This window comes from Epinephelus lanceolatus, chromosome 14 (assembly GCF_041903045.1).
Source record: "Epinephelus lanceolatus isolate andai-2023 chromosome 14, ASM4190304v1, whole genome shotgun sequence".
Classification (NCBI taxonomy): domain Eukaryota; kingdom Metazoa; phylum Chordata; class Actinopteri; order Perciformes; family Serranidae; genus Epinephelus; species Epinephelus lanceolatus.
Genome location: NC_135747.1, coordinates 31,152,172 through 31,269,743, shown reverse-complemented (window position 1 = coordinate 31,269,743; position 117,572 = coordinate 31,152,172). Strand labels below are relative to the sequence as shown.

Below are 117,572 nucleotides of genomic sequence, written 5' to 3'. Positions count from 1 at the left end.
CAGTGTGTTACATACAAAATGCAACTTTATTAACCTTCATGCCTCCATTCATATTAATATACATGTATATGTTTGAACTTATTTTAATTTCACAGCTCCATCCATATGAAAAATACAGAGAAAAAGGCAAAACACTGACTGGATACTTAAACAACTCTTGGAAGAAAAAGAAAAGCGTAACAGAAAAAAAAGAAAGAAAGAAAGAAAAAGGACACCTGTTCTTGAATTTTTGAAAAATACCAGGATTAAAAATTTTTCTTTTACAGATGTGGAATTCCATGAGCAGAATCTCCCTTTTGAAGCGATGCTGAGCAATATCACAATTTTTTTTTTCTCAAACGGTAAGAATGAAAAGATCTGAATATATTTACACTACACTCACTTTACATAAATACAGGAACAACGATTACTGTACGTAATATCAGCAAACTCGAAACAATTGGCTTTCACTACTTAAAAATTTTCAAAAACCAGGAAATCAAAAGCAGATGTTACACAGAAAGTAAAAATAGATATCCAACTGATAGAGAGAAGTGTAAGATCAGTATTCATTAACAAAAGGCGTCGCTCTACAGCCGGAATGCCAGCCACAAGATTCCTCATTATCTTCTGTGTTGAATTCATGTGATGAAGCTGAAACATCGAGAGGAAGTGACTTATTGCGAGCAAAGTAATAACGCGAGCTATAAACAGCCTGGGAAAGTGTTATGGGAGGATGCTGTGTTTGACACAATGGCATAAGGCTCAGTGCGAAAAGAAACATTAAAGGTCCAACTTGCATAATGTCGTCTGTGCTTTTTATTTTTTTTTTTCCTTTCAAAATTTATGGATGTTTATTAATTTGAGCACACGTGTTGAAATCCAAACTCTGCACAGAGCAGTTGATATTACAAGTTTGCAATATGAGGCACTATTCATTATTATTGCATAACTTTGACCCTGGTTACCGTTACAAAATTATGCTTTAAAATGAGGAGAGAGATGCTGACGGGAAATATAATACACCCTGTCCTGTGGAGACACCGTATTCAAGTCTAATTGAATTGAGCAAAAACTGGTGTATTAAGGCATGCAACATTACTGAATACGAGAGTACACTTGTCATTGATATGTGCTTGATCGATATAATTTCTTGTCCGGGTATAGCAAAATAGCAACACAGGGAATCGAGTACCTTAATACGGTCAATGTATATAAATAATTTGTTAATTATAGCAAACACTGGTTCAGCCTTGGGAATCAAAATGATTTGATCGTGAACTTATTTAAACCACAAACCAAAGAAACTGTCCTAGAACGTCACATATGATAATTTACATGATGGATACCATTAGCCCCATTTCACTGTATATCAAATTAGATAAATTACAGTCTCTGAAAAAAGACTTTACATGTATAAATGTATTTCCTGCATCTACTAATCAAAAGCCCTATTTTTCCAATGTATATACAGGCTGTAGAACTTTGTAATAAGTTTTATCTTCACTATCACATATATTACAACATTTCAAAAGATCCTTTGTACAGAAGAAAAAGAGTTATATGCAAAGATGAAGTGCCCCTCAATAATAAAATGTTCTTATACATTATATGGAGGATAAAATAGGATGATGATTATTTGTTTATAAATTGACATCTGAAATAAAATAATTTTGAAAATCATACTAATAAACAAACAAGGTGCTGATATGCTTTTTGCCAAAAATGATAATACAACTGGGCATAATGACATGTGCGCAAAGAATATACATAAATAATGATGACGTACATTACCATTCTCCGTTACAAAATCAAAGGGGTGTCACATACGTTGGGTGCATGTGTGGAAATGACTTCCTGGATTTGGCTACTTTGCTGAAAGGGAGGATGTGTGCGGGTATATGTGTGTGTGTGGTTTTCAAGGTGCTGCTATCAAAAAGGTTGCCATTTCTTTTTACTGGCTTCGGTCCAGTAAATGCATTTAGCAGCACTATCAAATAATATGGGATGGCCTGATGCTCTGAGTTTATGTCTGCACGTCTAACACGGCATGAAGAGCGTTGGAAACACTTGCAAAAATGTCCGTTATTATGACTATAAAAACGTACATTTTAATTACATTTCCTGATTAAGGTTAAGCGATGTTCAGACGATATCTCTGCCAGTAACTGCATCTAAAATGTTTTCTTTTTGTACATATATAATATGTGCTTTGTATGTATGCATACACATGGGCATAGGTTTTGTATCAATACTGGGGGACACATTTGGAATGGGGGGTATGTTGGTCCTCTGCCAGAAAATTTTAAGCATCACATGCTTAAAGGGATAGTTTGGATCTTTTGAATTGGAGCTGTAGAGGTGCTTAGCCATGGTCAGTGTGTTACAGACAGTACATGTCGGTCAGCATGCCCCCAGTTTGGAGAAGCAGACAGGATTAATGGCACAGAAGCTAAGCAGCGTACTGCTGAAAATGGTGGCAGCAGAAAAAACCTTATCCACCTAAAATAATAACAGTTTAATTGTATGTTATATTTAGTATATTTTTACCACTTTATTTTGCAGTCAGACTTGGCATTTCTGACGGCGAACTGAAGCTGTGTATCAATCTCTTCAAAGCCAGACTCCATTGAAAAAAACAGTAATTTTACATCGCTGAACACAGGAGCTGCTGATCTACTGCTGCCTCCATCAGTTAGTTAGTTTGTGTTATTGAGTGACTTCGGCATTTAAAAGGGTTACTTCAGATTTCCCACAGTCACACAATAACACAACAAATTGTCTGACTGAGGCAGCTGTAGACCAGCAGTTTCCATGTTCAGCGATTTTAAATTACTGTTTTTCTCAATGGAGTCTGGTGGCATTAATAATAGATGGGGAACTGAAGCCGTTAACAGCTTCCACGTCAGAAAGGGCCATCTGTGGTGAGGTAAAGTGGTGAAAATATTCTGAATATAGCGTATACTTAAGCTTTTATCTATTTTTTTAGGTGGCGGAAATACGTTTTGTTGCGGACCCCATCCACAGCAGTGCATTGTTAGCTTCTGTGGCAGTACTCCTGCCTGCCTCTCCAAACTGGGAGAGTGCCGACCGACATCTACTGAATGTAATACACTGACTATGGATAAGTATCTCATAGAACCCCACTTCAAAAAATCTGGACTATCCCTTTAATTTTCTTGCCTGGGTCCAGAGCTATGAATCTGCCCACTCCACCGAATTTGGAGCGCGACAAGTTGACAATTCAGGTAGTTTTCCACACAAATTTGTTCCTTTTCTGCATCAATTTATGGTGCAAATATCTTAAATTTTATCACAATAGAAGTCCAAATGTTTGAAATATTGAGGGGTCATGCCCTCTGCGTCCCCCCGGGCATATGTGATTCTTCCACTTTTCAGTATTTCCATAGCCAAATCTCAGGTAAATCAGACAACATATATCTGGTCTGAGCTGAGAACATTTCAAGTGACTTTCTGTACTTGAGACAAACAAAATAAAATGATTCAGAGTAACTCACTAACTGAGACACATCAGATTAGAGCCTTGTGCTGGAGCTACGAACCAATCAAACAAGAGGGAGTCGTGGTACAGTGCGAGGAGTCGGCCCCCAGGCTGGAAAACTTCTCCTCCGATATTGACATCAGCAAACAGAACAAAGAGAAGGCTAGCGTTCCTTCCCATCACTTTGTTCAGTACGTATTGCTCTTCTGTATTGTACATCAGGTAGCACACTATCCCTGTAACACTGCAGCTGATGTCAGTTTCAGCTTATGGTCAAGTGCGGCTGTGCAAAAAACCACAACGCAGGTTTCTTTCACCATCAAAACCCAGCTGAGAAAACAGAGCTGAATAACCAAAAAAAAAAAGAAAAGAAAAACAGATTGATAAGGACAGAATGAAAGCGTGAGTCTGTAAGGTGCCTCTATTTTTTTTTCTTCACATACTGGAAATCTCCTCTGATTGTTTCAAAGTTCACTGTACATGAGGGGTTGTATTTTTCTGAGTCAAACATAAGCAATAAGCAGGCATTTAAAAAAAAAAAAGCAAGATTCAATAAACAAAACATACTGAAAGTATATTTATCCTTTAAGATTGCACTTTACTGATTGCTAATCACAGCACAAATTCCACCAAAGATTTTTTTTTTTAAAGAAATGCTTTCAAGAGGCTCAACATAAAGAATAGCACTGATGAGATCTGGGGTTGTCCGGCCCTGTGAGCGGGTCATAAACGGTGTGTTTTTATTTGCTGGTGTGATGATATGTATGTCCAGTTTCCATTGAATATCTGTCAGTGTTGATGAGGTTGATCCATTCAACTTGTGGCTGTTTGTTATTTACCGTTTGCTGGCTGTGAGACAGGTGAAAGTCCAGTCCTCGTTCGACTTCTACGCGGTATGCCTCGGATTTAACAGCAGGCTCCAGCAGGCAGAGGAATCCATCCGTGGTGAAACGGCGTCCTCTGCTGGTCACAAATCGGACTCACAGGGAGCCACGGCGCAACAATACTGCCTGTAACTCCAACTAGGCCCAAGTGCATTCCTGTGATTGAGTTCAGCTCCTAACTTGTGTCTGCTCCCACAGGAAATCCATTCCACACAATGGGGTCTTTCACATTATGAGTGCTGGAAAAGCAGCCATTTGAACAATAATGAAAAGAAAGATACCAAAAAAAGAGACTGTTGCGATTGCATTATATATATTTTTTTTGTCCAAATAAAGAGTGCGAGTTCATCTTTAAAAATCAAAGTGAAACATTTACAAACAGTGCTGTGAAAGACAGTTCCCTATTAGACTCCAAACAATGACAATAACAGATCCTGCCGTCTTTTCCTTCCAGCCCAAAGAGGATCCAGAAGTGACCCTGTTTGTGCTCCTCTTCATCTTCTCTCCTTGTGATGGATGAGAGTGTGTGTGTGTGTGTGTGTGTGTGTGTGTGTGTGTGTGTGTGCACGTGTGTGTGTGAGTGCGTCTGTGTGTGTGTGTGTGTGTGTGTGTGTGTGTTTGCGTCCAGGCCAGCTGAAAAACATTCACAGGGAGATCCCGCTCCCCCGGCTGCCTGTGTTTGTGTGTGTCTTGTTTCATTGATCACTCTCTCTCTCGTTCTCTCTGTATCTCTATTCTCTCCGTCTGATTCACACCAGCATGTGTCTCCGTCGGTGCAGGGCCAAGTGGTCAGATCTGGAGAAGCTGCGGTCACAGTCTGCACACTTGAAGGGCTTCACCCCCGTGTGTTTTCTGTAATGCCTCGTCAGCTCGTCGGAGCGGGCGAACTTCCACGTGCAGCCGTCCCAGGTGCATTTGTATGGCTTTTCCCCTGGAGAGGAAGACAGGAAACAGAGGGCACGGTCAGTGGCTGTAGATCACATGTTCGGTACCAGAGGTGGGGTCAGGTCAATAGCTGTGAAAAGTTGTGGATGGTACCAATGGAACCGTTCTGTACTGTCCCCATTTTTGGTCCCCCCTCTGTTGGGGTACCTAGCACACAGATCTGGTACTAAAAGGTGGAGCTGTGACCACTGCAGCCTGATTGGTCAATAGAGGACGGTCACTCTGCTCAGGGCTGAGTTGTGGCTGGTTTGAGGCTCATGTAACCACTGTTCATACTGTGGAGAGTTTTACTAGTAAACTGTAACTAAGAAATGAAAGGATGTTTTGCTGCCTCTTGCAGCAGCTGGGGAGAAAAATAACTTAATTCACTGGCCCGACTGCTGGTGACTTTTAAGAAGGAACGTTTACTTGTAATGTCACTCAATGCATGAGGTGACGACACGAATCAATCAACACACCTTAAGTTTCTGTGGCAACTTTGACCATTACCTCCGTCTTTATATGACATACACTTTAAGTAATGAGTGGATCTTCAAGCGTTCATATATATTAATTTTGACAAGGTTATGTGAACTGCATATATTCTAATCATCACTTAGAGAAATAAAAACACATCGTGGACCATAGCTCCTGTGGGCTCCGGCAACACTAAACCACTGAGCTTACTGGTGAAGAACTTACGGAAGCGTATTGCATTCACTTGACAAATAAAAAAAAATCTGTTTTACTGAGTAATTTTTTCTGTTTTTCGGAGTAATTTTTTTATTTTTCTGTTTTTTGGTGTAATATTTTTTCTGTTTTTCGGTGTAATTTTTTTTCTGTTTTCCGTGGTAATTTTGTTTCTGTTTTTCGTGTTTTTTTTTTTTTGTTTGTTTTTTTCGGTGTAATTTTTTTCTGATTTTCTGAATATTTTTTTCTGAGTTAAGAGAGCAATAGAACAACAGACGCCTTCATTCCTTTCTTGAGAGCTTGATATAATGGAAGCAAACATGACCCGCTTGTTTAGTTTAATCCAGTGTTACTTTGTTTTGGGTTATGTGTCCAACTGATTCTGGAGAAACACTGCAATGTCCAGCAGATCTGAATGGGCTTTTCGTCTGAACAACTGCAAAGTCTTAAGGTGCCTGCGTAAAGTCGACAAACTAATGATAACACCATCTATATGACTTAAAGACAAGAGTATCTCCCAGTGTCTCAAACCCAAAACAAAGTAACACTGGATTAAACTAAACAAGCAGGTCATGTTTGCTTCCATTATATCGATCTCTCAACAAAGGAATGAAAGCATCTGTTGTTCTATTGCTCTCTTAACTCAGAAAAAAATACTCAGAAAAACAGAAACAAAATTACACCGAAAAACAGAAAAAAAAAAAAAAAAATTACTCAATAAAACAGATTTTTTTTTTATTTGTCAAGTGAATGCAATATGCTTCCATAAGAACTAAACGCACAAACCCACTATTTTTAAATATCCCATGGAGAGAGACTCTCACTGCAGCCTGTTGTATTTTGTTCAGAAAATGTTGGCATGCAGCCTCGTCTGTGGATGATAAACGAGGTGCAGACTTCCATCTGTGTCCCCAGTAATGAGGAAATACAGTGAGTGCTGGATGGAGCAATGAGTGACAACAACCCCGCCCACATTTAAGGGTACTGTTTGCAGTGGAAACACTAGGGTCTAGGTACCATGTCTGAAGGGTTACTGTTGGTTCCAAAGGTACCATAACGAAAGTGTTTGTTGGAAACGGGTCTATTGTTTTGTGAGTCATAAGTAAGTCTCAAGTAGGGATGCACAATAATATCGGCACATCATCGGTACCAGCCGATATTGGCTTTAAAATGAACAATTGGAATCAGCCAACATGCTAGTCATTTTTGAGTCTGTTAAGTCTAAAGTCATCAAATTTGTGACTCAAGTCCAAGCAGACGTTGCGCTAGACTTTTTCGTCGCCGGTCATTTTGACCGACAGGGTCATAAAAATCCCGTCATAATCTATTTTTACTGGTCATTTTAATTTTCGTTTTTAAATGACAATAAAGATATTCAAAGACATTTAGTTTTCATTCGTTCGTTTTTAATAAATCCAACAAGCAAGTTATAAAGTGTGCATTAATAAGGACATGAACGAAAAGATGAACAGACATCCACACACCCGTGCCATTAGGCTTCGCCCTGGACACACCGGACGGCACTAACGCGTCACTAACGCGTCCGGTGTGTCCAGGACATTATGTCAACAACGCTACATGAAGCAGATGAATGACTTTTTGTCTGCAGTGTGAAAATGGCAGCCACTGGCTGTGCACTCCGCCACCAAGTGGGCAAGGGTGGTAATTGCAACCGGTCAAAATGACCGACGGCCTTCACATTTTCCGGTCATTGTTGTAAAAAACCGGTCAATGACCGAGAATATCTGGTTAACGCGACCCCTGAGTCCAAGTCACATACTGGCTACTTTAGTCTTGATTCGTTATAAATGTCAATTTGTGTCCTCAAAGTTGATAACCTTCTGCCTATAATGTATTGAAAGAACAGCTGAAAGCCTTTTATAATATTTTTAAACAATCATAAGATAGTGTATGATCATAATATTTTATAAAATCAAAAATCATTGTTGTTTGTAGAAAAAATCACTATCTGTTGCTCATGAAGGCTCGAGTTTTGGTGCTTTCTGCAAGTTTTAGCTCCTAACTTACATCCATACTTTGCAAGTTAGAAGCTAAAACTCTTTACTTTAAAGTTATAGTGAAGTAAAGAATACACAAATATGGCAGGAAAATCAATTTGCAGACTCTTGAAACTTGCTTGAGGTGTGTGATCCATCACAGTGAACAATTAAAGCTAATGGTACATTATCATTGCATAGTAACACAGTTATGGTGCAGATCGATTTGCTACTTCTGCACTTATCACATCATTACAACAAAGGCTGAGTTTAAGTTCGCTCTGATGGGTGAGACAACTCAAGCAAGTTTTAGGATGCTCTCAATAGATCTTCAACTTGTTCCAGTCTTGATCCAGTCAAGCTGCAGTTACAGTTTATATCCTTGTGTGTACAGACTTATATGTAACAACAAATTCTAAAACTTGGATGTGTCACACACTTCACCCCGGCCGCACAGAAGATCTATACAGTCAGCAAGATTCAAGAGTTTCAAGATTAGTGTCAGCAATTTAGTATCTGACCAAATGTCTCTCCGTCTGTTCATGAGTTATGGCACTGTGTAAGGGTCATAAAAGTGTTTTTGCTGAATATTATGATGTCACAGTGAAGTTGATCTTTGACCTACTGGATATAAAATGTCATCACTTTATCATTTAGACATTTGTGTGAAATTTTGTCATGATTACTGTCTGAATTCTAGAGTTAAGGGCAAAAACATGTTGGTGTGACCTTTGACTTTTGACCACTAAATTCTAATCAGTTCATCGTTGAGTCCAAGTGGACGTTTGTCTTTCTGTTTCTTTTTTTAACTGTTGTTTTTTAAGTCATCTATTATAAAGTTAGACTCTGTGTAATTATATAATTTGGCACGACAGCAGCACTAACTGCAACTGTTGATGATGCTAGACGACAGGTGTGTGCTGTCTGAAGAAATCCCAACATTCTTTCCTCCTTTTTGTTTCGTGCAAACAAAAGAAAAACACATCAAATCTGAAGGTTCCTGACTTCAGACAAATGCTGTTTTACATCCTGTCAGCTACACCAGTGACACAGTTACAAAGACCATCAACATGTGACACATCAACACGTCTTCACGAATGTGTGTTCCTCTTGTCTATATAAAGTGTGATACATGATGGAGGTTGACAGGAAGTTGTGTAATTGACCCACATCTATGCTTGTTTTGTTTTCCGATGTTATTTATAACATGACCGAGAATGTGTCAACTTCCCCTTTAAATGTGTCTGCTACTGTATGTATCACTGTACACCTTATTTAAAGCAGACAGTGAGCCATCAGGAAGGCCTTATGGCAGTCATAACCACAGCATCCTTCCATTATGGTGACAAAAAGCCTGAATGATGTTGAGTAAGTGGCTAGGAGACCATATATAATGTATTAAGATGGTTGATATATGAGTTCATAGAGTGTTACATGTGTTTTAATGCATTATGAAGTGTAGGTTTATATAATCAGGTGCGTAAATAAAGACAGTACAGGCAGTGGTCTTGCATTGGGGCCCGTAGAGAGAGCGGGCCCTTGCAAGTGATTCAGACTGCTACCTTGGATATATACCTGCATTCAAAGATAAATTATGAAATAAAAGAATATTACTAATTTACAATTTGCTATTTATGGCCTCAAAATGGCAAACCCATCTGCTTTAAAGGGATAGTGCACCCAAAAATGAAAATTCAGCCATTATCTACTCACCCATATGCCGAGGGAGGCTCAGGTGAAGTTTTAGAGTCCTCATAACACTTGTGGAGAACCCAGGGGAGAGTGGGTAGCAGCATAACTCCACCTAATGGAGGCTGACGGTGCCCCAGATTCAAACGTCCAAAAACACGTAATTGAAACCACAAAATATCTCCACACTGCTCGTCCATAATAGTCTGAGTGGGCGGAATTTCGCTGCATAGATCAGCCTCTCATCGGGCGGAACGAGCCACCCACCCTACCACCTCCGGTTGCAGTTTTCAACATATCCTTTACTGACTTTTGCGGTGTTTGATCTTGCGGGGATGTAGCCATTTTTCTGCAATGGTTTGCGTCCTGTAGGCAATATTTTTGTGGGCGTGTTACACCAAAACCTGTTTCCCCCCGGCAATATTTTTGCAAGCGCACCGTTGCTGTGGCACCGCCCAGAACGATTGTGATTGGTTGAAAGAAATACAAGCAGCCGGGGCTTTTTTTCTTCCAATCTTAAAGTGAGACTCGACCCAGCCAGACCTTTCTTTTCTTGAGGAAGGTCTGGTGAGCGAGACTAGTCCGTAGTGATCCAAGTGTCCTGAAGCCCCGACATAAAAAGTTGTTTGGAAAAACGTAATTTAAACTCTGTTTTTAGCCTCATTGTAGCCTGTAGCTCTAACTGCCTCTCTGTGCACCCCACTCACATGTGTGTTGGGGCTTCAGGACACTTGGATCACTACGGACGAGCAGTATGGAGATATTTTGTGGTTTCAATTCTGTGTTTTTGGACGTTTGAATCTGGGGCACCGTCAGCCTCCATTAGGTGGAGTTGTGTTGCTACCCCCTCTCCCCTTGGATCTCCGCAAGTGATGTGAGGACTCTAAAACTTCACCTGAGCCTCCCTCAGCATATGGGTGAGTAGATAATGACTGAATTGTCATTTTTGGGTGCACTATCCCTTTAAGGTTTTAAATAGTCAGGAGCTATCTAAAACAAAATTATGTGCTTTTTCTATATAAGCTATAAAATTAGTGAATATACTATAAAAACTATTCACTTAAATGATTGATTTTCTCCTGTCTCTGATATCTTTGTCAGATATGCAATGCTAATTTCTGGGTAATATGTACGTATGTTGATATTGTCCGATGTCAAGCCCCTGTTTGTGTCAAGACAATACATGCACAATAACGTGCAACAGGGCCTGTCGTAACTTCCTTATGCCACAGTGTATGATGCATTATAGATACAGACTTAAAAGAAAATGCACCAAAAGGTTGTTCCCTTTTTTGACTGACCATTAGTCATGATGATCCAAGAAGTGGTGGGTGTCATTTTACTTTGTACTCCTTACAAATAAACTCATGTGACAGACAATTTTGGCTTCCTAACATGGCATCAAAATGTTCCTTTGTGCAAGTCTGAGTTGAAGCAAATGACAAACAGGAAAAGGGATAAAGGTGTTTAGTAAGTCCTGGAACTTTAACATGTTTTTCCACTATCATTTCGTTTCAGTTTTGAGTCCAGCTTTAAACAAACTTTGTGAATATCTTGGACTTGAACGTGTGTCTATTTGGATTCAAGTCTGGCTTATTTCCCATGACTGAGCTTATTCTTCCACTCAAGCTACATAAAAATATACTAATTTATTAAGGTTTGATCCAATTGAAACCAGTACAGCAGGTTTACATCTACCATTATGCTACTTTTAATTTCTAATTATTTATTTAGAATAAATTCTTTTTCAAATTGCTCTGGTCACGTCTTGATTTGGCTTTGACCTTTGACCTGTTCCAGATTAAAATTTGACTTTATCCCTTCTTCAAAGTGACAGTCAGACTCTGTTTTCAGTGCAACCTCAGCACAATATTACCTGAGTTACATATTTACGAGCCCATGGCACTGGCTATTACAAACAAGGAGTGTGACTTTCCGGAAACATAAATGTGGTTACTGTCGGATGGCTTGAGTCGACAACATAATAAAATCAAATCACAGGATCTGAGTGTTCACAGTGAGACCTGCTGACCTGTATGCGTCCTCCGGTGTGCTTTTAAATGGGAGCTTTTGGTGTACACCTTATTGCAGCCCTCAAAGTCACATCTGTGGATTCTTCTCTTTTTGGAATCTGGTGACTCTGACCTCCGGGGGCGCCGTATGCTGTCGATGCTGAACGGGGACATGGAACTGCAACGGGAGAAAAAGAACCAACATGAAAGCATTATTAGACTGTGACCGTGACTTTGATATCATCAGTCTAATTCTGAGCAGGTTTTGGGTATGTGGTGTATTCAGTCTGAAAACATGACAACATAAAACATCCTCAAAACAGTCTGCATATACAAAAAAAACATTGATTTTTGAATGTGCTGTTGAAGCACACGATTCTCACACACTACAATGCACAGGTGTTGCACACAGCTGCAATACAGTGTAATTGTGGATGTGATGAAACAGCTCGGAAAACAAGAAATACAATTTTGTGTCTTTGTGAAGTTTAGTTAGCAGTTTCATTTTAAAATGGCTATTTACAGTAGTTTAGGAATATGAATGCTACTGAAACATATCACAAGGTAGCACAACCCATGCAGTGAAGAGGTGCCATCTTGGTTTATTGAATAAAAACACTGATAATACAGACAACAGTGAAACATATTGTAATGCTACCAGTTTTTGTAGGTCATTGTGTTATGGGTGACAGAGTTTTGTCGTTGGGAGACAATGGTTGTTCTGGTGAGAGTCAATCCTGAGAATGTATGTGAAATTAATGTATTACACTGTACTAAACTGTGCTGTATTACACTGGTTTCCATCCTGGGGGTCCTAACGCCCACTAGGGGTCGCCAAAGCTCATAGGAGTGGATTTGTGGGGGATGAGGGGACAGTGGAAGTGGCTCAGAACTTTTATTTCGACAAAATTAAAGACGTTTACAACATAAACGGATGCATAACAGACACAAATTGGTGCATAACAAGTCACCAGAGTGCAAGAAATTAAGTTTTAGATGCTCAAAATTTTCTGGTGGAGGACCCCAAACTCCCCATTTCATATGAGCCCCCAAGAAATGATGAAAAGAAACCTACACCTGTGCCAAAGATTCACAGGGGGATTGCACAGCTTTCTTCTTTTAAAGGGCGTAAAACAACTTAAGGTTTAGATTATTACTCAAGATAGAAACTCAAAAATATATGTCAACAGTCAAAGTACTGCACATTACTTACAAAAACTACCTTTGAATGAGAACAAATTCAATAATACACATTAATGAAACAACCTTTCACATGAAAAACGTCCTTTTTACTATATATGATACATCATCATTCCCTCTCTAAAATCTTCTTTATAGAGCTGTGAGAACATCAACAAGTTTCTCCTTCAAACACCAAAACGATATTTTACAAGATTACATTGAACACATCATGAGAGCGTTGAAATTTACTTTGCCCAGTGCTCATTTTTACTGAAAACGCTTCACAATGTAAATCAATGCAACCTCTGTGAGCTGTTTCTTGTGGCTACAGGCTGCTTAGAGGTGACGATAAACACTCGTCTCAGTAGTGTAGTAATAGCTGAGTGGGTACCAGGGAGCTTTTGTCGTTTTGACGTGATAACATACATCATGTTTTCTAGGGTTCACGTGACGTTGGATATCTCGCCCATCTCCCCTAGAGAGCAGGTTAAGTGTCGTGTTTAGTAGGCTTTGCTATACAGTTATGTTGTTGTGGCTTGATGTAATATGTCAGAATAATAGTAGTAATAGTAAGAAAGAAATAGCAGATATAGATGATGGCACCCTTAGCATTCACCTATACTGCCTATGCCGAGGGCCGACACTGGCCTCGTCCTGCATTTGAAAGGTACCCAGTTAAAACAACCAAAGGCTGTGGTGGAGCTATGGGTTTACCAGCAGGTGGCAGTGCAGCACCGCAGCACAGTCACAGTAAGGCAGTAGATGAGGTAAGAAAGCTGGTATTCTTCTTGCTCCTCCACTTTCATCAATCACAGGTGGAGGGATAAAGGACTTTTATTTCTCAATGTTGTTCAATGAGGTTAATGACTCCTGAGTTATTTCTGTCATCAATACATTTTGGCGTGACATTTCCTCTCCATTACCTCGTCAATATCACTGTTGATTATATAATTTGTCACTTCCAACTTTGAAGCCCTGTAGCAGAGTGTGTGTGTGTGTGTGTGTGTGTGTGTGTGTGTGTGTGCTTTTGCAAGCGAGACTTCTCAGTGTTTGAGTGTTTGTATCCTATCTGTGGTAAATCTTAAATGTGCTCACGCATCACTTCTCTGAATATGAGGCTGCACACATACAAAGAAATTCAGGAAGAAAGAGAGGGTAGGGTTGTGGTAGATGGTCAGTAGTTCATGTCCCACGCTTAGCAGCGAGCACCTTCAACACAGACATAAACACATGACTGCTGCACTTGCACGACAAAGGGGCGAGGAAGAGAGAGAGATACAAACAGAAAACAAGAACATCTCTGTTTACTAAGGGAGGGGTGATTTGTGGGATATGTCAGCAGTGATGGAGCGCAGTTGCTTTCCTTTCAGCTCCCGGTGTCTGCCGCTGATACTGAGAATCAGGTAAAGGTCCTAAAGGAGCAGCTTCGGCTGTGTCAGAGGGATTTGAAAGAGGAGCAGGGGCTGCCAGACGGGCCCTCCAGTGAACTGTCTCCACCGCACACAACCCACTTCCTGTCTCTCAGTGTTTCACCGAAGCACGATTTGTCAAATGCAGACTCAGACATGCAATCGACACACACACACACGGGCCGCACAAATACACGGAAATACAGAAAAACACACATACATGCTGATCACCTGTTGCTCTTGGCGTACTGCCAATCTGAAGCTGTACAGGAAATGAGCACACGGGTCAGATATGAAGTGGACTCCGACTCCCCTCACATTTCTCTCTCTGTCTCTACGGCGTGTGTCTAAGTTCAGAAAATATCGCACTGCAACGTAGTGTCGAATCTGAACATTAGGAAAAAAGTGTGTTCATAAAGCTAAAGGAAAACAATGAGTTTTAATCAGAAATGATTGATGACATCACCAAGCCATCTATTATTCTAACATTGAGAATCTGAGGTGGGGGAGGTCGAGGATAGTTGAAACATTTCTGACATTTCTGTCTGTATCTCGGAGCTCTTTTAAGGCTGTGCATTCACAATGTGATACAACCTAGTTACATGTGTCTGCTATTAAAGATCCAGTGTGTAAGATTCAGGAGTATTTTGTGTTATCCAGTGATGAGGATTGCAGATTGCAACCAGCTTAAACTTCTCAGGATTAGAATTCCTTCAGTGCTCATTGTTCAGGAGGTTTTTAATGGGAGCCGAATTATCCAGAGGTCTCCTCCTCTCCAGCACAAACAGACCAGGAGTCTCATTTATAAAACAATGCGTAGTATAGGTTTCCACCTCACCACCTGTGTCACCAATTTTTCTGTCTCCAAAATGTTCGTAAGCATGGGTCAAAGATTCTCCCATCGAGTCTGTTTTTATAGATCACAACTTTACCGTGGGAAGTGGCGTACGCCTCTTTCACGCCTTGTTTCGTGCATACGTCGTGTTTATAAATGAGACCCAAGGTGATTAAAACTGGTAAAAACACTGAATAAAGCAGTTTCACATTAAAAAAATCTGTTTCTCTGACGCATTCCTCGCGGAGGGGATTCAAACTACAGTGGCCAATGCTAAAATGCGACTAGCTCTATCAAGAGCCAGTGTTTGGTTTGTCCATTCTGGGCAATTGTAGAAACATGGCTATCTCCACAGATGAGAACCCGCTCCCTACATAGGTATAAACAGCTCATTATAGGCTAACCAAAACACTATGATTCTTATTTTCAGGTGATTATACACTAAAGAAAACACATTTATTATATTATATTCCATTTCCGCCAATGTATCCCCCTAAATCCTACACACTGGACTTTTGAATGATGTTGCTGTTATCTTCGTAACACAAACAGAAAATACGCAAGTCTCAAACACAAGGAACAAAATGTTACAATTCACCACATACTCATGATTAGCTGTACCCTAAGGATTTTGTCAAAAACTTAGGACATTTATAGCTTTTTATTAAACATTTAAATGCCTTTTTAATGTAAACGGTATGTGTGTGTGTGTGTGTGTGTGTGTGTGTGTGTGTGTGTGTGTAATATTTTGCTTGACATAGGTTGTTACATTTTTTACATGTTGTTAAAATTAACCCAAACTCTTGTAGCCACCAACTAGCTAACCTTACAGCTAACAGCTAAAACATTAGCATTAGCAGCTTGCATAAAAGATATCTACATAAACACATAATAAACTTGATTTAAGTTTGATGAAGTCATCTACAAAGCAGGCAACGCTGTAGACCCTTTTACTGTTAGTAAACAGTATGATGTTTCTGGTGGGCGGGGCTTAGCTGGAGGCAAAACAATTCTCCACAGACATTAGCTAACGCTAGCTAGCAAGTTCTGTTGGCTTGTTTTAGACAATGGAGGAAGATGATGCAAGTGGCGCGTTCAGAAATTCCGAGTACTGGAGTGCACTCTACCACAAACTGGGCCGTTTGTAAATTTAGAGCTCTGTCTGAATGCGTGATTAACTTAACCGTTTGTTAATTCATGTAGAAATATAACGCTCCCTTTCTTCAACCAACAGGGCTCTCATTTCAGTTTAGAGCATCGGACTGAATTTACGAACACACCATGTCAGGTCACTCACTCTCCAGGACCGCGAGTGTTACTTGAAAACAATGTAAACAACTTGTAAACAATGACCAACAGGATCAGACTGGCTGACCTGTATGCTCTCACTCAGTGGATGGATGATGTCACAGGAAGCTTTGCGTTTGATCACTATGCCAATCTTACAAAGGAGGACGACACTTGTACGGTTTCCCCCAGTTTGTTTTGCTATATCGAAGCTAACGTTAGCTAACGCGCTAAAAAGTTAGTGTTATGGAGAAATCCAATATTCCTTTTAATACCTCCCTAATTTTCTGATGAGGTGGACATGATAACAATTAATACACATAACGTTACTTTTGATGATCGCCTACGTCCAGTCCTTTCGTCTTATCGCATTTAACCATAGCTTTCTTTGTGTTTGTTGACGGGCAGTGGCGGCTGGTATGTGATAAAATTTTGAGCCATGACTCTTCTATTCTGGCTCCCAATAACACAACAAGACGACATTTATGTAGCCTACAGCCTTGTGGTGGAGAGTCGTGTTTTGCCTCCTGCTAATAAAATGACATCACTGTGACGTCGGCCCTAAAAGGGTCTATTAAAAAAATAAATGAAGTAAAAACAAAGCATATGCAGAGAATCAGGTAATTCGTAGCTCGTTTCTGCTTAGAGAAATTAAAAGTGTTACAACTATCCCAGGTCTCCCCTACTGTGGGCCTGTGTGTGCGCGTGTGTGTGTGAGAGAGGAAGGATTTACAGTGGAAACACTCTGAGCTCAGAAACCCAGCAGACGAGGCGGATGTTTACATTCTGACTTCATCCATGAAGTGACTCCATGATTATGATATAATTTAGGAAGTTCTGAGTACAACAGGTTCTAAAACAAAGAACGAACGACGACTCATTATTCATCAGAAATTAACTCACTGAACGTGCAACAACTGTTTCGCCTCTACTGGTGATAATTCTGTTGTCGCCGCTGCTCCATTTCTAGGGCCCGCTGACAGATTTCTGGTTAAATCCATTTCGGGTTCTCACAGAAACTTCCCACTGTGAGACATGCTACCAATTAGTGAGCTTCTGTCCTCACAGAAAGACAGACGTTAAAAGCGCTTGTCGACGAAACAAAAGTAAGCGGTACTTCAAACTTCAAAATCCACTTAGATGACATTTTAATGATCCATGTGAGGAAATTAGACCGAGACAGAAAAGTAACAGAACTCAGTGAAAGAAAACTGAATTTAAGCATTGAAGCTGAAATAAAACTGGATATGACACAGCAAACAGTAAAATCAACAACATTTGATTATGAACAATGAAGGCAACCACTGTAAACTAGAAATCTGTTTTCAGTCATTGATTGGACAAAACTTAACATCTGAAGACATGATGAATTTATCATGCACATAACTGTACATATTTCTTATGTTTACTTTTATTCTATCCTTGTTTATTCTATTCATTCTAGTCTATATATGGTATTTGAATTTCACACTTACAGCCTCAGCATGGTGATGATATATATTTTATTTTTAATATTTTCATATCTTAAGTGCTAGTGTTTTATTTTAATGTACATTTTCATTTCTATTTTATTTTATTTCATTTCTATTTTATTTTATTCTCATTTAATTTAATTTATTTTATTTCATTTTCATTTTATTTTATTTCATTTTATTGCTTTATATTTACATACCTCTATTTCATACTCTTATTCTTACTTCTTATAATTCTCTGTTATTACATCGGAGCGACTATAACAAATTACAATTTCCCCTTGCGGGTCAATAAAGTATTTCTGATTCTGATTCTGATTCTGATCACTTTTCACTTGGAAACGGTCGTAGACATTTTCATGATTTCACATACTTAGGCTAAATAATTGATCAAAAAGAGAATATTATTCAACAGTGAAAATAATGTTTAGTTGCAGCCCTAAGTGTAAGCATTTAATTTAATATTTCCCATGTTGTTTGGGTCATGCAAAGAAAACTCATTCGGCATGTTGTAACCATAGTTAAAGGATTTTCATGCTTCTCTGTGGGTTGAAGAAGTACCACCACCATTTGTCTATTCAGCCTAACCTCTTAAAGATGCTACTAACAGAGCAGTTGTGTTCAACTAGTGTATTAAAAACAGTAAGCAACTAGAGATCGACTGGTTCCCACTAAAAAGGGACATATCACCCTGTAGTGCTATTTATCAGTCTAGATTGTTTTGGTGTGAGTTGCCAAGTGTTTGAGATATCGGCTGTAGAGATGCCTGCCGTCTCTCTGATACAATGGAATTAGATGGCACTCGGCTTGTGGTGCTCAAAGTGCAAAAAACAAAAAAAAAAAAAATTTGAAAAGCTCAACAGCTATTTCTCTTTCCAGAAATAATGATATTCAAGGTAATTCACAGACCTTGTTGTGAGCAGTTTTATGTATTTTCCTTTACAGAACTACATCCACCAACTGTATCACTGCTTAGAAGGAAGTGTGCATCTACTGCTAGCTCACTTAGCACCACTGAGCTAGCTAATGTTTAAAGGCCCAGACACATCAAACTGACATCAAAGAATTTGTGGCGACAAAGGCCGACTTGCAACGCCTCGTGTTGCCTGTGTTTCGGCCAGAAAGTTGCGCTTGAACACCACGAAGATTACAGCCAATGGCAAGCTTGTGTGAGAGGAAACAACTTTTCACATTAGCAAGCGACTGTAGTCTGTATTTGTCTTTCAAAACAGGGAAACTGCAAGAGCCACAGGACGGATTCAAGACACTAGTTAGCCAGTTAGTACATTAACATCACAACCTGATGTTAAAAGAATAAAGGATATTTAATATGTGCTACCTAACCATAACAAAACAATTACAAACCTTTCCTGTTAGACTTCAATGGCTAAAAAAAAGCTTACCTAATATAACAGGGTTTTTTTTTAATCGCACATCCTCTTAACATATTTGTTTACTTTCCTCACTTCCATTGCTCTTCTCTTGCACTGAGCTGAAGAGCCAGTCAGAGTGATTTCATCAACCTACAGGCTCTGCCCTCTCTGATGCCAATTTAACATGCTGAATCCACTGAAAAAAAGAAGATGACAAGGGCCGACAGGTTCTAACGGTGCGGGACACACCGCAGAAACTAGGGCAACAGATGCTCACCAGCTGCCTAATACTGACCTACAGCCAGCCGTTGGCTTGGTATGTCAGGGTCCTCACAACTAAGATGAGGAGGAAGCAATTAATGTTTACATCAGCACAAGCCTCTTGTCCATGAGTAGATGCACACTTCCTTCTGTGCGGTGATGTGGTTGGTGGGTGTAGTTTGGTAGAAAGCAAATAGTTCCTAAATGAAACTGCGCACAACAAGGTCTGTGGATTATCTTGAGTAAACAGGTCATGATTTCTGGAAAGAGACATTGCTGTTGAGTTTTTCAAATGTATTTTTTTGGCACTTTGAGCACCACAAGCTGAGTGCCATCTAGTTCCATTATATCGGAGAGACGGCAGACATCTCTACAGCTGATATCTCCAACACTCAGCAACTCACACCAAAACAATCGACACTGATATATAGCACTACGGGTAAGAGGGAAAATATATATATTTGATTTTTGGGGGAACTGTCCCTTTAAAAAGTTAAATGTACTGTTACGTACGTATAATCATAATATGGAAAGGTTATGCCTTTTATCAAGCGCTCAGCTGAGTAACTTTCCCAGTTATTGAGACTAAATATCTGTCAAAAAAACTTGTGAGCAGGCTGCATTTTTTTCACATAAACAATAAATCTTTATGTCTTTTATAGCACAGCTCTGGCTATATGTGTCATAGCTGTTTTGTGAGAATCGATTCGTTGTATTTTCTCATGTGAGCCCAGGGGCAAACTCAAACTGCCTTGAACCCTGTGTCACCGCAGCATCATCATGGCTGTGTGAATGTGTCTGTTTGTGTCTCCCAAAGCAGCCGAGGAAAAAATAGGAAGTACAGCTGAGAACGATTTCAAACAGAGCTGACCTCTGTTATAGTTCCTTTGTTTCCCTCTCTTTTGCCCCCCGTCTGCTCTCCACGAGTAAACGGCAGCAAGACCGAGAGAAAGAGAGAGAGTGAGGGAGTGTGTGCGTGTGTGTGTCACCTGCAACAGGGGTTTCCCACAATGCAAACACAATACATATTTTTCTAACTTCTCATAGGAAACAAGGTCATAACAACAGAGCGTTTGAACACAGCAGCAGAGCTACACGGTTTTTAAACAGACCTGCAGTAATAGTGGATTTATCGAGAAAACAGGAAAGGGAGTGTGTGTGTGTGTGTGTGTGTGTGTGTGTGTGTGTGCATTGGCAGACTGCCCACTGGGCATTCCTGTACCTGTCCGAAGATACTACCCCTTGCCTCCCCTCCCTCCACCTGCTCTGCTTCATGGCCCCCAGGTCCTTGGGGACCAGCCAGACTTCAGCAGAGACAACCCATCCAACACAAGCCCTTAAACCCCAACACACACACACACACACACACACACACACACACACACACACCTATCTCCTCTCTCTCTCTCTGACTGTCTTCCTCTCTTTCACTCGCGCTCTCCCACAATAGCCTATCCACCCGTCCCCAGGGAAACGCATGAATATGGAGGAGGCTGCCCAAGAAGCACATGACACACACACACACACACACACACACACACACACACACACACACACACACACACACACACACTCTCTCTATCTCACTCTCTCCTTTCACTCATTTATTTATATATGGATACCTGGATTGGAAGCTGCAGGCACTCCCATCCTCCGCCCTTACACTCCTCTTCTCTGATGCTCTCTGGATGACTGCTTTTGTAAATGTGGATACTAAATTACATAAAGCAAATCTTTGCCCGCTCACGGTGCGCACGTCAAAATGAAAAGAGGAGAAACACAGTGACACAATGGGCCGATATGTTTCAAAAAAGAAGTGCCTGTCGGCTTCTGTTGCGCTGCAGATGTCCACAGAGCGCATGTGTTGTGTCAATACAGAATGCACATTCTTCCTCTATGTGGCCAAACCGGCGTGTAACTCAAGAAGACTACAGACTGCTTTGTTTTTCACAGACAAACATGCAAGTCTGTGTTCCTGTTGACAATGGCTGACCTCCTTCTGGAACCAGCTGTTCTGTCCACTGTGCAGAAAACACGTGCATGCATACAGTACAAAACACACACACACACACACACACACACACAAACACCGGAGGATTAATACTTACAGACGTGCACGCATACTTTTTCACACACACAGTCACGTACACACAGGAGCACAGTTTCCACACAGCACAGACTGCACTTTGCACACAGAGAAGTGAGTGTGTGGGCAGGCCCTGGCAGGGCATTGCTAAGCCTGGCTGGTGATTTCTCTCCATAGTGAAAGCTTGGGCAGTGAAAGGTTGGGTCCTGCCAACCTCTGTTCTCCTCTGACCACCCGGTGCCCACGTGTGGCACTCAGGGGCATGCCTGTCCCTTTCAATAACCTGCATTGAAACCTGAGTCCTCCAGTGAGTCTCTGTGTGTGTGTGTGTGTGTGTGTGTGTGTGTGTGTGTGTGTCTTCCCAGAAACATGGCAGCCTCTACTTGTACCACTGAACAAGCACAGCAAGAGAACGAGCCTTTACCACAATGCGCCGCACAGTGCCACCACAATAACTCATTTAGTTTCATTACTGTAGATGTTCACACAGCCAACAGTGCATAAACAAACAATACAATGTCTTGTACACAACCCCGTGAGCTGGACTGAAACCACCAAAACATAGCCAGTTGGGGTCGGGCGACCGTCAGCCTCAGCCTTGTTAATGTTCCTACATCATTAGCAGGATTCTCACAGAGTCCTGGAATACTTTCCTTACAGTTAGTCTAAATAAAAGTCCTACGGGCATTAACTTGAGTCTGGCCAGGCTGCTGGTTATGACTGTTCTGTGTTTATGGGCGGCAGGGGAGGAGGGCACTGCCGAGCCAAATGTTTCCCCGTGTCTGATTTCCTGTTTCTGATCAGAATACTGTAAGCCGTCATCCACTGGAGAGGGAAGTCTTTACATTCAACACAGATGGACTGGCACCACAGGAGTTGTGATGTCTGGGCATAAAGTATGTCTGAGCCATATGCATTCAGCCATATAGATGCACGCCCACGCATATACATCCAAATGTGGAAGAGCGGTTACAAAAAGCGCAGAGAGATGCACAATAATTGGTTCAGCACTGGGTTCATATGTAAATGATGCTCTCATCCAGGGTGACTAACAATGAGCAGTGTCAGGGAAAACATTTTAAACCTTTGTACTCTGAACTCTGTAATGCCATGTCAGAGCTCTTAATGTCCTCTGTACTTGTTCAATTTGTGTGCTTCATACAAACTTTATCAAACTTTCATGCTGTTAAACTAATAAATGTCACTCTTTTAAATTTGACATTTACATTTTCTTAATAGTTTGAGACCCAAAACCTCACTAAATTGATATAAGAATGGCTAATGGCAAGGGAAAGAGTGACTATTGGCAGCCTACAATGGAACACTGCAGAGGACTAGCTTTTCAAAATAAAAGCCCCTAATAGAGATCTGTGTTTATTAAAGGGGCTCTATGTGAATTTTAGCTGGACATGGTTCTCAACATTAAAGTGGCTGAGCCAGTACATAGCAGCTAACAGTGCTAACTCCATTAACAGTGCTAAACAACTGTAACAGTGCTGACAGAGCTAACAGCGGTAGCTTGGCGACAACGCCTTTCTGATATCAGCCATAAACACTGTATGAGTGCAGTAGAGTGTAGATACCTGACCTGAGCCTGATGGGACTCCACAGGTCGGGCCAGGTGCAGATGGATATTTACATCAGGTCGTGCTCAGCCTATAAGGAACTCTCTCTGTCTTGTTCATTGCTGGGGTTTGTTATTTATGTGACAACACATAAATGCAACACATAGGTTATTCAAGGTGGTATATATTCATGTAAGTTTCTGATGAAATACGTGAAACAATGTCATCAATGATATATATAAATATATGTATAAATTAGCTTAGCAGTTAGTGGATGTTTCATCTACTCGTATAAAACCAGGGACAACAGCAATATTTAACAAAGGTAACATCACACAATTTGGCTCCATACAACTCACAAGATTCACTGACAAACAACTGTCTTATACTAAACACTTTTCCCAAACAAATATAACGACAGCGGAGATTTCCTCTGCTCATATGAAGCCAGGATAAATCACACACAGGACTTAAAAAGCTATTTTGTGGAGGCTTTATTGTCTTCACAATTTATTGTGTCTTATCTGTGAAATTAAAGTAAATAAAAGCTTGTTTCCACTGAGGGAAATGGTTTCAGCTTACAAAAATCTGCGTCGCCATGACGTGTAGATACATTACTGGGGAGGTGCATGTCAGGCTACAGCATAGATTATGGTGTCGATTCGACACAGAAGTATAAATCCTGCTTTAAGCGTTGCAGGAAGACTGATCAAACAGAAGAGGACATCGCTGAAGCCATCAATGGTGGATACTATCCTCTTCCTCTAAGATAACTCCAAATACACCATGAGCATTAGATTACCTAAATCATTTATTTAACAGCAGTAACAGTTCAAGAAGAGTTTGTTCAGATGAGAATGTGACACGCGTCATTAGTAACACATTGTGTAATGTGCGTGTCTTTGTGTGACGTGTGTGTTATAACAATCAACCTGTGTGAACCTATATAGATCAGTGGTCATTTACAAGGTGCCACATGTGTAATGATGGCATACAGGCAAGCTGTAACCATGGTAACAACAGCAGAATGACAGGGACCAACTCAGTGCTTCGATAACGTTAGGTTAACTGTGTCAGAATTATGCCGCCCAAGCCGCAGTCTCGAGAGCACGATACAAAGTGGCAGTGATGAGTTACCCAGTAGGATACACACTTAAACAACATGTACATACATCTGGACAGGCTTACCAACAATAAACAGAGACGCTCTGATGGGAACACACACAGAGGTAGCATGACTTCATTCACTGTTCAGGACGCCATTACTCCATTATATCTTCACATAGCAAATAGTGGTGTGCTGCTGTATCAATGTTGCATAAAGATGTTATGCTACTTTAATGTGCTATAAAGCAGTTGTTTAAATAAACAGGTACATTATGATGTATCTCTTTGCTATTTGAATACGTAATAATGTGAAGGAAAGTTAGTTTGAGAAAAAAATGTCTTTCTCCAACACTAAGAATACTGTACTGTAGCAGTGGGCTAAACTGAATCTCCCATATCACCGAATATAACTGCAGCCAACAGTAAAGAGTGTTTGGATCAAGACTGTACTTCCCAAACATCTTCCTGTGACAGGACGGAACAGAAATAGAATCTAAAGACAGAGATACAAGGATTTTTTTTAGAGTTGTTGAGGTCAGTAGAGGAGAAAAAGTCAGTATAGAGACTCAACACTTCCACACACACACATGTGCACAGATCATGATACTCACTCTTGTACGGCGCGGGCTATAGACAGCGCAGTGGAGCCAGTCTCATTAACGCTATCCAAGGTCACGTTTGGCAGGTCGTCGTCATCGCTGTCACTCTTGATCTGCCTTGGCGACAGGCCGTTGGGGTCTGTGTGTGCTGCGAGGACGGGACACAGACACGGGAGTCAGTGGGTACATTTGTTATTGAGTGTGTGTGTGTGTTGAGTGTGTGTGAATACTTAACATGTCCAAGTTAAAAGTATGTGTGCATGCATGAGTGCCACTCTGCTGAGCACTCTGCTCCTCTACATGTGCAGCTGACAGAGAATCATATTCATGATAATGACAAACTTCCACATAAAAGGCCCGAGGACAACACAAAAGTCTAAATCCACCCGTTCACTGCTGCATTCTTTTCACAGAACATCCTGATAATTAGCAGACTAGCTTTGTCTCGTCTTTGATTCTTCTCTTTGCACAGTAACCAAGAAAAACCCGCGCAACATTTGACTGGCCAGCATGTGATTAACCATGATCCTCTGAGCCTCGGAGCCAGCGAGCGCAGGGGTCTCTGTCTCTTGAGCTGCATGACAAAGTAACGTCTATTCCACAAGTTGTGACAACTTCTCCCCTGGACAACTGATTGGATATATTGCCAGAGCCTGCAGCCATTCTGTCCTCTCTGTCTCCATGAAAACCGGCTGCGCACATCCTGGATAACTCAAGAGATGAACGTCAGAAAAAATAAAAACCTGTCGGAGACTACTTGTCAAAGGAAAGTAGCTGCAAATCCACCAGATTAAACCTGATTGAGTTGTACAGTGATTTAGAAAAGATGTAGAAGGATGCACAACTTGGAAACTGCATGGCTGAGATTTACAATATCTAATAGCTATTCTCATTTCTGAAGATGCAATCGTCGCAAACACAGTGATACATTTTCAACTGCAGCATCCCCAGTTACTGTACTCCTGGTGCTTTTATAAAAGCTATCAGGACGTCACCTCCTCTGCCCTCTCAGCCGAGACTGTGGCCATAATGGCCCATAATAAGGGTCTAGAGTTAGGAGCGGACATGGTGTTATTACTGGATGGTGGGGAGGGGGGGCACACACAGAAATAATGCTGTAACTCTGCTGGAGCTTTAGCTTTAAAGGTTTCTAACTGTTTTTGTAGACTAAGACATGCAGAGTGGTCACCAGCTCGCCTACCCTATGGAAAACCTGTAATTAGTTCGAAATGCATCGTGTGTTGGAAAGGGGTATTTTGAGCGAGGGACACAAAGGAGGAGTGGTGGAGAGGTGGGCAGAGCACCGGATTTCTTTCTTTCTCTCCTGTTGTTTCCAGTCAAGCCCTGTTTCCATGGCAACCTCCTGCCGGAGACAGGGAGACAGCAGTGAAAGGAAGGGTACCCGCCCTCTCTTAAAGAGGATGGCCAACCTGTGTGTGTGAATGTGTGTGTTTGTGTGAGTGCGTGTGGGTGAGTGGAAGTGTGTATGTGTGTGTGCCTGAGTGTTTTTGTATCTATGTTGAAAGCTTCAGAATGAGACTTGCATCACTGCATATGATTGGTTTGTACAGAGTCAAACAAGGTAAATCTGGGCTCTTGACCCTCACATTAAACTTCATACTGGGGCTGTGGGCTTCAGATAGAGACTCCTAAAGGCAACAAATCATTTCTCCAGCCACCAAACAACAGTGCCACGTGAGAGGGGAAATTGCAGATAAGATGGGACCAAAAAAATCTACTCAAAATATCGTATAACACTCCATTGAAAAAATGACTTTGACTGTGGGTCATTAAAAGGAGCAGTGTGTAGGATTTAGGGGGATTTAGTGCCATCTAGTGGTGATGACTACAGATTGCAACCAGCTGAAACTTCTCCCAGTTGGAATTCCTTCAGTGTTCATAGTTGGGGAGGTTTCTACCAGGAGCTGAGTTATCCGCAGAGGTCTCTTCCTCTCCGAAACAAATGGACCAGGTGATATAAACCAGTAAAACCAGCGAATAAGGCAGTTTTACATTGCAAATTGGTGTTCCTCCAATGCTCTTCAGCATGTCGGATACGGGCCACTAGCCCAGCACCTGTTAATGTGTGCTCTTCTTTTTTCTCTGATACCTTAAGATCCAGATGTTAATGAGCTTTTTATCATAAGCCAAATTATGCACAGAGGTCTCTTTCTCTCTGAAACAAATGGATCTGTTGTTTAACACCATTAAAGACACTGAAACTTTCACGCATGCGCAATAGGTGTATTTTCTAGCCGTTAAGCTACCAGCCAGCGAGACAGATGTAAGCTAGCAGAGATATAAATTAGACAAAGAGTGATTGTGACACAAAGCTATATGCGTTATTCGATGTGTATGTAGGTTTGAAATTGTGTTCAGTATATTTTCATACTTGGACATGCAAACTGGAGGAGCCAGGGATCGAACTACTGATCTTCCTCTTGCCGATCTTCCTCCTGCTGATCTTCCTCCTATCTCAAAGCCTCAGTTGCCGATAGGTTATCACAGGATCCTTCATGGCCCCATCTTGATCTATGGGCAACTGAGGCTTTGAGGTAGGAGGAAGATCGGCAGTTCGATCCCTGGCTCCTCCAGTCTGCATGTCCAAGTATGAAAATATACTGAACCCCAGATTGCTCCTGACGGTGGTTCCATGGTGTGAGTGCGAGTGAATGGTTACGGAGTAGCGGGTGGCACCTTGTATGGTGGCTTTGGCCACCAGTGTGTGAATGGGTGAATTTGACATGTAGTGCCAAAGCGCTTTGACTCATCAGAGGTCTAGAAAGGCACTTATCAAGTGCAATCCATTGCCATTCAATGAAGCAGTGTCATATTACAAATCATGTTTAAATGTTTGACCCTCTCATCATGGAGGAACTGCTACCTACGGTTGCATTGTGAAAACACTAATGGCCCTATCGAGAGCGTGTGTTTGGTTGGTCCGTTCTGGGGATACTGTAGAAACATGGCGGTGCAACATGGCGATCTCCTTGAACGACGACGACGAAGGACCTGCTCCGTCTGTAGATAGAAACAGCTCATTCTGCGATAACATTCTGAGGTTTTGTGTGTCAGCTCTGGTAGTTACCAGCTATGCTCCTCTAAGTGGTTGCTTTTTAATAGTTGTTGTTTTTTTGTGAATTTTTGTATTATATGTTGTATTTGTTGCATTTAAATGTGTTTTGAGTGGCTGCTACCTCAGCCAGGTCTCTCTGTAAAGAGATTTTCAATCTCAATGGGACTTCCTGGTTAAAAAAAACAAAAACACAACAATTCTTGATTATACACTAAACAAAACATACTTATATTATATTCCAGTTAATATATCCCCCTAAATGTTCCACACTGTTCCTGTAATAAATAGCTAAGTGTTCTGTTTGTCTCCTGGTTGCGATGTCATTAAAAGTGACTGCATCCACCACACCCAGCGTTCAACATTCATCCCATTTCCTTTGTGTTTTGTGCTTTCAGAGCCTGGCAGAGCTGATGTCGGACTGCGTACATTTGTGTGTGCGTGCGTGTGTTTGTGTAAGTGCCACCCGTCTTCAATATCCATCCACACCCTCTTATGCAAGTCTTGTTTTTCCTGTCCTTCCTTCTTTCCTCTCCTCTCCTTGGGAGCAGACATAAAACGCCCATCTCTAAGGGGACCACCCCACTGAGCCGACCAAGTGTCTTTCTGACTACTTGCTCTAATTACACATGTTTGCTTGAGTGTGTGCATGGGTGTGAGTTAAAGTCCGAGTGTCTCCGTCTGTCCTGCAAGGAGTCACAAGAAGCAACCTCTTTTACAACCAACAGCGGGCCTGTGTGCGGCTCAGAGTTGGACAGAAACACCTACTGTAGGCTCACTCCCAGTGGTTGGCAGTAAAACCACACCCAGAGAGAAAACCAATAACGCAGTCTCTGCCAGGCCAGCGAGGTCTAATACTCAAACTGCCCCGGATGTTTGCTTCTTGGTAGAAAGAGAGGCAACAACTGGTGTGGCCCTGGTTACCTGCACCAGAGGCTATTTGAGACAGCTGAGCAAAATCTCTGTCAGTTAAAGACGGGAGATCCTTTCAACCTGTAAAACTCATCTCCGCTCTGAAGGGGGAACATCATCGCCTGAGGGTCCGACTCTAAAAGTATGTACACACACAGTCAGCTCTCGCAGCGTTGTGTGTGCAAGTTCTTTGAGTGAAGACAGTAGGACATCTGGGAAGACAAATATACCAACATAAACAGCTTGTCAGTGGGATTTCTCAAACCACATCACACACCTATTGCAGCCACGTCTTCACTGCCTGATGCCAGCGTGGACATCTTTGTCATCCCTTGTTTCTGACCCAGTCACATCAGACATGTACCTTTTTTTAATTCACTTTGGGAGGCTCTTAATGACCCCTTTAGCAGGAATATAGTTGAAGCGTATTGTGATGGTTATAATTGATAAATGAAAATATTCAACTGTATTGATTAAAGCAATATTCATCTCCCTCCCCTCAGGCAGATGGCTGCAAAGCCTCAATGCACGAACAACGAGGCTAAAGTGCAGTTTCCACCCAGACGCTTGGCTTAAAGTCTGTCCTCCTCTTATACTGCTGCGAATCTATTACGCACTTTTTTAACTGTGTTGTATTTATTAAAGGCTTTTAGGTTACATAATTATTCATTATAGGTCTCTTTCACATGTTATTTATTCTGTACGCGGCTGGACCTGGGTAACAAATGTCATTCCCTTATGTTTTTAACATGTTTGACAGTAAACCCCCCAAAATGATCATTTATATATCAATTTGTAACCCTGTGTTATCTTGAATTTGTGAAGAAAACTTGTCACATGCCTCCATGGTGAACAAAGAATTCAAAAATAGAGAAAATTCTTGATGAATTGAAGTAAATGGGGGCATGAGTGATAGAACTCCTGGTTAATGAACCAGCTGCGAGGAGGGATTTCATCAGAATGCATGAGTTCAAATGCATGTGCTTGCTCAGGTGCTTTATTTGTCTGCACTTAAGACTGCTTAAGTATTTTCAATGATCGTTTTAAGATACATGTGTTTGGTGAGTATTGAGCATAGGGCTGGATAAATGAGACTTGATTATACAACACAAGTTGTGGGAAATTTTTCTCAGTTTTTGGATTCTTCGTTCACTGTGAAGGCATGTGAGAAAACCAGTGTTTTCTTCACAAATTCAACATGACAAAGGGTGAGTAACTGATAGTCTTAGGGCCGCTGTGAAACTGCACCTTCTTGGGGCAACAAAAAAGTTTGTCCTGGGTGTGTTGGTATGGACAACCAAGAAAGGACGGCAGAAGAGATATCTGCACCCCAATACAACTGGGCTGGACACCCACCAAAAAGGTTCACAGGCTGAGATACATGCAAAAAAAAACATTAGGGTGCAGCAAACATTTCAGTCCTTGACTATCATCAGTGTTACTGAGATGAGTGCTTCACAGAACAGATATAGACTCACACAGATTACGACCAGGTGTGATGAATGAGTCAGCTGGTGCCACTAATTACAGGAGATCAACTCTAAGGTGCAGAGACCTGACTACCAAATCACAATGACCAGTCCAATGAGTATTTATAGTATATTTTTATTTTATTTTTGTATTCATTTATTTTTTGTAATTTTATTTTTTAATTTAATTTAATTTTATTTTTTTATTATTTTATTTTTATTTCTTTTTAGCTTTTTATTTCTACCAAATCATAATGATGCCCTATGAGTACTGTACTATTCACAACATCCTCAAACACTGATGTATGATAGAAGGACATATACAAATGTACAAAACCCAACTATAAACAGCAAAAAACTGCAAAAAATAATAATATAAAATAATTAAATAATATAATAATAATGATAAAAATATCAGTAAATAAGTACACAAATAAACAAAAAAATAATATTTAAAATAAAAAAAATAATAATAATAAAATTAAAAATAAAATAAAGTAAAAATATATATAAAAACTCACTGGACTGGTCATTGTAATCTGGTAGCCAGGCCTCCGCTACTCAGAGCTGATCTCACCTAATTAGTAGCACCAGCTGACTGATTCATCACACCTGGTAGTAATCTGTGTGTGTCTGTATCTGTTCTGTGAAGCACTCATCAAGGACTGAAATGTTTGCTGCTGTTTTTAATCACTTTTTATTATATTTTGCACTTTGAGCACCTTTCTTTTGTGTATGGATTATATTGATCTCAGCCTGCGAACCTTTTCAGTGGCTGTCCAGCCCAGTTGTATTGGTGTGCGAGTTTCTCCTCTGCCGTCATTTCTTGAGTCACTGATATATAAATTATTTTTGGGGTTAAGTATTCCTTTAAGCTGAATATTTTCCATGAGATAGTTCATTTGGAAGGGTGAAGAAACTGTCCATGAAAGTCTATGTCAAGTCAAACAGCTTATGTCGCAGTGTAAAACTAGGAAGTCATGAGGCAGTGGCACAATGTCTGAGCCATAAAATATCATCATTTCCTTTTGAATAGCTGCTGGCAACTTTGAATTCACAGCATTTCTAAAAAAAGGAAAGTCAGTCATAAGAATATTGAGTAAATTCACAGAGCGTGGTCTCACCTTTGCCCTGGCTTTTGACCTCATCCAGCAGAGGTAGCATGATGGCGTTGTTGAGGCTGGAGGGTGATCGAACGGCAGTGGTGTACATGAGAGGCAGTGACTGTACCACAACTGGGATGCGGTGAACATGGCTGGCCAGCTTCCCCGCTCCCTGCAGGCTCAGAGGGCTGGATGGAGGCGGTGGCACAGAGTGCAGGATGTGCAAATACGGCTGACCTCTCACCCCGGTTCCGGGGGCAACCAGAGGGCCTGGCGTGAGCACCGATGAGGCTGAGGTGATAACCGATGGAGAGGAGGAGGAGGAGGATGACGACGATAAAGAAGACGGGGAGAAAGCGGATCTGAGAGGGGAGGATGATGAGGTGGTGGTGGGGGTGGTGGATGAAGAGGAGGGGCGGGGTTTGTTGATTGACAGGTCGACGGGCTCGGTCTGTGTGTGGAAGTGCAGGTCGTGAGCGAGCAGGTCTTCTGGAGGTTCAGGTTTAACTCTGCTGAGGAAGAAGGGGACACCGTCCATTGCAGAATAAGGGCGCACTTTAGGTGACTGTGGAAGAAAAAGAAGTATCAGTGTTAGATTTGTCCTGCACTAACACATTTTTGTCATTTTAACACCTTAAAAATGCCACAAACAACAAGAAAGATCCATGCAATATACGCAATTTAAGGAATACGTCACCATCCAAATTATCTCCTGGCTGTTCTCATGTACCTCTCACAGGTAATGCACCAGAATTCATATACAACCATGTAATTGGGAAGGCTGTGATCATGTAACCAATGCCTTGACAGGGGTAAGGAAGAAAGTAGTATAAAGAGCGAAACTTCACATAAGGAGGGGTTGGGGGAGCTGATGGGTCAAACAAGCAAAGGACTTTTCCCCAGGAGACCAGTGTTTGTGTTCCGTGTGAAGCCAGGTGAACTCTGAGCTGTAATAAATTCCTTTAAAGTGCGAAGCTACTTGGCAATAAATTATCTGATTCTGATCTGTTTCCTTTCCTAAACCTAACTTACCTACCTTTACCTAACCTTTCACACCCTATTTGGTTCGGTTCAATTGAACTCAAGTTCGTTTGCCCCTAAGTGCGGTTCGTTTGGGCAGGTGTGAACACAGCAATCACACTCAGGTGTGCACCAAAACAAGCAGACCAAGACCTTCTTGAAGAGGTGGTCTCGGTCTGATTACAAATGAACACTGGTGCGGATCGTTTGTGGTGAGAACGTGTTCCGACCTGGATCTGAACCAACTGCAGTCACATGACACATTGTTTGGGTTAAACATGAGCATGTTACAGTCCTGGAGGATTATTAATGTGCACCTCCTCCTGTACTGCCTTAATATGCACATTCAGCACATCCAATGCATCAAAACATTGTTTTCTAGTTGGAGCCGCGCCTCGTTTTCAAACTGTATGCTTTGACTAAAATGAACAATGACAACAATATAGTCCACGATGAGCAGCGCTAAAATCAACCTGCGTAGTTGTCCCTCCATTGTGACATTAGAAAGTGTCACATTTATCTTGCAAGTGAACTCTTCTTCAACATTCTTCAACGCTTTCTCGTGCAAGGCATTTGATCTGGTCCGCTTGTAAATGCTGCCGTGAGAACACAAACCAACTCTAGGCAATTATACAACTTTGGAACAAAATTAGTCCCTGATTCAGACCAAAGCAAGACAACTCTAGGTCTGAAAGCACCCTAACTTTACGTTAAGTACACAACTGTGATGACCCCAGACCATGTATGTTTTCCTAAACCTAACCTGTGTGACTTTGGGTTCCCTATCTGCTGTGAGGGTCCAAGGACAGAGGGATGTTGTATGCTGTAAAGCCCTCTAAGGCAAATTGTGATTTGTGATATTGGGCTTCAAAAATAAAACTGAATTGAATATAGAAATTGTCATTTTGTGGGTGAAGTGTTCCTTTGATGTATTTAAGGCATACAATTTTATGTTATTGCTCCTGTTATAATTCTTCTCTTCAACCAGTCAGGCCAGATAGTGATAAGATAATGGATTCAGGAGTAGGATGATTGTTTTTGTCCACGTATTCATCTTCAGGAGCAATAATACTTAATGATATAGATATGTCATAAAAGGTATATGCAGTGATTTATTGGGAAAGTAGCAATTAATTTCCTCATGTTCATTCAAGCATTCAACTCCTACTTGGTTAGCATGATGTCATCCACAGATGAAACGCAGGAGTAGATAGTGTCTCTCACACTCGCCTCCTTTCACCGTCTACTTTCTGTCTTTCTTTTCTCTCTTGGCGTGGGCTGCTCTCTCTAGCTCTCTCTCTCTTCCTCCTGTTTTCCATCACTCCCACAGAAAAGCAGCTCTCTTGGCTCCCCTTGTATCTCTCCTAAATCTCCTTTGTGACGGTGGAAAAACATCATATGGGCTCAATTTCCTGACCGTCTCTCTCTGTCTCTCAGCAATGGGCCTCCTAAGGCCAACGCTGGTGGCTCAGTGTATCCCTCAACACATCTTTCACTTAACACCAAGCAGACTGTAACACAACCGCTCCATCTGTCTGCACAAGTTTCAGGAACCTGTTTACTTGGAAAAGATAATGAAGAACATACACGGTAGAAAAGCGACACTCACCCTGCTACTAGTTATTTGTTTCGCCAAACTCCCATACTTTTGATCCTCTTTGATAGCGCAATTTTTGCCGTACTGTCAATTGAAGCATGTTACATGTGATGTAGCAGATATAGACTCGCCGTGCTCGCTGTGGGAGGGGTGCTAGAGTGTGCGGTGAGCGGTGTTGATCCTCACAGTGGAGCCTTTCAGAGGCTGAGTCACACTTAGGGCCATCGGGGAGCGAGTACATCCAGGATTTTTTAACTGATCATACAGGAAAAGCTCATTAAAGTAAAGGGAAAAACTTAAACTCAGGCTCCAATTGCAGCTGTGGCAGATATGAAAAACGTTCTTGCACCGTGGATTTTCATCCTCACTTTTGTTTTTGAGACTCACATTTTTTTCCCCTTATGTAATGCTGGCTGAGAGTGGATCTGTGGTGAATTACGAATTTTTCTGAGTGAGTGTGTGTGTGTTTGAGTGTGTGAGTGTGTTCTTTTATGTAGTAGCCTGCTATTTTTACTCCAGACTTGTATACTCGTTTTCGGCCTACAGGAAATGTTACGACCCCATGAATCAAAAAGGGCCTCTCCCTGTGTAACTCCTCCTCAGTTAAAAAACAAACCCTATCCCCATGAAATATGCCCTCTGATGACCTCCGGGCCTTGTCAGGGTTCAGCTCAGGGTCAGTGGTGTCAAGGTCAGGGTTCACAGCACATGGTATGCGTCATAATACCACCCACCAAGCATTTCCAGTAAGTTTCTACACAACTTTATGCATGAAAGTGTTTTTGAAAACAACAAAAACAACATATTTTTTTTACATATCATATCTATAAACAGCCTTAGGTATTACAACTGCAATGTTTATGGGGTTGATTGATAGCACAGCTCAGATAGATAGATAGGAAATGAAGGAGAAAGAAGGGGGGATGACATGCAGCAAAGGGCCGAAGGCTGGAATTGAACCCAGACCACTGCAGGGACTTTATGGGGTGCTATCACGTGAGCTAGAGGTCACCCTGGCTGGAAAAAATACTTAAAGGGATAGTTCAGATCTTCTGAAGTGGGGTTGTATGAGGCACTTATCCATAGTCAGTGTATTACATACAGTAGATGACAGGCTGCATGCTCCCGGTTTGGAGAAGCAGGCAGGAGTAGCGTCACGGAAGCTAAGCAATGTACTGCTGTGGATGGGGACAGCAACAAAATGTATTTAAGTCACCTAAAAAATCTATATCAGTTTAAGTGTATGCTATATTGAGAGTAGTTTCACTGCTTTCCCTTAATATCAGACAGCCTTTGCGACAGGGGAAGCCGTAAACGTCTTCAGTTCCCCATCTATGCCCTCGTCAAAGCCACCAGACTCCATAAAAAAAACACAACTGTTATTTTAGCTCACTGAACTCAGGAGCTGCTGGTCTACCGCTGCCTCGATTGGTTAGTTTGTTAGCGTATTGTGTTGTTTAGGTGAATCAGAAGTAACCTTTTGAAAACACCAAGTCACACAATGATGCAAACAGACTAACCGATCGAGGCAGCTTTAGGCCCCAAACACACAGGAAGCGTTTTGCAGGTTAAAAAACAGGAGGCACACTGCACCGTCTTTTTTGTTACTAAATCGAAAGCCACTGGTAAAAAAACACTTGCTGCACCTTTTTATTGTTGCCAGGCAACCACCTCATCACGTCCTTATCCTTCCTTTATGTATTTTCTCACAGTAATTAGTATCTAGTTCCTAAAATGTTGAGGCAGAGGGAACTTGCTGTAGCTCTGGTTGAGGGTGAGAGGCTGTCAGTAAATAGTTTGTTGGACACAGGGAAACAGAGATCTGTGTGGGTACATGAGTCCCTAAAAAAGAGGCTGGATCATGAGGAGTAGCACCAGTTGGTCCAGGAGCTTCACCTCCATGATGGCCGTTTCTAGGCATATTTTAGGATGACTCAGGGGCAGTTTGACAACCTGCTGTTTATCGTCGAGCCGTATAGCTCTGGGTATCCACCAACCGCTACCACTAATCTCCTCCATTGTTTACCAACTGTAAACTTGTTGTCGTGACCACCACAGAGGGCCCGCCTCTAAAATTATCTGATTGGACAATGGGAAAAAAGAGATGACGTGGGGTGCTTTTCCGGTCTGAGTTGAAGTTTTTTCAAGTCGAGGAGTTCAGAGCGCTCTGGCAAAAATGTCAGGTGCCTGGAGCGCAGAAATGCGAGGTGTGTTGAACGCAAAAAATGTGAGCGAAAAGCTTCAGTCTCATTGAAAACAATTACAAAAAGCCGCCTCCAGCCTTAGACCTTAGCCCAGCTGGGTCCTTAGACCAGCATCCCCTGTGTTCAGCAATGTTAAACTACTGTTTTTCTCAATGGAGTCAAAGACAGTGATATAATCAGAAGTCACTGTCTAATGGCTGAAATACTTTTGCTGCCGCCCTCATCCACAGCAGTACATTGCTAAGCTGTCGTGGCGGGGCTCCTGCCTGCTTCTCCAAACTGGGAGCAGGCCAATTGACTTTCACTGTATGTAGACTATGGGTAAGAACCACACACAACCCCATTTCAAAAGATAAGAACTGTTCCTTTGACACCAGTCTTAATGAAAAATTGGATGAGGTCATTATTTATGTTGTGCTGTGAGGAAGAAATCATCATTCCTCCTTCGTGGAAACTTGCACAGTTCAGTCAGAGAAACTTCCCACAAGAAATTGACCATTTATAGCCAATATTTATACAGTTATATTTGGCAGAAAATGCTCTGCTCTTTGAGGGAGCTCCCAAAAACCCAATGAGGATTCTACTGGAAGAGCTTCCCCTGATAAAGTTACATTATTAATTCGAGAGTAAAGTCAACAAAACCAAAAGCTTCAACACATCAAGAGGAGGCTGGGGTGGAGGTTGGGAGGAAGCCGAGGCGGAAAACGTCTCTACCTGTAAGAATATAATTGGATCTGAAGGGTCAGCTGGTAGCCGCTCAGCTAATGAATGAGCCACTGATGGGAAAGCATGAATAAAGCAGCTGATGCAAGCTCTTTATTTTATTACCTCACCATAGTTAACGCAATGCTCCAGTTTGGAGTTGCAAATGTCGGCTGTTGAGTTGTTCTGTCCACTCATAATATGTCCCTGGGGTGATTGTTAAGTTATGACTCCGATGGGTGGGGACTCGTAAAAACACATTCATGTCATGCTGAGTTGCTGAGAATTAGTTGTGCTCACTGTTATTCTCACAATATTCATATAATAGGAAACATGTAAAGCAACAGATTTTAGTCACAGTTGACCCTCCTTGCTATAAAAGTTGGTAACAAGCATTTAATCAAAGGTTTATAACCAACATGAAAGATATAGAATACCACGTTGCCAAGAGTCTAGTCTTAACGATCCCTCCCTTGGGCTCTTTAACTTGTCATTTGTTTTATCCCTCCCTGTAAATCCGCTATCTAACTATCTACCCATAGTTTATGCTCCTCGGCTTTACCTTGAAACATTTCAAGAGAAATACCGCTTAATTGATAACACGCATGTTTGTGGTGTTAAACGTGCTCCGTGCGTCTCTTGCATCAACTCCATGTAGCCCTTCTTGACAGACCCCGAGGCTATCATCCAGCTGCTTTTGCACAGGATCTCTGTGTGTTTGCATGTTCTGTATAGGATAGGATGTGAGTGTCACCAACCGCCTGGAGCCATACTGCCTCGAGGCTTTGAAGTCATTAGATCCATTGGGGCTGATCTCAGCGTAGAAGTCTTGTCTTTCTCAGTGTAAGTGCTCTTAGAGTGCGTCTAGTTGGCTACAAAACTTCTGCGGCATTGCCAGTTCTCCCTGCCACTTCATGGAGACAGAGGAAAAAGAGGGGAATGAGGGAAATATAATTGTGCCAACCACAAGTGGAATCTGAATGCTGTTCAGTAATATTTTGTGGTTAATGAAACAGATATGTTGTTTCAGTCCTGAACGCTGATTGGCTGAGCCTTGTTTGAAGTTGTGGCAAATACAAGCACCTGTTCATGTGATGGAACTCTGAATCAGGTCAATATTTACTGATTGATGATTAAATGAAAGAAAAGAAAGAACTTGCAGATCAGAAATGTATATGTGAGGTAACTGAGGAAGTGTCACCATTAAAGCTTGTCTTCCAGAGAGCACTGACGGATTTATTCCTCTTTAAAAGACCAACTGAAAAGCGTTGAGCGGTCTGAATTTAGGGGCAGGGATTCTGACATGTCACAGGGTTTGATGTGAACTTGTGACAGTTGCAACAGGTCTGTCATTGTCCTGATGATGTGATGTGATATTTGTCCACACATTGGGATTGGTTGATGCCTTTATTGACGAATGGTGCAAATGTTCAGAATGTTTGTCACTTTTTTTCATCTGTTCACATTCGGTGTGAAAGTTGCCTACTCATAACAAAAACAGAAAGTTTGAAATTGAATATTTTGACATACGAATCAAACAAAGGGCAACCTCCAGGACTGGAAAATTAGGCCAACGTGGAAAACTGTTATAAACTTTACAGCAGAAATAAACATATTTACAGTCTGGTACTAATTTTAGTCTCTATGGCTAATTTCTCTATTACAACTGTAAGGGGGGTGAGTTTTTATATAATTCACCCGTTTAAATTTATTAAGGCTTAAAGTCAGGCTGCTTTGAATGACAGGCTGTCTGCTAATTGTATCTGCAGCTTCTCAGTTAGATCCATCCTGGTTCCTCTACAGTGCTAGCCTCTCGCCCAAATATGGTCATGTCTGGCTCCAAAAAAAAAAAAAAAAAGACATTGCAACAGCCTTAATGCTGAAATCGAGTCCTCAAAACGGGAGTCCACAAACCAATTGGTGACGTCATGGTAGTTACACCCATTATTTTTACAGTCTATGGAATTAACCGTAAAAAAACACCCCCTGTGTGTAAAGGCCTTGACTCATGATTAAAACACTTAAGTGTTTATCTGTGATTTGATCAAAGGTAGGGCTGGGCAGTATGGCCTAAAATCAATATCACGGTATTATTTTGGGGGGATGACAGTATGATATCGTGGTATAGTCTTCTCTCTTTTTTTTTACACCTTAAATAAAACAATTTAAAAAGCCATACAAGTCTAGGATGGAAAATATTTATCATCAGAAGTAAAACGGTGGTTAATCCATTTATTATTGTGTATAAAACGTTATATAGTATGTATAAACGTTTGAGGGAAGAGGGAGGGCCGGCGGCTCCCTCGGGCCTGGGTTTGGTGCGGTCGGCCAGGCCACCTCCATCACGTAGTGAGGGAGGTGCTGCCGGGCCCGTTCTGCCGCCGTAGCCGCAGTACTGCGGTATGAAGGTAACCACAAAAGCAATACCGCGGCTCATGTTTACTGCGGTAAGTTATCGTCACTGCAAATACCGCCCAGCCCTAATTAAAGGTAGCACAAGAAGACTCCTGAGCTAGCTCAATGTTTGACAACAATATTGAGCCAGCTAACAACTTTAACCGCGTCATCCGTAATAGAGCCAACCATTCAAATGTGGAGGAAAAAAATTATCATATCTCTGACCCCATTGCATGCCCTGTTACCCTGTCAGTAAACTGGGTTATGGTTGGTCTCTTTGCTGACAAAAATGTTAGCGTAATGTGAGGAAGCAGAGCCACATGCGGCTCTTTAGCCCCTCTCCAGTGGCTCCTTGTGGCTTTGAAAGAAAATTATACAGAAATGAATAACTGTTATTTTTTGTAATGTTTTCAGTGTTGTAAGCCTGAGGTGATTCTTACATTTTTCAACTTTAAAAATGTGTAGCCTATATACAGATTTTTAAAAATCCTTTCAACATTTAGTCAAACACAATTTGCGTCAAATGTCTGAGGCCTGGCGCCTTTTCCTCTAAAAACGTCACGAGCGATGGCTACAGTAGTCTTGAGTCTCCGTAGCTGGACTAGCTGTAGAGTCCAAATCCAAAAAGGGAAAAGTCCCAGGGGAAAAATAGAGAATGTAATAGTGTGGACAAATTTGTTTGCTTTCATCGGCAACGCTGCAAAGTTAAAGTACCAAACATTCAAAAACAGCCCACTGCAGAGTCGCCACCTTGTGGTAAAACATATTAATGAATGCAAATTCAGATCTATTAGTAATGTTGACTGGCTAAATTTGACTTAATAGACTGTTACTAGGCTCAGATATGTGTTGCAGCTACAGACAATTTTTTTTTCTTTTTTGGCCAAAACTGTCTCTTTTAATAGTGACAATCAAGACCAGGAGTGAGGCTGTTTGTTACTGTAAAATGCAGCTGCCTTACAGTTATGTTAGCGTGTCAAGCGTGAAACATCGATTCTCCATGGCAGTTTATTTTAAGAGTCATGGGCTGTGTGTGAAATTTGAATTTGAACAAACAATTTTGAATTTTGTTTTTGAGAAAGTGACAGCCCTAATACCAGACAAATTATGCTGTGGCAAAGACAGCTGAAGTGAAGAATTCCACTTTTCCTTTGTGTATAAAAAAAGACTGTTCTATCTCTTTATTCAGAAGTGTTTTACTGTTTTACATTCAGTCACTGACAACCTGTTAAAATTGGCCAATCCTGTGGGCTCCTGTGTAAAAAACAAAACACTTGTGTGTAAAGGTCAAAACAACACAGTGTATAGAGTTACGCAAAAGTGAAAGCAGAAAGTTATTTGCATTTTGGAGCTCCCAGACACATCTCAAGCAGCACTAATGGAAAACTTGATCCACCCCCTGCTCTCACTTTGACAGATACAAACACATGTATGCGCTCAAACCTACACACACCCTGACACACATATAAAGATATGCTCAACCCGCCTGCCTGCCTCTGTCCTCGTGCCATTGTCTTTATTAGGGGATACTGGTTAGCGGGGCAGATTTTCCAGCCCCTTGCGGGCGAATTGTCTAACAAGGCAGACCATTTCCAGCAAGCCCTTGGCCCCCCGCCACCCAAATGAAGACCACATTTCTGCAGCAGCCTAAACTGTCTGTCTGCCGTCTGAAGGGAAGCACAGTCTGTTAGGGCAAGATAGGATCTCGGTGCACTTCAAAGCCGTGTGGGCTGCAGTGCTCACATCCTGTCTGTGACTGACATCACTACACGTATGGAGAATGACTTCAAACCCGAGGTATTAGGTAGCAGCTCGGGAGCACGGCTCCTGAGCCGCTGAGCCACAGCTGAGAGCAGGACACCCAGAAAGTGACCACCTGCTGCCTCTCCATCAAACTCTTAGATGTGGAGAGGCCACTTCGATTTGTATCAATACAAAAGCACCTATGCAGCCGAACAATTCTCTAACTGAGGTAAGCTGATGGGTTATCAGCAGCTGGTGGTTTTCCCATCCATCACGGACTAATGCTCTCGGTTTCGGCTCAACAGAAACTATTTTGCTCTTCTCCCATGAAAGTGCGCTCGATGATATATTAGGGGCAGGGATATTATTGATATGTTATGAATGGAAATCAATAATAACTGAACACTAATTCATCATGATTACAAATATTAAGTGGCCCGCACCCGCTGCACACACAGCTGTGGCAGCAACACAAAGCCCTCGTAACCTAGCAACAGCTTCTCCATAACAAGACCACTTTATTTCTAGGTATGTTGGACCGGAGAGCACTGATACTGCATGTGGGCCATGAAAACCTCGCATGAGGTAACTCCATTATTCCAAACATGGTCAATAAGTGCAGTGTATTTCAACATGAAACTTAAATATGAGATAAAAATGTTCATTTTAAGAAAAATAAACAAAATGTTCCTGGTGCAAAATTACGAACGCTCATAATTCATGTCGTGACAATTAACTTCTTCTTTGTGATACATTCATATTGAGCAACGAGGTGACAGAGAGCGCTGTGAGAGAACAGAGGCATGCATGAGATACAGTAGAGGAAGAGATGGAGCTGTGATAAGTGTTTGCGGAGGAAGAGTATAGTGTGGTGTGTTTGTCTGTGTGTATTTGTGCGCACAAGCGAGAGATTACTCATGTGTTTATGAGAAATAAGAGTATGGGAGGATGAAGGGAAATCGAGAGACGTAAAGGGGCAGAGATAAGATTTTCCCATGTGACCCTCCTCCCTGGAGCAGTGGCTACATCTGTGCAATCACCCCCAGCCAGTGCGGACTCTCTGCTGGCCCCAGTCACCTCCCCCGAAACCCCCCAATGCATTCCTGCTCCAGCTGTGGCTCTCCTCCTCCTCCTCCTCCTCCTCCTTGTTCTCCTTGGTTCTTCTCCTCTTCCTGCTTACTACCATGCTCTCCGACCACTCCTCTTAGCCCCCACACTCACTCACTCGCTCACTTGCTTAGGCCTGGGAGTAATTATGAGCCCATTGCCAGGAGGAGGAAAGACGGAAAGGAAAGCAGGGGGAGAAAAAAAAAAAAAGGGAATTGTCTGGAAAACAACTGCTCTCTTACCCCTTGTTCCGATTCCAGGGGCTCAGCTTTGACTCGGACTGCAGGCATTCCGTCAAGCATTAACATCCTGTTTCTTAGGCTGCCTGCAAAAGGAAACAGAGGAGGTGTAAGACGGGTGTTTTAGCATGACTAAGCAGGTCCCACACTCGGCTATTCACACATGGACATCTACGATGTTGTGCCTGCACCCACTGAGAGATAAACACATTTTAAATAGACACGAATTCATGTTTGGAAACCGTCAGAAGCTGACAGACAAAAGATGCACGCAAACTGGGTAAACTCAGTCGGTGCGCAGCATGACTCCCTCTTCTACATAATAAAGATTTTCAATTGCCTGGTGGGCTGCTGCAGGGCTAATAACACTTCATAACGCTGGATAAAATCCTCTTAAGACTTCAATGGAATACAAATACTTGCTTTGATATACAGCAACGGCAACAGCACTGCCACAATGTCTTCCCTAACCGTTGACATAATAAAATAATAATTGATACTTGGAGACAGATTTTTGACACTCCTAAAGATAGTACTTCATACTCATGATGATGTCTGTTATATTAATGCCACAATATGACACATGCAAACACACAAAAACACACTTCTTAGCACAACTATACATTCATGCTTCCCTCTGCTGCCTCTGCAAAGTGGGCAGCGGTGCCCGGCTCCTCAGCTCCGTGCTGTGGCTTTAAGAGGGATACTCAGATGGAGCCAATGACAACAATGCATGTTCCCCGTATCCCTCAGTTAGGGCCGACCTGAGGTAACCCTTCCCTCTTATTATTTTAGCAGCAGTACATGGAGGAATGCAAGCAAGGCAAATAGACTCTAAACATCTCTATTACTCTCCACTGCTGGCACCAGCAGCGGGACGTGTGGCCCAATCCTCGCAGTCAGCAGCGCCGCAGCCACCCTGACCGCTCTCATGCGGAGGAAAACAAGCCCAGCCAATCACAAATGACATACAGCCTTTCTCCGCAGTTGGTTGCCTCATCATCGAACTACATTAACCATCTCTACATCCATGAGGCCTGTCCAATAATTAAGATTTTGTTTTTTACTCACCAGAAAATCCACTCAAGATGGTTAACAAAAACATTTCTTTTTTTACAGATTTAAATAATGGAGAAAAAAATAATAATTTAAAGCCAAGTATTGTTCCCGCTACCTCTTAGATTCTCAAGCGAAAGGGCTAAATCCTGACTGTGTTTGTGTGTGAGGGAGGGAGGTAGAGAAAGAGGGAGGATTTACTCTCTCAATCTGCAACCCCCCCAGATCTCGCCTCTCAGGTCTAAGTCCCTCAGGTACCCTGGCTGTGCTGCTATTGTATTGTTGTCCAGGATGTCCTTCGGCTTCAGGTCTTGGTAGGCCCAGATAGCGTTGCCATAGTAACGGCTGGGGCGGGTGGAGCTGCAGCCTCGGTCCAGCCTCAAGCCATGTGTTGAGGAGAAGAAGCGAGAGAGGAGGCAGAAAGTGAGGTTTGTTTTGCTCGAGATGACCATCGCTCTGATGTTTTATCCTTCTCGGAGACTAAATTATATTTTTAAAAAGGATAAAATCTTGATTTTCTCGTGGGGTATATTTAACTTTCTCCAAATGGTTCATTTTTGAGCGTCAGAAAAGTTAAATTCGTCCAAACTTATTTGTTGTCCGCACTCCTTTTACTGAGTGTCGAAACACTTTTCAATTTTTAAGAGCATGTCAGAATTTCATATTTCTCGAAAGCAGCAAGCATCCAGTTCAGTTAATCCAGTGGTTTGTGATCACCTTCCTAATGAACTGGCCTGCAGCAGGCTATTCATAGGAAATCAATGGCTATTGCATACCTCTGCCTGTGACTGCAATGACCAAAGAGCTAACAGCAGTGAGAGACACCTAACACTGAGTAATGAGCTAACAGAGTGGCGCTGCGTATTGAAGAGGTCATGTCGAAACACTTTGACCGAAGTCAACTGTCATCTGGAACACGTCTGCCGCTTCGGGATAACAAACCGAAAAGATAACAAGATGAACAAAGATTGAGTTTGAAATGAGGAGAATTTGTTCAAGGTAATAAACCAAAGTGTATCCAGGATTCTCTATCACTAAATTTGGTCTGCTGGCAGCAGGCTTAGGCAACCAGCAGTGTGCTGTCCATCAGCGGTATGAGGCTCTGTGTGTGGGAGATGGAGAGAGGGAGGGGGGGTTAGAGGGAAACAGGGTAGATTAAGATCACCTTTCCATTTGCTGCACTCTGAAATGAAATGGCCATCCCAGGTGTGTGGGGGAGTTGGATGGAGAGAGGAGGGCGGTGGAGTGTTGAGGCATCTCATTTCTCTCTCCTACCTGCCCTCCCGTCCCCACCAAAATCCCTGGAATGAAAAAAAGAAAAAAGGTAAAGGGAGCAGGTGAAGATTGAAGCCTGTCCTTGCAGCAAGAAAATGCTTCAAATGTACATGTTTCAGTGTCTGCTGCTCTCTTTGCTTCTCTGTTTGTGCTTATTTATGTGTCTGCTAATGCATTTCCAAGTATGAACTGTAACTCCCACCACATAGCCGCATCTATGACCTCAGGTCCACTATCTCAGAGTTCGCTGATCGCCATCAGCGCTGTGCTGATGGAGGCGATAGCAACGAGCTGGAGTGGAAAGATAGAGCCCGGGCGAACCGACCCTGAACACACTACCTGGATCAATTAGAGGTGACAAACCTCCTTAGGAAAATGTCACTCTGAGACCAAATGATGACCTCATACACTAGTGACATCATCCGTACTGACGCATGTGGAGATGTTCACACACACACCATATAAACCCAGAGGATTTCATAAGGAATCATGTAAAAATGCTAATAAGTCTACAAAACCCGTCAGTGAGACAAGTTTAATTTTATATGACCTGAGCTGTGAGTTCATGTTATCTCAGCATACTGTATGTGTGTGTGAAAGGACATAGGTTTCATTCCAACATGGAGGGGCAAAAGGTGGGGATCGTCTGCTAGAAAATTTTGATCGTCAGACACTTAATTTCCTGCATTCTGGTGCATTTTATTGCATCAATTTTGCCTTTTCTGCACCAATTTATGGTGTTTATGTCTTTAATTTTGTCAAAGTAAAAGTCCTCTGCTAGTTAAGTGTTTTTATTTGGGGGAAAAACGTACATATTCTAAATATTAAAAGGGGATGTGTCCCCTGCATCACCCTCGAAAAATGAAGACAGATCCTGCTTAAAGGGCAAGTTCAGTTTATTTCATCCTGGACACTATTTCCTATGTTTTTGTGTATAAGTGACTAATGTGAACAACAGTTATTGAAATTGGTCCAGTATCGAGCATGACTGCGGCAGCCAGCAGTGACGAAACACGCTGCGATGTAACCACTTGGGGCAATTGTGCACCGTCAGTTTACGTCCACTAAAAGTGCTTGTTTTTGCCACTGACAGGCTCAGATTGTTCTTATAAATGTTTGACAACATTATAGAAAAGATCCAAACAGAGATAGACCTCTTTGTTAAAGAGCAAGATTGTTTTTTTGTAACCAGAAACAGCCCCAAAATTGCTATCGTCAAATATACCAGACTCCATTTAAAAAACGTGTAATTTTATCATCTTAAAACACGCTTCATTCAAAGACGACAGGAGCTAAATAAAACTCAAATACCATCTTGGTTTGTCACTTCCACTATTCCAGTAATCACCAACTCTGGTTTGGTTAAAATTAACCCTTAAATCACAGAGTTCATTGTGAAAATATGCTGCCTCAATACACGCTAAAATTACTGTTTATTTAAATGGAGTCTGGTTGGCTTGATGATAGCAATTTTGGGGCTGTTTCTGGTTAAACAAAAATGATCTTTAACAAAAAGGTCTATCTCTATAGGGACCCTTTTCAAAATGGTGTCAGACATCTATAATAGCAATCTGAGCCTGTCAGTGGCAAAAACAAACACTTTAAGTGGATGTAAATTGACGGTGCTCAATTGCCCTGAGTGGTTACATTACAGCCTGTTTTGCGGCTGCCAGCTGCAGTGGTTTTGGTAAACGCTAGACCCGTTTCAAAAATTGTTGTTCCTATTAGTCACTTAGACACAAAAATGTTGGAAAATGGGATCCAGGTTGAAACGTACCAAAGTTACCCTTTAAAACTGCCTCTGAGTGTTCACACAAACACCAACGAAATATTTTTTTTGTTTTGTTTTGTTTTGTTTTGTTTAAGTAAAAGTTGAGCCTAAACAAACTCCTGAGACCAGATTTAGTATCTGGCTGTGTGTACCATCTCTCTGTTTTCTCCCATCTCCACCTCATGTGCACATACTTGCACATATACACACACGAACACCACACGCCCTGAAACACACTGTAACAGACGGGCCCCGCCAATGCTTTGTTCCCATGTCGAGCGCCCAGAGCAACTGGGTGCATCTGTGTCACAGAGGCTGGACCTGCTGCCATGGGCTGGGATGGAAGAGAGATGGAAGAGGGTGAAGGGGGGGGAAGGAAAGGAAAGGGGGCAATGAATTATAGGGGATACATGAGGAAGTGTTAAGGAAGGTGATAGCAAGAGAAGTGAGTGAGGGCGGGGGCTTGTTGAAGAGTGCAGAGTTGCTGGCAGGAGCAGTGGTTAGGGGAAGCAACCAAGGGGAGTTGAAGAGGTTGAGGAGAGGGGGGGTGTTTAGTGGGGAGGAGGAGGAGGAGGGGCGGGAGTCAGAGAAGCGAGAGAGGGTAGAGAGGGGATATGGAACCCAGCCAAGGCCCGGTCGAGCGCAAAGCACACGGTGCAAGAATGCCAACAGACCCCCTCCCACCTGGTCCTCTACCAAAGAGGAGAGAAAGAAAAAGGGGACGCGAGAAGAAGGAAGCAGCGGGGAAAAACATTTCTAAATGTTGCAAATCAGAAACAAATGATTATGTAGTGATATAAGTGTGAATGCATAAAGAGGACGGAGCTGCAGATGATGTGAGATGAGCTTTTCCTGTGTTTTTCCTGTATTGTGTGCCGCTGGCCTCTTTGCCGCGGCTCACTTCCCTCTTCTGTGCCCCTGGACACCCCAATGTGACACATTGGCCTGATAACCAGCCTACAACTCACCAGCACACTCCTCCGCTTCCTCTCTTTTGACTCACCCAGTGCAGCAACTTTAAGTAAACTAGTGAAAGCTGACTGCGTTCACAACATGCTAAGAAAATGCTTCCTAGAAAAAAAAAAGCATTGGCTGAGTGACACTTAGCAGACCCTGGAAAATAAGCGTCTAATATATGTTCAGCAATAAAACATTTATGTGGTCTGCCAGCGGTGAAGACACAATAGAGCCACAGCTGAATCACAGCTGATTTTCGATCTCAGCCTCAGTCTGCTTCATGTTAAGCTGTGTCTGCTCATGACCTCATCTTGTTGGCCTCATTCTGCTCTTGAGAGCCCATTCAAATAGTTCCCTGCAGAGTTACTGCTTAAAGAGTAACTGCACCCAGGCAAATAACGGTGGTTTGAGTGGTCAAAGATTCAGAAGACTTGAACCTTCAACCCACAGAGGTCAGAACTGCTCTACAAAGCCAAAACACATAAACAAGTATTAAATCAAAACCAGCGTTGGGGTTTTTTTTACATCTATTTTATTGTATTAAGAAAACTATACCAAAGAAATGTGTAAATTTAAGTATGTAGTATTTGTAAGAATGGTACAACAAACCTTAACAGCCAGGCTAAAGCTAAAGCTAATTTGCCAACTTTTTCTGACCTTTCCTATTATCACAAAATCAGTTTTAGGCATTCTGCCTTTCCATAATTGAGTTTTTCTACACCACATTTATAAGTCAGAGGTAAAATGTAATCATAATGGATAAAAAACCTAAAAGCTGGCACACTTAGATAGCAATGATGTTAATCATCTTCAAGAGGTACAAAGTTAAGACTGAATACCTGTATTCATATATGTAACAAGCTTTGGCTAAGTAGCCTTCAGATTCTTTTTTCTAAATTCATAGTTTGTAGTTACTAGTGTGTGCTGCAATGCAACTCAAAAATCTCTGACCTTTGCTCCCACAGCGTGTGTTTGTCCTCTGTTCAGACAAAAACTTAACATGAATTGGATTTCTATAAAGCTGCGCAGTCATAAAAGAAAGATTCAAGTCTCTCCGAATCGAAGCAGCAGAGATGGAAATATCGTGACTTTTAGCCCTTAGTATGTGTCAAACTCAAACACATTGCCCATAATGCAACTAGAGATGTAAAATGCATTAATCTGGATATGGGTGCAACGTGAAAACATCAATACATAAACTCATCTTTAAAGGTATACTATGCAGGATTGTTGGTTACTGTTTGTAAAGACACCAGCGAAAGTGAAAGTAAACGCCGACCCCTGATTCACTCTGGTTTGGCATTTCACCTTGCTATAGTTGCATTTTCTTTGGCTGTGTCTCTTGGATGCCTGCTGCTTACCTCCTAGCACCTGGTCTATACCTTTTTTTTAAAGTCACAAGCTCTCACCTGATGCCTGTGGGGGTACACGCCCATAAATATCCCGAGTGTAGAGATTGAGAAAATAAGGAAATACAAGCAGAGGGCTGAGTCTCTGCTGCCACACACTTCATGTGGTTCATGAGTAATGATTAAGAGGAATTAAATCTGTAAATCTATAAAACATGCATTCATTTTGAAAGTAGCATAGCACGCCTGCGTTCCCATTTCTGTCCAAGCATACCTCATACTTTCAAACAGCCTAATGTGGAATTCATACTTCTGTGTTGAATCAACAGCGTAGCTACAGCGTAAGCTCCATGTCGACACAGAGCCTACGCCGTAGCCTGACGTGCACCTCCCCAGAAATGTAACTACATATCGTGGTGACACAGACCTCCTGTCTATTTTTGTAAGCTGAAACCATTTCCCTCAGTGGAAACAAAGCTTTTATTTACTTTAATTTCACAGATAAGACACAATAAATTGTGAAGACAATAAAGCCTCCATAAAAATAGCATTTTAAGTCTTGTGTGTGATTTATCCTGGCTTCATATGAGCAGAGGAAATCTCCGCTTGTCGCTAGGCTAATTTATACAATGTAAAATGCCATAGGCTTGTGCTAACAACGTTAGCATGTTGTATTTATTTGGAAAAATATTTAGTATAAGACAGTTGTTATGTCTGTGAACCTTGTGAGTTGTAATGGAGTTGAATTTTGTGACGTTACCTTTGTTAGATGTTGCTGTTGTCCCTGGCTTTATATGAGTAAAGGAAAAGTCTGTTAGTTGCTAGCTAATTTATACAATGTAAAATGCCATAGGCTTGTGCTAAAAACGTTAGCATGTTGTATTTTTGGGGAAAATGTGTCCAGATAAAGACAAGTGTTGGTCTGTGAATGCTGTCAGTTATAACAAAGCTGATTTGTCTCTATTAAGCCATATTTAATGTGTGTTTAATGTGTGTTTTGAATCAACTAAACTTCACAGAAACCTCACAGACACACCACTGCACAAGTATAAATGCTCACAACGGCGTAGGCGACGTACGTAGGCTATAGTGTCGGGTCTGCCGCACAACTATAAATCCCACTTAACGCCAGGCAGACAATGGCAAAGGGCTGAGTACAAGATAATAAAGATATTTACTAATATCGCCTCCTATTGATTGCAGGCTCCCGAATTCAACAGAATCATATTGTGGCAGATTTTATGATTTCAGTAAAATATTCAATTGTTGTCCAAAGTATTGCTATAACATGTTATCCTTATGAAACCCTGAAATGCATCCAATATATTCTATAGACCCTCCCTTGATGGTAAATGTCCACATCTTTAAACTTGATGTCGCTAACTTGTAAAATTTTGTCTCCAACCTCTGACACCATCAGGGCTGTGATGGGTCATGTTGTGTTTCTTTTCACCTTGTTGAGCTTTGTTGTTCTGTGTATGGACATTGAGAACAATAAAAAGTCAGAGTCCTTGTACGTGCCCACACACTTGGCCAATACAGCTGATTCTGATTCTGATCAAGGCTCATTTCGTCAGACTTGATAAAACTTCCTCCAGAGCCACAGAAGATACATAACAACTCTTTGTACAGGCTGACGAGTGCTCCCCGTGACGAGCAAACTGACCTTTAAAATCAGCGGAGTTTCCCTTTAAAGAACAACACCTACCAGGTAAACAGTGATGATGCTGTTTGTTATGTGTGCGTCCGTGTGAGCAAGGTGGGGATGTGTGTTTTCCCTCAGACTTCACTCCTGGATGTACTGACATGGACATAGACTGTTTTTTTCTAATCATTCCTGGCACTCTGTGAATGGTCTCAGAATTTCCATTTCATAAGCCGTATTTTCCTTGGCAGGAGCAGCAAGCGAAGTCTTTTGGATGCTTCTGGGACATTTTTGAACAGGGCTCAAGAGAGCAGAGTGCTGCTACCTCACTGCTCATAGAAGTGTGGACTTCTCTAACCCCCGACAAGCACAATGGCATCAAACCACAGTTTATATGCACTACCCTTTGAAAAAACAAGTTCCCTTTAGGGTTAAAAACCCCTTAGAGATGCACTCAACTGATGCACTTTACCTCAAAACACCCTGCCCTTTTCCTCTGGGAATAAATCAGTTCCACAGAGGGAAAGCACGGCTTTCTTCATGAACACAGTTATTATTAGACAGAATACACTCCTCGTATATTGGATGTTTTCATCTCTAGGACATACAGCCGAATGTGGGGAGCTTATCAGGTCCCATCAATTTAAACTGAATGTCATTCTCTATCTGTCTGATGCTATCCAGCCTTCACTTGTTGTTGAATTTGATGTGCTGTACATGAATGACTGGGCTCCCCACCGCACTCAAACATGCACCCTGCTATTCAGAAACCATCCAATGATTCCATTTCTTGACGTCACAAAACTCAGCTGCACAATAAACACATAATAGAGGATGATTTTATTCAAAGAGCCGTCACCAGCAACAAAATACTCTAAGACTCATCACTTTATGGATATGCCTTGCAGGACCACTTCTAAAGCTGGCTGTGAGGGAGGATGTTATCGACAAAATGCTTGTCAAAAAATGCCATGTACAGGAAAAAAATAAGCATTTCTAAAAACCAAAGACACGGAGGAGAATAGACTGAGACAGCCCCAAAGACGGACAGTAAACCCATTTGCACAGGCTGAATGGACACGGTAAAGGGGGAGTATTGATCTGATTGATCCATACGTCAGAATACAAATCAAGCTCCTTTGTGGTGGAACTCAGCTTTGAGAAAAACCTCAAATAATGTGACCCAGATTAGAAAAACAAGCACATTGGGGAACTCTTCACAGATCACACACATTTGCTTTTAAAGTTTTAAATGGTGTATTTCACTGTTTATTGGACAGTTAGTTATTGAATTTTGTGCAAAGCAGAATAGGTGCTGTATAAGGTCAAATGAGCCGGGGCTCAGGGGGTTTGATGCAGTATCTGCTATCTGTCCAGGGCTGCAAAATTAAGCCAGTGCAGAAGTGCCAAAAACTGCAGTTCCTCTAACGGCAACTTGAGGCTGCCTCCAAGAGCAAGTCCCCATAGACCTTCATGTTAAAATGCCCTTCTTTAAAGCAGAAATTAATTATTTTTTATATGTTTTAAGGCTTAAAGCTATAATTAAGGGCACGACTGCTTTGAGTCACAGGTGGATGCCATCCACTGACAAGATGGAGGGCAAGATGGCGGCACGCAGTGGCTTCTCAGCTACCAGCTACTGGCATTTTTAGCTTAGTTGTTTATCGTAGGTCTATTCTGTATGCTGCTGGACCTGGGCAATGAATTTTATTCTCTTGTGTTTCTTAACATGTTTGAATGACAATAAACCGAACCTTGAACCTTGAACAACGTTGGTTTGGTAACATAACCATGGCGTGACTTCAGTATCAGTAAGGCGTAGTGGTAGCTGTTGCTATTTCAGTGTGTTTTCAGTTCATGACAGTTAATTGTTATGTTTTGGTCCTTATAAAAGTCTTGTTAAGCATTTGGTTGGAGTAAAAGACCCTTTAGGTAGTTGGATATTTAGTTTTTCCAGTAAGTACTTTTGGCTTTAATGGTTTTAAGCCTGTTTGTTGCTACCAGAAATTAGCCTTGGCCTGATCACAGTTAACCAAAGCTGTAAATACACCATGCTAACTACGCTAGCAGCTATCATTAGGATTGTCTTCACCCTCTCATCCAAATATGGTCACTGGATGTAGCCAACATGACATCATCCATAGGTTTGCCCATTTTAAAGCCTTGAGTTTGGCATTTCTAGCATTGTTATTTTGTAGCCAAAAGTGACTATATTGGGAGAAAAGGGAAGAGCTGTGGATGAGTGAGAGGTGGGTGTGACTCATAGACTGTAGTCATTCAACAATTATAGCCCTATAGACATTGATAAAATTGAAAAGGGTGAGTTATATAAAAGTTTGCCCTGTTTAGTTGACGTTGAAATAAGCTTAAGAGGCCAAAGCTGTTTTTTGTACCAGGCTGTAAACATGTTTATTTCTGCTGTAAAGAAATACATGGGGGGGGGGTCTATGGGGATTAACTCTTTGTTGGAGCTTGCCTCAAGTGGCCATTTGATGTATTGCAGTTTTGACACTTCCACATTGGATTCATTTTTCAGCCTCGGTGGTTGCCGCTTATTCTGGCTCTAAAAATCCAAGATGGCTACTGCCAAAATGTCAGACTCAAGGTTTTGAAATGGGAGTCCACAAACTTACGGGCAACATCACGGCGACTACATCCATTTTTTCATACAGTCTATAACTTGTACTTGGAAGTGGGTTCAACAACAATGTGGAGTGCAGATATCCTTGCACAATGACCTCATTATGTAAGTTCCTGTCCACATCTTAAGCAAAAGTGTTCCTTCATTTACAGTGCACGGTGTAATGTAAAGTAAATTTTCTGTGGGTGATAAAGGGCGGTGAACTCGTGTTCTTGCCTCGGCCAGAGTTCAGCACCTGGGAGGAAACCAGCTCCATTTATAGAGAGTTGATACCCATGTAAATACACAGACAACACACACACACACACTAGCAAGGCCCACGGAAGTTCCCATATTCTGGTGGATTGCCCTTGGGTCCTTGCTATTTCTGCCAGGGGCAGGGGGATCCTGTGTCAGTAATCCTGTCGGGATGAGGGGGATGAGGTCGCCGGATGCAGCTCAAATCTACTGCCTTCACCAGCAAACACACACGTATACACATGAAAATAATTTGGAGGAGCGTTTTGCTGAGTGGACACTACATACAACACCTCAGCTGTGTGTCAGTGTGTTTACACAAGAAAACAAATGTACAGTTGTTTAATGAAAGGCGCTCAAACAGTAATGCAGCCAAACATACTGAACAGCAGACATATCTGCAGTGTCTCTTTAAAATGGTGAATGTTTGGATAAAAGAAACTCAACACCTTGAATTTGTTTATTAGCCTGTCTAAAATATCACGGGGTTTTTTTTTTGGTCAAAAGGGAAATCTTTTGTGAATTTTTTGTCTTTGTGAAAGCTCCCCACCTCCGCCAATACCACCTCCGTCCCTTCTACGGTCTTGTGAAACTGTGGGAAATGAAGAAGCAACTTATTCTGAGAGGAAACACTCAAAGCGAAAAGAAGAGTCGGTCGCTGTCTGGTTTGTCTGCGTCTCCGTCTGTGTGTCAAATGCACTTCTTCTTATAAAGCTGACTTCCTGAGTCTCTGCTCTGTTCTACAATCTGGCTAACACACACACACACACACACACACACACACACATACACACACCTTGTGACCTCTGCCTGCAACCACAATGAACCATATTTATCTTAGATTAAGAGACAGACAGACAGACAGACAGACACAGACACAGACACACACACACACACACACACACACAAATGTCTCTCAATATTGCAGCTCGGCTCATGAAAGAAGAATATAGATGCCCATTCAACACAAGCAGCCACCCACACACACCTACAGTGTGCACACACACGCTGACACACACACACACGCACACACACCAAATACACACACGCACACAGATACACACACACACACACACACACACTCCTCCACAGTGCTCCAGAGAGAGGTAAACAGAAGAGTCTGACATCCTCTTGCATCATGTGCCTCAAATGCAGCAGAGAAACAGCTAAACAAGCTGTGACCGTGACAGCTCTAAAGTGAGGTGGCATTACTCAAGTGAGCTTCGACTTGGAAGTCAAAGCAATTTGTGACACCGTTCGAGACCGTTTATGTCCAATTGAAGATCATTTTGATGTAATCATGAGAAAGAATAAGTTAAATATTCTGTGTGAGGGCTGGACTCAGTTTGGCGCTGAAGATAACCAAAAATAGACGCCACAAAACAGCTCCAAGAAGAGCCAATACACTAGGAGGTCTTCTTGTTTCAACATAATCGGGTGACCTCTCTAGAACACCCTTCACACACACACACACACACACACACACACACACACACACACACACACACACACTGACACCTCAGTAAATGCAGTAGGGTCAGTGGCTGTGCATCTAAAATAGCCTCTGACACAAAAACCTCACTTGTACCAAAGGAGGGGGAGGTGGAGCCGAGCAAACCAGGATAAACGTCCGGAGTAATTGTCGCAGCAGCCTTTCAGGAAGATACTGCAATACTCTTTGCATGTTTATGGTGAAGTTTACACACTGATATACTGTGTGTGCACATGTGAGGGAGGGAGGACGAGAGAGAGAAAGAGGTTAGCGCCAGTGAATCAATAAGAAATGCACTCAGTGACTCTGTTCTCGTCTCTTATTTACTCTCAGTGCACAGGTCCGAGGTTGAGGTGATCACACTGCAGTGCTTAATAATCATCTCAAACTGACAGAGGCGCATCGTGGGCACAGTCCAGTACACAGTAAATAAAATACTTGAAAACTGGTGAATACTTTCTTATACTACTTCAATAGCTACAGTGTAAGGAAACCACAACACAGCAGAGAAATACCCACGACGCTTTCTCATACCTAAGGGACAGAGGAGGTTGACTTGCACTAACTTCCAAAACAACACACTGTATATGACTGTCTCCAAAACAACATATTATCCTCAGAATAGTCCCAGTGTAAACATGTTACTCAATGCATGAGTTGATGACGTGAATCCATCAGCACACCTTAAATTTCTATGTGACAACTTTGATGATTACTTTACTTTTTATTGTCTCTCTTGGATGACATACACTCTTAGTAATGAGTGGATCTTCAAGCGATTATGTGAACTGGATATATCCCAATCCTCACTCAGAGAAAAAAAAAACGTTGCGGAGCGTCGTTCCTGTGGGCTACAGCAACACTAAACCCCTGAGCTTGCCTGAGAAGGACCAAATGCACAAAGAGAGAGAGAGAGACTCTCACTGCAGTCTGTTCTATTTTGTTCTGAAAATGTTGACATGCAGCCTCGTTCTGTGGACGATAAACGAGGTGCCGACTGATAAAGGAGGAAATACAGTGAGAGCTGGACGCAGCAGTGAGTGACAACAACCCCGTCCACATTTAAGGGTACTGTTTGCAGTGGAAACGCCAAGCAGATCTAGGGTCTAGGTACCATGTCTGAAGGGTTACTTTTGGTTCCAAAGGTACCATACCGAAAGTGTTTGGTGGAAATGGGACTTTTGTGGTTAGGCAACCAGCTGGTACCATCAGAAAATTGAAACTCATGTTGAATGTGATCCATATGCCTGGTGTGGACATGATCGTTGTTACAAATTACCTTGTCCTCCAGGAGTCCTCACATTATTAACATTGCACAGCAAGCTGATGAAAGTTTACAGAAGTCTAGTGGACTTTAACTAATCTGTGTGCGGTTGGGTCCGTGAATGAATCAACTGCCGTCTTGTTTTGTGGCCATGTGAGTAAATATGCTTGGGTATAACTTTCTTTTATATGTCAACTTTGTACATGGGCGCACTACTGTCAGGTTAACATGACAAGCTGACATTGGCTCACTCTAGTTATTATTTTATACCTACTAGGTCAATAGTTTCCAGAGGTCTGGTGAAACGCCATTAAAAATCTTGGTCTTGGCTAAAAACACGGAAACGTTGCCACAGCACATCCAACTGGAGGCATGTTTAACACCAAACTTAAACGTTAATGTTTGACAATAGTTGACTCCACTGCCCCAGACTGAAGATGGAGGTTTTTCATCCTCATCTGCTGCTGTTTCTGAATGATTTTTCTTTACTTCCCCCCATTATGTCCTACTATTTTATGAACTCAAAGTGACCCTTGTTTTTGTCCCAATTTGATCAACAGCTGTAAACATGGCAAATCATCAGCATTTGTGCAGTATTAGTAGTCTTTGCCTCCAGCTGCCTGCCCTCCATGAACAGCGAACTGATGACATGCAAAGAAGCTATTACTACAGTAACTAGCCGACACCACCTTACAATAAATGTAAGTATGAATCGACCCATGCGGTTGTTTTCGGTAAGCGTGGCCTTGAAATACCGCATTTTGGAGAAAGTCTGGGGTGAGAGTAAAACCCCATGAGCACGTACTGTGAATGTGAGTCAGTAAATCATGACACCCAGTCATTGCTCCTCTCATGCAAAGGTTATAGCTGCTTCTTATGTACCGAGCAGAGGGTCAGAATGAAACCCTGCACCCATCTCTTGCCCTATCAAGATGCATTAGATGAGCATCCTCACAATAACCTGCATCCTTCCCAACACCACTATCACCACCACCACTACCACCAACCACCCACATACTCTCTTTCCCTCCCCTCCCTAAGGGATGCCAGTACACTCCTGCCCTAATGGGGGATTCTTTCAGTAGGCTACTACCTTTTATCCCCTTAGGCTCTGACAGAGTATGTGCGCTTGTGTTACAGCATGTATGTCTGAATGTGTGTGTGTGTATCAGCGAACCCCCTTCCCCCAACATATGCACTGTGTACATTCAACTCACAATAGCTCGTCTCCTGAATGCATCACAGCACATGTGCACTCACATGCACTCTCAAAGATCGACCTAGATGTTTTACAATAACTGTACAATGCGAGCATGCAGAAGCACCAATACACTGACTGACTCATCTACAGAATCTACTGTAAACAAGCCACATAGAAATAATATCAGCTCAAGCACTTAAACACACATTCTTTTTTTTTTTTTCTTTTTTTTTTGCTTTTCTCCCTGCGCCCTTTTTTTCTCACTGGCTATCCCTTGTGATACAAACAAAGCCATGCATGCAGGCGCACACACACCAACACACACGAGCACGCATGCATTTCACTTTAATAGTCTTGCAGCATCACAGAGCACCTACCCTATCTAACCTCACTTTGTGCTGACACAACCAAATCCTCCTCAATACACGCCACATGGAAACAGACAATAATGGACCAACCAAAACATTCCAACACACTGACATTTATTACATCAAATGTGCGCGCAGTTATTTTCGCTCACCGAGTTTTTCCCCCTGGTTTGACCCATTCCAGCTCTCCAACACCACTCAATAAAAGCCAGCAGCTGTGTTTACTTCTATTACTCATCTACTTACGCCTTCACTTCGATCATTTTTCCTCTCTTTTTCAACTGATGCCGTGCCGTGCTGATACCTGGTTGAAGCAGCTAATTGAGAGGAGTTATGGTCCATAGCATGAACCTACATGCAGTTGAGTTAAAGCCAAAGAGCCTGTGGAATGCCACAGACACCCCAAATGGATTCCACATGTTGTTTGCATAATTTCCTCCCCTAACAGTTGATCTACAGTACAACTGGAAACAAAGTTCATAGTGATCCCTGCAGCATCCTGACGCAGGTCTGCTGAAAGCATCTGCACCGAGGCCGGAGAGATGCAGCTCCCCAAAGATTCAGTAAAGGGAAACTGTTCATGTAAAATGAACTCTAAAAAGGGTTCAAAACACTCTGAAAATGCTGACTCTGAATGCTCTTTTCTTGGCTTCCTTCTTTTTCTCCTTCCTCCTGTTCACAAGCCATATTTGGCTACAGTAAAATACACACTCGGTTGACAGGGGAAACATCACCACAGACGGACAGGCCTTCCATTGACATACCTTTCCATCCTAGCCATGGAAACATGTCGAGCAACCTTAAAATCAGAGTCTGGGGGCAAGCTCTGTTAAATGAGTCACTTCCAGTAAGCACTGACTGTGCTACTCTAGAAATGGTGTAATTACTAAGGGAAAAAAACTTGGATCACTGCTCTGGTCAGGCAACATCATCTTAAATTCTGCCTCCCTTACACTGGCTTTTAGCAATTTTTTATTTCTATCAAAGGTTTGGTTGCTCTAGAGAAGGTTCAAACAATAAAAGGCTCATTTGGGGTGGTGTTTTTTTTTATCAAAAACCTTGATATTACTATTGCGACAATATTGTAGGGTTGACTATTTTTGATAAATAATCATCAGTAATGCGTAGGCTTGGGAATCGTCAAAGTGCTACTGATACTAAGAGTACTCATTTGATACCCTTTTTTTACAATTTCATTGTATACTCATGTGAATCAAAGCATTCAGTCGTGTAAAATGCGACCAACCATACTTTCAAATGTTCTGTCGTCATATCAGCACATTTCACCAAACCACAGACCGTACGAGATGTAGCTGCTGTGGTGGTGGGCATTAATGTTGCATTAAATTGAAGAACGCTTGCAATGATTGGCTGCGAGCAAAACCCTACAAAGAGTTATTTTTTTCCACATTACTAGCACTTTACGGTACCTTAATACCTTTAAGGTATCGACTGAAATAACCCAGTGCTAAGTAGTATCGAAACCTCTCCGGGCAAACAATATACAAATTTGCTCACAGCCAGTCAACACAAGCATTCTTTGATTTAACGCGACGTGTGACTGGCCCACTACCACAGCAGCAACAGCTCACACAGTCTGTAGTGTGGTAAAGTGGAATGCAGTGTATTTGACGGAGGTGACAATTCAGCATGCAGAGATGCCACCAAAATATACAGAGGTGTGGTTGGTGGTATTTTGCACTAGCTTAACGCCTCGAATTCACATGAAGAGTATCGAATTAAGAAGAAAAAGAAGGGTATCATATACTCTATTCATATCGCTATCACTGTAAGAGTATTGATGTCATAATTTTGTAAACAATACCCAGCCTTGCACATGACTGATAATCATTTATCAAAAGTTTCATTGTGTAAACATTTTGAAAGCACCAATGGTAAACCCTACAATATCTTCGCAATATCAGAATCGAGGTATTAGGTCATAAATATCATGATAGCTTATTCAATTGTCCCCAAAATCTAAGACAATATCTAGTCTCACATCAGAATACCGATATAATATCAATACATTGCCCCCCTAGGCTCCTTATAAGAATTCAGCAAAGCAATGCAACAAATATTCAAAATACTCACAGTGATGTTTGACAAGCAGTAACCAGCCATTTTACATTGTAGTTCTATCTGTCTGTGTTCACTACTAAGACTACCAACCTCAGAGTCACTGGCTGTTGCACAATACTTTCCGTACACTCTCTCCCTCTCTCTCTCAGTCACAAAACACACATGCTCTAGCACTCCATGTACACCCTTAACTCAATTTTGGTAAACAAACGTAGGCTGGACACCGGAGTCAAAGGTTGAATCCACAGGAGAAATCGCAAAGGGAGAGAACATTTTGTCATTTTCTGACATGGTGAAATAACAGCTCGGGGAGTTCAGCTCACAGCCCTATGAATATTAGTCTTATTTCACACGCAGGCAGTTCAACGTAACTACTACGTCTCGCTTCTCAGAATGAAACAGCAGCAAAATAACTGCAAACGTTTTGGATGTACAACAATCTTGATCTATGACCTTGTTGTCCTGTCGATTTTTAGGCCGATACATCTATCAATGTGCAAAGTCAGTCGTCTATTTGGGTGCTGTCTGTGTCACACATTGTACACGCGTGCCCTTGACATGCTTGTCTATTGTAAGAGCCTGTGCTGTGTGTGTCGTGTATGTGTTACAGGGTCTTTCAATATGGCAGTCTCCTGTGGCTGGAAATCCGGGTTTGACGCTATGCCACCTCTTTGACCATGGGCCACAGGATATCCCACAATGCACCCTGAACACAACCAGCCTCTATAATCTGCCTCACTCCTCTCTGGCTTTGGCTTACAGTCCCAAATGAATCCAGCCATATAGTGCACTGCAGTCTATCTGTAATCAATGACGATACACTCCATAACACCCACCTGGATCAATGATACAGCAGTCAGTCAATACGCCAGCAGTTAACCCAGCTGATTAGGGGTAATACGGGAATTTCACATCTCCCTGTATGAAACAGTGAGCGTATATGTTGTTAGATGGCGCGTACCAGAGTACGGCATTTCCTCCTGAAAGATTCAATCTGTCAGCATGGGCTCAATTTGTGTGTTGTGATCTGTGACAGACAAATGATGCCTTTACTGGGGAATCCTGCCGTGCAATTAAATGTGCTGGGCAGAGCAGTGTTGATGGACAGACAGAGTCTATCTGTTGGTGATTGGCTTTTTAATTGAGTCCCCCCACCTGCACTGATCTCTATCATAAGCCCTTGGACCGTGTCTGGTGTTGGGGGGTTGAGCAATTGACGGAATCAAAGTGGCAGTACAGCAGCTTGATGAATTTGTGGGGGAAAAACAACGAGGTACCACATCATGATAACACCCGTATAGTTACATATCAGGATTTTAACAACAAGTGTATGTACAGCAGGAACAAGCAGACAGCAAAACAAACCATCACCATCTCAGGCTGAAGCACCTGGTTGAGTACGAGAACAGCCAGAAAGCCAAACAGACAGACTACACTGCCATATCCTAACATGACCGAATTACTGAGACTGTCCACCTGAGAGAAACAACAGCATCCATTGTTTCAGCAAATACTCTAGAACTTCCTAATGACGATACCCTCTACTGGCTGCTACTGTTTAATAATAACGTCGAGGGTCCTCGAACCTTAACAAGTAATTTCAATCTGAATTATAACCTTCCCCTAACCTAACAAGTCGTTTTTGTGCCTAAACCAAACAGAATCTGAACCATAGCGTTAAGATTGCCCTGATATTGTCCTGCCAATAGGGGTGTCAGATCAAAAAACCCGTATGAGTCGTTCTAGATCATGGACAAACAACTTTATTTCATGTTTGATTTGAAGGACTTGAATTATTGACCGAGTATAGTCCAAATGGCTCACAGTGCAAGACCATGTCCGAAAATCGCCAACAGGGTCAAGTTTTGTTTTGCCAAACATGCCAATCCAAATATTTGAAATAGATGGCTTAAAACAACTTTCTGGGAAATGGTGTGAGAAGAAAGACAGAGACGGAAATTACAAAGCTCTTTGCTGATTCAGATTGATTCATTCAATGATTCGTCGTTATTGATTCATATGTTTTTTCCCAAGGTAAACAACTGCATCATTGTTCAACTTAATTTTAATACATACATCAGTGCGTCTCGCCGCAACTTTCAGCACTGATTCAAACTGTCTTTAGTTTAGTCTGCTGATTCAGGCCGTAATGTTCGGAGCAAAGCCAGCCAATACAAGTACTGTTTATAAGGTTAAAAGCTCAGCAGGTGGTCTTTCAAAATGTGCTTTTAATGTACTGCGTGTTACGACTGAGCTGAACAATGCCTTCAGTCAGCACTGAAAGGAGCTCCAAATGACTATCATGTTTCATTAGAGTCAGTTCAATACAAACATTCAGTGCGAAAGATTTGTTCATACACATACTGAACCTGGTACTTTTTTGATTTCGTTTTCCACTACAGACAGTACCCCCTCGATATAGGTGGAAGTCTTGGCCTATTGCCTTAGGGATGCCTCGTGAAACTGCCATGACATCATCTTTGACACAACTCAATACCATATTTCAATGCCATTTGTTCCTTCACGATACCAATTCCAATTCCTGAACTTGCATATCGGCAGATGCTGCGTACCAATCTGATACCATTGTGTTAAAAAAATTGTGTACTTGCTGATACCCGATCCAGCATTTTAGGCAGTATCAGAGGTATTTCCAAACTGGTATCGGTATTGGAACAACTGTAAATGCAACGCAGCCACAGTGTGTTCACCTCACTCCAACCTCGTCATGGACTTTCCACGTCCAGATACATCGTGCAAGGTTCCCTGGGTGCGTTAGTTGTTGACGTTCTGGGACGCCTTCTAAAGTTCTGCCTATTACATGCATTGTCTTCTTCCAAGATACACTTCCGTTTTTACAGGAAATTTAACGTTTACATACAGTCTCAACAGACGCATGTGGTTGGGTTTAGGAAAACAGAACAAGGTTTGGCTTTATAATCTTACACAAACACCGCTCTCCAAGTATGTGCTTGTTGGACCCATCCGCCCACTCCACTCAGACTTTCGCCGCCTTCGCTTTTGTTCTCATTCCACCACGTTTCCCTCTGATGCCACTGGGCGCCGTTAAACTATAACTTAGGCGACCAGCCACGTATCACGCTGATGTTAAAGAACGGCTTTTATCGTCGGTGTCTGACGCTGCAAGTCACTACCCAAGCTCCGGATTTTGAGGACTTTGGAGTGAGATCAGGTTGGCTAAACCTTTAATCAGCAATCAAACAGGAGAATAGCAGTTGTCAATTGACTATGGCATGGTTTTGCAAAACCCTGATGAAGACGGTCTAGTCGAAACGTTGGTACTTGAATAAAAGAAAATATTTTTGCATCGAGTGTTAGAGTGTGCGCCTGACATCTTTTTTCCCATCTGTATTTTTTCGTCAATGGTCAGCACCTCTCCAACCCTGGTGTGCGCTCCTCCTTTCTCTTCACCTGTATGGTTTTGCAAGCTGCCATTTTTAGAAGTCCCAGTTGAGTGAATAAATAAATTGAGGTCAAAATTGTGGTCGCTATCACGGTTAGCTTTGCCATTTAAACATGGCAGGTTTGTGCAGGTGATGGTTTTAGTGGTGGTTCTCTCTGACCAATCAGTCGTCTGCAGTATTTTAACTCCACCTTTTAATATTGGCTCAGCTCGCTTGGAACCTCGACTGAAGTGGTACCAAAAAAAGTACCAGTAGTATCCACAACTTAAATGGAAAATCAAAAGATAATGGTTCCAAACCAGTTGAGTCAAGCTGTATCACGTAGTGGAAAATGCGGCATAAGACACCTCCACTATCACTGAAGTTTTCTTCAGTATTTTATCATATTGTCGTGACTAGTTATTGCAAAAATAACCTGCAGAATAATTATATTATTTTTCAGATAATACCATTCTCGCTTGTCCGCTGCAGAGCTCCAACATGATTCTTCTTCGCTGTTCATGCGCAGTCGTTTCTACATGTGTGGTAATATCTGCCTGCTTATTCATGCACAGGGAGAAGGCCCCTTTGTAAATGGATTTAAGTGAGTTTAAATGGGTACTAATCTCACCCACTGAACATCCGTGAGCTGCAGGGGGTCTCATCCACACACACATGACCCAACCCCCCTCCTTTTTTTCAATTTTTTTTTTTTCAAATCTGGATGAGACCCCCACTTAAAAACGCACACAAACACACACCCTATCACACAGTTAAAGGCAAGACAGGGCCTCTCCACAACGCGGGGGTAAAGTCACAGAGGTCAGTGCTCAGTTTCCACATCAAACCCAGGAGCAGGGGCCAGAGCCTCATCCCCCTCCCACCTTCCTCCCTCCCTCTTGCTCCCGCCCTCCCCTCACACACACACACACACACCCTCCTCCTCCTCCTCCCCCTTGCTGGATGTACAAATGCCTTTGCTGTCAGCTCTGCCCTGGTCCCCTGTAATTGAAAATAACAGCCAAGGGCCAGCCCCCGGCCACTCTCCCCAACCTGGTGGCTCCCTGCCTCTCTGACAGCCACCCATCAATACCAATGACTATTACCCTGGAAGTGAGAGCGCTGCCGATGACATCCAAGACACCACCCCTGCAACACTCCCACACACACACACACACACACACACACACACGCACACACACACACCTCCCCCCCAGTGTCCTTCCTCCGCTACCCGAGCCTCCTAATGTTTAACCCGTTGCTAACAGCCTCGATTCTCTGTCTCTAAGCTGCTACAGTGGGCAATGGTAGGCAAACAAGCCTGTCTCTCTCTCTCACACACACACACACACACACACACACACACACACACACACAAAACTCTCTTAAGGCATGCACAAAACTCTGACAAGCAGCAAACTTTTTTCCAGAGAGAAGTGCTGAGAGAGAGTTTGGCGCTGTCTCACTTCACACTCTTAAATTCCCCCCACCAAGACACTCATCCTACAACACAGCCTCACCGCTCAGCTGATGTGTGCTGAAGTTTCTTCAGAGGTAAATAAGTGAGACATGGGAGATTTTACAACTGTGTGTGTAAAGTGTGAGTGTATAAAGTCAGGATGCTGCTCATGCAAATGATCACTCAGTATATAATCACTTTTTATCCCTGTCTCTTGTCATGACAGCTTCTGACACTGGGACTAGGTGTTTCATGTCCACTCAGCAGCACCCCCCACACACTGACGCACACCAAACACAATGCCATAGGTGATCTGAGCTGTCATCTGCTTTGACAGAGAAATGACAGCTGAACGAGACGCACTGAACACAAGCACAAAGCCCAGCAACGTGACAAATGAAGCACACAGCAGCAGCAGCAGCAGCAGCAGCAGAGGAACAGGACGAAAAAATGCACAGACCTTGTCAGAAGCTGCAGAGCCGTGGAGACTGTTTTCCTTTCTACAATCCTCTCTGTCTCCTCTCCTCCTCTCCCTCTCCTCTCCTCTTCTCACTCTGCGTGTATGTATGTGTGTGTGTGTGTGTGTGTGTGTGTGTGTGTGTGTGACAATGTGTGTGTAAGTGAGTGAGTGTGAGTGTATGTGAGTGAGCAGCTCCCTCCCCTTCTGCCTCTCAGCTGCTCGGCTCAGGCAGTTCTCAGGAAATGAATGGGAGCGCACAGAGAACTGTTGTACTTGCAAATGACTTACCCCGAGTCACATGATCCGCTAAATGTAGGGTGGGCCAGTGGGTGGAGGCTTCATAAGCAAAGGGAAGACAATATACTCTAAGCTTTAACAGCATGCATCGAATTACACGGGGCCCCTCCGGGGAGGTTTCCGACGCGTCCGCTCTCAGCCAGCCCGAACTCCCTCTCTCCCCCCCTGCCGGAGCGCAGCGGAGAGCCCCGGGCTGGGGGTGAGCACCGGAGCACCTCCCCGTTTAAAGGGGACGGAGAGGGGAAGGTGTGCACGGGAAAGGGGGGAACAAGTCATAATTCAAAACTCGATTTTTATAAGTTTAGTTTAGTTTAGCCGTGTGATAGTTTTGATAGTTGTCAACATAATCAAATTATTTATTACAAAAAGTGTTTTAATTAAAACATTTTATAGGGTCACATATTTTAGTAGAGCTGAAACAATTTGGTGGACCAATCAGTTCAGTAGTTAAAAAAATTAATTGGGAACTATTTTGATAATCAAGCTTTGTCATCAATGTCATTTTCAAGCAGAAATGCATAAAACTGCCTGTCAAATGTGAGTCTTATTATTGTAAACTGAACATATTTGTATTTTAGACTGTTGTTAGGACGATTAATTGAGAAAATAATTGGCTGATTAATCGATCATGAAAATAATTTGCTCAGTTATCCACTTACGACACATTTTTATTTGTAGTCTAGATGAAAAATAATCTGATTTTAAAAGACCAATCTTTTAGTGATTTCAATAGGTCTTACTTTTTCATGCAACTGTGTTTAAAAATATTCATAGAAAGATTTGGGGGGGCGGGGTTGCAGTGGACACACCTCTCTCAATATTTAAAATGTGCATCAATCATGAAATAACTGGCTGATTAATCGGCAGTGAAAATAATCATTATTTGTAGCTTTAATTTTTGTGGTTCAGATTTTCGCCTATGTATGACAGAGTTAGATCTATAGATGAAAACAATGTGATTTATAAATAGTAGTTTTTCCACACACCTTTGTTTACAAATAACCATGGGCGTACATTTGGGGGGGATGCAGGGGACACACCCCCCCTCAATATTTAGAACGTGCATTTGTCCCCCACCACGTAAAAACATAAAAGTAGCAAAGGATGTTTATTTTGACAAAATTAAAGACACTTACACATAACTGTATGTGGAAAAGGCGCAATTTATTGTACAAAAATTCACCAGAAAGCAAGAAATTAAGTGTTTGATGCCCATAATTTTCTGGCGGTGGACCCCCAAACCCTCCATTTCATATGTGTCCCCCCACAATATTAAAACAATGGCAATTAAGAGATAATGAAAATAATTGTTAGTTGCCACCTTAATTTCATCGTGCGGTTATTCACCTACGAGCAATTTTTATTTGCAGATAAACTATAAATTATTTTTGAATAATTTTAAAAGACCAATGTTTTAGCTATTTGAATATCTCCTACACCTGTGTTTAAAAACATTTATAAGCATAGATTTTGGGGTGGAGGGCGCAGGGGACACGCCCCCCTCAACATTTAGAACATGTCCATTAAATGTAATATGAATTGCTTTAATTATTGTGGTTCAGATTTTCACCTATACCTACCTAAAATTCACCAGAAAGCAAGAAATTAAGTGTTTGATGCTCATAATTTGCTGGCGGAGGACCCTCAAATTCAATATGTGTATGTCCCAAATGCTGAAACAAAACCTTTGCCTTTGAGTCGTGTTGTAAACTGAACATATTTGTATTTTACACAGTTGTTAGTAAAAAAAAAAAGCAATATATTGACGTCACATTTGGAAATTGTGATGCATACTTTCACTGTTTTCTGATGTTTAATAGAGCAAAAGACAAATCGAGAAAATAATTGGCTGACTAATTGATGATGAAAATACACATTTCACCCTGGAATGAGAGATTTTGATTGGTAGATAAAAAATAATGGGATTTTAAAAGATGTATCTTTTAAACAGTGTAGGTCTAGTACTTGTTCTAACACTTGTGTTAACAAACATGACAGCTGTAGTAAGCTTTATTGACAGCATTAACAGAAATCAGTGAATAATGCTATACTTTTTATTTCAAAAGTGTAAAACAAAAAAAAAAAAAACCCATATAAAAACAAAACAAGATGCAATAAAATGACATGAGCGACAACTGTAGAAAACAAACTCAAAGAATAACTTCTCATTAACAACTCAAATTAAATCTTACATGTTCAAAAAGGAGCAGGAGGAAGTACTAAACCTTATCTAATTTACATATATATATATATATACATATATATATATACACACATGTGCAAAAACATATATACATACATACATGCACACACACACAAGCAAACAAATTCTATGTACAACCCAAATATTACACTGGGTCAATAAGTGATATATACATGTATATTAGGGTGGAAACCAAATTGTTATTATTTTTGTTATCAATTAATAAAGTATTTTATTGAATATCAGTATCAGGTATTCTTTTAACTGATTAATCGTGTGTTGTGCAATGCAAATATTTACATTTGAGAAGCTGGAACTAGTGAATTATTGGTATTTTTGCTAAACAGAAAAGACTGAAACAATAAAATGATCATTAATATGGTTGCAGATTCATTTTTTGCTGATGGACCAATCACTTCATCGCATAATAATTTCTGCCCTAACTGACTAAACTCCAAAATTCTCACCAGATATTTTCATGTATAAGTTTGCATAAATAAAGAGGTCCTATTTCCCTCCTCTCAGTTGGATTTTAGTTTCTGCTCTGACAGTAAAATGCCACATCTCCGCCTGCTGTTTAAATGACCAGCCTTGGATAACATGCTGGAACATTTCCCAATAATGACTGCTTTTAAAATCTCTTTTGTGTCGTGCCTGAGCCACTGTACCCATGTCAGCGCTCCTCCCGGTGTTCTCCGGCTTGATGAAAGGTATCTCTGTGGTATGAGGGGCTGATGCTGATGCTGCTCAGCGCCCACAGCCAGTCCCCTGGGAGCTCTAATTAAGGTAAAGGAAGCAGGACTCATCTGCATGGCTGATGGAGCTCGTACCACTCTACATGGTGCTTTATCGTGGAGCTGGAGCGGCGTGATTGAGAGAGCCAGAGATGATAGAAAGAGAGGAGTGGAGGAGAAGGGAAAAAAAATACTATTTACAGTAGTAGAGTGAGCCTGGTCCAACTGCTACCCACTTAATATTCATTCTGTTTCACTTCAGATACTGTACGTCTTGTGTTTGCAATGAATGGAGGATAAAATGGTTGGGTGGAGACGAGAGGATGGAACGAAAGGGATGGAGGACGAGATTAATAAGGTTGGATAGGCAGGATAAAGGGATGGTTGGGTGAATTAAGAAGTGTATTTTGAGGCTGCCTGGATAGGAGGGGCTGTTGGTGTCCAATAAGAAGAGGGGCTGGTTGAATGAATGGATGGACAGAATAATGGAGAGGAGGGATGATCTGGCTGTGGTGTACGGTCTGACAGGATATTATTGTGGACTAGAACACCAATCAGATATAGCAGGGTGCTTAAATCTTGCTTTAATGGTGTGTTTAAGCATTTTAATAAGGAGTTTCATGGTGGCCAATGATTTTAGATCTCATTATCTAAACATTACACATTTGAATACACTACATTAATTGAGAGTTTTACTCAAGTTCCACCCCTACTTGTGTTGACTAGGCATGAAATAAGACTGTGTTTAACAATTTTCAATCTTCAGTGAAGCATTTTTGTGTGTTGTTTCCATGACACCTACCACAATAAGCACAGCCACCTACCAACCAATCACACCGTTGAGAACAGCTCTCTGAGTGGAAAAAAAATGGCCAAATTGAATTGGACTTGCACAAAACCGAACTGCTGTTGAACACACCACTAAATGTCCACTGCAATTTTTGTTTGTTTTGGTGAGAGTGTTGCAAGAGTCGCAAAACAAATTCTTTCATAACAAGATGATGCTCAGTTTTTTTTTTCTCTTCTTCTTAGAAACGACCAAGAAGTGCTTCCAATACATTTTACTGCTGAATGATGATTCTTCTCTTGATATATGACACCATCAAAAAAAGGGTTCTTTTATTCTGGATTGCCTGCAGCCAAAAAAAATCCTTATCACAAGATGGATATCCACACATACCCTATCTAGTAATGAATGAATATCTTCCTTTCATAATGCACTAGTCTTGGAATTATCAATTGCATCTGCAAACATTGCTAAAGGAGAGACGTTAGAGGCCATTAAAAGAGCAGCTGAACAGTGATGTCCTTTATGTGAAAATATAATTGGAGATCTGCATATTTTAAAGTGTGAGAGGGCCAGTAGTAGGGGGTGAACGTATATGTTTGTGCACAATTATGATATGTCATATTAATGTTTGTATGAATAGATCAGGAGTCAGCAATCTTTACTATCAAAAGAGCCATTTTTGGTCTGGTCATGGACTTTCCACGTCCACATACAACGTGAAAGGTACCCTGGGTGTGTTGGTTGTTGATGTTCTGGGATGCCGTATCAAGTTCAGCCTGTTACATGCATTGTCTACTTTCAAAATACACTTTTGTTTGAACAGGAAATTTAACGTTTACATACAGTCTCTTTCAAAATAAATGCACTGTGTGAGTACAACACCACGAATTGACATTTTTTTCCCTCCAACAACTAACAGAAGTGGTTGGGTTTAGGAAAAAAGAACAGGGTCTGGCTTTAGAATCTTATAGGACACGAACGCTGCACTCCCGATAGAAAGTTGGTGTTTGTTGGACCCATCCACCACCGCTCCTGCCCACCCTTTCGCCACCTTAACTACCCCTGGAATAGGTTAACTGCTACGACTGCAAACAAACAACATTAACTGTAATATAGTAAAAAGATTAGGGGGTAGGAGTTGGCAAGGAAATGGTTCCAATCCCCCGTCTTTTCTTTTGTCTATGTTTGTATAATCATACCAAAACCAACTCAAATACCGATGCTTGGTCAGTGGCCCTCAGCGTCAAATACTGACGCTCTGGAGCACCCTTTACCAGTGGTAGGAAACGCACCAGGCAGCAGCCATATTTGACTACTGTAGAGGGGGTAATGGATGGGTCAATGTCCAGACTTTCACCTAAGAGCCTGCTGTTTGTTGCTCATGTGAAACCAAAAGTCAGTTGAGTTATTCTAATGACAATGTAGTGTGCTTATATGTGTAGCATACTACGCTACTAATGTATGTCATGTGACATGTGACATTACATTAGTAACAAACGTACTTATTTTAAGCCAAACCATGATGTTTTTCTCTGAAGCTAACCAAGTGCTTGTGTTGCCTGAACCTGCGGAAATACAACTAAAGACAAAGTTTTCACCTACCTTTAAAATTTGTTTTGATAAGACACAACTCATGTAGCATGCACCATCCCTGAGTGTCCAAAATTGACGCTGGAGGGCACTAGTATGCGATAGCTTGATGTGTAGGGCCACTGGCCATGCGTCTGTATTTGACGATTTGAAATGAGAATGTGTTGCAGCAGCACTTTGCCAGGATGGTGTGGAAAATGAATGAAAAGTTGGTCAAAAAAAAAAAAAAAGGTAAATGAGCAAAACAGTCGTGCAAGGTAGTCCCCAGTTGGCCCCAGTGCAAGCTATTATGACACATCCCAGTGCACGCTAGCTCCTACTTATGCACCTAAACTAGCCACTGTATAATCTTGGTCTTGTCACATGGTGAACACCAACATTATTATTACCCAGAAATCATCATTGCACATATGTGTATGACAAAATATCAAAGAAAATAAGAAATAATTCATTTAATTGAATACGTCTTTTTTTTTTAAGTTTACTTAAAGTTTATATAGAATATGCATATATTTAATAATATATTCTGTTATAAATCACTACTGACAATTTTAGCAAGGAGCAAAAAGGAGATGACCCAAGATATAACGTACAGTGAAAAAAGCTCCATAATTTGACACGTTGCTGACCAACACAAGGTGACATGCAACTGAAGCTGTATGAGAATTTCAAGTCTGGGCACGTTGTGGCAATTGAACCCGATGCAACATGCAGTTAAGCAAAACACTAAAATACTTCCTCCCTTGTCAGTCTCCTCTCAGCATAATCTGACATACTTGCTATCCAATTACCTGTTGTTTCAAGGAGTCAGTGAATCTGCACACTGCTGCACAATTGCACAAAACCACCAACACTTCAAATTACAGACATATGGTTACTCATCTCACGGTCCTGGGTTCATTGATACATAAGAATAGTCAATTACAGATTAATGTGACATTACCAATCTGAGAGAAAGAATTCAGATTTGCGTGATGAGAGGGCTGGCTAGTTAATAGGCGCTTTGAAAGCTCTGTGTGTGATGGAACACTAATGTAACATCAGCCGTAAGGCCCAGTGATGATCCTTATAATGACGTCCTGAGGAGCTCTTTCAAATGAAATCCTCGCTGTGTAACTGGTGCCCCAGGAGTCCTGGCATGTGTTGAAGGAAGGCAGGCAGAGTGGAGCGCAAACAGGCGCTTCGAGGGAGGTGGAAGAGGGAGGAGTGTGGACGGAAAAGAGAGGAGGAAGCTACAGAGAGGATGAGGAGGAGGAAGAATGAGAGAGGATGATGGTTTGAGGGACATGGGGGAGGGATCATAGGAAGGGTGGTATCTGAAAGGGGTGCTCGAGTCGGAGCGCCTGGTGCACCTAGTTGGGTTTATTAAACACAAGAGACGCAAGCACCTCTCCCTACACCCACACCAGATAGGTTGTGCGTCACCCTGGGGTGGGAGCAGTTCAAAGACGGCGTGGGCGTCTGGGGGGGGATCATTTGTGGAGCGGCATAATAAGCTGTAAGACATCATCAAGAGCATTATCATTACACACTTCTCCCTTGCATCATCTGACCCAATCTCATCAAATTATTGTAACACCATTCATCATTTAGTCACACACTACACAATTTCTGCACTGAGGGGGCGAGTATTCTTACTGTGCAAAGGAAGCCTGTATTTGTCTTTGCAAAAAAATGAAGAAAAAAAATGTGTGTGTATGTTGTGAAATGCTGCGAGTGAGCGATGTGATGCTCCCTTCCTGTTGTCTCTGGCTGAACTTTAGACTCTGGACTGAAAGAACAGACATGCCAGACGAGGAAGTAGGGAGCAGAGAAGCTAAACACAACCTGTTACTGCACAGTCAGGAGGGAGGGAAGGAGGGAGGGGGAACAGAGGGGAGAAAAAACACTCAAGAAACGGAGGATGTTCTCGTACTGCAGTTATAGGGTATCACTATAATCAGTACATATCCACGACTATTCTTTCCATTTTGAAGAAAAGGACATACTGTGGAATCTAGCTCATTTTCCGACGTTTTACCTAGGCCTTGGGTAGAATAATGAAAGAGTAATAAAATTGTCAGGACATGAACAAAAAAATTAAATACAAAAAATGAAGAGTCTGAGAGAAAACTGAGAGCGAAGAATCATCTCAAAACCTTGAAAGTAGAATGGGCAAGAATATATATTCTTTCTGTCAGACAGCCCTGGTTTCTAGGCAATGAAGTGCTCACCTTCGGAGCTTCTTTTATCCCCTGCAGTCCCATTCTGTTCCCACTGTGAATGCCCGACACAGTAGGGCCACATACACAAAATGAGAAGCGCTTGCTCTCAGCTTCACAAGTCAAGGTTTTTTTTGTCCTCCAGAATGAAATCCGAGAAGCACAATGGGTCAGCCCCGGCCTGTTCATCTGTCTGCCCGCCTGTCACGCGCAATATCTTGAGCGATTCTGACAAAACTTTTGGGAATGGTACATGTCATGACTCTCCTTGCACAGGTTTGCCAAAGCAGGGTACTACGGCAGTGCATAACACAATATTTTTTGACGTACGGCTCCATTCTGGCATTTTGTACAATTGCACTGACATTTGTGTGCTCACTTGATTTTGCCAAAATTCCGCGGAACTCTTGTGTCTCAGTGCTGATTTAATTTTGAGAAACACTGAGCCAAAGCTGCATCTCAGAGCTGCTATTTACAATTCACCTATGACTACATTCTACAAAATTTCTTGCAGCATATGTCCCCCAGAGTAGAACTAAAAAGTACGGTGATGCTGCATTCTGTATCATTGGCCCTCGTCTCTAGAACAGCCTTCCAGAGGACGTCAGACTGTCTGATTCAGTAGACAGCTTCAAACAAAATCTTAAAATCTGCCTTTTTAGCACTTTGCGTTGCACTTACTGTATGAACTGTGCTATACAAATTAAGTTATTATTACTATCATTATAACATTTAAAGGGACAATTCACCCCAAAATCAAAAAATCTGATTTTTCGTCTTACCTTTAGCACTATCAGTCTAGATTGTTCTGGTCAGAGTTGCTGAATTTGGAGACATCAGCCATAGAGACGTCTGCCTTCTCTCAGATAAAATGGAACTAGGTGGCACTCAGCTTGTGGTGCTCAAAGCACCAAAAGTTAATGTAGGAGCTATTTTCTTTCTACTGAACTACACCCACTAACCATATCACAGTACAGAAAGAAGTGTGCATCTACTGCTAGCTCACCAAGCACCACTGAGCTAGCTAACATTACAGTTCAGCCGAGGAGGATACTACTAATGTTTACATCCCACACTGTCACAACCATGAGTAGATGCACACTTCCTTCTGTGTGGTGATACAGTTGGTGGGTGTAGTTTGGTAGAAAGAAAATAGCTCCTGTGTATTGTTCTGGAAAGAAACATTGCTGTTGAGTTTTTCAAAAGTGCTCAAAGCACCAAATGAATATTTAGTTCCATTATATTTGAGAGTAGGCAGACAGCTCTACGGCAGCTTACACCAAAACAGTCTAGAACAATGAACTGCACTACAGGTAAGAGGAAAATATGCATTTTTTATTTTGGGATGAACTGTCCCTTTAAAAGTGTCACTCAAGAAAACCACATCAGGAGTTCAACAGCCTATGTTATTACATGGACCCCCAGCGAGCCACTGTAGCAACATAAACTAAATCAGCACAAGACCCAGCATCAGGGATCTTATTCTGGACGGCCCTGACTCCCCGCTAGCTCAGCAAACTTTCTGTTGCTGCCATTACACAGGTTTGATTCAGTGCTGCTGCTGCTGCTGCTGGCCACCAGCCCATTGTGACCCCTGGTGAGGCCTGGGAGGGACCACAGGGTGCATCAACAAGCTAATTCATGTGTCGCAGTAAATTCATCAAATTCAGTGCCCCATACTATAGCTGTCTTGTTTGAGTGTAGCCACAGACTTACAACAAAGAAGGCCCATCCCTCCTGGTTCCAGTGATTTGATAGTAAACATAATACATATAAAAGGAATCAGGCTGTTCTCATGCACTGTTCATGTATATACCTACGAAAAGTAATGAATCACAATTCATATATAACACATGAAATCATGAGCCAGTAATTCGTGTAAAACCTACATAATCGGAAAGGCTGGAATCATGTGACCAATGCACTGACGGGAGAGGAAGTAGTATAAAGAGCGAGCAAGTCAGTGTAAGGAGGGAGGTTGGGGTGATGGATGGATCAAACAAACACAGGACTTTTCCCAGGAGGCCAACGTTCACCATGTTTTTTTCCTCAGTGTAACCTATGCAACTTTATGTTAAGTACATAATGTGACGCACCACTCATGGCCTGCTCATTTGTGTAACCCCATACAAACAGTTGTTTGAGGATAGATTGCAAGAATCATTTGTATATCAGTTACTCACCCTGTGTAACATGGACTTGGTTAGGAACACTTTGTTTTACTCGCATGCCTCCACAGTGAACAAAGAATCCAACTAGGTGAACATTCTTGATGAAATGAAGTCATACACTTTAGGTTTTAGCAACAGCAAAACTATAAAAACATCCATTCACAAACTCTCACACTACTCATGCAGTATAATCCAAGTCTTATATATCTAGCCGTGTTCTCATTACTTCCCAAACACATGAATCTTCTCTTAAACCTTAGCATTTACAACACATCTGCATATGAGTCGTGCGCCTTGGCAGGCACATGCGTTGAACTCTGCTCATGCATTCCACTGAGTAGAATTTAAAGGCTTGTGCTTGTCCATGCAGGCGTGCAACTCGTTCGTGCGTGAGATTCTTTATGCAGAAATGTTTTAAACAGAAGGGTTTAAGCATAAAATGGTAAATGGGCTGCACTAATATGCACTTTTTAGTCTTCCGACTTGTGCTTTTACACTGCATGTCACATTCACCCATTCACACACACATTCACACACTGGTGGCCAAGGCTACCATACATGGTGCCACCTGCTACTCAGTAACCATTCACATGTACTCACACATCGATGGAACAGCCATTGGGAGAAATTGGGGTTCAGTATCTTGCCCAAAGATACTTCGACATGTGGGCTGGAGGAGCCAGGGATTGAACCACAGATCTTCTGATTAGTGGATGACACGTTCTCAATGAGCCAAGGCCGCCCCAAAATGCATGTGATTGGGAAGCACTGGACACACAACTAGATAAAGGAGACTTTCACTAAACTGCAAGAGTTGTATTAAAGTTTGTAAATGGATGTTTTGATATGTTGTTAAAGGTGGACCCCATTTACTGTAATTCATAAAAAATTTTCCAGAAAGTTTTGGGATTCTTTGTTCACCATGGAGGCATGCAAGAAAAAGTTTTCTTCACAAATTCAACATAACACGAGGTGAACAACTGATATACCAATGATGATTTTGTGGGTGAGGTCTTTCTTTAATCTGAGCATCCCCATTGGCTATTCAAGCCCGGTCTCACTCCAAAGTTGTCGAAATATGGTGTTTGGACAGTGACTTGTGGCATCAGAAACCAACAAAAAAAGGCATCTTTTAACGTCAGCATGGTACATAGCCAGTTACCTGGTGGTGTCAGGGGGAAACACGGTGGGACAAGGACGAAAGTTAAGGCGGCAGAACTTGATATGGTGTGCCATAATGTCAACAACCAGCACACCCAGGGTACCTTGCACTTTGTATGTGGACGTGGAAAGTCCATGACCATATGTCAATATGTGACGAGATTGGAGTGAGAATGTGTTGGCTTCTCAGGAGGAAGCGTCAATCAGTACTTGTAAGCTTGTTTTGTACTCCTTGGGACTGACACATAAAATTGAGTTCAGTGTGAACTTTTTACCACAAACACATAGATGTGTGACTGCAGATCTTTTTTTATAACTTCAAACCTTTGTGCAAATTTCTTTCATTTGCAATTTTTTGTCATTTGTTCACAGGATGTCATGCCCAGCTGCAGACTCCCTCACCAATTCAAATATTCCATTTATTTGTTGAAATATTTTTGACACATTCAAACATCTGAATTCATCTGACCAAAAATAGATTATTTTTTTTTACACATTCACACATTTTAATGTATCCATACAAAATGGTTAAACGCATTCAGACATGGTCATACACAGCTACAATACTTCTGACCCTTTTTTTTTATTCCCACACAAACCAGTGACAAAATCCACAAAAGCATCTACAACTCAGATTTAAAGTGAGGACAGGAACTTTTCCCCTTCAGTGAATGGATGTGAAAATTTTAGAGTCAAACTGTGCACACAGAAATCACTCTGCACAGTGAAGGTCAGACATTCAAGTGAAGTAACAATAAGCAAAATAGTTTTTTGAGCAGAGGGGGACCTGGACAAACTTTTTGGCGCAAGCCGGAGACTTCATCAACTTCATCAGGGAGTATAAGAATAAATAAAAACAGCTGGTGGATGTCTGTTTTTTGCTTCATATAATGTCTTAATCTTTTAATTGATGAATTAATTAATTAATTAATTAATTAATTGTGCAATTATTGTTACCTGTGATGCTTTCTTCTGTGCCTCCATTGTATTTTTGTTTCGTACAGATTTTCCATGACCTTACCTATTACTAATTCATACCTTGATGTCTTAACATACTTACATACAACATACTTATTATTATTGAGAATGATTACTTATCGTTTTATTTGCTGATAAAGTCGTAAATTTAAAAAATTGTCTGTGTTTTATTAGGTTGAACATAAGGAGTGGTTATTCTTTTATTTCTTTAATATACATGTTGCAGCTGATTCAGAGGAGCCACTTATCGTATGATGCAATGCCTCTGTGATTTTGAAGTAATTTGATGTAAATTTGATGATTATTTTCTAAACAATTTTCACAGTAAATTATGCCAGCTGAGGGTTCATATGAATATGAGAGTGGATGCAGTGCATACAGTATAACTTATCTGATCTTATGTTTATACCTCCACTGGGACCTCCACCCTCCCAGTTGCATTGGCCTCTCTTAAAAAGTCATACAATATTCTGATACATGGATATTATAAAAATGAACACTGGTGGAGTAGAGCTATAGGGAGTAAATTATTGATTCATACATACATTTATACATCTATTTATTCATGCGCATCTGTCGTCAGCTAATAGATTCCAAGCATGCGGCGCTGTATGGTCTGTGACATTGGCTGATTCATTAAACTGAAAAGACAGACAGAAAATAACTGGAATGATGTTGTACATACAAAACACAGTACTGGTTTGTAACACTGTACAAGTGTGATTAAGCCATCTTTCTACTGCCTTTGATTTTCCACTCAGCACCACTGCAATGTGTATGAGGCAGCAAGTACAGTCAATAATACAGTAAGATAGTGACAAATGAAAAGGAAGCAGAAGAAGAGGAAGAAATTCAATGGCAGAAAAGTTTACAAAAGCATGCACATCCAGACAATAAATACTAGGTGCTGGACAGGAGAACATGTGAGAAATGGAAAAGTAGAGTCTGCACACTGGGTAATGCAGCAAGGCTGTGGCCACGTGTGGCTAATTAACAGCAGGTAACTTGGCTATGGTAGCTAACATTTGATTGATTAGGCCAAGCGATTGCAAAATGGCCCATTTTCACCAAAAACATTTCTTTCCACTGCTGCAATTACTGACATTTTTAAGCAAAATATTATTTTTTTTCCAGGTGTTAAAAGATTCAGCATGTGTCCTGGCCCTTATAGTCAGAGTTGAAAATGAGGTATTGACATTAATATTACCTTTTCATGCATGGCCTTTCCCATTAGCCACTGATGGGAACATTAGCGGATCCTAAGAGTGTATAATCTGTTCACTACTGCATGGAATGCATGCTAGCTAGCTAACGTTCTGACAGAAATTTTGGCCTAACACTGGGAGAAGATAACAATTCATAAGACTACAAAATTAGCACAATCAACAGTGATATACAGTAGTCTACATAATACTTATAATTTATTCCAGGTTTCCACTTTTAACTACATGAAATAGAGACAGTACAGTGTTTGACAATGACTGTATGTACCCACAGCAGTCGAGCAACAGCGTCTACTAGGGTATGGCCAATCTAGTCTCACTCCGAAGTTGTCAAAAACCAGCGCTTGGTCAGTGACTTCCGGCGCCAGACACCGATTAAATAGCCCTCCTTTCATGTCAGCATGATACACGGCTGATCGCCGTTATTGTTTAAGAGCATCCAACAGCATCAAGAGGAAACGCGGTGGCTCAGAGGTAGAGCGGGTTGTCCACCAATCGGAAGATCAGTGGTACGATCCCTGGCACCTCCTGCATGTCGAAGTATCCTTGAGCAAGATACTGAACCCCACATTGCTCCCGATGAAGGACTTTACAAATGCAGGTCCATTTACCATTTACAACAATGAGAGTTAAGGCAGTGAAAGTCCAAGTAGGGCAGATGGGAGCAACAACTATTGACTTTCACCTGGAGGCCAGTGTTTTGACCAAGCGTCGATAAGTGACGAGGTCAGAGTGAGAATGTGTTGATATGGCAACATCACTTGGACAAACCAGACGCAGAACCCCAGTACATCCAGGCCCCCAGGATTTTTGTAGTGGCCAAACAGTGGAATTACAACTCCAGAGTTCAGCACATGATGCCATTGGACCCAAAAAGCCTTTTTCCCATAGACTTACATTAAGAAAGATTCATCTGTAAATCAATGGATGGATTTTTTTGAATGTCACAGCCCCTGTGAAATGACTTTCCTGATCAGGATTTAATCCATTTAACAAAATCATTTTATCTCCATTCAAGTTAATGGAGCGCTAAACCAAAATAGATGGCTTGACTGGCTTAAGTCTTTAGTGCGCTTGCTCTGTAGGCCCAGTGATACGAAAGCAGTGCCGATCATATCATCGAGGTGATTTCATACTACATAAATAGAGCTTTTTTGACTTCATGCACTAATGAACAACTTTCTGGTTGGAATGATAATGGCAATTTGTCACATTGTCGTCATTTATGATTACGATTACATTCACTTATCATTATTTTGGACGGCATTACGTGGTTTTCTGATGTCATCAATATATTTGGGGGGGGGGGGGGGGGGGCATTTTGAGCATATTTCAATATATAAATTATAATTACTGCCTTGTAATGCGCCCATAAACATACATTTAGATACCACCAAGTCTCCTGAAGAAGAGCTTAATACTTGAAACATCACCTCGGAGGTAATTAAATACATTGATGGAAGCATTATCTAGTGTTTGGACTCTATTTTTCCGTCAAAAAAATTAAATTGACAATAAAATAGAGAGAAAAACTAGTGATCATAAGAAACCCAGAAGAAAGGTAACACAGAGAAATGGAGCATTAGGACATCTGCTTGCTCAGGGGGCCTCCCCTGGTCTAGTGGCTGTGCATGCATGTGTGTATGTGTAAGTGTGTGTGCATGTGTTTGTCCAGGCGTCAGTACACCTGCACAGACTGAGTGGGTTGGCTCAGTGGGTTGGCTCAGTGGGCTGGCGTGGAGCGCCGTGGATCCCCCTCCAGGCCAGCTCTCTGTCAGGCCCTGCCAAGGTCAGCCTCCTGCCAGGGGGGTAGCGGGGGCGGGGGCGGGGAGGGGGACGCTTCAGCATGACCACCGGGGCCTCAGCACACTGTGTCTAATAGCAACCGCAGAGCTCTTGTGCACACACACATACACACACAAACACACACTCACACTCCTAGAATGAACTTTAACACCATTACAGAGACACACAAGAAAGTCACAAAACAAGCAAGCGCTGATAGATGTAGGGACACATTCAAGGAAGGGGGTGCCTGTAGTGAGCCTCACATTTTTTAGCTCTGCAAATAAGATAAGACAAACAAAAAAGAGACGGAAATAGTTTGGATTAGCTGACAAAGTAACTATAGCTGCTGAGCTTAAAAGGATGAAAGGGTAGCTTGGAAAGTAACAAGGAAGCCTGTGTTTTTTAAAACTGCTAGCTCCGTATTATGTCCATTCCATAGCTATCCATTACCTGGATCAGCTTACTAGGTGGCTAGACCCAGGGTGGAGTCTGTGACACCGAAGCCACCCTGAAATACCTGAGTCACTCATGTACACATAAGAAGCGCAGCAAGTAATACCATGAAAAGCTTAATGAAATATCAGGCAAACTGCCGAGTCACCTATGTGGGGACAATTCAAGCATGGAAATGAGGAATATGTTACATTTACACATTATTATGTAACATATATATTAAAACTTTACGTTTCAACAACACTGGGGTTTACGTGTTGGTTTAAACACAAAAAACACTTAGTTATGGTTAGGAAAGATGAGGTTTTGGCTTAAAATACCCAGTTTGGGGACACTATCCCTGAAAGAAAAGAGGCAATGTCTTGGTCAAGATCAACCCCATTTTCAGGTCACTATCCCAGGAGGAAAAGACAACCACTCTGCAAAAACAGCCGCTTTTCAGGCCACTATTCTGGCAGGAAAACAAGTGGCGTCTCTCTAAAAAAACATACCTGTTTTTTGGGCTACTATCCCTGCACAAAAAGCAGCAATGTCTCAGTAAAAAACAGCCTCTTTTTGGGCTACTATCCTGGGAGGAAAAGAAGCAGTGTCTCTGGAAAAAACAACAGCTTTTCAGGCCTAAAATGCCGCTTGAAACACAGCAATGACTCGCTAAATCACAACCGGTTTTGTTGTTTTTCGGTCTCAAACAGTGGTTTGCATTGTCACGCCATCCACCATTGCCAAGTCAGCTCATATATTAAGCCCCGTTTCCACCAAACACTTTTGGTATGGTACATTTGAAACCAAAAGTAACCTTTCAGACATGATACCTAGACCCTAGCGTTTCCACCACAAACAGTCAACTACAAACAATGTGGGTGGGGCTGTTGTCACTCACTGTATTTCCTCATCAGCAGTGACACAGATGGAAGTCTGCGCCTCGTTTATCGTCCACAGAATGGGGTCGCACGCGGATATTTTCAGAACAAAATAACATTTAGTCCTTCTCAGGCAAACTTGGGGGTTTGGTGTTGCTGGAGCCCACAGGAGCAACACTTTCTCAGAATGAGGATTAGAAAACATGCAGTTCACATAATCTGGTGCTTTAAGATGCACTCATTACTAAAAAAGTATGTCATATAAAGACAAATGAAATGTTCAAAGTTGTCATATTGACATCTAAGGTGCGCTGATGTAACATTACAAGTTAACGATCCACCTTAAAAGTCGCCGGCAGTCAGCCCGGTAAAATTAAGTTTACAAGTGTTGCAAGAGGCAGCAAAACAACATTTCAATGTATAGTTAAAGTTTACTAATGTAAAACTCCACGGTATGAACAGTGGTTACACGAGCCTCAAAACCAGCCACAACTTAGCCCTGAGCAGAGTGACCGTCCTCTATTGACCAGTCAACAGACTGCAGTGTTCACAGCTGCACCTTTTAGTACCAGATCTGTGTGCTAGGTACACCAACAGAGGGGGGACCAAAATGGGGACGGTACAGAACAGTTCCATTGGTACCATCCACAACTTTTCACAGTGGTAACGGAAAAAGAGCATACTGAACTGAGCTATACTGCACTGCTTGGTGGAAACAGGGCTTTACATCACCTTAGAAACGTTGATATGATACGTATGAGAAGTACAAAGGTAACCTATTCATGGTTTGGAGAAATATACAATGCCAATAGTTCTCTTGGTGACTGGACTGATGGGAAATGTTAACCATCGTCATCAGCGGCAGCAACTTGAATCAAACCTGTAATGTGTGATAATGAGAATATCAATCTCCTGCTTTACTCTGAGTTGTAACCAGAAGATACGGCGAGCAGTGGCTGAGAGATAAGCCGTCTCACATGCCAGTGGAGACACCTGAATTGTATGGCAGCATTGAAGCAATTATCCACTGCCACTCCTCCACATCCCCCCTCTGCTGTCAAGCCTGTCATCAACACTGGTGTGTGTGTGTGCATGTGCGGACCAGAGGCTGATCAGCCACCAGAGCCCTCAGTGTTGCTCTTTTGTTGCTCCTTTCCCAGCCAGCAGCCCTTTGGTTTTGTTGCGGCGAGACCTCGTGTTGTTCCCCTTTGGCAGCTCGACCCCTCCCAGACTCCTTCCCCCTCCCTCCCTCCCTCACCTCCTTCCTCCCCCTCACCTCCCTCTCCCTCTCCCTCTCCCTCACCTCCCTCCACTCCCTCCCAGGCGTTGGGTAGAGAGGGAACAGCCAGTGCTCTCCAAACACAAGGACAGAAGCTGCCAGCAGGTAGCCATGGCAACAGCTTCTCTCTCACCCGCCACTTCCCCGCTCGGTAAAAGGGAGTGTGGAAAATCGCAGGGCCCCTCTCTCCTCTCTACGCTCTCACACAGTCCAAATTAGACGGGTCACAGTGTTTTTCTGGCACCCGTTTAAATAATCATAGAGATGGATGTGCGTAGAGGGAGAAGGAAGAAGAAAGAGAGGTGAGGCGGGGGCACGCCAAGGAAGTAGAATGGGGGTGTTAATCAAAAAGACGCAGATTGCCGCACAACAAATGGTTTTTTCTTTCCAGACATAAGACTGTGGTGGGTGGAGACAAGGATGCTTGAGATATTTGTGAGCCGTGGTGCAGAACTTATCTCTCTAATGCAAGTGCAGGAGGGAAGGCTCAAGTCGTAATAATTTCAATTGCTTCGTCTCAGCGAGGGGATGTGAATGTCTGGGAGACAAATCAATTCCTTGTTCCAAGCTGAAGGTTCATTTCCAGATCCATCTCTGTGACTGTAGAAGAGTGTCTGAAACATCAGCACAAAGTACATGAACAGTAGTGCTTATCCAGACCTCTTCAACTCTCATTTGCTCATACATAGCCTCTGGCGGATATATTGTACAGCAGAGGTCTTGCACACTTTTTACGGCGCACGTGTCTCTGTACTCTCCTACAACACGGCTGATGTAAAGCTCTTCTGAAAGTTTATGTATCTATGCAGAGGTGCTGATATTAAGAACAAGAAATTGTATGATGGAAAACCCAGAAATGTTTTCTTTTCATGAGCTGCTGCCACAGGCCTGCTCCGGCTTAATAGCACACTGGCTTTTGAAAATAATTCAACCCTGCTTATTTTCTACTTGATTTACTCTGTGCGAGCCTTCCCTCATCAGGCCAGGGTTTTGATATTAAGCCAAAATAAATCAGTTTCCCTTTTCAGCAATATGTCGAGCCTGCACCAGCAGCAGAAAGAAAACTTTAGAATACAGCCACGGGATTACATCACAGCCAAACAATGTCTATTTTTACCCCGGCTAAAGTTTTTCTTACTTCCAGGAATTTCCAAAACAGGAGAAATCTGAAAGATTGAGCCCAGCGCTGCAGAAATTAAATTAAACTGCAGTCATGAAAGCAGGGTCAAAACAGGGATTAAACATCGCACAGGGGTGTTTGGACTTGTAACCTACGGGGGTTAGAAATCTGTGTAAAGGTAATTAGTTCCAGGTTTCTGTCTCAGAGCCGAAATACACTGATATATACACTTTAACATTCTAACAATAATCTAACCTGAAATACAGTATTGCATTAACAATGAACAGCTTTGTATTATACTTTTGTTCGGTCCTTTGTAATATGTAAAAGTGCAAGAAAGCTTTCAATGACTGCTCCCCCTTCAACATTTTTTTAAGTTTGACTGTTTTATGGTTTTAATAAGAAGACGATTCATGAATAGTTTAAGCACTTCACTGCTGGAGAGGCAGTCTTCTCTTTTTTAAAACTGGGCTGTCTGTGCAGTAGAAGGAGGCAAAGACTTTTGTAATTGGTGCCACAGAAAACAGAAAAAAAGGGCTGTGGCATTCGCTTTTGCTAAAGAGGGTAGAAAAAAAGGTGCAAAAACATTAGAGGTGAGAATGAGGCAACACAGTAACAAAAGCTGTGTTCCTAATTTACCAGCACTGCTTAGTTTACAGTTTGATCTCAGCTTTTCAGGAGTCTTTACAGTGCAGGAATCACTGTGGCGCTTCATGTCACGAATTCTCATATTACAGCCAAACGGTGCACTAAAATATGTTTTAGACCAGTGGTTCCCAACTTGTGGGTCGCGGTCCAAAAGGGGGTCCACAGATCCATTCTGAAAGGGCCGCAAGTGACTCACATACATGTCAAGTTTGTTTAACACACTTTATTTTTAAGTAAAGTGAATTTCCGGCACAGAGTTTTTATTTTGAAGTGCTGTTCCCTGCTGTAGTAATACATTCTCACTCCGACCTTGTCGCATATTGACGTGCTTGGTCATGGACTTTCCATGTCCAGACACAGTACGACATACAAGGTACCCTGGGTGTGTTGGTTGTTGTTGTTGTTGTTCACAGGAAATTTACCATTTACATACAGTCTCTTTCAAAATAAAGGCACTACGTTTTTCTTCCTTCATCAACAAACACACATGGATAGGTTTAGGAAAGAAGAACAGGGTGTGGCTTTAGAATCTTACGGGACGTGAATACCGCTCTCTCGGGTCAATGTTTGTTGGACGCATCCACAATCCCTCCCGCCCGCCCACTTGGACCTTCGCTGCCTTAACTTTTGTCCTTGTCCCACCACATTTCCCCCTGACACAGCGGGGCAATGTTAAACTATAACGGCAATTGGCTGCAAATCATGCTTACATCAGAGGATGCCTTTTTCGTTGGTTTCTGACGCCACAAGTCACTGCCCAAGCGCCAGATTTCGATGATTTTGGAGTGAGATCAGGCTCGCTTTAGAGTAAGTAAATAATGGACAGCTACTTGAGAGACAGAAGACTAGCTCAACGACATGGCCAAACTTAAGTATGACACTGAATGTGTTAAACTGTGTGGACCTTGAACTAATGACAAAGAGGAAACCTTGATTCCGTGGCAGGACCAGTTGGGAACCTCTGGTTTAGACATTTATGGTAAGAAATAGTGACAGAATCTTGGTTTATATTTGATCAGCGCTGGCCAGTTTACAGTGTGATCTGAGTTGAGAGGGAGAGAAAGGGATGGTAAGTCTCTCTCTTTTGATCTGCTACTACACTCGTGTCCACGGTGGCAAGGAAACTACAGAAGAAGAAGAAAGGGTCATTACATCAGTGACAGCATTCAAATTTTGCATTGGAGCCAGACTGTGGTGCCAGTTCTATTGAAGTTAATGGGGCGGACATACCAGTCCCACTGTTACCCATCATATCTGTGTTGTTTCACCTTTAACTGAAAATGCTTCCACAAAATATATATTTTTTAAAAAAAACACACATTACGTAACACTGAGTGACATCTTTGTTTTTCAGATCATCGTTTCGTCCATCAGCTGCATATAACGTTAGCTCACCCACGCCTGTTTGGTCCAATAACTTCATGATACATGACCAAACGGGAGAGGTCTGACCTGTTACCACTGACCTGACTGCAATTAACCAGATCACAGATTGTCACTGTGTAGTGCATACATACAGCAGGTATATATTTGATTATCAATAAATAGCCAACCTTCAAACGATTCATGATATTAAGTAATATTTAGGAGAGCTAACTTTTCATAATGTGGTGTCAGGAGGTGGGGCTAATTGCTGAATTATTCTAACTTACTGATACTTGTTACTTTGTTCGTCAACAAACTAGCATTTGAACTTTGTTTAGGTCAGTGCTAGCCAGCAATATCTCTATTGAGATGCTCTACATTTGTTTGGAGATAAAATCATAACCGTCAGTAAGAAATAAATAGGCAGGAAGCTGCGGTGTTGGTGAGTGATAGCAAATGTTACAGCCTCTCTAGGTTATGTGCTGTCATGATGCATTTTGTAGCTGATATAAGCTAAACGACTAATGTAAATCACCAAGGCAAACTGTAAGGTATTGTAGCAGTATGGTCAGTGATAATAGGTTTGATCTTTTTCTGTTTTAGTTTGTAGAAACCTTTTACAGTCAAAGGTGAAACAGTTACAGATATTCTGATAAAAGTGGGACTTGCCACGCCTGCCCTATTTACTTCAACCAAAGTGGCACCAAAGTCTGGCACCAACGAAAAATGTGAAGGCTGTCACCAATGTAATGACCCCTCCTTCTTTTAGAGGTTCCTTGGGTAGCTGACACACAAACATGCAGAAGTAAAATCTGTAGTTTGAGCAGCAGCCCGAGAGTCAGCAAATATCTGCTGGATGAGATGAGCAGGAAGATCTGAGCACTGGTAAGATGGAGGGAAGTTTGCTACAGTTTATTTACACATACTTCCCACATTGTTATGATACAAAGCTGGTTGAAAATCGGCAAAGTATCCCTCTAACAAAGACGAGCAAAAATGCAGAAGTAAATCCATTACAAGGAGCTTTTCATCAAACAACAGACAGCTGCATGCTCAGTGTATCTAAGTTAAAAGGTGTAAAAGGTGACAGAGTGTTTCACTGTTGGGAAGCAATTGAGGACTCTTAGTGTGAGGTCCATGACATGATGTTCAGGTGCTGTCCCGCATTTCTTAGAGACACAGAATCATGTCCGCTGTGTGTGGGTGTGAATGTGTGTGCTCTCACAAGCTTGCTTGACTTCCCCACATTGATACCAGATGGCCCTTCCCATCATGGCCAATGGAGGAATTCAGCTGGCAGGACCCCTTCTTGTTCATGGTCAGTGTGTCCATGTGTGTGTGTGTGTGTGTGTGTGTGTGTCCCTCCCCGTGCTCCTCCTCTCCCACCACACACTGACCTATTTGTATTCTGGGCAGAGCAGATGAGGCTCCAGGCCCGCTGCCCTGCTCCCCTCTAGCCTGTCCCCCTGGGAGGGCATCTGTGGGTCTGCACTGGGCAGATAGGGCAAACCCATCATGGCAGCACTTTAAAGATCACCTCACTGGTCCACAGAGAGGGAATGTGTTTGGATTTGGGGTGTGTGGGCCTCTGTGTTGGCCTGCTGAGGTGTCCCTCCTTCCATTTCTTTGTCTCAAATGGTGTTGTTCCTTGTCCTGACCAGAATTGTGGAGACAAAAGAAATCACCTGACTCCGATGTCAAGCTGAAAAAAAATCCGAGTCAAGTGGTAACGACTGCTTGCTATCATCAGAAAATCAAGAATTAATTTAGTGGTAACCAAGCAGCAACTTCCAGGGCTGAAAAAATGAAGCTGAATCGAATGGCCACTTGAAGCTGGATCCAAAAATGAGTCAATCACCACAGACCCCCATGTTGGAATACCAAACTTTACAGCAAAAATAAATGTTTACAGTCTGGTACAAAAATGGTTTTGGTCTCTATAACTAATTTCCTCATTCAATACGACTTCAAACTGGCAGTGGAGGTAGTAACAATGCTCAATAGACGTCTTTGTAAAAGGGACAGCCAACAGGACGGGACCGTGGGTGGGACATGTTATGCGTGTGCTGTAATGCCAGGAGTTTTTAAAAGCAGCTGGCAGCAGTTAGCAGCTAACTCAAAAAAAGAATGGCAGCTGAAACTGGGGAGACAATGAGGCCTGGGAGCTCCTTACCCTCTGATCAGGACGAGGACAAGATCAGCAGCCATATAACAGGGATGGCAAATGATTTCTTTTGCCATCTTATTACATTCAGTACTTTTACATGACATCATAGGAAATTGATTTATTGTTTAAAACCAGACTTTTAATGTACATGTTATCATAGAGAGCACATGTATCGTGCTAATCGAATATCTCAAAGCCGGACTAACACAGCTAGATAATGGGATTGAGATCTGAATTACTCCTGCATGTATACAGTCAATCTGACCCAAACTGGCCTAGGTGTTCTGTGCATGCTCCACAGTGTCCACCCCAGGCTTTGACCCAGAAGTCGAATAGCATTAAATGCCTAACAGAAGAAGCCAGAAACAACTTGGTGAAATCAACAACCAGAGCTGTGAATTTTTTGACGGATGAGGAGACACAGTGTAAGCTATTTTAAAATTCATGGATGGGAGGATAACAAGGAACAGTGACCTGCTCAAAACAGTGGTGGAACAGCTGAATGAGGCTCGATTGTTTGGTCTGTGACGTAATAGGTCCAATACTAACAAGCTGAAAGAGGGCATATCACCACCTATTGTAGAGGAGTCAGACATACTTCGGTCAATAAATTGATTCCCCTCCCGTGCTTGTATCTTGGGACCAGTACAGTAGTCCAACTAAATGGCCTATTTGAGCTGTAACAGTAGCTCGACTTAACTGTGTATGTAAATGTAGTTATAGTTGTTGTTTAGAACAGTGGTTCCCAACTGGTGGGTCGCAGTCCAAAAGTGGGTCGTGGGTCCATTCTGAATGGACCATAAGTGACTCACAAACATGTCAAGTTTGTAAAAAACACACTTTATTTTTAAGTAAAGTGAATTTCCGGCACAGAGTTTTTATTTTGAGGTGCCATTTCCTGCTGTAGAGTGAGTGACTAACGAACAGCTACTTGACAGAGACAGCAAACTAGCTTGTCAACATGGCCAAACGCAAGTATGAGGCTGAATGTATTAAACTGTGTGGACCTTGAACTAATGACTAAGGAGAAATCTGGACCTTGTGCATGGACAAGTTGGGAACCACTGGTTTAGAAAGCGCTGCTGAAGAGTGTGTTAACCGTCACACCCAGGGGTAAAAATACTGATAGTGTGGTTGCCTTAAATACACCTGTGTTCAAAGAAGAACTCAACTTAATTTAAATTGTCCCAGTTTACTGTATGCACATGAAAAGACCCATCTCTATCAAGGTTTTCCTTTTTTTTTTTTTTTGTAAAATGGTTAGTGGCAATCTATAACAAATTATATTCTTATTTTACACAAACTATAAAAACTATAATCATAGTTTAAATCGTTGGTATTTTTGTCATTGACGTACAGATGATGATTGCTGGGTAATATCTATGTTGATTTTGTCTCAGTCTCTATTTGATCATGAGACAAGATGCCACCATGTACGGTACATAGTTTAGGAGCAAAATTCATTATTACATCTGCAAGCTGAGCAAGCACTCATGCCATTCAAACATAAAAGCCCAACATAACCAGTAACTAGCACTACGGCCTGTCTTAACTACCTTACGCCACACGCCACGACTGTCACACCTCTTTTGCATCTGGGACACTAGCATGCTATTGAAAATCCCACACCAGCATTATGCTGCCGTTGTTTGGTTCGGTGTGAAAAAGCAAAGGTGGCGTGATGATGGGACTTTGTAGCGGCCCTATCACACAATCTCTGTGTAAAATGGCTTATGAGCCTGATTCAACCTCGCTCCTCCACAGCTCCACCCTCCTGCCAAATATGCTCACCTCGGCTCACTTCAGGCTCTGAATATCCAAGATGACAGCAGCCAAAATGCCAAACTCAAGTCTTACCAATGGGTTACATCAGGTAACACATCTACTATAACTTTATTTTTTTTTTTAATAAAGGAGGATTTTAAAATGAACTGATAATTGAAAGCCAGTGGGAGTTGTTGAGACTTTCCATCTCGCACCGATTAGTCACTCAGAAGGGGCACGTCTCCATCCTCTCCGAGACGATGCGTGGTCAGCCCATATGTGTTGTGCGAGTGTGTATTTCAATTCAAACTTCGACGGCCTCATTTGAAATCACCCAAGCATCTCTGATAGACCCCCTATTTTTTAACCCCCCCCCACCTCCTCTCCACATCCATTCACCCCACAAACATTATTTGTTGATTTGCGGTAACACACACCCAGAAAACACACACACTTGCGCCGCAAAAGTGGGTAGAAGTCTTAACACACACACAGGCATGCGCACACGCAGACAGAGGGTGCCGAGCCATAAAGGAATGCAGAGCGGTATAATCACAGCATCATCAGCTCTGTCCTCTGAGAGAGCGGGCCAATAATGCCCCTCTAATTGAATAACTTATCCACAGCTATTTCCCAGGGGGCCGAGCTGCAAGGCACAGTCGCGGAGAGAGGGGGGCAGATGGCGCTGAACAGAGCAGATCAGCATCCTCCGAGCACCACAATGAAAGGTGGAGTTAGACAAACACACATAATCACTCAGTATAGAGCATTCTCATTCACAGGCGGCAACTTTTTTTGTCCTTTTTAATGTTTTTTCTCAAACAACTGACAAATAAACCGCCATAAATCGCATACACGCGAGTCAGAACTACTGTATCTGATGAATAACCAAGCGCTGAAACTTCTCCTTCTATTAAAGCACGTAGCTTAGTCTTTGTTTCCTTTTTTCTTTGCTGAATCTCGCTGTGTATGTGGATGGGAGCAGGGCTCCTCTCTTATGTGAGGCTGAAAAGCCTGCTATATCCCCGAGCCTGAGGGTGAGGATAATTCCCCTTAAGACCTCCCAAATTCTGGCTCCTTGTTCAGCCACCCTTGGGCTCACTACAGGGGGTAACTATACATTCTGTTTCCTTTTCTCCCATCAGACAGCATACCGCCCTGGGAGCTCGGAACACACACATGCTGTACATAATACTTTGCTGCATTTCGATCATTACATCTGCGGGAAGGAAATGTATCCTACAGACTGGAGAGAAATGTACTGGCCCCTCGTACAGTGCTACAACCTTGCAGTATGTACAGTAAAGCTGAGCTCAGTAGGAACTGTGCCACATGCCGACTCCTCGTGGTGTCAGTTTGATTGAGCAGAGATCTCCAGTCCTGATGATTCAGTATGTTTTTCGCCGGCTAACTAGCTATACTCCTCTCTGGTGAGCTGTACCTCATCAGCACGCATGATATCTACCCAGGTCGATACCTTTTATGCCCACAAGCATAGTTGAAGTCAATGGAATTTTTATTAGGAAACAATAATGGGAGGAGGGGGGTACGAGGTGGAGAAGGAGAGAAAGCGAGGTGTAGGGAGAGGTAGTACATTGATTTACCCTTCATAGTTCGTTGCACTACATTTACCCAGCAGAGTGCTCAAATTAGTGCCCTCCAGCTCTCTCCCAATTAGTTTCCACAGAGACGAGGTGTAAAGCCAGTCACTGGCCTCATTACCTCTCCTCTCTCCTCCTCGCACCCCTCCCCACCGCACCCCCCTCGCGCTGAGTAAACCACCCTCCAATTCTCTGTTTTTTAGTTTTACCCTCTCTCCCTCCACTTCAGCCTCTCTCATCTCCTCCACTTTTTTCCATTTCACTCCTCCTCTCGCTAGCCTTTATTTGCGCTCTCTCCGTCTCTCTCTCTCCCTGTGTCTGTCTCTCCAGTTCAACATTTGTGTAATTCCCCGTGTTTAAAGTGCGGAGCAGACTGAGGCGAGTACATTCATCTCCAGGCACATGAAGTGGGGTGGGCTGCCGGAGAACTCAACTACCTGATGAAGAATAGATGATGTTTCTCTTTTGTCGCCGTGACTCTGTGGAGCTCTTTGGTTCAGCACAGTCAAGGATACTGTATGAAATTTCCTGCTAATACAACAGAGAAATCCTTTCAGCATTTTCTTTTAATAGCATTCAGACCCTAACTGAAAGATACACTTCACCGTACAAAAACTATTTGTGATCTGTGGTCAGTAATGAAGCATGTAAATGAATATATAAAGTTTATAGATTTGTTCTTTGTTTGGCAGCCTCTTTTATCCCCGTGGCTTTTAGAGAGTTTTTTCCTGTTATCCAACTACTGAATACTTTTTATATTCCGACAGTGTGTCAGTGAAGTCTTTAATCTCAATTTTCTCTCGGAGTTTGGATGTCTATGTGAGGCATTCTTCCTCTTGTCTGGGTTACAAGGCAGGTAGGCCTCTGCCCCGGGGCTCAGACCCTAAGGCATCCGACTTACGCAGATACACTGTCTGCCAATTATGTTCCAGTAATTTGACACATTTCAAATTTGTTTGGGAATATACACCGCTAAGGCACAAAACCAGCTGACATTATGGGTGATTTAGGACAGCTACTGTATTTTTACCTAATCAGGAGGCCTTGTTGTGTCATAATCTAGTTTTAAAGCTGTAGTTTGTAACTTTAAATAAAAACTTTGTCATATTTGCTGAAACTGTCACTACATCCACACATAAATTGTGAAAAATTATGTTCCTCTGCCTCCTCGTAGTGCTTCTAACATTTGCAAAAATCAACGACAACAGACAGAGCCGAGGAGTGTCTAACGCAGCTGTCAATCATGTCAATCACTGTGTATGGACTGCGGTCAAACTGTCAAACTAGACAGCGCTGATCAAATATGATTCAAGATTCTGTTACTGCATTGCCTGTTTCTCACCTCAAATGTCTTCAGAGACATATTTTAGTGCACTGTTTAGCTGTAAAATAAGAACGTTTGTGCCAGTAGGTGGGCGGTGCTTGGTTTTGGCTCAGGAGTAAAGTATTGTAGCGTCCCTTAACAGTGAGGCTGTCATGTGTCAGATCAGAGGAGGACCCAAATGCAGACCAACAGAAAGTCTGAGTTTCTAGCAAAAAGCAAGCTTTAATGTTACCGATTGAAAACATCCAGCACAGGGAGGCAACTCAAACGAAAGTAGAACAAAAACCAAACAGGAAAAACACAATGACAAGGGATGAGCACAGAATGCACCCAGGAGGAGCACAGACCCACTCACCAAAGAACAAAGGGAAACACACAGGTATATATACACAGAAAACTAATCACAAGGACGAGACACAGCTGGAGCAGGAAGACATGGGCAAAAGGAGGGAAATGGAGATTGGCTAACAACAAGGGTGGAACAAACAATACAGAACAGGTGTGAAGGGAAGACTCAGGGAACAGGGAAGGACTGGAGACAGGTGTGACAGAAAACAAGCGGGAAAACACACAGACAGGAAGTAAAACCAGACACGACACGAGGAGAGAATCTACAAAATAAAACAGGAAGTAGTTTAAACATGAATGAATGAGTTGGAGCATCCTCAGCTCAGCGATAAGTTGATTGTCAATAAGTTGAGCAGTCATCTTTTTCTAGGGATGCTTTGGTCCCCAGATTTTGCTGCAGAGTAGGCGCTCCTCGTTTTCACGCTGCTCTTTGATGCAGCCGCCCTGAGGAGGAGAGGCTTTGCAGCGTAAGGCTCCAGAGTGATGTTATCATCTGCCTTCTGCCTAAAAGTGGTGAATCTACAGTACAGTGTCTGATTCTCATTTTAATATCTGGTGCCGGCAAAAAATGTTTTTGCACATTTCCGACATTAGCTCAGTTAGCTTGTTCGATACATTACGTGAACATCGCTGTCATGCTGAACATTCGTTGAACCCCGTTCAGACAAACTCTATGTGGAAAAAGGAACAAATGTACAGATAGTCTTATTCAACAGCCAAGCCTGATTTGACTGACATAATTCAGTTCAGAGTCAGTTACAGCCCTACTTTTTTTGTTGTTTGTTTTTTAATTTAAAAAAAGTGCAAAGAGAGGATCCCGAGGTTCCCCTGCAACCTCCGACAGAGGTCTGGGCTCTAGGCTGAGCCCAACATGTCCTCAAATCCTAGAAACACACCTGTGTACACCCAACCTGTGCAGGACTGCTGCAACTTGATTTGCCTCTTGGCCAAGATGAGAGAGCAAAGCAAACGTCAAAAGGTTAAAACAGGCAATTCATTTCTAATATATACTGATTAATTCATTTGGCTGAAACATGTTGGCTATTTTAATGATTTAGCCACTACAATAAAGGCTTCCTTCCTCGTTTTTCTGTATTTATTCGGAGTGCCTGGATTGCCTTCCTGTCGATGTATTGACTAATGTTTGTTTATTAAGTGGGCTCTAGTTAAGGTGGCCCCTGGGCTCTAGTTAAGGTGGCCCCTGGGCTCTAGTTAAGGTGGCCTCTGGGCAAAGCAAGTTAAGTATCCCTGATATATGTAATATACACTCAAATGTTAACTGTTAAGTTAAGTGAGCAGTAAATTAAGAGTGTGGACACTCATGACAGGTGTCTAGTCACACAACAGTGTTTTTTAAATTGATTCATTTCGCATTGTTAGCAGAAAATAGTGCACGTGCCATGGACATTTTTTTCTCATAACCTTACTTTGTTGTTGGTTGCATTCCCCAGTTCTTCTGGCTTTGGAGTTAATAAGCAATCAACAATTTCTCTTTTGTTATCTTCTTTAATTCTCACCAATATACAGCAACCTGTGTGTGTTACACCATCACCAGTCCCCTGCAAAACAATGGCAGGTAGGAACTATAGCTACTCTTTCTTTAATTGAATAATTACTGAATGTACAAATACAACTGAATTCTATAAGTCTAAAATAACAACAGGGAGCTATTCCTGCTAAAATATGCATCTTTCCACAGCATTCTGTGACAACAGAAATTAGCACGGTGACTAAAGTAATTAAAATAACCCAAAAATATAGTGTGTACAGAAACTGAGGTTACAGTTCTGCTGTGGGGATTTCTCAGAGCAAGATATAGTGTGTACAATTCATGGTTGGTTTCTGGGCATGTGGGCAAAATAATCCTGAAGCTGCCGTGTCTGGTCTGCAGAGTGCACCGTACCTGATGGCTGCTTAAAGGCAACAAGATACATATAAAATACACAGAGTGGAGAGCTGGGAGCCAATAGGGGGCTGCAGCTCAATTTTGCCCTGGAGCCCCCTTGAAGGTTAATCCACCCCTGGTCTGTTCCACTATAAGGGCTATCGTTGTACCACTCCACTGACTCAACTTTTAAATTATGTGATTTTTTTTTTTTAGCTTAGAAAGTTTGTCTTATTAAAGGGCTTGGTGATATTTTATTAAAATCTATAAATATCTTATAAATTAGTTTTTTAGCCACACAGAAGCAAAGATCAGGGATGGTGATGTCGGTCTGTTGGTCCATCACTTCAGACAGAAATACCTCGACTTCTGGACAAGTTTCTATTAAATCTTGTGCAGACTTTCACAGTCCACAGAGGACGAATCCTGATGACTTTGGTGATCCTCTAACATTTCCTCTAGTGTCATCAGGAGGATCACATTTTTGGATATAAGTGAAGTTTCTCGACAATGTGGATTGAAATGAAACTGGGTACATACTAATGCTAACACTGTACCTGACATTTTCTATCAGCCTCAGCTGCAATTTATTATTAGCGCTAATCAGTAAATGTTAGCATGCTAACACTGTAACCTAATGTCACCAAATCCAGCTTTCGTACTGTATTTGTGACCTCTGACATTTTGGTGTAGCTATCCTCCTTGCTCATATCTGGACCCCTTTAGGAGAGGTGTGTTGGTGGGAGACTGGTCATGAGAAGCTGTTGTACTGATTTCAATATGTTTTGCACAGATAATAAATCCCCTGGTCAGCATGGAAGAAGTTGTCCTCGTCTTCTTTCTCATCATCCACGAACGCAACGCAGAGCTTGTAGCAAACCGAAGTGTCAGGCCAGACCGGTTACACAAGTAAAGTTACTTTGGTTGATAATGACTGCTTCCTTGTTTACTCCCATCGGCCCATTGGTCACATGATCGTAGCCTTGCCAAATACGTGGGTTCTACATAAATATCTAGCTCATGATGTGGGATATGTATGAAATTTGGTGCATTATTTTTTGTAGGTATAGAGTGCCCTAGGAATGAGTCCTAAAATCTGGAACTGAGTTAGCATTTTAGCACTCCTGGTTCCCTCCTCTAAAAGTCAATGGTTTTTCAAATTTTCAAATAAGGTCTGAGGTTAACACAAGCTTAAAAGATTTAAGACTTTCACATTTTGTTCTACGACATACAACAGTGGTTCCCAACTGGCACAGCCAAGTCGTCAAGATGTCTCCTTAGTCATTGATTCAAGGTCCACACAGTTAAATACTTTCAGCATTGTACTTGTGTTTGGCCATGTCGTCAAGGTACTAATCAGGTGCTGTTTCTGTCAAGTATCTGTCTGTTAGTCACTCACTCTACAGCAGGAAACAGCACTTCAAAATAAAAGCTCTGTGCCGTAAATTCACTGTATTTAAAATAAAGTGTGTTATTTACAAACTTGACAAACTTAGGGTCAATTCAGGATGGACCTGAGATTCACTTTTGGACTGTGACCCACCAGTTGGGAACCACTGACATAGAATACATCCGTAAATATCCCGCTTGCAGACTTGAAAGCTTTTATGTGTCTTCAACAAGGTGATTGCTAAGACATGGGTTCATGAGATTACAGAGCATCATCACGCCGACATCGGCTTTACAGCCTTAATGTGATGGCGACGTACTGTAAGTCATGCAACCATTGTAGTTTGTTGGTATGTTGGCTTTTGACTCGGCAATTGAATGTACACTCCAAAAATCATACAAGACGTGGTCATCTGTGAAGATTATCTTGCATAACAAAACATATAAGTATCATAAACATTTGTTTGCCAAAGAGTTTGTTTCCTACAGTGATCCAAAATCAAATGGAAAAATCCCATGATGTTTTGAGAAGGTAACCGGGGTGACACTTCCTGGAGCACTCTATACATACAAACACAGCATTACGACAGCATGAACTAAGGTTGTGAATACGGTAAACAGTATATCTGCTAAACACCGTGTTGGCATTGTCACTGTGAGCATGTTAGAATGCTGATTTTAGCATTTAGCTCAAAGCACTGCTGTGTCTAAACACAGTCTCGCTGCTAGCATGACTGCAGACTCAAAAATAAAAGTATTCCCGTCTAAAAATAGATTAAATTTTCTTGCAAATACTATCATATGAGCACTGTTGGTAATATATCCTCAGCCTTGGAACAGGCAAATTTTGCCTGCAGAAAAGCAAACACCTTTCCCTGCCCAATTACACCCCTCAGCAATTTCTCCTCCCCTCCCCTCCCTCGCTCCCCTCGCTCCCTTCCCTCCCCCCTGTGTACAAACCCGGAGAGAATCTGGGTGAGGTGTCAGGCCAATGTACTGCCTGCACAAAAAAACGCCGCCCTGACCACTCCAGACCCAGATGTTCCTTATTGATCCCCCTGTGGATTTGGCTGAATGTAACCGCTTTCTCTCTCTAACATGCTCACACTGCTGCTCACACTGTTTGCATATGTGTTACTCTCTGCTTATATGGATGGTCATGCGTGTCCAGACAAAGCTGGAAGTGCTGTCTCCCCACTGAAGTTTATAATGCAACAACCAGCAGTTTAGGACCACCACCCCCCCTGTTTCTCTCTCCCTCTCACCCTCCCTCATGTCCACAATACCGTCCTTGACGGCCCCTCTTGGCTGTTTCTGGTTAATAATGTAGCATGCCTCGCTGTCTGATGTTGCATTGGGTTGCTGTGGCACCACAGAGAGGCTGTCTACCTTTCTGGGAGACGCTGCAACTGGTTGCCAAGGAGTTGGTTTCAGGGAGGAGGCGAGGGAGGAGGGGGAGTGTAAAGTAGAGGTCTGGCAGAGACAGCAAGAGAAAACGACAAAGACAAAGAGAGTGAAAGGAAACAGACCGAGAGTGAGAGGGGGGAGAAAAAGAGTAAAAGAGAGAAAGCATATGAGTTTGTAAAAAAAAAAGGCAGCCCAGCCCTTGCTCATACGAACCCGTTGTTCATCACGCTCGGCACAAATCTTGCTCATAATGATAAAAAACAGGCAAAGCAGGTGGGATACTTGTGAAGGCAGGTTTAGCGTAAGAGATACAACACAGGAATGCTGGTGGTGTTTGTCAAATGTCCTTTGGTGTAATGTGGGTGGTACTGTGGAGTTGATAGGTTCATTGTGTGGATAACACAGTCGCTAGGAAAAAAGAAAAAACGTGACTGAGCTCACCAGGTAGGATAAAATGCCCCTTGAATTCCTGAAAAAGAGATGTTCAGCTTTACATTTTAGCTCTCTTTGTACATTCCCATATTTTCACATGAGAAAAGAAACACCATAAAGTATTGAGATGTGTAGTTTGCAGACTGCATTGTGGGTGGAACATGTCATTCACTGGCTCCACAGTGCATATTTATGGCATTACAAGCATAGACATGGTTCCTGAAGGAATTGATGGATTGAGCTGCTTGTCAATGTTTCACTTAAAGGTCTTTCCCCTCAACCACCAGGTTTATTGCCATGTACGCACATATATTCGCATACACAGATCCACCATAACTGCTTGATATGTATGTAAAAGCTGACTCTACGCCTTCAAGCCTTAGCACAATATTTTTGCGGTGGTTAATCTGATTCTGTAGCAAGGGTAACGCAAGCAGGGTTGTGTCAGAGATGTCTCTTTTTTAACAGTGAGCTGCTCCTACATCAATGAGATTGTCTTTATCTGCCTGCTTGCAGCTTGGGCTCAGATTCTGCCCTCTATATACGGGCGCTGGGTCGTGGGAGGCATGTGGGCGAAGGTGCGTGGCATCCGGCCTAATGCACAGCCTGGAGAGAAATACTAACACTTCATATTCACTGTGACTTCAACACTGCCACAGTTGAGGCTCTCACATTTGGATAGAGATTTTCAGTGAATGAGTCACAGGTTTGAAAGATATTCCATGGGACATGGTCTTCTAATTTAGTTGTGGTGTGAAATGAAAAGAGTCAAATGAAAACCGATTGCAGGCATCCATGTAGCGTTGTCAGCCGCACAAGAGAATGGTGTGCTTGGTGTCACATCTATCTTAATTTAAAAATGCTGTTTATGAAAGTCTTGCCACAAAGTGCTCCTCCTCAGACCCCAGGACTGCCTTGTGTTTGACTCAGGATATTCCCCGCTGTACCACATTCCACTGTTGTTCCGTTATTCTGGACCGAGTCCCTGCCTCTTCCTGCCAAAACGCTCCCATAAACACACATCCAACCCCGAAGTCCTCGCTCTGCGGGGGGCATTCCAGAAGTGTTAGTTTTCTGAGCCTTTCTCCACATTCAAAGACACACACGTACACATACTGTACATGCACACACACCGTGCTCTCACCCTTGCCCTAAAAATACAAGCGAAAACTCACTTGTGTTTTTAAGACTGCAGCAGACCATGCACTGGGAAACATACACCATTACAACTCAGATATGGTTCATTTCATACACTTTTGGGTGTGTTATATCAGCCAGTAATTACCAATTATTCTTTTGCTCTGGGACCATAGACTGTGGAAAAGAAGTGGTGGTAGACTGTGGGTCTGAGAAGTGGTGCCTTAAACCTGCATTCTCTCTAATGGCCAGTAGGGGGCGACTACACTGGTTACAAGTAGACGTCCGATTGTACATGATTTTATGAGGAAACTACCACACTTGTCAATTGATTTATTACCTCAGTAAACATTTTTGTAAGGTGTTTATGATCTTAATCGCTAGGTTCAAGTCTTTTTCAATACAGCATGATGTTCCTTTTGTAAATTACGGTCTCATTTTAGAGTAAAATAGACGATGTAGCATGCAATCCCTCCAAGATTTCTGGTTTGGGGATTGTTGTAGCCTGAAATGCTTGATTTCATGGCAGTCTTTCTAAAACTTGTGATCCATATTGCCATGTTTATGGGTGTTTTTTGCTGCTTTGACCGACTGACGGCTCTAAAGCAGCCCTGACAGATCATCTCCATTAGCTGCCCTCCTCTTGCTCCCTCTGGCTGGTTAGCACAAGCAGCTGCGGCTAACATCCAACACTGAGCCATTTAACAGTCTCTACCTCTTACACCCACACCGAAAGAACTCGATTGGCTCTGTCGTAAAAACCTAATGACAGTTAGCCCTGTCACTCCCAGTGTGATGGCCGTGCCCACAGCTACACAAAAGGTTGAATGATTCCCATACTCACCCACACCATTACCACATGTACAGTTAGCTTTGATTTGAAGTCACCTAAAATACACACAACAGTTTGTTTAGTTAAAATTTATCAGCACTTTGACAACAAATTGTTTTCTAGATGAAGTGCGCACATTTCGTTTACATTGTTTTGTCATTTTGCTGTTTGTTTCTGTAAGTTATTTATTCATTTCTCTTTATCTTTTGGTGCGATTGTTTTGTACTCGGAGGTCAGAAGTGGGAATGACGTCACCTTGTTGACAACAGTTTTTGCATTCTAGTTGACAACGGTAGACAAGTCAGAAAAAAACATGGATGTTACCGTTCTACCTTTGGGCTAGCCATAGCCACTGTTAGCAATATCAGTTGATAACAATGCTCTATGTGGTATTTTGCACATACAGACAGCGTAGCAACATGCCCAGTGATAAAAATTGAACAGTACTATGGGTATGGCTGAAAATTGCTATAAACAGTACTTTAGAAGAGTGTTTACTCACTATGTATGTGACTGGCAGCCATCTTGAATTCGTAAGTCGGGGTTGACATGGTTGCTCTGAGTTTCCGAATTGGAAATTCGATCTCAGGGTGCGTTCGACGTCTGACTGGGAACTGGGAATTTCCTACCTCCGAGTACAAAACGAACGCACCGTTTGACTTACCTGAAGTCACTTCCTGGTTGGAGTTGGGCAAAAGATGTGCTGAGGGTGGAGCCTGCTTTTATCCAGAAGGCCATCCCATGGATCCCCAAGAGCTGTGACATCATGGGGTTTTCCTATTTGTGTTTAATTTGGTCAGATCAGCCGGTATATATATATGTTGCCCCATTGCTTCATCCTGTTACGTCTGTTTGTTGAGTTAACATCTAGTTTTGTTTGCCTTGTTTTTTCAGTAGAGTTATGTTTTGTTGACCTCTGTTAAAGGCCCTATAACTCGAATAATGTTGTCTTTAGTCATTTGATTTGTAGAACTTATTTTGGGGGGAAATAAATCCACCTTTTTTTTTTTTTAACTTTGAACCTGTGTTTTTTTTGTGTTTGGATTGCTTAGTCCACAACACCCAGGAACAGAGGTTACACTTTTGTGACAGTTGTCTCATGATAAACAGAAAGAGGAAGTAAGAGAGACATGCAAGGGGCAGCAGAGCAAATCAACACGCTGTGTGCATATCTACAATGAAATGAGACTTTACCCATTTTAAGAATTCAAATTTGCAGCACGGGGAAAGAAAAAAGAAAGAGGTAGTTCTGGCTTTTGCCTTTTAACTTTCTATTTCTGAAATGCTCTCCACATACACTCCAGTCTAAGTCTTGGACACCTGTATCATTTTGTCAAATGGAGATCTACTATCATTGTGTCCATGGTCCTTTTTTAGCACACAACATATTAAAAAAAGTACCCATTCACATATTCATATCACATCACGCTTCCCAACAGCTGTTGCTTCACCTCTCACCTGACTCCATAACCGACCCATGTTTCCTCGACTCAGTTCAGTTACAGTTTACAGAACTTTTATTGAGAACATTTGTGAGATGGCTTTTGACCTTTTATAATCATAAAAGGGAGATATCGTGTTGAGACATTTCTTCACTTCATGTTACGGCCTCATGTTTCTTGGCTGTTTTACGCTGTCAACTCCCATTACCCATGAGGTAATGGGAGGTGCCCCAGCACTTGCTGCTTGGCCCTGTTAGTATTACACATTTGAGACGCTTGGGGTCTCTTATCAGTCTAGGCAGTGGGATGATTTCACCCCTTATCATGTTGTTTACATTAATTTACTGTATACTAATCTCACGCCGAGGGCAATTGATATTTCGTAAGCAGTGACATTTTGTAATGAACAAATCTCCACTTCATATATAAGGTGAGTAATTCTGGTAAATTCCTGCTACGCAAAAGTTTCGTACACCATCTTTCTCCTTCAAATCCGCACAGGAGCAAGAGCACATATGGTGGTCAGTGTGTTCAGACAAACTCTTGAGGTGTTCCCGAGTGAACTCTGCACATCAATTATTCAGTTCGATCACCTAGCCTCCTTGCTGTCTCTGTCTTCGTCTTCCTTCTTGCTGTAGAGGGACCTGCTCTGCTGTACAGGCAGGCGCAGACAGGGAGGATGGGGGGCAGCCCTGTAGATAGCCTGACTGGAGCCGGAAGAGGGCTGGAACAGGAGTATTCATTAAAGTCGCCCCCAGAGCATAGGCATAGGAGAGGATAACAAGACCCTAGGGTGGCTGGTGTGGGCCCTCACTCCTCAAAAACCATAAATGTATTCCCCTTCATCCAGACAAATCCACAGTCTACTGTGTCAGCAAAAATATACACATACACACACGTATCCACCTTTGTTGGAACATAGACTCCTCACTTTTTCTGTTCCCTTATACTTTGTTCATAACTTGAAATATAGAATGAGGAAATATTTTACAAGCTGGGTCTTATTTTTTTTAGTTTTGGCTCCTAGTCCGATACAGCAACATGTTTCTCTGGAAGTATTTTACAACTCCAAACTTTTGAAACCAAATAAGAAATGAGACACACTTTTAAGTCCATACTACCCCCAAAAAACTTGTGTTTTTACTGACCTCCAGTGGTTTAGCGTCTCACCTTACTGCAGTGATATAGAGGTGTACCCCAGGGTGTGTCAGTACTCTGCAACATTAGCCTACTATAACTGGTGTTTGGTGAGGTGGTTTAAAGGGACAGTTCTCCCCAGAATCAAAAATACATATTCTTTTCATGTACTCATGGATGAGAGGCTCGTGCTTGTGACAGCGGAGATGTAAACATTAATTGCATCTTCCTCTGCTGACCTGGAACATCAGCTATCACAGTGGTGCTAGGTGAGCTAGCAGTAGATGCACACTTCCTTCTGCACAGTGACACGGTTGGCGGATGTACAGTACAGGCCAAAAGTTTGGACACACCTTCTCTTTCAATGCGTTTTCTTTGTTTTCATGACTATTTACATTGTAGATTCTCACTGAAGGCATCAAAACTATGAATGAACACATGTGGAGTTATGTACTTAACAAAAAAAGGTGAAATAACTGAAAACATGTTTTATATTCTAGTTTCTTCAAAATAGCCACCCTTTGCTCTGATTACTGCTTTGCACACTCTTGGCATTCTCTCCATGAGCTTCAAGAGGTAGTCACCTGAAATGGTTTTCCAACAGTCTTGAAGGAGTTCCCAGAGGTGTTTAGCACTTGTTGGCCCCTTTGCCTTCACTCTGCGGTCCAGCTCACCCCAAACCATCTCGATTGGGTTCAGGTCCGGTGACTGTGGAGGCCAGGTCATCTGCCGCAGCACTCCATCACTCTCCTTCTTGGTCAAATAGCCCTTACACAGCCTGGAGGTGTGTTTGGGGTCATTGTCCTGTTGAAAAATAAATGATCGTCCAACTAAACGCAAACCGGATGGGATGGCATGTCGCTGCAGGATGCTGTGGTAGCCATGCTGGTTCAGTGTGCCTTCAATTTTGAATAAATCCCCAACAGTGTCACCAGCAAAACACCCCTACACCATCACACCTCCTCCTCCATGCTTCACAGTGGGAACCAGGCATGTGGAATCCATCCGTTCACCTTTTCTGCGTCTCACAAAGACACGGCGGTTGGAACCAAAGATCTCAAATTTGGACTCATCAGACCAAAGCACAGATTTCCACTGGTCTAATGTCCATTCCTTGTGTTTCTTGGCCCAAACAAATCTCTTCTGCTTGTTGCCTCTCCTTAGCAGTGGTTTCCTAGCAGCTATTTGACCATGAAGGCCTGATTGGCGCAGTCTCCTCTTAACAGTTGTTCTAGAGATGGGTCTGCTGCTAGAACTCTGTGTGGCATTCATCTGGTCTCTGATCTGAGCTGCTGTTAACTTGCCATTTCTGAGGCTGGTGACTCGGATGAACTTATCCTCAGAAGCAGAGGTGACTCTTGGTCTTCCTTTCCTGGGTCGGTCCTCATGTGTGCCAGTTTCGTTGTAGCGCTTGATGGTTTTTGCGACTCCACTTGGGGACACATTTAAAGTTTTTGCAATTTTCCGGACTGACTGACCTTCATTTCTTAAAGTAATGATGGCCACTCGTTTTTCTTTAGTTAGCTGATTGGTTCTTGCCATAATATGAATTTTAACAGTTGTCCAATAGGGCTGTCGGCTGTGTATTAACCTGACTTCTGCACAACACAACTGATGGTCCCAACCCCATTGATAAAGCAAGAAATTCCACTAATTAACCCTGATAAGGCACACCTGTGAAGTGGAAACCATTTCAGGTGACTACCTCTTGAAGCTCATGGAGAGAATGCCAAGAGTGTGCAAAGCAGTAATCAGAGCAAGGGGTGGCTATTTTGAAGAAACTAGAATATAAAACATGTTTTCAGTTATTTCACCTTTTTTTGTTAAGTACATAACTCCACATGTGTTCATTCATAGTTTTGATGCCTTCAGTGAGAATCTACAATGTAAATAGTCATGAAAATAAAGAAAACGCATTGAATGAGAAGGTGTGTCCAAACTTTTGGCCTGTACTGTAGTTTGGTAGAAAGAAAATAGTTTCTACATCACACTGCTCTCAGCAAGGTCTGTGGATTATCTTGAGTAACTGGGTCATATTTCCTGGAAAGAGACATAGCTGTTGAGTTTTTCAAATGTATTTTTTGGTTCTTGGAGCACCACAAGCTGAGTGTCATCTAGTTCCATTATATTGGAGAGAAGGCAGACATCTCTACAGCTGATATCTCCAACATTCGTCAACTCACACCAAAAGAATCCTGGTAAAAGCACTACAGGTAAGAGGAAAATATGTTATTTTGATGTGGGGTGAACTGTTCCTTTAAGGCGCCACAGAGCCAGCTTCTGACCTCACCCAACCACGCCCGTCATTAGAGGTGCAACAGATTTTAAACTTTTTGAGGGCAATGACGTACTGTCTTTCAGACTGGAATTAGTTGCCAAGCGTCCAGCAGAAGTTGCTGCTGTTGGCCAAGAAACCAAGGTACACAACCATGGGTGTATTTCATTTATTTTTTATTATTTTTTTAAGCTTTGGATAGAGGTGGGCTAGCTGTTTCTCCCCATTTCCAGTCTTTATGCTAAGCTAAGCTAAGCAGCTGCTGATTTATTGCACAGACGTGGTACCAGTTTTCTTACCTAACTAGATAAGCATATTTCCCAAAATAATAAACTACTAGTCCATACCCATTGAGTGCACAGTTGCCCATGTACAGTTTCACATGGTGTGTGTTTGGGATACAGGTCATAGGAAATTGCAGATTAAATAGTCAACTGAACCCATTAAGAAGAGCAATGTATTCAAACAGAGTTTTTGTGAATTTGATAGTACGATTGCAGCCACAGCAATCTGTTGCATTTTAGCCATTTTTCTGTTGTTATAGTGCCACCCAGTTGCCAATTAGAGTTAAATTTCTCCAGTCACCTTGAGGCGTCCTGTTCTACATATCTACCAAGTTTAGTAAAAATTGATATGGCGGTTAGGCCTAGATAAGAAATTAGCTCTCTAGCGTCCCCATTTTGTTTGATGGGGTCAATAATGGAGGGGTCCCCTCAGATTATGTGTGGTCATATGCCTACAAAGTTGCGTGGTGATGGGTGAAACCCTTGAGATGTTATACACCTTTATGTGATGAGCCACGCCCTCTGCAATATTCATTGCCTTATAGAAGCTCAGTTTTAGTAAGTTTTCCTACTTTTGCCAAGAGGGAACTTTAGATATTGGTCCCTAGATTATGTTCACCGAGTTTCATGCAGATCGCTCAAACTTTCTAGCAGGAGATCGATTTTAAGTGTTTTTCAAAAAATTCAAAATGGCGGAAAATCTATATAACTGGACGTTATGGGTTCTTGAGGCAAATCTGTTCCTCGTGAGGAGAGGCATCTCTGTGCAAAGTTTCATGTCTCTATGACATACGGGGCATGAGATATGCCCATTCAAAGTTTGCAATTTCAATCGGTTGCTATAGCGCCCCCCTTTGGCCAATTGATGTAATATTGCTTCATTCGCATCCTCCCATGACCCTCTACCACTGTGCCAAATTTCACATGGATTGACCAAGTCAGTGAGGAGGAAAACGTGGAACAGACACACAGACACACACACACACAGACAGAGTTCTCGTCATTATATAGTAAGATTCCTTTATGTTACTCTTTAATTTTTAAGTGAAAACAACAATGAATGTCACTTTTTACTTACTTTACTTTTACTTTTAAGAAATAAATCTACACATTTTTACAATGCAGTTTAGGATTACGATTGTGCAGTCACATTAGGTTTCAATTATTCCGTTAAAACCGGAGATTTGTTGCAAGCCTATTTTTTAGAAAACTTGTGTGTTGCCTGAGTAATGCCAGATCAGGGCGGTCACCCATCCCCATGTCCATGCAATAAAATGTGGTGAGTAAAATGTTATCATAGAACGGGAATTATGGCCATCGCTAAGACAGAAGAAAACAGATCCAGGTCTTGTTTTCTTTCTTGTAAGAATTTTTTTTTAACTGCAATACCACAGAACAGGGCAACCAAAATTGTCATGGGAAAAGAAAAATACAGCAGGCAATAGACTCAAAAGATGCTGCCTCTTAAAAGGTCCAGTGTAGGATTAGGTGGCATGTAGGGGTGAGGATGCAGAATTAAACTTCACCCATACAACAAACTATGGTGGCTGATTTGTCCGTTCTGGGCTACTATAGAAAAACATGGTGGACTCTGTGTATGTAGTATGTACATATAACAGTTTATTCTTAAGTGGCTGAAACACAACCATTCTTATTTTCAGGTGATTACAGACTAATAAAAACATAATTATGAATGTCATATTCCATTTCTGACAATAGATGCCCCTAAATTCTACGCACTGGACCTTTAATATGTTTTTTTTATGCAGCTGTTGACTGTTGGCTATCCAAAGTCTCTCACCTCCACGTGCTGAGCAGAGGTGCAGAGAAGCATTTAAAAGAGCCATAACTAACTGAACGACTCCTGAGGGAGGCAGCTCTGACTGACGTATGTGTCTCTGGGGTCTCTGAGATCTGACTGCACAGGGCTGTTGTTCTCCCCCAGTCTGCCTGCCTGGCCTGTTGGGCCCCATACCACAGCTTTCCAGAAAGACCCCCAAGCGATGTTGCATTCAGCCAGACTGAGCAGTAAGCTGAAATTAAAGCTGTTTCACTGCGGTTAGTTAAATAGTTGGACAGTGAGAGCATGGGGTGGCCCCGAGTCAAGGCTAAGGCTGTCTGGGTTAGTGAGTGGAAATCTCAAAAAAGGGCTAAGGGTTGGGGAGGAGAGAGGGGAACATGCAAAATAACGGATTAGAGGAAACTCTCATGGTGACCTGGTTAGAAGGTTTTGGGGGGATTTTGGTGAGGAGGCAAAGCTAGGAAATGGATGTGGGTATATTCTGTAGTACCGCAAATCTATTAAGTGTACTGTCACTGCTCCTGCTGCCTGTTTGTATAGCAGCACACTGTGAAGGAATGCATTACATAAGATGATAAGATATTCACTCAACAGGACAGACACAGAGTTAGTATAGCATGTTCAGTGGTCAGCTAAATGGAAACAGGGAGGCTGAAAGATATTTGATAATGTTTTAAAGGTCCAGTGTGAAGGATTTAGGAGGATATATATTGGCCTAAATGGAATATAATATAAGAAAAAGTATGTTTTCTTTAGTGAATAATCCAACACATTCTCACTCAGACCTTGTCACATATTAACATGCTTGATCATGGACTTCCCACGCCCACATACGACGTGCAAGGTACCCTGGGTGTGTTGGTTATTGACGTTCTGGGACGCCGTGTCAAGTTCTGCCTGTTACATGCATTGTCCTCTTTCAAAATACACTTCTGTTTTCACAAGAAATTTAACGTTTGCATACAGTCTCTTTCAAAATAAACGCACTACGTTGGTGCATAACCATGAATTGACATTTTTCTCCTTCAACAACAAACACACACGGTTGGGTTTAGGCAACAAAAGGAAGTGGTCAGCTTTAGGAAAAAAGAACAGGGTTTAGCTTTGAAATCTTACGGGACAGGAACACTGCTCACTTGGGTGAAAGTCGGTGTTTGTTGGACCCATCCACCACCACTTGGACATTCACTGCCTTAACTTTCGTCCTTGTCCTGCCATGTTTGCCCCATTAAACTACAATGGCGGCATTAAAAGATGTCTTTTTGCATTGGTTTCTGACGCCGTAAGCCACTGCCCGAGTGCCAGATTTCGACGACTTTGGAGTGAGACTGGGCTCGAATAATCACCTGAAAGTAAGAATTGTGTTTTCATTATCTTAGAATGAGCTGTTTATATCTACATAGGCAGTGGGTCCTCATCTATGGAGATCGCCATGTTGCAACATGTTTCTACAGTAGCCCTGAATGGACAACAGAGGAGACACTGGCTTTAGATAGGGTCACTCATGTTTTCACATCAGCTACCACATTAGCAGATCCTCTGTGACGAGAGCAGCTTAAAAACAAAGATTTTTTAATGTAAAATTGCTTCATTCAGCAGTTTTATTTATTTTATTTACTGCGTAGGATCCATACTAAAAATGTACGTATAGACAAAAGCTGTAAATGGCGTGCCAAAAAATATTTGGCAATATCTACAATTGGGCTTTTGGCCTCACCATCTACGTCGTCAATTTCCCATCTCCAAAACGTTCGTAAGCATGGGTCAAAGTTTCTCCCATCAAGTCTGGAAAGTGGCATGCACCTCTTTTAGGCCGTGTTTTGTGTGTACACAATGTTCATAAATGTTATCAGAGAAAATAGGTGAGCACACATTAGCAGTTGCTGGGCTAGCGGCCTGTTTCTGACATGCCAACCAGCAAAAGAGAGACATTGATTTGTAACATGAAACTGCTTCATTTACCAGTTTTAATTGTCTGGTCCCTTTGTTTTAGAGAGGAAGAGACCTCTGCAGATAATTCAGCTCCTGGTAAAAACCTCCTGAACAACGAACACTGAAGGAATTCTAACCAGGAGAAGTTTCAGCTGGTCGCAATCTGCAATCCTCCTAGATGCCAGTAAATCCCCTTAAATCTAACACACTGCTCCTTTAATTTCTGTTATCCAGCTGCCAAATAAAAATAAACCAGCATCCATCATCCCAAATATGTAACGATTGCTTAATTTTTTCCAATAGTTCTATAATTAGTTGGTAGTAACACAAGTGAAAATGCTGATCATGTGGTTGTGTGAGGGTTAGGAGGCCTGTGGCTGGACCTCAGCCACAGAGTTGGAAGTGTTTATTGAATTATATAACTGCTTGGCATAAATCTGGGTTAAGGAGCAAGGGGTGGATCTACACGGTCCTTCTACCCCCCATGACTCTCTGGGTTTGACCGCAAGTCTGGCCCCACATTCTTCAGGCTGTGCTCGCTGCAGTTTGAGGGGATCTGTGCGCTTTTTATGGGACATGCTCTAAAAAAGGGGCATAATAGAAAAAAAAATCAATCAAATCACTTCAAACTTGTCAGCAGCCAGTTTCCTTATAGATGATTTCATCGCTGGGCCTCTGGTCCCTCAACCAGAGCACACACTGAAAGCATCACGCGTGATTGTAATCACAACATCGCATTTGCTTTTATTTTCTATTTTTATGCATGTTGGATGCCGTACAAGAGAAACATTTTCCTAATGCTTCCAGACCACAGTGAATTGGCCATACATAATGACTGGAATGGAGGAGAGTAAATTCCTAAGCCAAGTTCCTTTAAATCCACAGGGGTTCACGCAACATATGGATCAGTCTTCCAAGAGGAACAGGAGCCAAGACATCTGTGTGACTAGCAGGGACTGATCCCCTCTACCAGAATACTGGGGGAAGGAAAACCAGGATTATCTGGTCACATTGCATATCACAGGCGTATATTCTTCGCACAATGGTACATGCCCTGCCTCGTTGCTATCTGTAAAGTGCTCCGTGTCAAATTTATAATGCAATTTGAATAATACATCCCAATTAGCATGTACTGTTAGATGCTCACACATATTTGTGAGGTGGAACTCTTCTGTGGACAAGCATTCCTAATCATATCTGAAATTGTGTGGCGAGGGAAACACTCAGCGAGAATGTATCTTCCCCAACACTAATCTACTCTGTGTGGAGGTTTTCATTATCCACTATCCACTATCCACTGTTCCTGTTCAGTGGGGTCTCTGTGCCCAGTTAAGAGTCCCACTAGCCTCGGGGTAAAAGGATGGTAATGGGGATGACGGGAGAGCAGGGCTTAACTATTTCGCTGCATTATGTTTTACACTTGCAATAATGCAGTAAAAGTAGACTGTTATTTCATCACTGCGTGATTGTGATATCCAGGATGCTTGTAATTTGACTTTGTCGGGTGAGATTTTTGCAACGGTGGTGGCTACTGGGAGACACAGTGAATCCAGCCTGAAACTATGACATCAAGTAATGCAATGCTGTTCATTTAGAGCTTCCGTGAGGTTTGTCAGCAGACGTGGAGGTTTTAATTTGATGTTTTTTTGCATGCAAAGTATCCACAACATTGTGAAGTACATGCACACATGACAAGAGTCTGTGTTTATACGTGCAGGAACGTACAGGAATGGAAGCTTGTGTTCTCACATATGTGACCTCCTGTGTCCTAGAATGTTGCCTCCACCCAACCACACCCCCCCGGTACACACACACACATGCTGCACACACAAACACACACGTATTCCACCCTAGACAGGCCAGGTTGCCAGAGCTACACAAACTCCCACCCATTAGCGGCAGGATTCCAGGATAACCATGGCAACCAGTCTCTCACCCCCGGGGAGACGAGCAGTAGAACTGAAAGGCTCCATTCAATTTCCACATCCCAGTACAGCACACACAAAAGGACACACATGCACACTTTTTTCACACACCAACACACACTCACTGGCAAGCACACACTCGCACGGATTCACACACACACACAGACATGGACACGTCCAACCCACTTGCTCTAACAGCCTCGCAGTCACTCCAGCCTTCCCTGCCTGCCTCCACCGGGGTGAGTGGGAGCTTGTTAGAGAGACCGCACACTACATCCTCTCACCCACGGTCCTGGACTGCACATACACAGCGCACCAGTGAAGCATTAATTACACCTCACTCATTGTGATTAGACACACTTTTAGAGGAAGTCGACAGACTCTTTTATTTCATGCACAAAGATTACCTTTCCCTCTCCCTGCAGGCATGAAGCATCTTATCACCAGCACAGCCTTGTACTGGGTCATATCATCTCACTGCATCCATGGTGACAATATGGCATGTGCATTCTTGTCTACCCTGGGTGTTATGTCACATGGCAGACACAGGGAGGTGAGACTGCTATCATGTAGAGTAATTTTCTTTGACACCTCTACAGTATCTCTTCAGCGCACGGATGTAAAAACAAAGATTTGAGAGAAATTATGTAACATAGAGCAAGGCGGAAGGAAATATTGGTATATGATAATAACGAAGAGGAGTGCCGTTACAGTATCAACTCAGAGGCTAATAAGGATGTAGTTATGATCGCTGGTGAAACCCCCATCCCACTTGAGTGAGCGCAGCACGCTCCCCAAGTCTCCTGCGCCTCAGACAGCTGAATGTACTCGCTGGGTTTAACCAAGAGGAGAGAGAAAAGGTTAATGACGCACAGTGGGAAATCAGTGGCTAAGTATCACAGATAGTATCACAAGAAATGGGATAGAGAGGTATAGGGGTGGAAGAGAATGGGTTATATGAGAAGGAGCAGATGATGAGATCCTGGGAGGAAAATAAAAGAGGTGCGGGCAGAAAGAGACAGTCATAGAACTATAAATGATTGACAAACAGAGCTCTGAAACGCAGGGTGTTGATTATCTCCTGTTCACATTAGAGCCCACACAGACCATTAGATGTGAGCCCAGCTTGAATCAATTTGGAAATTATCTATTCAAGAAAATCTTGAGTGGCAAGCACACAGCACTCAGCCTCTCACCAGCACAATGCTGCTTGTTTTTTTTTTTTGTTATCTTGGTGGCGGATAGAGGGGAGGTGAAGATGTGCGAGGGCGCAGCGTCTTGTTAGGATGGATAGACAGGTGGGGAAGGCTGGCATAAATTAGGTCAGCAAATGTTCTAAAAGGGCGTGGTGGTGTTTTGGAAACAATGTAGAGCGAGGGAGGGTAGGAGATGTGGGAACAAGGGAGGGATGGAGGAAGAGTGGAGTGAGGTTGGCACTAATGACGGGTGCGCCCAGGGCCACACAAGTACAGCTGTCTCCCCTCCCAACTTCAGCAATGTCAGATCAGCATAATAAAACCCAGTGTGTTAGTCTGTGCTTACAGGAACAGCTGGGTGGCTTGGCGAAAAAGGAAAAGAAAAAAAAGTGAACAAGGGAGAGGAGAATTGTGAATCACCAAATCCTATCGTGTCTGCCTCGAGCGCGTCGAGTTTCTCGAACAAAACCCAGCGATGCTCACGGAGAGGAGCTCGCGATGCTGGACACTTAAACCTCTGGCAGCCTCTGCTCGGACGAATCACTTTGCTTTCATCTGAGTTTCCAGTGGCTGACGTCAGACTGTGTCCACTGAGTCACACACATGCAGGCTCTGCCCACCACCTCGTCTTTGTGTTTGTGCCCTTAGTGGCCTCGTGAAAAGGATGTGCGTACATGCATCGCATGATGTCAGGAGTGCTTCTCCAACCTCACCTCACCCCCAGGGGCCCCTATCGCTGATAAAGTCAGCTCAAACACTGTCTGTACTTGACTTGATCTTTACATATTATTTGCACTTTTATTGGACGGACCTCCATGTAGGAGGATATCTGCCTGTCTGACTCACTCCTTGTCCGTCTGACCACCCCCTCCTTCCAGGCTGCCAGCACTCTCTTTGTGTCTCTCGCTGTCTCTTTCTCCTCCTCTCTCGCCTGTGTTTGTCTTAATCATTACTGAGGTGATGTGGGCCAGGCAGAGCCAGTGGATAATGTGATTAGAAGGGTCTCAGGCGCAAAGTCTCCACTCTGATTCTCCTGGGACTTCTGTCACAGTTGTTGGGGATCTCCAGGTGGAAAATGGCCCCAATAAGATCTCCTCATTACTCACGGCGTTTGAGCCATACATGTCAGTGTTAGTATGTGTGCACCAGCCCTGCCCGAGATGTCTGTGAGCACGGTCATGGAGCACAGAGGCCAGAGGGAATAGAAGGGTTTGGGCAGCACGTTTGTGGTGGGTTTAAAGTGCATGTGTGTGTTTGTAATCCCCATGTGTGTATGTGTGTGTGCGTCTAAGGATACCGAGTGTGTTTTTCAGGCCTCCAGAGGAAACACAGATGAATGAAGCATTGGATCAGGTAAGCCGGGCGATACTCCCCAGCATGTGCTGCAGCTGGCCCCGGGGGATTTTCAGCAGTGTGTCTGCCAGACCGCTGGGGGGGTTGTTGGGGCGAGGAGAGGCAGAGTGGCTTTCGTCAGGAGAAAGATGAAGAAGGTTTAGACATGACAGGCGTGTCATTAATCACAAGATTCTCCAGGCAGTGTTTCGTGGATCTACCTGTTCTCGATTGAGGGAACCAAAGGAACGGACTTGTCTAGTCATGGGAATAGGAGGAGAAGAGTGTGTGTATGTGTGTCTTGTTCTGTGTTTCTTCTGTGGCTTCATTATTGCCAAATTCCCTATGCCTTCTGCCTTTCCTGGCTCTGGCCATTTACCATGAGTCCCTCTGGCAGCTACATCCATGACAGGTACAGAGAGAGAAAAGCACTCCGTAGGAAACAAATCTGTCACTGTGCTAACTAAAACATGTCAGTGTGGTGGTGCTGTGTGTTTCGGGCGCGTGCCTGTGTGTGCCTGTGCAGTGTGGATAGCTGATTGGAATCCAAGGCTGCTGCAGTGAAGAGTTTATTTCCTAGCTTTAGAGGAGGAAGAGAGACAAGGAGCTTTGAAAGAGCCGGAGCAGCCGGTGTATCTGCAAAGTCGGGGGGGAAAGATGGGGAGAGAAATCAAGGCAGAGCTAAACTGTGAGACGCAGGGAAATGTGTCTGTGAATGTGTGTGTGTGTGTGTGTGTTCCCGGCCTCTGGGGAGCCAACTCCTCTCTCTGGACTAGACTGAGCCCACCTGAGTCTCTCTCCCACCCCTCCAGCTGTTTCCCTCTCCACCTCCCAAACCTTCCCCCCCAGCATCCTTATCTCCATCCTCCAAAATTCAGCCTGGTGCTGCTCAGATGAGCCCATTCACTGTACAGCGCTGATGTATTTCTGCAGTTGTGTAATGTTTGTGTTTTTTTTCTGCCGTCTTCGAACCACATTATCGATTTGAATTGCGGATAAACCATGCTGCAAAGTAAAAGTTGAGCTGTTGCATAGATATGCCGTGACCTGCAATACTTTGTACTGACAGCTGTAGCCCAGTGTTTTCTACTGAAACAACTCCAGCCTTTAGACTGCGCCACAAGCGGAGCAGTATGAATTCCCATATAAGGCAGGAGGACCCTTTCTAACCTTCTCCCTCCTCCTCCTCCTCCTCCTCCTCTTCCTCCACTCTCCCTCTTCTACCCCTTCACTCCAGCAACCAGCTCACACTGTCAGCTCACTCTTCCCTCTCTGCTAAGACCGTGGTCTAATGCCCTTAAGACACACACACACACACATATAGTCAAATATCCTATAGAGGGCTGCCTGAGAACAACAGTTCGATGTCAAACACTGGTGGTTCTTTGAGTTTGCGCACTAATTCCTGTCATTTTGTGTTTTCACTCTGCCAATCATCCACTGAAATACCTGTCTGGACATCTGCATTGCTGCCTTTCTCTCCGTAAGCTCCACAATACAGTAAATATTATACCAAAGCTTCAGATGAAGCCTCGCAATTCCAATGGGAGGGATGAGGAGAGCGGGAAGCAGAGTGGGAGGCAGAGATGGACTGAAAGATGAAGACAGTGAAGACGCAGAGAGAGAGAGAGAGAGAGAGAGAGAGAGAGAGAGAGAGAGAAGAGAAAAAAAAACACAAACAGAGCTGATAAGACCTTCGGCAGAGGAAGTGTCGTTCTCAGCCAATCCCCAGTGGACTCCCAGTATCCCACTCTTCCCCTGCTGCAGGATGTCTCCTCGTGTGGGAATACGCAAAGAATGTGGCCCCTTTTGTTTAGCGTGCGATAGGCTCCTGGTTGGCGGTCATTTGTGTGTCTTACTGTATGTGTGACAAGCTCCAGGCTTGGCAGAGGCTGATCAGAGCAACACTCAACAGACCTTTCTGGGTAAGACCCTCCTAGGAAAACAATGACTGGTCTTATGGCTGCTATCTTTCAAAACCCCTCCTTGGCTGATGGAGCGCTCGCTTGGCTCTCACTGTGGTTCATATTCACAGACTATAGATTAAACAAAGGGCCAAGAAGGCATCGATGGTTCCCAGCCTTTCTAGTCTGATGTAGCCTAGCCTTAAAGCTAAATCTGTCAGATGAAGCTTGCTATTTTAACCATTTGCGTGTTGCTCTTTAGCTTGGAAAGACCATCATCATCATGGTGTAAGCTCAACATCCTGTTTCGCTCTATCAGTCGGGCCCCAAACACTTTGATTGGGTGGGAGTACACCCAAACTCACCCAAACTTAACAGACAAACTCCTTCAGCCAATCAGTATAACAAAACACCAAGGAACATCTTCATCACCAATAGAGCTAGCTGATAAATCAAGCTTTTGCCAAATCCAGTTGGAAGATCAGCGAAAAATGCATCTTGTTCTTTTTTGACAAGATTCTTCTAGGGACTGGGATTTGCCATTACTCTTCTGCAAACTGTGGCCTGCATGTTATGTCATCAACTACAACACAGTCTTTGATTAGCCGTTTATGTTGTCAAGTTCGTTGCAGATCCCCAGTTGGCCCCAATTGGATTTTTATTCCTAAAAAGTGTTTGGAGCAGCAGCGTGGCCAGACTGATACAGAGAGTGAGACAGAATGTTAAGCTCAAGTCATTATCAGGCTAATTACTTTCGTCCCCTTCACCTTCAACCAATACTTTTAATGTTAGCTAACTATTTCAACTGTTTATCCATTACTTTTTGTTACACACGTAACAATCCATACATCACCTTTAGCTTTTTAACTGTTCATCCAACTGAATAAATGGTGAAAAAGCTAAAAGTAGGCTAATGAATAAAAGGCTAGATAGCAAAAACAGTTTTTAGCTAATGTAATTTAACATTTTATGAAACTTTATTCATCACTTTTTGCTTTTTAGCCATTTATCCAGCCTTGGCTAAATATATTAGATGTTTATCAATAGCTTTTTGCTATATATCATAACAATTTTTCATCACTTTTAGCTTTTTCAACATTTATGTTAAGTGTTTGTCCATAGAAATGCATTCACTACTTCTGACTTTTCCACCATTTATCCAGTACGTCTAACATTTCTACTGTTTTCCCAACGTTTTTTGCTACTTTTTAATAAATCATCTATTACTTTTAGCTATTTCACCATTTATCCAGGCTTAGCTAACTATTTCAGCTGTTTATTAATTGCTGTTTGCTATATATTTTAACAATTTACTCATCACTTCTAGCTTTTTTACTCTTTATCCAAAACTTTTTAATATAAACTATGTTGTGTTTGTCCATAGACATGTATCCATTGCTTTTTAGCATTTTCACCATTTATCCGGTACTTTTAATCCTTGTACTGTTTAACCATTACTTTTTGATACTTTTTGATGGCCAATATTTTAACAATGTATTGATCACTTTTAGTGTTTTCACTATTTATGCTGTACTTTTAACATTAGCCAACTATTTCTGTTTAACCATTGCAGCACCATTTAAAAAACGACTGTAATCCATTGCTTTTTACAACTTAACAATTTATCCATTGCTTTTGGCTCTTCTATCATTTATCCTGCTTAGCTATTCCAGTTGTTTATCAATTGCTTTTGCTATATATTTAAACAATTTACTCATTTTCCACTATTTATTAAATATTTTTAACATGAACTAACTATAAAAAATGAAAAAATGTTTTTCAATAGACAATACATTACTTTTGTTTTTTCCATTTATCAATACATTTAATTTTTCAACTGTATATCATCACTTTTTCTGCTATATTTTAACAATTTATTCAAATTAAGCTTTTTCGTTGTTTATCTCGTACTATTTACACAAGCTACCTATGTTAACCGTTTATCAATTGAAGAGCAAATGAAAAGACAATTCCGATCCATTGCTTTTTGCTATTCATTTTAACAATTAACTCATAACTTTTAGCTTATTTATTATTTATCCAATATTTTTAAACATTTGCTATATTAAATGTTTGTCCATACACATTTATCCATTACTTTTAGCTTTTTCACCATT

The 117,572-nt window shown here is 42.2% G+C and overlaps 1 protein-coding gene across 3 annotated transcripts; it reads right to left on the bottom strand.

The window, feature by feature from the left end:
* Nucleotides 1-795: 795 nt before the first annotated feature.
* Nucleotides 796-65,524, bottom strand: klf12b (Kruppel like factor 12b). Of its 3 annotated transcripts, none has more exons than XM_033617681.2 (6): nt 65,369-65,524; nt 42,423-42,505; nt 31,432-31,975; nt 24,866-25,001; nt 11,698-11,855; nt 796-5,296 (listed from the first exon to the last, which is right to left on the bottom strand). In XM_033617681.2, the coding sequence occupies exons 1-6, from the start codon at nt 65,460-65,462 to the stop codon at nt 5,115-5,117; spliced, it is 1,197 nt and encodes a 398-aa protein (XP_033473572.1). In that variant the 5' UTR covers nt 65,463-65,524; the 3' UTR covers nt 796-5,114. The 3 variants fall into 3 exon arrangements, with proteins under 3 accessions (XP_033473572.1, XP_033473574.1, XP_033473575.1); XM_033617683.2 differs by lacking the exon at nt 65,369-65,524 and adding an exon at nt 65,081-65,361; XM_033617684.2 differs by lacking the exon at nt 65,369-65,524 and adding an exon at nt 59,770-59,907.
* Between the last annotated feature and the right edge of the window lie 52,048 nt (nt 65,525-117,572).

Coding starts and splice junctions, on each gene's coding strand:
- klf12b (XM_033617681.2), bottom strand. CDS start 65,462: ATGCTGTTAAAGCTTAGAGTATATTGTCTTCCCTTTGCTTATGAAGCC. Junction 42,506..65,368: donor AGCGGATCATGTGACTCGGG/GTAAGTCATTTG, acceptor TTCCTTTTGCAG/GCAGCCTAAGAAACAGGATG. Junction 25,002..31,431: donor GGTCAAAAGCCAGGGCAAAG/GTGAGACCACGC, acceptor CCGTCCTCGCAG/CACACACAGACCCCAACGGC.